This window comes from Dreissena polymorpha, chromosome 4, assembly GCF_020536995.1.
Source record: "Dreissena polymorpha isolate Duluth1 chromosome 4, UMN_Dpol_1.0, whole genome shotgun sequence".
Taxonomy (NCBI): Eukaryota; Metazoa; Mollusca; class Bivalvia; order Myida; family Dreissenidae; genus Dreissena; species Dreissena polymorpha.
The window spans coordinates 8417883-8562061 of record NC_068358.1 but is presented as its reverse complement, the minus strand read 5'-3'; the positions used below and the strand labels follow the sequence as shown (position 1 = coordinate 8562061).

The 144179-nt window shown below is 35.0% G+C and overlaps 5 protein-coding genes, 1 long non-coding RNA gene and 1 other non-coding gene across 9 annotated transcripts in view; 4 read left to right on the top strand and 3 right to left on the bottom strand.

Moving 5' to 3' along the window:
* LOC127877574 (sentrin-specific protease 3-like) overlaps window positions 1–3142 on the top strand; it is a 22495-nt gene extending 19353 nt beyond the window's left edge. The window contains exon 14 of the mRNA XM_052423551.1: window positions 2767–3142. Within this exon, the coding sequence (XP_052279511.1) occupies window positions 2767–2797 (31 nt within the window). The 3' untranslated portion in view covers window positions 2798–3142. The remainder of the gene's footprint in view (window positions 1–2766) is intronic.
* A 32940-nt stretch (window positions 3143–36082) lies between these two features.
* Window positions 36083–36164, bottom strand: Trnas-uga (transfer RNA serine (anticodon UGA)). Its single transcript has one exon. It is a non-coding gene; the product is annotated as a tRNA-Ser (tRNA).
* A 171-nt stretch (window positions 36165–36335) lies between these two features.
* On the top strand, window positions 36336–44383 carry LOC127877576 (uncharacterized). 2 transcript variants are annotated; one of them, XM_052423552.1, is made up of 3 exons: window positions 36336–36402; window positions 41147–41377; window positions 42046–44383. In XM_052423552.1, exons 2-3 carry the CDS (start codon window positions 41164–41166, stop codon window positions 42216–42218), a joined length of 387 nt encoding a protein of 128 aa, XP_052279512.1. In that variant the 5' UTR covers window positions 36336–36402; window positions 41147–41163; the 3' UTR covers window positions 42219–44383. The 2 variants fall into 2 exon arrangements, with proteins under 2 accessions (XP_052279512.1, XP_052279513.1); XM_052423553.1 differs by having other exon boundaries at window positions 36368–36392.
* An 880-nt stretch (window positions 44384–45263) lies between these two features.
* LOC127877570 (uncharacterized) lies at window positions 45264–79373 on the bottom strand. The gene is made up of 14 exons (XM_052423546.1): window positions 79162–79373; window positions 71245–71384; window positions 69130–69318; window positions 67059–67341; window positions 64031–64119; window positions 62361–62500; window positions 59245–59328; window positions 57675–57849; window positions 57269–57365; window positions 56047–56161; window positions 54276–54536; window positions 50797–50950; window positions 48845–49605; window positions 45264–48163 (listed from the first exon to the last, which is right to left on the bottom strand). The coding sequence occupies exons 2-14, from the start codon at window positions 71325–71327 to the stop codon at window positions 48045–48047; spliced, it is 2550 nt and encodes an 849-aa protein (XP_052279506.1). The 5' UTR covers window positions 71328–71384; window positions 79162–79373; the 3' UTR covers window positions 45264–48044.
* Window positions 79374–88078: 8705 nt separating this feature from the next.
* Window positions 88079–99757, top strand: LOC127877578 (mitotic-spindle organizing protein 1-like). Its single transcript, XM_052423557.1, has 3 exons — window positions 88079–88220; window positions 93395–93540; window positions 99044–99757. Exons 1-3 carry the CDS (start codon window positions 88169–88171, stop codon window positions 99068–99070), a joined length of 225 nt encoding a protein of 74 aa, XP_052279517.1. The 5' UTR covers window positions 88079–88168; the 3' UTR covers window positions 99071–99757.
* A 5315-nt stretch (window positions 99758–105072) lies between these two features.
* On the bottom strand, window positions 105073–122032 carry LOC127877568 (uncharacterized). 2 transcript variants are annotated; one of them, XM_052423542.1, is made up of 2 exons: window positions 121768–122032; window positions 105073–110690 (listed from the first exon to the last, which is right to left on the bottom strand). In XM_052423542.1, exon 2 carries the CDS (start codon window positions 110662–110664, stop codon window positions 107767–107769), a length of 2898 nt encoding a protein of 965 aa, XP_052279502.1. In that variant the 5' UTR covers window positions 110665–110690; window positions 121768–122032; the 3' UTR covers window positions 105073–107766. The 2 variants fall into 2 exon arrangements, with proteins under 2 accessions (XP_052279502.1, XP_052279503.1); XM_052423543.1 differs by lacking the exon at window positions 121768–122032 and adding an exon at window positions 121198–121325.
* LOC127877581 (uncharacterized) lies at window positions 120533–127621 on the top strand. The gene is made up of 4 exons (XR_008048486.1): window positions 120533–120672; window positions 125881–125978; window positions 126198–126269; window positions 127269–127621. It is a non-coding gene; the product is annotated as an uncharacterized LOC127877581 (long non-coding RNA).
* The last annotated feature ends 16558 nt before the right edge of the window (window positions 127622–144179 follow it).

The following is a 144179-nucleotide window of genomic DNA, read 5'->3' as shown; positions in this document are numbered from 1 at the left end:
TGGTAGCTAAATCCAAGATTTTGACGTCAACATATAAAAAAAAAATCAGTGGTTGCTGGTCGCGTAAGACAATCGTTTTTAATAAATATCAAAATAAAGTAAAAATGCTCAGGGTGAAATTCTAAGTGGCAGCATAAGACAAAGGTTGCTTATTTCAAGGGGTCCCATCCACAATTTTGAAGGTACTCAAAGACCGTATTTTAAGTCAAATTTCTATCAATAGTTTGTTGTGATCTGTTGCAAACTTAATTTCCAATGTATGCTACTGTTTTGTATATGGCTATTGTGAAACTGTGTGAGCAGTTCTATAAGTGGCAGTTTCTACCTATTGCTACAAAGTAGATTGAGCTATTCTGGAAATACCAAAGACATCTGTCCCTTGTCTGCCTTCCCAAATACACACAATTTTAAAAAAAAAAAGAATATTTTCACTGTTGAGGTTTCTCATCAATATTTAAATAAACTGTTGCTTAGCTGTAATAAAATTGATGTTTATTAAAAGATAGGTGTAAATCAATAAAGTGTATAGACTCTTAAGCAACAAGAAAGGCAAAAAGCGAGCATAAAACTACTCGTCACTCATGAAAATATGTTCTGTGTGACCACATGATTATACAATTTTTACACCAACATCAATGAATATGATCTCTGTTTTTGCTTTCCTCATTAGAAGTTAACATAACAATAAATACTTATTGTCGTAAGGAGGTGGCCAAGCAGACAAATGGTTACGACTGTGGAGTCCATATGTGCCAAAATGCTGCGGATGTTGCGTATGCCTTGCCGTTTTCATGTTTTCCGGTATGTCTAAACAACATTTAATTTAATTCATTAAAACAAACATAGTTACTAAAATATATTCTTCTCCAGATTGATTAACCATTCCACGGAGCTTTTACTTCAGACATTTGGTAAAATCTATTTCTCAGGTATTAAATTAAACAACCAAAAAAATTGCCAGATCGAAAATATGTTAAATAATAACCCATAACTTGAATTAGCATTTATTAGTTATTATTATTTATTTCCCCATGATATATACAAAACTCCTTGACATAAAGCATGCAAGTTGTAATGTTTACTATTAAGTGAAGGAAGAAGCCTGTTTATTCAGAAGTCAAAGGTAACAGGGGCTCATAACAAGAAATTTAATTGGTACACTTAATCATCAGTTGTTTCAAGTAGTTATTTGAATTGCTGTTAATGCCTATGACAAGCACCATTTAGCAAACTTTCAATTGTGATCCAACATGGTGTTAAGAAAACAACAGATCCAGCAATTTTCATCTCACATAGTGATTTTTCGCTTGCTTCTTTATAGTACATGTAGGGGATTGAAGCCAAAAACAAAATATAAGAGAGGTATTTTGCCTTATATGCTATCCATAAATAATAAACCCAGACCTAGTGTCATAGATAGCCGATGCATTTTCTGTCTAAAAAAGGCCCTTTTGAACTGCAAGTTGACATTTTTATGCTCTGGAGTAGTACTGTTGGAGGTCTAAAAATAGCACCTGTCCACCCATACGATCCTGGAGTTTCTGTTTTCAATATTTTTTAACATAATATTGGTTCCCAAACTTTCGCTGTTGAATCAACTTGATGTGAAGACAATTGTCAAGAAAAGAAAGTTCATACTTTAGTATGGCCATTTCTGGTTTTTCACTGAGAAATATGTATTATCCATCAATTGTGTTTATATATTCCTCTTTAACTGCTTGCTGGATTTTGCTGAAAATGTAAACAGCTGTGGATTATATCCATTAGAAAGGCGTTGATTATGTTTTTGCAAACAATTCTTGCTGACTTATAGCCCCATGGACCTTTCACAGCAGAATAATGGCCCTTGTCTGTTCTTTCCATTAAGAATATAATTATAAGCCCTACCTTATTTAGATTTTTGTACCAAACTCCCTTCTTGCCATATATATATTTCAATATTTCATAGCTGAATGACCTTAATGTTATTTTAAGGAAAATATTTTTTATGCAATAAAATCCAGCTGAATTATATTTATTTTTTTGTTTTCTTTTAACAAAATAGAATAAATGTATGGTACCCAAAGTTTGCCAAGCTACGCTTCTTGCTTACCTCGTACTGTGTTATACAGCGTCCTTGAATTAATATTTTGCGAGAATGTAGCTGGAGCCTCATATAAATATACTATCCTAAATAAGGCACAATCTAATCAATATATATTAACAAGTACCTTTCTTTTACCACCTTCAATATAATAATAGGGCTCATATTATTCAATCCATTCTTAAAGTTAGACTTAGATTTCTTAGAATTACCAATATTTTTAAATGAAACTTGGAACATGGGTAGATTCCAATATGTACATTATGCACGTCATTTCATTTTGTTTCTACGTCATAAATTATGGTTGTTATGGCAACAAATAGACTAGAAATACTGCTGAAAATGGTGGTTTTCTGGATCCTTTTAAAACTTTAAATATTAAAATTTAACTTTAAAATTTGTTAATATTTTTTCGTAAAACTCGGAACATGGATAGATGGCAATATGGACATTATGCACGTCATTTCAATTTGTTCCTTCGTAAACATTCCGGTTGCTATGGCCACAAATAAACAGAATATTCTGACAATGGTGGAATTTCTGACAATGGTGGAGCCGGTAGGGGACTTTTATTGCTTGGCAATAGTCTTGTTTTAACCGGCTTGTTAACATTACATGCTTTTATTGAAGTTAAATGGAAACTTAAAAAAATGTGTAAGCTTTTGTTTTGTTCTCTTTTCCAGAACAAGGTTCATGCCATCCGGAAGGCGATGACATTTGAGATACTTACTGGAGCATTGATGCCCAGAGAATAATGCAAACAGTTTTGTAGATCACGCACTATTTTGGCCATAGATCAAGTGATGACATATATTTGTTCAAACTGATTGAGACATTTTGATGCATGCTAAAAAAGCATCAATATTATTTGTGGATCAATGCAGAGACCTGTTATTATACGTTATGCATTCATGGTTGCCTCAAAGGGTCTCCCTGTTGTGTTAAGTTTGTAAATATTTGTTTCTTGCCAAAACTCTGTTTAATTGGCCACTGAATTAAAAATAAATCTTGTTTGTATATCTATGCTTTTTAAAGCTAGTAAAAAGGGCGATATAATTATTGAGTGTCTTTACTGAACTTATTTTTTAGGTCACCTGAGCACAACGTGCTCAAAGTGAGCTTTTGTGATCGCCTTTTGTCCGTCGTGTGTTGTGCGCCGTCAACATTTGCCCTTTTAACTCTCTAGATGCCACATTTATTGTCCAATCTTCGTGAAATTTAGTGAGAAGATTGGTCTCAATTATATCCCGTAAGAGTTCGAAAATGGTTACATTTGCTTGAAAAACATGGCTGCCAAGGGGCGGGGGATTTTTCCTTATATGGCTATAGTAAAATTTTGTTAACACTCTTGAGGCGACATTTAATGTCTTATCTTCATGAAACTTGGTCAGACGATCCATCCCAATAATATCTTAGACGAGTTTGGAAATGATGTTGTTTATTTAAAAACATGGCCGCCATGGGGCGGGGCATTTTTCCTTATATGGCTATAGTAAAACCTTGTTAATACTCTAGAGGCCACATCTATTGGCCGATCTTTATGAAACTTGCTCAGAAGATTTTTCCCAATGATATCTTGGATGACTTTAAAAATGATAACATTTGCTTGAAAAACATAGCTGCCAAGGGCCGGGGCATTTCTCCTTATATTACCATGGTAAAGCCTTTTTAACACTCCAGAAGCCACATTTATTGTCCAATCTTAATGAAATTTTGTCAGAAGATTCATACCAATAATATCTTGGACGATTTAGAAAATGATGCCAGTGGGTTGAAAAACATGGCCGCCAGAGGGGGGGGGCATTTTTCCTTATATGGCTATAGTAAAACCTTGATAACACTCGAGGAGCTACAATTATTTTCAAATCATAATGAAACTTGGTCTGAATACTAGTATTTGTCCTAATGTATCTTGGGCTAGTTTGAAAAAGGTTCTGGTTGCTTTAAAAACATGGCAACCAGTTGGCGGTGCATTTTTTCTTATATGGTTATATATTGCTTAAGTAAAACCTTGTTAACACTCAAGAGGCAACATTTATTGTCAGATCTTCATGAAACTTAGTGAGAAGATTTGTCCCAATGATATCTTTGATGAGTTTGAAAACAGTGCCGGTTGGCTGAAAAACATAGTCGCCAAGGGGGGGGGGGCGGGGCTTTTTTCCTTATATTGCTATTATAATACCTTGCTAACACTCTAGAGGGAACATTTATTGTCCATTAATCATCATGAACTTTGGTCAAAAGATTTAAAAGATTTGTCCCTATGATATCTTGGACATGTTGGAAAATGGTTCCGGTTGCTTAATAAGCATCGCCACCAGGGGGCGGAGCATTATTCCTTATATAGCTATATATGGCGTTTGTAAAACCTTGTAAACACTCTAGAGGCCACATTTATTGTTCGATCTTCATAAACCTATATCAGAAGGTTCATCATAATTATATCTTGGATGAAAATGGTTTTGGTTGGTTGAAAAGCATGGCCACCAGGGGGTCGGCCATTTTTTCCTCATATGGCTTTAGTAAAACCTTGTTTACACTCAAGTTAAATATTCTCGAAGTTTAATGTAGTAATATTTATTTCGCAGAAAATAACTTAAAGGTGAAAAAACTGTTAATAGCTATGATTGTTTGAATTCCAATCAGGAGTGCACTCTTAATTACTCCAACATTCCCTTATCAGCTGCCTTAGCACAAATCAATACACATCTCTGAGTGAACATTGATGTTTTATTATAAGATCAGAAACTTGATACCTTGTTGTGCTATTCCTTTGATGTGTGGCACCATAGATAAGAGAAGATATAATTTTTGAGGCACACAGTTTATTGATGAGGTCTGAATTTGTTTGTGTGATTATAAAAAAAAATTGTTTTAAAATGGATTTATTGATTTTTTAATTGGAAATATAATTGCAAGGTGAGTCTGAAAATAGTTCATGTTTGTTAAAAAACAAGGCTCTCAGGGGGGTGGTAGTTTTTTTATGTCTTCAGTTTCTTATTGTGAAACATTGTTAAAACGTTTAGTCACATTGTCAGTTAAATCTGAATGACACTTGCTCTGTACAAATGTTGTTATCATATCTTCATTTTTTTACTCTATTTGTTTGAATAATATCATCTTCAAACATGGTGACAATCTTTAAAATTTATTGCTCATGGTGAACTTTTGTGATGACATTTTTTCAATTGTCTGTCTTCCCTTGTGTGTCATAAATATTTGCCTTGTCAGCACTGTAGAAGCCACATTTATTGTCGGATCTTCATGAAACTTTGTCAATTTTTGTACCAATGATTTCTGTCAAAAAAAATATTCAGGCCTAATATCCAGGGGGCCATGTGTTGTTCATTCTTCATGAAACTTGTTTAAAACATTTGTTTTTATAATATCTTGCTTTTCTTGGGCTTCACATAAAAGGTCATTTCCTTTTATCTCAGATGAGCGACTTTGGGACTTTCAGCCCTCTTGTTTTTATCTGGCATTACTCATTATCTGACAAACTAGCCTCCTTTAAGTTGGTGGATGGGGGAGTTATATAGGACGTACTATGTCTAGTCATTCTGTCTGTGTTAAACTTAACTTGGGTAGAAATGTAACATTTTAAGATGTTTGTATAGCTTTACACATAAGCTCACCCATGAGTGTGTTGTGTGAAAGTACCTCATGGCTTCCATCAAAGTCAATGAGTCAAGGTCCAACTGTTGGGATTGTCGTCACTTTAATATGATAATATATAAAGGATTTTAACATATATTAACTTATTTAACGTGATTGATGATGAGTGTTTTGACAGTATTGTTTTTCTTGTTTCTTTTTAAATATATGTGCATGATTGTTAATAATTTTGTTGGATTAATCTACGTAATTTCATATGCAAATATGTTAGTTCTATTTCATTTCTATTTTCATAAGAACTTTATCTGTTTATAATATGAATGGTGTTTCTAATATTTTTAATTGGGTCACATTTAAAACACCAAGACTGGCTTAAACCCAGATATAAAAGACAGAGCATGGTAGGAGTATTCTCTTCTCTGATTGCATGTTATATTCCAATCTTATTTGGAGGCATATATTATAATAATTGGGTACACACTTACACCATTGTGATAACTGACGGGAGAAGCTTAAGAAATACCAGCAGATTTTATTTTTATTTTTTTAAATAAGTGCATATATTATTAGCACAGATTATTGGTGCAAGGTCATAAATGTCTAGTCAGCTTTGCTTTAATATAGATGTTTTAATTGTTTAATATGTATGTTATGTGTTCTATACACCTGATGATGTTTCAGTGATAAAGATAATCAAATAATTAGTTTTGAATCAATAAATTGCTTTGATTTTTTTTTTAGATTACCAAAAACATATTTGATTGCTCTTGAAATAATGGTGTATTTAAACAGAGACTCAATGCTGGTTTACCAAATGAGGAACATAAATGTATATTTCTATTGTTCAAGTATAATAGCTTATACTTTCCAAATTGTTGCATGATGACCGTATCAATCGATAAAAATCGATTGTATTGTTTCCAACAGATTGTTCAGAACAAGTGGCTAAATTAACTTTTTAAATGTTATATATAATTACACAGTGTCCGCATTAATTCTTATTTCATTCCAAAAAGGAAGTATTTAATAAGGCGTTAACAGGAGAGAGAGTAAATAGATATTTTATTGTAAAAGGTTAAGCCTTATGACTGTCTATTGTTTTATTTCGGATAGATAGTTTGGAACAAGGCCCTTATAATTTATATTTTGCATGGTTTCTATTACTTTTGGTTTTGTATATAATTGTGTAGTGTTTGCCTTAATACTTTCTTTTGTTGCAAAAGAAAGTATTTTTATGCCCCCCTTCGAAGAAGAGGGGGTATATTGCTTTGCTCATGTCGGTCGGTCGGTCGGTCCACCAGGTGGTTTCCGGATGATAACTCAAGAACGCTTGGGCCTAGGATCATGAAACTTCATAGGAACATTGATCATGACTCGCAGATGACCCCTATTGATTTTGAGGTCACTAGGTCAAAGGTCAAGGTCACGGTGACCCGAAATAGTAAAATGGTTTACGGATGATAACTCAAGAACGCTTATGCCTAGAATCATGAAACTTGATAGGTAGATTGATCAGGACTCGCAGATGACCCCTATATATTTTCAGGTCACTAGGTCAAAGGTCAAGGTCACGTTGACCCGAAATAGTAAAATGGTTTCCGGATGATAACTCAAGAACGCTTATGCCTAGAATCATGAAACTTCATAGGTAGATTGATAATGACTGGCAGATGACCCCTATATTAATTTCTGTGTTGTTTATAATTTTATAGTTTTTGCCTTTATACTTTTTTGTTTTAAATAGGAAGTCTTTAATAAGGCGCTATCAGTAGCCTATCAATGTGGTATTGTTATAAGAAACAAAAATCACGTGCTACATTTTATCTGTAAATGTCATAATTTAATGTGACTTGTTTTATAAAAAAAAGCCTTGTGAGAAATAATTTAAATTATAAATATTCATTAACTTGCAAAATATCAGTTCTTCACGCATCTTGCAAAACATATTATCTCTGACAAAGTCTAGTTATTTTTAAATCTCGGGTTATCATTTATTACAAAAACATAATGCATCACTTTACAGACAACAAAAAAGACCATTTGGAGTTTGTATTTACAGTATCATAGAATTATTGTCCCCTACCGGTTTCACTCGAGGGAAATTATGGTTTGCGCTCTATGCGTCTGTCTGTCGGTCACAGTTTTCTGGATCCTGCAATAACTTGTTCTTCATACTTTTTCATGAAACTTAAAACATGGATAGATGGCAATATGGACATTTCATTTTGTTCCTACGTCAAAAAATTGAGTTGCTACGGCAACAAACATATAAATATATAATCTGACAATGGTGGAGCTGGTAGGGGACATATATTGCCGGCAATAGTCTTGTTTTTAGCTCACCTGTCACAAAGTGACATGGTGAGCTTATGTGACCGTGTGATGTCCGGCATCCGTATGTGCTTGCGTGTGTCCGTCAACATTTTGTTTGTGTAGACAGTAGAAGTCACAGTTTTCATCCAATCTTTATGTAATTTGGTCAGAATGTTTATCTTGATGAAATCTGGGTTGGGATTGTATTTGGGTCATCTGGGGTCAAAAACTAGGTCACTAGGTCAAAGAATAGAAAAACCTTGTGTAGACAATAGAGGTCACAGTTTTCATGCAATCTTTATGAAATTTGGCCAGAATATTAATCTTTATGAAATCTGGGTTGGGATTGTATTAGGGTCATCTGGGGTCAAAAACAAGGTCACTAAGTAAGTCAAATCATAGAAAAACTTTGTGAAAACAATAGAGGTCATAGTTTTCATATGATCTTAATGAAATATGGTCAGAATGTTTATCTTGATAATATCTGATTTTGGATTGTATATGGGTCATCTGGGGTCAAAAATTAGGTCACCTGGCCAAATCTAGTCTAACCTTGTGTAGATGAAAGAGGTCACAGTTGTCATCACATCTTAATGAAATTTTGTCAGAATGTATTAATAAATGAAATTTGGCTTGGGATTGTATATGGGTCTAATAAAATTGAAGTTCATGAAGCAAGGTTAGTCAGGTGAGCGATTCAGGGCCATCATGGCCCTCTTGGTTATTTATTAAATTAACAAATTTGTCTTTGCAGTTGATAGTGTAGTTGAATGAGAGAAACTGTACATTATACTATCAAAGCGTAAGTGTTGTTAACAATTTTTGCCTTTTGACAACACATGTTTTATGTTTATTGTTATATCTAAATGCATGTGCAATTTTTGCTCATCATTGTGATTATTAATATTTGTGTCGTTTGTATTAAATTATAATTATTTTGAGTTCTGTTTGTTCTGATATACATTTATTAACATTACAACCAGGTGTGTGTATAATAGTTTTCATTAATCTAGTATTTAACAATAAATCAAGTGTGACATTAATATAAAAAAAACAAGACCGACATCAAATACGGATAAGAAAGACTATGCATGCCACAACATCTAGTGACATGTGATGCAACCTTCTGTTGTGAGACCTTTATTATTTGGTAGTAATTGAAAAACATTGTTGGCAACAGGGATAATTTGTATGCACCCGGATCGAATGATCGGGGGTATGTTGGTTTTTGGCCTGTCTGTCTGTCTGTTTTTGTATGTGTGTGTCTGTCCCAAAACTTTTACCTTGGTCATAACTTTTGTAGTATTCAAGAGAGCAACTTGACATTTGGCATTTTGAGTGGTGAAAGATTGAGGTCATTCTTCAAGGTCAGGGGTCAGATATATGGCTTCAAACGGGCGCAGTAGGGGGCATTGTGTTTCACAAACACAGCTCTTGTTTACTATTTGAATGAATTTTTTAAATAATTTCTGCTCAAAAACAATGTTTGGTACTTAACAAATAAGTGCATTACTCAGATAGATAATTATTGAAAAGCCGTACAAATCTTGTCAGTTTTACGTTTAAAAAAATATTTGATTTTGTGTAATACATATCAGCTGTTTTGTTAAATATATGTATGTGATGCTGTGAACGTGAAATATATAATGATGACTATTAATTAGTATCTAAGTAAAATTAAGTTCAATTAAAAGGTGTATACAATTGTCAAGCATATGGAATTTGATTTTTGTGTATCCTTCTGCTCAAAAATAATGTTTGGTACTTAACAAATAAGTACATATATTACTCAGGTAGATAATTATTGAAAAGCCATACACATCTATTCAGTGTTTACGTTTAAATTGATCTTTGATGTCGAGTAATATATATGTGCTATTTTGTTAAATATATATATGTGATGTTGTGAAAGTAAAAATGTATAATGATGACTTATAATTAGTATCTAAGTTAAATAAGTTCAATTAAAAGGTGTATACAATTGTCAAGCATATGGAATTTGTTTTTTGTGTATCCTTCCCGTACATATTTTTATTGTTTTCATCATATGGTTTTGATGTTGTTTTTAAATACATCAACATCAACAATTGTATTATATACCCAAACACGCGAAAAGCAATAACAAACATTTAAATAAAAAACTTTAAACAGCATGAACACCAAGAACACCACAATCAACTATAATATTACACTATCACCATAATCGCATTTATTGCTACAACTTCTGCTGATATTCTAGCTGCAACTACCATATTATTTTACGTGAATAACAATCAATAATACATTAAAAACGCACAAGTGTTACTACAAAACTTAACTTTTTGTATTGACTTCGTTTCATTCACATGCGCGTATTCAAAGACTTTCCCCACCTGTAGTCGCATAGTGTAAGTACAAATATTGTGTCCATACTCCTAAATAATAAACTTACTAGATTGTTAATGTTTGGACAAATGTTGTTATACAGTGTCAATTCCTATGTACTTAAGTTTTAATTGAAGATTTTTAAATTTTTGCAAAGATGACATTTAATTTTGATTTAGTCTCCATCTGTTTGTGGCGTGGATGGTGTGTGTGGGGGACTGGTGTACACTGGGAAAAACACGTGCCCAGTATGTAATAACCATACTTTAAACTTGCTAAATAGGTTTAAAAGCTGTGTAAATAGCCTTAAGAAGTTGTATGTTTGCACTTATGTACCACACTTGCTAAATGGGCTGAAAAGGCTTTAAAATAGGCTAAATAGACTTTTTATGATGTATTTTTCAACATATGCACTAAACTTTCTAAATAAGCAGAACAGATTTATAAATAAGCATTTAAATAGGCTAACTAGGATGTTTGTTTGAACCTATATACTAAACATGATAAATAAAAAGAAAGACTGTTTAATAGGCTAGATAGGTTGTATGTTTCAACCTATGTACTACGCGTGGTAAATAGGCTGAAATGGATGTTAAATAAGCCAGATGCGATGTATGTTTTAATATATTAACTGAACTTACTAAATATGCTCAATAACGATTAATATATAGGCTACTAATGCTGTATGAGAAAGCCTTTGTACTAAACTTGCTATAATCTAAAAAGCTTGAAAAGGTCATTAAATATACTTAATATGATGCCTGCATTCACCATTGTACTTAACTTGCTAAATACTAGTAGGCTAAACGGCTAAAAAAGGCTAATAAATAGCCTAAATGGGATGTATGTATGAAACTATGTACCTAACTTAATAAATAGGATAATAAGCCTGAGAAGGCTGTTAAATAAGCTAAATAGGCTCAATTTGATATATGTTTTAACATATGTACTTAACTTGCTTAAGAAGCTAAATAGGCTGTTCAATAGGCAAAAAATGCTAAATATGATGAATGTGTATATATATGTACAAAACATGCTAAATAAGCTAAATACGCTATTAAATAGGATGTATGTGTCTACGTTTGTATGAAACTTGCTAAATACGCTAAATAGCCTGTTAAATGGGCTAAATAGGATGTGTGCGTCTACGTATCTACTAAGCTTGCTAAATTGGCTGTTAAATAGGCTAAATATTCTAATAAGAATGTATGAGTCTACTTTCAAGTATGTTCTAAACTTGCTAAATAGGCTTAATAGAATTTATGTGTATACTTATGTACTAACTTTGCTAAATATGATAAAAAGGCTGTTTAATGACTAAAAAGGATGCATGTGTCTACGTATGTACTTTACTTGCTGAAAAGGCTAAATAGGCTGTTAAATAGGCTAAAAAAGATAAATATGTCTACGTATGTACTAAACTTGCTAAAAAGGCTCAATAACCTGTTAAATGGGCTAAATTAAATGTACGCGTCTACATATGTAATAAGCTTTCTGAATTGGCTGTTAAATAGACTGAATTTGCTAAGTAGGATGTATGAGTTAATTAGGATTTATGTGTCTACATATTTTCTAAATAGGCTGTAAAATTGGCTTAATAGGATTTTTATGTCTACCTATGTACTAAACTTGCTAAATAGGCTAAATAGGCTGTTAAATAGGCTTAATAGGGTGTATGTTTTAACTTTGTACTAAACTTTCTAAATGGGCTGAAAAGGCTGTTAAATAGTCTAAATGGGCTTAAATATGATGTTAAATAGGATAAATAGGCTAAAAAGGATGTATATCTACATAATATGTACTTAACATGCTAAATAGACTGTTAAATAGGCCAAAAAGGATGTATTTTTAACCTTTGTACTCAACTTTCTAAATAGGCTTAAAAGGCTGTTAAATAGGCTTAATAGGATGAATGTGTCTACGTAAGTAGTTTACTTGCTAAACATGCTCTTTTAAGGCTAAATAGGCTTTATACGATGTATGTGTCTACGTATGTACTAATCTTGCTGAAAAGTCTGTTAAAAAGGAAATATGAGTCTACTTATTTACTAAATTTGCTAAATAGGCTGTTAAATAGGCTACATAGGATGTATGTGTCTACGTATGTACTTAACTTGCTAAATAGGCTGTTAAATAGGATGTTTGTGTCTACGTATTTACTAAAATTGCTAAAAAAAGGCTAAATAAAATGTATTTTTTAACCTTTGTACTTACTTTCTTGATAGGCTAAATAGGCTGAAAAGGCTATTAAATAGGCTAAATAGGATGTATGTTTCAAATAGGCTAAATAGGCTGAAAATGCTAATAAATAGGCTAAATTGGCCAATTAGGATGTATGTTTCAACCTTTTTACTAAATAGGCTAAAAAGGCTGCAAAGGCTGTTAAATTGATTTAATAGGCTAAATAGGATGTATGTTTCAACTAATGTACTAAATAGGCTAAATAGGCTGAAAATGCTGTAAAAGAGGCTAAATAGGATGTATGTTTCAACCTATTTACTAAATAGGCTAAAAAGGCTGAAGAGGCTATTAAATTAGCTAAATAGGCTAAATAGGATGTTTGTTTCAACCTATGTTCTAAATATGCTAAATAGGCTGAAAAGGATGTTAAATAGGCTAAATAGGCATGTGCTAAATAGGCTGAAAAGGCTGTTATATAGGCTAAATAGGCTAAATACAATGTATGTTTCAACCTATGTACTAAACTTTCTAAATAGTCTGTTTAATATGCTAAATAGGCTAAATAGGATGTATGTTTCAACGTATGTACTAAATAGGCTAAATAGAATTACAATGCTGTTAAAAAGGCTAAATAGGATGAAAATGCTGTTAACTATGTACTTAATAGGCTAAATAGGCTGAAAATGCTGTTAAATAGGATAATAGGATGTATGTTTCAACCTATGTACTAAATAGGCTGAAAAGGCTGTTAAATAGGCTAAATAGGATGTACGTTTCAACCTATATACTAAATAGGCTGAAAATGCTGTTAAATAGGCTAAATAGGAAGTATGTTTCAAATTATTTACTAAATAGGCTAAAAAGGCTGAAGAGGCTGTTAAATTGGCTAAATAGGCTAAATAGGATGTTTATTTCAACCTATGTACTAAATAGACTAAATAGGCTTAATAGGCTAAATAGGATGTATGTTTCAACCTATGTACTAAATAGGCTGAAAAGGCTGTTAAATAGGCTAAATAGAATGTATGTTTCAACCTATATACTAAATAGGCTGAAAATGCTGTTATATAGGCTAAATAGGCTTAATAGGATGTATGTTTCAAACTATTTACTAAATAGGCTAAAAAGGCTGAAGAGGCTGTTAAATTGGCTAAATAGGCTAAACAGGATGTTTGTTTCAACCTATGTACTAAATAGACTAAATAGGCTTAATAGGCTAAATAGGATGTATGTTTCAACCTATGTACTAAATAGGCTTAATAGGCTGAAAAGGCTGTTAAATAGGCTAAATAGGCTAAATAGGATGTATGTTTCAACGTATATACTAAAGAGGCTAAATAGGCTGAAAAAAAATTGCTGTTAAATAGGCTAAATAGGATGTATGTTTCAACCTATTTACTTAATAGGCTAAATAGTCTAAAAAGGCTGAATAGGCTGTTAAATTGGCTAAATAGGCTAAATATGATGTTTGTTTCAACCTATGTACTAAATAGGCTAAATAGGATGTATGTTTCAACCTATGTACTAAATAGGCTGAAAAGGCTGTTAAATAGGCTAAATAGGCTAAATAGGATGTATGTTTCAACCAATATACTAAATAGGCTAAATAGGCTGAAAATGCTGTTAAATAGGCTAAATAGGATGTATGTTTCAACCTATTTACTAAATAGGCTAAAAAGGCTGAAGAGGCTGTTAAATTGGCTGAATAGGCTAAATAGGATTCAACCTATGTACTAAATAGGCTAAATAGGATGTATGTTTCAACCTATGTACTAAATAGGCTAAATAGACTGAAAAGGCTGTTAAAAAGGCTAAATAGGCTAAATAGGATGTATGTTTCAACCTATACACTATATAGGTTTAAAAGGCTGTTAAATAGGCTAAATAGGATGTATGTTTCAACCTATTTACTAAATAGGCTAAAAAGGCTGAAGAGGCTGTTAAATTGGCTGAATAGGCTAAATAGGATTCAACCTATGTACTAAATAGGCTAAATAGGATGTATGTTTCAACCTATGTACTAAATAGGCTTAAAAGGCTGAAGAGGCTGTTAAATTGGCTAAATAGGCTAAATAGGATGTTTGTTTCAACCTATGTACTAAATAGGCTAAATAGGCTAAATAGAATGTATGTTTCAACCTATTTACTAAATAGGCTGAAAATGCTGTTAAATAGGCTAAATAGGCTAAATAGGATGTATGTTTCAACCAATATACTAAATAGGCTGAAAATGCTGTTAAATAGGCTAAATAGGATGTATGTTTCAACCTATTTACTAAATAGGCTAAATAGGCTAAAATAGGCTAAAAAGGCTGAAGAGGCTGTTAAATTGGCTAAATAGGATGTTTGTTTCAACCTATTTACTAAATAGGCTAAATAGGCTTAAATAGGCTAAAAAGGCTGAAGAGGCTGTTAAATTGGCTAAATAGGCTAAATAGGATGTTTGTTTCAACCTATGTACTAAATAGGCTAAATAGGCTAAAATAGGCTAAAAAGGCTGAAGAGACTGTTAAATTGGCTAAATAGGCTAAATAGGATGTTTGTTTCAACCTATGTACTAAATAGGTTAAATAGGCTAAATAGGCTAAATAGGCTAACTTCACACACGTATAGCAAGTAGTAAGTTTCCTTTTATTGATTGATATTTTTAATGTAAATGCATCTTTGTTGACGAAAATACATGTAGCTGTAATAACATATTAATTTTCAGACACAATAACGGAAATTACTGGGTGAGAAATGGATGTGCGATTTTTCTGTATTCATTAATGCAACAGTCTATACAGTGTAAATGTCACATTTAGAGTCCAAAGGTCGAAAACGGTACAGTACCAATGTCCCCCTTTGGAAAGCCACTTGTTAGACCTTTGGATTTTTTGTTTGAATAATAGATCTCTAATTTTCTTTATGGTAATTCCAGATCATGCCCGCATACGATATTCAGGACGCCGATCTTGAGGGTATGTCATCATCACAGCTTATTGTTTTGTATCGTCAGAGAGGGTAGTCTAAACGTGAAATACCTGAAGTTATGGCCATACGACATGGAAAAATAACAAGCGAACGATCAATTTTCCGAGTCTTGAGACGTTACCGCCTGACTAGAGGCCAAAGTTAGCACAGTCTCGAAGAAAGTATTCAAGGAATATTGCTTGAGTTATCAGTTCCCGGTGAAAATGCTGGTTACCGGCAAATGCGTCAAAGACTCCTGATTAATCATGGACTTGCAGCTACATTTGAGATGGTTCGTCTAATTTTAGGACTCATTGATCCACAAGATGTTGCATAAAGGCAGGCGGGAAGGTTAAGACGGAGAATTTATATAAACAATGGTCCCAATTTTGCAATCCATTTAGATGGCTGGGACAAATTGAAGCCATGCGGTTTGTCAATTTATTGAGCTGTGGATGGATTTTCCCGTAGAGTGTTGTGGCAAAAATGTTGTGATTCTAACAAAACGCCGATGTACATATCTTGCTTTTATTTAGACTGCATTAGGGAAATTAATGGCATTCCAGTTCGGGTTTATGGTGACCGCGATACATAAAATTCTATTGTCCGTGATGTGCAAATGGCATTACTTTATGATACTTTCTTACAAGCTGGCTAACTTGTGCATTGGTTGACAAAATGTCAATTAATTGATCTAGTTGTGTCTGAAAGAAGAGCAAGTACTAGTTTTAAACAAGCTGTTGGCTTTGTACACGCTGTCATTGCCATGTATGATTGTGTGTCAATAAAACAATACACATTTTGTCAGTTTCGCTTTCAAATATCATTTTAATATGTGGCCAAAATGTTACTTTTATTTGTTATGAACACCCTAAAATTAAAAAAAAGCCGGTTACGGTGTATATGGAATCAATACCGTCACGGGGGAAGTAGTGTTACACGAAGGGTATAGTGTCTGGAAATATAATTTCTGGATCACTGCACTGTTTTTGTAACACTTCCAAATTTCATATGAACGGTGGAATGCTTCTGTTCTGGCCATGTGTGGCAATCGCCCTTATACTGTCAAATAGTTATATTATTTGGGGGGCATACGGTATGAACAAGGCAACACAAGGTGCGCCTTGAGACGGTTCTGTAATGACTAAAGATAAACGAGAGAAACTGACTCATTACGACTGTCAACTTTGATATCATTGTGTCTTGCAGTCATGGCAGAGGGCTGTCAGGTGTCATTTTCTCGTGTTACATTGAATGCAGGGGTTGTCATTACGCACTTCTCGTCTTGCCTTGTTCCGCCAATGTGGGGTGAGAATAGCAGTGATATGCCATACAATAAGAGTGTTTCATATCCAAACTAATTTTCATTATGCAGTAGTCTACATGTGACCTTGACCTTTGAGTAACATACCTCAAACACACCAGTATATATGGATAAATACATCAAGAGTTATGTACAACTAACTATGTGTTAAGGAACAACTACACCGAGTATGTGAAAGTGCAAAGGTAAGTCAGAGGTTGCTGTATTAGTTGAATTTGTTTGATGGTAATCAAGATGATATTTAAACAAGAACCGTTCGACATTCACGCACTCGACCTTTCTCAGGGCAGTGCTAGATTATTATTATAAAATGAAAATCTAAGTGAACAAATATACGTTAAACATGGGGCATAATTCTGCCAAAATATTTTTTGGATTATCTGTCTTGCAAGTTTGTGTTCTCCTTTTGATAGTTAACAACAGCCCATTGTATAAAACTTGGATATCTTATCCGCCGGTTATCTTTGCCCGCTGCTTAAATTTGTCCAAATTGGTTTAAAAAACAACAATATCAAAAGCATGTCATGGTCTCGTTAATCTTTTTATACAATTGGAATCCAAATTAAATTATCCAAAAACCAGAGATATTGAAAAAGATAACCAATGATAACTTTTATCAAAGTTTACACAACTGGCTGCAAGTGCTCAAAGTTAGAGGTGAAAACCTTTGATTGTTGTTGAAAAATGGACACCAGTCATACATTTAAACAAGACTGATGTCCTCAACTACACTGGTCTGATAACAATAACTCAACATGCGTCGAAAAGTAAAGCTAAAACACATTAACATGATTAAGTCAAGCAAGGGCAAATAAAATTAATTATGACACTGTTTATTTTAGAAATTATTTATTTAAAATAAGACAGACTTTTTGTCATATCACAGCATAGCAATCAATGTGAAATCAATGTTATCAAAAAGTTAAGAAAATAAGAAAAAACAACAAAAAAACAAGAACTCCGCGGACAAAATTGTGCTACGTACGCAGACAGGACATGAAACATTGTACCATAAATAGAGATTTAACCTATAAGTCTTAGTGTGGCCTTGACCTTGGGGGTAGGGACCTGGCTGTTCAGCATGACACACTGGACAATGATGATTAACATTTGTGCCGAGTTAAATGAAATTCACTTGAAAGATGACGAAGTTATGCTCCAGACACAAATGAGACATGAAACTGTGTCATATATGGAGATTTGACCTATACGTGTGCCCTTTACATTATAGGTAGGTACCTGGGTTTTTAACGCGACACATCGTCTAATGATGGGGAACATTATCACCAAGTTAAATGAAATGCGCTTAATAAATGACAAAGTTATGCTCCAGACACGAAACATTGTACCATATAATCATATATGGACATTTGACCTATAACAGTGACCTTGATCTTGGAGGTAGGGACATGGGTGTTAAAATCAACATATAATCTAACGGTGGGAAACATTTGTGCCAAGTTAAATAAAATTTGCTTGATAAATGACGAAGTTAAGCTAAGGACACAAAACCTTGTATCATATTGTCATATTGAAATTTGACCTATAAGTGTGACCTTGACCTTGGAGGTAGGGACCTAGGTGTTAAACGTTACTCATCGTCAAATGATGGATAACATATGTGCCAAGTTAATTAAAATTCGCTTAATAAATGACAAAGTTATGCTTTGGACACAAAAAAATGTATCATAGTGTCATATATAGACATTTGACCCATAAGTGTGACCTTGATCTTGGAGGTAATGACCAGGGTGTTGAGCGTGACACATCGTTTAATTATGGGGGACATTTGTGTCAAGCTAAATGAAATTCGCTTGATAAATGACGAAGTTATGCTCCGGACACGAAACACTATCATATTGTCATATATGGACATTTGACCTATAAGTGTGACCTTGACTTTGGAGGTAGGAACCTGGGTGTTAAGCGCGACACATAGGCAAATGATGGAGAACATTTGTGCCAAGTAAAATGAAATTTGCTTGATAAATGAAGATGTTATGTTTCGGACACAAAACATTGTATCGTATAGTCATATATAGACATTTGACCTATTAGTGTGACCTTGACCTTGAAGAAAGGGACATGGTTGTTATGTGCAACTCATCATCAAATAATGGGGAACATTTGAGCTAAGTTAATTAAAATTTGCTTGATAAATGACAAAGTTATGCTTCGGACACTCAAAACTGTATCATATTGTCATAAATAGATATTTGACCTATAAGAGTGACCTTGACCTTGGAGGTAGGGACCCTGGTTTGTAAAGCGCGACATATCGTCTTATGATGGGGATCACTTTTGCCAAGTTAAAAGAAATTTTCTTGATAAATGACGAAGTTATGCTCTGGACTAGAAACACTATCATATTGTCATATATGGAAATTTGACCTATAAGTGTGACATTGATCTTGAGGGTAGCAATCTTAATTGATGGCGAGACACATCGTCTTATAGTAGGGAGCCTTTGTAGCAAGATGAGTGAAATTTGATTAGTGATAAATGGCATAGTTATGATCCGGACAAAAACGGGACGGACACACAGACGGACGGACGATCGCGATTCCCATATCCTCCTCCGACCTATCAGGTGGGATAAAAACTTACACAGAAGGATATAAAATGCGAAAAAACTTGAAAATCTGTGTAATACAGAACTATTTCAAACTCTTCACAGACAGGCCTTTTAAACTGAGTAAGCTTTATTAAATAATAATCTCAAAGATGACAATGTATAACATTTATGTTCATTGGTATTTGCTATTTTTTATTAAAATGTTACTTAAAGTATACATTAATATTTTATTAAATGTTACTAAAAGTATACATTTTTTATCAAAAAACTTAAGTTTTAACTTTGTTCTCAAGAATAAAATCTTAAACAAGATGCGTTTGTGAAACACAATGTCCCCCTATATGACGTTTGACCTTGTAGGATGACCTTGACCTTGACCCTTCACCACTCAAAATGTTCAGCTCCATGAGATACACATGCATTTCAAATATAAAATTGCTAGCTTTAATATTGCAGAAGTGACATTACATGAGCAATTTTGACCCATATATTTGACCTTGAAGGATGACCTTGACCTTGACCTTTCACCACTCAAAATGTGCAGATCTATGAGATACACATGCATGCCAAATATCATGTTGCTATCTTCAATATTGCAAAAGTATTAATAAAATAAGCGATTTGGGCCACATATATTTGACCTCTGACCTTGAAGAATGACCTTACCCTTTCACCACTCAAAATGTGCAGCTCCATGAGATACACATGCATGCCAAATATCAAGTTGCTATCTTCAATATTGCAAAAGTACTCATAAAATGAGTAATTTTGGTAACATATATTTGACCTCTGACCTTGAAGGATGACCTTGACCTTTCACCACTCAAAATGTGCAGCTCCATGAGATACACATGCATGCCAAATATCAAGTTGCTATCTTGAATATTGAAATACTGCAAAAGCGTACATTAAATTGGCGATTTTGACCCAAATATTTGACCTTTGACCTTGAAGGATGACCTTGACCTTGAGCTTTCACCACTCAAAATGTGCAGCTCCATGAGATGCATATGCATGCCAAATATCAAGTTGCTATCTTCAATATTGCAAAAGTTATTGCAAATGTTAAAGTTGGCGCAAACAGACAGACAGACAGACAGACAGACAGACCAACCAACCAACAGACAGGGCAATAACAATATGTACCCCACTACTATAGTGGGGGACATAAAAATTGCCGTTTTACATTAAGGGACACAGTTTTCCTTTCATTAGCAGGAATATTTTTACCAGCTATCAAGCAATTTCGAGGGTGAATTAAAAATGTATTCTATAGTTAATTTACAATATTAATTATTTTCAGCCTTATCAAAAATGACTTCTATTGTCTTAAGTTGGTTCATTTGACACTTTTGCTAAAATATACACTTTCATTGTGTAAGAAATGAAATCTGGAAAAATTGAAACAAACTATGTTATATATAAAAATATCCAAATATTTACCCATGTTATGTCAATCTAACATTAAGAAATTTGAAATCAATATCCAAATTTGAACAAATTAATATCAACACTTAAGATACCCTGGTTTAATAAGTGGTCTATAAGAAATGTAAAAACATAGCAATTATAAAACACAATCCAATAGTACACAAGTATACATGAACATATATGCTGGCATCTCATGTTTAAAACCCTCAAGTCAAATAAACAAGGCCAAGATTGCGCTAAATAAGTCTATGTAAAACTATTTACCAACAGGACAACAAGGAAATCAAAAGAAGAAATACTATGTGCTCAAGTGAGTAAAACCTAATTTCCAAAATAATGAAAAAACATCATAACATCATGAGTGTCACCCTCCTTGGGTATTTCTTAATACTTTTCATTAAATATCGATTAAAACTACATAGTATGAGCTTGGTTACGGTTGTATAAAAAAAAATCTGGGTTTTCATTGGTTAATCAATCGTACCCAACTACTCCCTTGCCATAAATCTGTCCAAGAAACATAGTTTTATTTAGTAAAACAGTTTTTTTGACATTTTGAACTGACACCTGAAAATGGGGCATACCGAACCCCTTTCTTCCAATTCGCAGCTGCAAACGTAGCACAGTATGTGTCCACAGACTAAAAAGGTATCGCAATATCTCTGCAAATCTGGCATGTTGGAAATCTAGGATATGTAATACTCTGAAAAGAAAAAAACAAAAACACTTACAAAAGACCATACTTACACTTTAAAACTTCATGTTAAATAATTATGGTCTTACAAGGTTTTATAAAGTGCCTCACACTCTGGGTAATTAGTTATTTTAGAATTGTTTAAACTCTATTTTTTTAAGGAAATCAGTTGACAAAATGAAGGACAACATCAAATAAATATCATCCCTTGTACATAAACAGGGAAATTTTTAAAGAGAATTTAAACAACTTACCACTGGTGACACATAATCATGGTCCGAATGCCTGTCCAGCTGCTGGTTCCCAGATGAATGCCCCTCCAGCTCCAGCTGCTGGTTACCTCTATTGCAGTATATTTACGACACAGCAAAAAGTAAAAAAGCTCTGGGACAGCTGTAACAAAAAGTATAAGTTTACCACTGAAAACATTGATTTTTATGAAAAAATGTCTTCCCAAATTATATTGATAAAAGAAGTGTAGACCAAAAACATTTCAAACATTTTTAATAACAATTAATATCATTTTTTTATACAATTAATAGATCTACTTTGTATTAGTTAATTAGAACATACTTACAGACCACGCGTAGAACACCATGTTAGGTATTCACGTTAAAGGCTCCGAAGTGCATCTAGTTTTAGATCTGGCAACTTTCGCGAATTTTTCAATGTTTCGTGAAAAGTTTTCAAGAAAAGTCTTCCGTTATTTTACTCTTTTCGTGAAAATGTATTATTTCCAAGGTTTTATAAAAAGTAATCTGTTTTCGAGAAAATTAATTAATTTTCGTGAAAACTTTAATTTATCCTTATGTGGTGGCAGTTTAGTGCACTATAACAGGGAAAAATTTGTGTTAACATAATTCATTTTATTTTCGTGAAAATTTATCTGTTATCGAGAAAAAAAAATTTTTTCACGAAATCCGCCATTATTTTCACGTTATTTCATTTGGTAAGTAGTGGCTCAAATATGCTTCCATACAAGCATTTTATTGATCTACTGCACTATCCCAGAACGAACGCCATGATTGCCGCTTTTCATCTTTAACGTCTTGGCGAAAATAAAATCGTTTTTTAAACTCTGTTTTCTTTCATAATAACATTGTCGAATGAAAAAATAATATTAAGAAGCATGTTCAATATGTGATATAATAGCATTAAATGGCGTATTGCTTAATTCAGCGTGAATAGACTTCACCGATACCACTTCGTGCAAAGGTGTCGTTGTTTAACTAACCTTTTTTGTTCTACATGTACATGTATTTGTATAATGGGGATTACTGTTTCATTTTCGGTAACATTTGCATTTATCATGTTATCATTTTTAAACATGGCAATACGATTGCAAAAAATGCTTGTTTGGAAATAATATCATTATTTTAAATATTGTACACAAGTGTGTGCAAATTTAACCACGATGTAGTATCGTAAGACCTCTACAAAAAGACTGAAGTAAGACTCAATAACACATGGTTGTTGTTGAAGAAAATCATTTTATTGTTTCGAAATATCAAACATAGAACATTCGTTGTTTTTTATTTTGCATCAATAATGTAAAGTCATAGTTACTAAGACCGAAAAATGGAATCCATTGAATAGTTCGACACAGAATTCTGATATTGCTTTGCAACTAAGTACAAATATAAATACGTGCTTAGCAATAATGCTTAGAATTCTAGATCCGGTCGAAGTACTGTTACCAAATAAAGGTGAATCCTGTCCGCTCAATATCACACACACACACACACGCACGCACGCACGCACGCACGCACGCACGCACGCACGCACACACACACACACACACACACACACACACACACACACACACACACACACACACACACACACACGCACACCATTTTGATGAAATTGTGTATGGTGTGTGTGAGGTCAAGTTAAAGATCACTTGTAAAAAGATACTCACTCAGTGTTTGCATGTCTATCCGTAGTATCGGCCCTCTTAAAGGGGCCTATTCACAGGTTTTGGCATGTTTTGAAGTTTTTCATTAAATGCTTTATATTGATAAATTTAAACATTGGATATAAAATGCTCCAGCAAAGAAAATAAAAATACAATTAAAAAAGAAAAAGGTAACACTTAGCAGGGCTCGAACCACTGACCCTTGGAGTCCTTGAGTAAAAAGTATACCACTCAGACCACTCGGCCATCCTTCCAAATACAATCCAGAAGTAATTTATACTATATATAAGCAATCCTCGTAGTATCACAAAATATATCGACAACAACAGAACTCTCCAAATTATTAATTCGTTTCGCGTTGCAGCGCTTTATAATTTTCGGGTTTTTAAATCGTCAAAAGATGCATATAATGACTATTTAATAGCATGGTAAATGTTCAGTATTACTGTTTCCTCACAAATATCATAACTAAAACGAAAATTTGCGATTCTGAAACAACTTTTTTCAATTTCGTCAATTTACCCAAACGTGAAAAGGCCCCTTTAATAAATACATACGAATTTTGGAACTGAACAAATACAATACCACGCATGTAGTATATATATAATATTTTATGCACACATAAAAGATTTTATGTCATTGTACGATTTCTTAATTGTTGAACATTATATTGGTTCAAGCCTTCTATTTAATTACTTGTGTATAACCTCAGTGTGGGGTCACATGGGCTCTTTTGACCAATCAAATTCAGTGTTGGCCATTGTGGCCCTTTGGATGCTTCTAGACTAACGTGGCAATCCAATATGGTCGAAATTAACAATTACGCTCTTAAGCGATACTTCAAAGGATTAATTTTAATATGATATGATGCCGTTTCATTCCGTTTATGTGACGGATTATCACTCGTTGTACGAAGACTTACACCAATGGTGTTATCCCGTGTGATACTAAGTTTAAAGGGCAGTTGAACGAGTACACATGCTTATCAGTGCCGTGTGCAGAAAACTTTGCGACTTATACGCAGTCTACCGTGAAAGGTTTCCAAGATGGCGGCGCCCACAGCGTAATTAGCGCATATCGCCAGTCACTTTTAAATGCTGGTCAGCTCCACAGTTGTCGCTGCCCTGTATCAGTCATACTGATTCAGTTCAGATAAGTATTCAAATATCGTGTTAACATTTGTGCCTGACTAAGTTCTGGCTGTTTAAATTATTATTTTTTCTGCCTTTTTAAGAATGATGATAAATTCGGGTCAGCTCTATATATCTTGTATATTTTTTATTATCTTATTTAATTTTAAGTTCAGCCTGGGCTTATACTTTATGAATATTTACGATACATTTGTATTATCAGTTTAGCTGGATTTCCCACTGTCACATTAACAGATGTCATCACGTTTTTATGAATTCCCGTTTCGGTCCCCTTTGTGGCGTGTTTTTACCACCCATTATGCCTTTCTGGAAAGAATCTGATCTATTTTTATCTTTTTTTATGGCATTTTATAATAAATGCCCGTTTTCAATCAAAAATATTGTGTTTGTTCTTTCCTTCAAGTCATACGAGTCCGTCCGGTCTATGACCTTTTCATTACCACCGAGGACAATTCATAAATCATATTTTATGCACACATAAAAGATATTATGTCATTGTACGATTTCTTAATTGTTGAACATTATATTGGTTCAGGCCTTCTATTTAATTACTTGTGTATAACCTCAGTGTGGGGTCACATGGGCTCTTTTGACCAATCAAATTCAGTGTTGGCCATTGTGGCCCTTTGGGTGCTTCTAGACTAACGTGGCAATCCAATATGGTCGAAATTAACAACCCACCTCCACCCCTTCTCCGCCATAAGGTTTTGACTCCCGTACTATGTATGTTTTTACCTGTGTGTAAAACACATTTGTTTCTTATTCTAAGGTTATACGCATCAAATATTTTTCTTTTATACTTATTTTGGGCGTGTTTTTCCCGTCCCGTACTATGTATGTTTTACCTGTGTGTAAAACACATGCGTGTTTTTACCACCCATTATGCCTTTCTGGAAAGAATCTGTTCTATTTTTATCTTTTTTATGGCATTTTATAATAAATGCCCGTTTTCAATCAACAATATTGTGTTTGTTCTTTCCTTCAAGTCATACGAGTCCGTCCGGTCTATGACCTTTTCATTACCACCGAGGACAATACATAAAAATCTATAGTTAAATTTGTATTTTGGGACACAAAAACAAAAGCTGCATTCAAATCGTTGTTGTTTGGCAAAATACTTTCTAGACCTAGCTCCTTGTAGTAATCTGTATCATGTGCAATTGTTCTCATAGTATCGGTCCTTCTGATTTGTAACGTTGCGCATGTGCTTGTTCTAAACATAGTATCTTAATGGAAAAAAAGAAACTCTTGCTCATGTTGTAATTAAAATACTTTAACATTTTATTAAAAAAGTATGCGACATATAAAACATTTGATAAAGTCACTATAAATCCATAAACAAACCAACATAATTGTGTGCTACGTAATTTAAAATGCATAAATTCACCCTTGAATAAACATGACCCATTTTCCAATGAACACCGAAAATCATGAGAATGATCGTCGTAATAGTCATGAATTACCATCAAATAAATTACAACTTCTAAAACTTGAAAAAAACAACATGAATTTGCCAGCACTTCTTGAGGGCTTTTCGTTATAGTCACGATACTATGGTTACCGATACTATGAGAATAAGAGATTATCAATAACTGAAAACCCAATTAAGCAATTTTAATCAAACTTAATTAATTAATTACTTACATTCGGGGATTGCACATAGGAATTGTGAGATATATGACAATGTCACTGTAACTGATAAAAAAATAGTTTCGGCTAAATATCTCAAGAACGAATTGAGCAAATGTGAAACATTTATATATAGATTCATTCTATCAAAACTGTACTTTTGTTTGCATTGGGACAGGGTCCACAATCAGTGTAATTATAACTAATATAGAAAAAAAGCTTTCTGCTCAAATTCAATTTGAAGTGTCTAAAGAGATATTATAAAAGATAATAAAAAAATACTCGAAAACAAAATTACACGGAGTACAGATCAGTTTTCTTGAAAGAAATTGGCAGCAACTCCTACAATAACATGAAAAGCCAAGCACGATGTCCTGCGACAGTTCTTGTTAGAAACACTGGACTTAACCGAAAGAATGACTGTACTTTTAATATTCATATCTCACTAAATAGTGTCTAGAATGTGAACAGAATACAAAATGAAGGAAGGATAAAAGTACAAAATGTTAAAGTGTTACTTACCTTTAACAGTTGCCGATTTCCGTTGGACTAGAAAACAAGAAAAAAAGTGAAACCTTGATACCTTGTCGCCAGCGAAATGCCAAACACAGGCACATTTGTGTGTGTGAACCCATTTTAATAAGCATATTACTTCACACTCCCTCAAATATATCATATTAAATATGGTAGTATGCCTATTAATTTCTAACAAGTTGTAGTTATTGGTACTGTTAGTGCCATGGCATGTAAATGACGATGCACTTGGGACATTGTTGTCGCACCTTTTTTTCACAGTTCCATGAAATATATCATTTTTGTTAATTGCATTATTACACTCTATCTGTCTGTGTTTATGTCTGTGTTTCTTTCTGTGTTCCCATCTATCTGATTGCATGCCTGTCCGTATGTCTGTATATCAGATGTCTGCCTCCTTTACCCTCTACGCATTCATCTGCCCCTTTTCGCACCGCCTAGCCTAGCCCCCGTATCGCATTCACCGTGTTTATAAATTCATAACAAAACAGTATAATATACCGACACAAGCTGTGGTGCGGTATTTGTCTTTGATTTCTCTAAAGAAATATAATGTCTAAAACCTTTGCTTGTTTTGGAGGGCTGTAAGCACCATACAGATTTTAATGATTTTATATGCTGTTGGACTTTAGTTGCGGAAACAAAATTCAGTGAAGAAACGTGGTTTTATTCTTAAAGTAAATCTTTCTTAATTGCAAAAATATGTTTTACACTAAGGCAGATTAGGTTCAGCAAACTGAAATATGTTTTACACTAAAGCAGATTAGGTTCAGCAAACTGAAATATGTTTTACACTAAGGCAGATTAGGTTCAGCAAACTGAAATATGTTTTACACTAAGGCAGATTAGGTTCAGCAAACTGAAATATGTTTTACACTTAGGCAGATTAGGTTCAGCAAACTGAAATATGTTTTACACTAAGGCAGATTAGGTTCAGCAAACTGAAATATGTTTTACACTACGGCACATAACGTTCAGCAAACTGAAATATGTTTTACACTAAGGCAGATTAGGTTCAGCAAACTGAAAATTCTATAACCTCAAAATAAGAGCGACACAATTGGTAGACGTAATTTGTTTCTTAAGACATATATGAAACTGGGCGTTGGTCAGTTTACATTTTAAGAAAACAGGAAGGAAAAGACTCGTTTAGCTATTTTACCATCATCATGAAAAACAACGTGAAGTTTGTGACGTTTCTAATCGTAACATGTTTTTACACGAAATCTCTTTTTGGTGTTACAAACAAATTTAATAAAACGTCGTTGAAGGAAACGGTATTAACGATATTCCGTTATCACGGACAAAATCTTTGCCCGGCGACGGATGTGTCCTACAGGTCGGAACTCCTGAGAACTAGAGGACCCGACAACTGGGTATTATTTTGTACTGGTAAGGATATTGTAAACTTTATTCAAATAAGAGTCATTTTTCTGCATCTTTGTTAATTTATTTTGTATTTTAAAATGTTACATTCTCAATCAATCCCATGACTGTGTGAGATAGAGGAGGAATGGTACATGAAAAACGGGTCGGTGTTTGTTAACTAATCGTGTTTACTAAACATGTAATAAAAGTGCCGCAATATATTTTCTTTTTAAAATAGAATAAGCTATTATAACACGTGTAGTATATGTTCGAGAGCAATTTTGTAAAATTTTATAATATTTGTAGTAATAAAATGACAAATCCATTTTTTTATACAAATTATACACGTTTTAAGTTTTTTATTGGAACATCGGCAAAATGCCTTTGACCATTTACATAAAAGTTAACAAATTATAGTCGAAGTGCATCAGAACCATACAACCAAATACATAATTATACACATAACTATGTTAAGTGTTCAAACATCATTTAAACAAGATGTGTTTGTGAAACCCAATGTCCCCCTATATGATGTTTTACCTTGTAGGATGACCTTGACCTTGTGAAGGATGACCTTGACCTTTCACCACTCAAAATGTGCAGCTCCATGACATACACATGCATGCCAAATATCCAGTTGCTATCTTCAATATTGCAAAAGTATTCATAAAATAAGCGATTTGGGCCACATATATTTGACCTCTGACCTTGAAGGATGACCTTGACCTTGACCTTTCACCACTCAAAATGTGCAGCTCCATGAGATGCACATGCATGCCAAATATCAAGTTGCTATCTTCAATATTGCAAAAGTATTTATAAAATAAGCGATTTGGGCCACATATATTTGACCTCTGACCTTGAAGGATGACCTTGACCTTGACCTTTCACCACTTAAAATGTGCAGCTCCATGAGATACACATTCATGCCAAATATCAAGTTGCTATCTTCAATATTGCAAAAGTATTAATAAAATGAGCGATTTTGGCCAAATATATTTGACCTCTGACCTTGAAGGATGACCTTGACCTTGACCTTTCACCACCCAAAATGTGCAGCTTCATGAGATACACATGCATGCCAAATATGAAGTTGCTATCTTCAATATAGCAAAAGTTATTGCAAAATGTTAAAGTTGGCGCAGACAGACCAACAGACAGACCAACAGACAGGGCAAAAACAATATGTCCCCCACTACAATAGTGGGGGACATAAAAAGTAAATGTATTAACAGTTAGGTAAGAATAAACAAGTAGTAAATAAACAATATATTAACTGTTTCATACAATATTAATTAAGAACGCACAAACACACGGCGACAACATATAATCAACTTCGTGAAATCGGGTGAAACTGCACAGAGACAACCGACACAGAAAAGCTAAATCCTCAACGGCGCAACCGGGTGGATCATGAATGTTGACCTTAACAACAAGCTGGTCTTCCCAAGTATCATGCCTGCAGACAAACCTCAGGCCCGACATCGTGCTGTGGTCAGAGGCAGTGAAACGACTCATCATGATCGAATTAACTGTACCTTGGGAAATCAGATGCGAAGAGGCCTACGAGAGGAAAAAGTCCCAATATACAGAACTGCTAGAAGCTTGCAATCAAATAGACTGGCGTTTTTGGTTGTTCCTCATAGAAGTAGGTGCAAAAGGTCCTGTGCAAAATCCATTGGCCGACTTATGTCAGCAGTCCGGTCTATTGGCAGGGATAGACGGCGGACTATCCAGAAACTAAGCCGAGCTACAGAGCGGTCGTACAGCTGGCTGTGGCTGAGGCGAGATGATGCAGCTTGGAAAAAAGTAGAGCTATCGACATTCACGCCGAAAATACGGTGGCCCCACCCTCCCGAGATGTCCATGGGGCAGGGGCAAAACATTGACGACGGAAGAATTCCATGCTGACGAAGAATGTCGATCAGCACTATACAACCATCATAGAACACCTAACACAAACACATACAATCGTGATCTAGAACATTGTTTACCTTGTAAATAAATTATAATAATTGCTCATGCTTTTCGTCCAGTCAATTGATATAGTGTTTATAAAATGTTTGTAAAATGATGAATAAATATTGTTTATTGGTTTAAATTCAATATGATTGGCGCATAACAATAATTGCAACACTAATCAATCTTGCTTTATAATAAATTCAAATAGTAAAAGTCTAAATACGTATTAAATGCTTACTTTTTATGAAAGTTAATATGTAGGTTGACGTTTACTTTTGATACAATTATGAGAAACGCGTTCCAAAGATTATACAAAATGAATGTGGGCCTAACTTACAAATTATCAGCTGTTGCAAAATGCTTTCTTAAAGCCTAGCGTCTATAAAAAAAGGCATTAGCAAACAGCGTAGACCCAGGTCTGCGCTGTTTGTATAAAGAAATTTATGTAGGAAATAGTCTAAATATAGAAATACATATACTAGACATCCCTAATGTTGGAAATAAATCTTAATGATGAATATCAACCATGAAATTTTAATTGGTTTGTTTTATTAGTAAAAATCACTGTGAGAATGTCTTTACAGGAAATGTAATCAAAATACATATCCAGAAATATCTGCTTGAATCGAAAAGCTAAAGAATCAAAACGTGACATTACACAACAACATCAACGTCAGATCACTACAAATATGAGGACACTATTCAATATTCGAAAAAGGGGCTAAAAATTAAAAATGAAGTAAACAATTAATTAATCCCATAAACATTATCAATAGTCACAGCTGCAAAGACAAATGGTGATGTTGTAACATGTCTTGACCGAGCGTCGTTCTTTATAGTATGGTTCAGGCAATAATACAAATCACAATACAAAAGTATATACATGTAATTTTCCTTAAGCTACCTTGCTTTATGATTTGGCTATTTATACAATGATTGGTTTGAACAGTAAATCAATTATAACCAAATACTATAATCATATGACCTCGAACCTCACTATTTACGCCTATGACCTCGGGTCTATGTATGGAGACCTATTCCTCGAGACTATGTATGGAGACCTATTCCTCGAGACTATGTATGGAGACCTATGTCTCGGAGCTATGTATGGAGACCTATGTCTCGGAGCTATGTATGGAGACCTATGTCTCGGAGCTATGTTTTGTGACCTATGTCTCGAGACTATGTATGGAGACCTATGCCTCGAGACTATGTATGGAGACCTATGTCTCGGAGCTATGTATGGAGACCTATGTCTCGGAGCTATGTTCCGAGACCTATGTCTCGGGACTGTGTATGGAGACTTATGCCTCGAGACTATGTATGGAGACCTATGTCTCGGAGCTATGTATGTAGACCTATGTCCTCGGGACATGTCGAAATGACTCCGAGTCTGTGTGACTCGATACCCTAGGTATGGAGCCTTGTAGTGTTTGTGTGAAGGTATGTAACTTATATATCAACTATTAGCGACTCGGGCTGCTTAGGGGTAGGAATCCAACTTCAATGCTCCCAGAACGTTTGAAGAGGATAGCCAGTCTCTATGTGCCCAAAGTCTTTTATGTATGTTAATAATATCATTTAATTACCTATGTTCGCGATGTTAACTCGACGAAGTCGGGAGTAGAACTGCTTGTTTAGTGTGTGTGTTTGAGATTTATTTACAGGTCGTCCAGCGTCTTCGCGACTACAGATGTATCGACCTGCCCCTGTGACCCTTCAGGGGAGAAAATTAGGTCATATTATACATCAGAGCACGATGGCCAATGAGACCTTAATGTGTCTAGATGCTTTTTTTATGGATTATGTAGTGGTTTGCCTTTTATCGAAATGTTTTTTGCAGTATTCCTATTATCTCTAGAATAGCATTATCCTTATTGGCATTAATGTTTATTCCTTATAGTTTGTGTGTGGTTTTTGTGCTCTCCGCCCCAAGAGGTGTTAGTGGGGTTTCGAGCGGGATACAGAGGGCGCCCCGATTCCAAAGGCGCCCCTGGTTCTTTTAAGTGCCCGGTGTACAGCACCGATACACTGCACCCCCGTTTAACGTCCCTCGCGGAGGACTGGTTAGTACATAAAAATAGATTAGTACATAATTATATTACTCTACTGCCCTGTGTCTTGGTGTAAATTCTGCTTGTTTAGAGAGAAAACGAGCGCTTTTATACTGTCTTTACATGCGGCGTTACTCGGACATTTCCATAGTGATAAAGTTGAAATCTACGTAATAGTGGTTTGACTTAATTATATGGCATAATAATGAGGTTCTGGTCTTTATATACTCAATAAACATTTATTAAACAAATGGATATAAAAACAACACACAACGATACATTTCTAGGGATATTTTCAATAATGAATAAAACCTCGACAATGCTTACCGGAAATCAATGGACGCTTTTAATGTATTAGCTAAAAGGAACAATATACCCAAAGAAAAATGAACGAAAGTAAAAACGGCGGTAGGTTAAAAATCACCACAATGTTATATACTTTGTCTTGGCATAATAGAGCTAAGCTATATTCGATATGAATGGCGCGCAATCCCCCCCCCCACCCAGTAACTTGGATATAGGCTCGGGTGTAATCAGCTGGCGTTAGGGCAAGAGTCGAGATATTCACTAAAAAAACATAACCAGCGACACTATCAGTATCGAAACTGAATGAACTCATCTGATCCAGGCATGACGCTTTCATAAGACAAACTCATTCGATCCTTGCGTAGAAACCGACTAACCTTGAACAAGGAAAACCATTTATTTATTTCACGTAATCTGATAGTGTATTCAAAGAATAATGATGTCACCAGGCACAATCCAGTTGGATTTAAAACAAGAAGTAAACCAATCTCAGAAATATAAGGCATGATATGATATTGCTTCAGGATCATGGAAACTAGTGCATCTTAACCCATTTATGCCTTGTGAACACTCCCATTCTCCTAAATTGGATCAATTTATCTCCAAAATTGGGGATGTCTAGTACTACAATGATTTGTCTGATCACATGTATTATCTCAAATAATTAATAAACATTCCTTTATATGTTTTACCTTTACAGGTATTTGTTTTTTGTTCAAGTGCTTTTATTATTATAAGTACACAGATTGATTGAACTTCAAACTAAACTCATAAAATGATCAAAATTGTTCTGATTTTGGATTTAAACTTAATTTTCCAACCTTTATTTAAGTTAATAAAATTATGACATAATTATAATTAAACACTATAAATACAAGTTTTAAGCTTGCCTATTAAATTAATAGACTTAGCTACTACTTGCCTAAATGTCCATGTCTGCATCTGCATAATGCTTTGGTTGAGGTTAGCTTGCAATGGAGAGTAAGTTGGTTCCTTTTTCCTAGTTCCTTATTCCTTAATTATTCGAATAAGGAATAAGGAACAGTTCCTTATTCCTTATTCACGATATCTTATTCGAATAAGGAAATGTACTGCAGTTAAAGTTTTGGATACACAACGTGAAAAACAATGATTGCCATTGATTTATCGGTCTCTTTGGTTCATTTTCTTTTTCTTTTTTTTTAGTAAGAAAACTCCAGTTCCTTATTCGATTTAAATAAGGAATAAGGAGCCAGTTCCTTATTCATTATCCAAACCGAATAAGGAACTGGATTCTCATTAAATTTTTACATGTAGCATCATTTCATTGACATTTAGTATTGTTTGGTTAATTTTAATTTATGTTTGAGTAAGACAATGCCATTTCCTTATTATCGTCTTAATAATATTTGTTGTCAGCGTATTTCGTAAAATAGAATAAACAAAGAAATGTGACAGAATATATCCATATAACATAATCAAGCTTATATAACACACACATCTAAACATAAAATATCCGAAAGTGATTGTCCGAAATACAGGCTTCCGAATAAGGAACTAACTTATTTCTAATTCCTTATTCAGAGGCCATAATTTCGGATACTTTAATCGGATCATTCTAGTATCTGATCCTTACCTTTGGCCAAGACTATCCGATGTATCAGACATGTTTTCATCATGTTGAAATCGAATAAGGAACTGGGTAATAATTAAATAAAACTTAGTCGAAATGTACTTCAATAACTATTTTGTTATACCCAACCTACATTAACAGTGGTTTTCATGATTTATTGATCCCAGTGATTCATTTTCACTTATTTTTTATTAAGAAATCGCCAGTTCCTTATTCGATTTGAATAAGGAATAAGGAGTCAGTTCCTTATTCCTTATTCAAACCGAATAAGGAACTAGGCTAAAATTAAATAAAAAAGTAGACATGTACTACAATTCATATTTTTGATGCCCAATCTACATTTATAATGATTTTCATTGATGTACAGTAGCCAATTGTATAAATCTGGATAACTCTTAACCAGCGGATAACTTGTGGTTATCTTATAATAAAATTGAAAATAATCAAAAGTTATCCGCTGGATAAGAGTTATCCAGATTTATACAATTGGCCGCTGGTCTCTTTGGTTCACTTTAATTTATCTTTTTTAGCAAGAAAAAATTGCAGTTCCTTGTTCGATTTGAATAAGGAATAAGGAACCAGTTCCTTATTCCTTATTGAAATCGAATAAGGAACTGGGTTATAATTATTAAAAAAATAAGTAGAAATGTACCTCAATAAATATTTGTTATACCCAACCTATATTTACAGTGATTTTCATTGATTTATTGATCTCTTTGATTCCTATTTATGTTTTTGTTTAGTAAGAAAATGCCGTTCCTTATTCGATTTTGATGTATTATTTATAGTAAACACATTCCAGTTCCTTATTCGATTTCAATAACGAATAAGGAACCAGTTCCTTATTCCTTATTCAAACTGAATAAGGAACTGGTTTATCATTACTTAAAACTTAGTAGAAATGTATTGCAATGCGTATTTTAAATATCCAACCTATGTATACACATGTATATAATGACGTTCATTTATATGTTGAACAATTTTGATCAATTTTATTGATGTTTAAGTAAGAAAATGCAGGTTCCTTATTCGGCTTGAAAAAGGAATAAGGAACTGGTTCCCTTTTCCTTATTCGGCCGCGAAAAGGAAATGGAGTTTAACTGAAAACAAATATTAGGAAATGTACTAGATTGCATTTTTATATCACATAAATGTTAAATAAGCATACAGGCTTAAGGTTTGGTTGATTTGAAGTTAGAATTCTAAGTAGATAATGCCGGCTCGGGTTTTTCAAAAAATCCTATTAAAACGCTAAGAAGAAACATGAATATGCATCGTTATACACAAATTAAATGTATTCTTGTTATTTAGCTTTGATTTCATTAAGAATTGTTTGCATTATTTTTCTTAAAAAGCTTAGTCAAATATGTTAAGCGTGAATAAGGAATAAGAAACTGTTGTTAATTTCTCATTCGAATAAGGATTCGTGAATAAGGAATAAGGAACTGTTCCTTATTCCTTATTCGAATAAGGAATAAGGAACTAGGAAAAAGGAACCAACTTACTCTCCATCAGCTTGCAACATGTTTACAATTGAAAATCACACATGTGTTCAGGATCATTGTGTCATTGAATCAATTTTCATAAATCTGGATTGGAGTTTAGCAGAATTATGCTATGTACTAGTGTATTTATTTCTATATTTAAATTTTTTCCTGCAGAAATGCTGATCCTAAAGGTGCGCGCAATTTGACATGCTGTAAAAGGGGCATAACCCTGGTAAGAAGAACCTACGAACGAAAATACGGATTAGTGCAAGTTTTGTACAAATATTCTTAACAATTTAAACATCTTGTCTGTAATATTTTCATTAGCAGAAAACGAGGACGATGCGTAAAAAAATGAAAATAAAAATAGCCCAATGCAATTTAAGTTAAATTCTGTATAAATGGCATAATTTGTTCTAATGTGTTATTTATAAATTATTTTGATAATTATTTCAACATCGATTCAGATATTGATGGTGAATATTCATGATATCACTAAAGAAAAAAGGAAAAAATGTAAAAAAATAATCGCTGCGAGCAGGGTTCGAACCTGCGCGGGAAGATCCCATTGGATTTCAAGTCCAACGCCTTAACCACTCGGCCATCACAGCTCCTGATCCTCGTTCAACTATTTAATATATTGAAGCTGATGTAAAATGTCTGTCTTATAATTTAATAAAAACGTTATTGTTTAGATCAATTTCTTATTAATTTTTTCATAAGGTTTTCAATTAAATTAATTGACCGAACTTTTATCTCGATAATTGTTCACGCTTCAATATGATTTTCACTTTGCCTACGTATGCGCATGCGCCTTCAGTTTACGAAAACAACAACAGGTGAGAAAAGGTAAATGCAATTGACTGTTTCAAACTAAAGTTTACAAGTTATCGAATACATTTTGCAATTTGACTACATGAAAAAGTTGTTATTCATGACATAACCGGAATCAACATACTCTGACATACGACTTGTAAAACGTTTTAGTACAAACTTTATACCTGCCTGTGAATGTTAGTTAACTTAGTGAATTCAATTTCCTGGTTTTCAAAACACCGTTTCAATAGTCGATTGAATCATCAATATTATGTTTCTCGATATCGTTAAAATTTTATGTGGAATTTATTTGCAGATTGTTTGATATTACTCTTACCGACTTAAAGCTCTCCTGGTCATGTAAACAAATTGTTTTTACATAGAGCAACCAAGATTTTGAGACCCCATATGCTTAGTTTCTTGAATTCTTTGCAACTGTGGTATTAAAAGAGTAACACAATCTATTAAAACCTACAATTTATAATGTTTGAACAGTTACCTTGTCACAACATGTCTTTTTGTTTTCACAAAGCTAGTGCACATCTAGCTAAAGAAACTTCAGCGTACAGTTTATATAGTATTGACAGACCTGTACGCTGAAGCGAACCCCGTATCGAAAGTCAACCAGAGTCGTAACATATTTATGTCACGCTATAAATCAAAGAAAGCTAATTTTCTTGGATACATTTCTACATATATTAGTGAATGAATATAAATTACTGCATCTGGGAATATTTTAAGGTTCAAATATTTCAAATGCATCTTACAATAGATGAAAATAACTCTCATCAGTCTGAAATTCACAATTTTGACGCCATTGTCGCTTTGTCACGTAACGAGTTTTCATTTGGTTACTTTCGGATTGACCTTGACATTTTTTGCTGAAATTGTAAACATTACTTTCGTTTTCTGAAATCAATTATTTGTGATTAACAACTTACGTATGGTGGATTATAAGACTGATTTCAGTGTGAATCAGGTAGTTTTAAATAATATTTACTTTGAGTTCGTATTAACACTACAATTTGTTTACAAAACAAGCCAGAATAATCTAAAATACCGGGAAATGTCATTCTTAATTTGGAAACACTTGAGCACATGGTATGTTACTGAAAATAGAACTAACGTCATATGACCGTGAAATCTCGGGAGATTTGCATTTCAAGAAAGTCTGTCACATCGCTGTTTTTCTCGATATGTAAGAGCAGAATAGATCAATTTTATATGTTTAAGATAGTATTTTGTGAAAGAATATATCAGTTAAATGTGAAAAATGTTAATCTTTCCGATCAAGTGGTTGATTTGGGTCAATAACTGCCTATAAAAGCTGTTTTGGAACGGTCTTTGTTAACTGTCAACTTTTCGGGAATTTCTGGTTGACTTTCCTAATGGGCTTGGTCCATAACTATAAAGTCGCGCCACTCAAAAATCATAACAAGCGACATTTAAAGTTATGGTAGCCAGAACTAGTGCACATCGTATTGTTTTGGGAGAATATTTGACAGCATGTTCTTCTGTTTTTTTTATCATATGATATTTTCAAGATTGCTGTACTCAATATTTGATCTATCTTACATGAACAGAAAATGCTAGGAAATAAAAGAAAATGTGTAAAAGGACATAAAAAATACCATGAAACAGGGCAACAGATAAGATTTTGGGTCAATTAGTTTTCACTGCAAGCTTTTTGCAACAATTAGTTTTTTCCCTCAAAACTATTTGTCAATTAATTTTGTTTTCAATTTGATCAAAACGTACATATATTTCTGGATCAGATTAGCGTGTCATTTTTGGATATTGATAATTCTCAGCAATTCTTATTCCAATTAAGTAATTATAAATTCACAGTGGCAATGGTTGTTTGTAAACATTAGTACTAATTGTATATTTACAAATGGATGATGATGAGTCATTTAATTTCAATCAGTTTCAACTCTCCTGCCTCTCAGTCTCAGATCATACTCACATTGCCAAATCCTCTCCATCAATGACAAGCCAGTGGAGATCACGATGATGTTAGTTAATTTGAGACACGGAATCGCAGCTGTGTTTTGAGCCGAATATTTCAGAATCTGTCACCACCTGCGCTATTAAATGTGATTGTATACTCTTCACAATGTCTTTTCCCGACTGTTTGGGTCTCATACCGAATTGTAAAATATTGGGCGCGCACGCCGTTAATGAAAGTTTCCTAACCCGACAGCGTTTAACAGAGAACCTTTTCCCGAACTTATTTCGGCTGAAGTAACTTTTTATATTGACACCGGCCTATACGAACTTACTGAAAATATTACGGCCGCACTAAAGGTTGCAATACACTAATTATAATTAAAAGCGGTATGGCGGAAAACGGAACAACTTAAACGACGAAGAACCAATTTCAATTGGTTTTCCATTTTAATAATCGTTTTCTGTACGATTGATTTTTAATTTCAATTCGTTTTCTGTCAAATATAAATCGTAAAAACGATAAAACGAACCTTATCTGTTGCCCTGATGAAAATAAACAAAATGACTTCACTATACTGTCTGTGTGTTATGATGTTGCTGTCAGGGGTGTCCAATTATTCAGATTAATTGTTGCAGAAATCCAGATTTTAGCCAACCAGGGTCGATTTTAATATCAATGTAAATGTGCAGACCAGAACGAGAATGAAATTAATATATTTGTTAAAGCTTCATAGTCTTATGGAAATTTGCACTTGGTACCGAATTCGCCCTGGATTTTATTTATTGTTATTGCGTTGTCCGTCCGTCTTTCTGTCCGTCCGGAGCCATATCTTGGGAGTGCTGTGGCGGATTTCATTGAAACTTGGTATGAGAATATATATGGATAAGAGGATGATGCATGCCAAATGGCATTGTACACCATCTGTTAATAACAGAGTTATGGCCCTTTGTATCTTGAAAAAATGCTCTTTTGAGTGTCAAATATAATTTACATTTTGTGTCCAGAAGCATATTGGCGGGGGATATAAATTCAACCAATTTGCTTGTTTATTTCTGATTGGCTTGGGGATGACATGAACAGTAGCTGACGAATGACGAATACATATGCGATGATATGGGCTGTCTGATTTATATTATATTATAATTTATAATATAATGCATAGTGTTCACCAGAAATTGTAACTAGAAAGACTATAAAATGGTACAGTAGTAAGGACTTGAGGGTTGGCCACCTGCGCCCCCTTGAGACCACCAGGCATAATTTTCCGGATTTAAAATTTGGGACAATTGACATCCCTCAGGGCAACAGATAAGGATCGTTTTTACGATTTGTAGTGTACAGAAAACAAATTCAAATACACAATCGATCGTACAATAAACGATTACAAAATTGGAAAAAGAATTTCAATAGATTCTTTGTCGTTTTATTTTACCGATTCCCTCCATACTGTGTTTGATTTGAATTAGTATATTGTAACTTTCAGTGCGGTCGTAATATTAGTGAAAAAAATATATATGAACACAGGTTCAGAACGGTGTCTACATAACAATTTTCTTCCGTCAAAAAAAATTAGTGAAAATGTCGGCATCTTGTTCTAAACGCGGAAATGCTAAGAAAATTTCATTAGCGGCGTCCGCGCCTAATATGTTTCAATTTGTAACGCAAAAAAAATTTGTCGGGTAAAGAGGTTGTAAAGAGTGTTTTAAAGCTAAAAAGGTGTGCTCTGAGACTGAAACACAGGAGTGGTAAAACAGACTCATTATCAAACATGCTTGGTCAATAGACAATTAAATGTATTTATTAATATAAGCAAGCAAACATTGACAATATGAATACATAATGCCTTTAATTAATTTATTGCAATAAGAATTGTCACCGACAAATATTAAAGAGCTCATCTCGCCATAAAATAAAGGTACCGGTAAGTTTTTTATTGACTGTAAAAAACTTTTTGACGTTGTGATTTGAGGGAAAAAACTAATTGTTTAAAAAAGCTTGCAGTAAAAACTAATTGACATGAAATCTTATCTGTTGCCCTGCATACCTGTGCTGTAGTCAACAATGTTGAATACTCTGTTGCCCTGCATACCTGTGCTGTAGTCAACAATATTGAATACTCTGTTGCCCTGCATACCTGTGCTGTAGTCAACAATGTTGAATACTCTGTTGCCCTGCATACCTGTGCTGTAGTCAACAATGTTGAATACTCTGTTGCCCTGCATACCTGTGCTGTAGTCAACAATGTTGAATACACCAAAATTGATCCAAGAGGTTTTCTCTATTTAATAATGGCTTTTTTCATGTTTTTGTTCATTTATACTTTTACTAATGCATTGTCATAGAATATTTCTGATATTTACTAAATTGCTGTTATAACACACCATCTTGACAGGCTAGGAAAAGTACCAAAAGGCAGATTCTGCCTGTATGTAATTTTTTTAAAAACACATAGTGAAGAAAAACAAAATTGTGTCTTATTAAGATGAAAATATTGTCAGGGTTTTCTCATTGAAATGCAAAGCCACAAGATATTTTATAAAAAGTGACTGTGCAATAATAAGTTCAGTTCAATAGTGGTTATGCAACAGATTGCTTTATTTCTAGTGATACTCCCATTTCTATAGTATTTGTCAAACACCCATGTAAACTTCCTTTTTATTAACAATTGTTTAGTATCAAAATATAATTCATTCAAATCATGAATGGCTTTGATACTTCAAATTATGATGAAAGATGTCATTTATGTACCCAAAGTACAAAATGATTTGGTTTTAATTGTTATTATTCTGTTTTCAGAATTCATGTAACAGATTGACTTTTTTGCAGTCTGGTCATAGAAAAGCATGGTTCAGCAGCCCAGTTATACGCCGACAGGTGGTGATGTGTACTCGCTGTCAACATCCAAACAGGTGCTGGTTACAAAGGACCCCGTATTTGTACGCAAGGACATAATCAATGGTCACTACATTGGAAAGAAACCGGAGAACTACTTTGTGGTCTGTTTGATCCTCTCCATCATCAACCCTGTGTTTGGACCCATTTCATTGATTTTTTCAGGTATGTACAGATGATCAGTAAGTATTGTGTATCGTTATGACCTTATTGAACAAAAAAGATTCAGTGTTTAACATTTTCTGATCCTTTTTTTGCTTTCATAAATTCATAGAGGAATTAAAGAGTTACTTCCTGTTGCACACTTTATCTGCAGGGATTCCTGGTTGAGGAAAAATCCCATGATTCCCAAATGCTATCCAAAACATTCCAAAAAGAAGTTAAAATGGCATTAATTTCTGCAAGGAAACAAATATAATGAGCACTGAAAATAAACATTTCAGCAAAAAAGCAATTAAAAGAACATTACAATGGGTTTGTGCAATTAAATACCAGATTAAATCGACCGATAATTCCCAATCTAACCATTTCAGTTTCGAGGTTTTTCACACAAAAAATTCCCAAATGGAATGGTACAAGTACTATTCCCAACTTGGCCCAAAAATAATGTTTTTATTCCACTAAAGTTCATTATTTATTAATGTATCTTAACGGTCTGTGTAATATACTTAATAATATGCAATTGTTCATCATAACCTCCATACATGCATTGATTTACCATATTATTATATAATTTAAAATCAGATTTGCTACACCAATTAATTAAATGTGTATATATTTTTTGCACATTTAATTCATGGCAATAGTGACATGATGTTTCGTTCTGTCCCCAGTAATGTCTGATCGTGCATACAACAGAGGTGACCTGCGCTACGCTGAGAAGTGGGCCCAGTACACCATGACGGCCTGCATGTTCATTTTTATATTCACCGTGATCCTGTACATCGCCATTGGGTTCTCTCTGAGCACGATCGGTATGAATGAAGGCTATCAGTTTGGGGCCTGAAGTCTTTGTTTTATTATTTGTCTGTGTATTTAACAGAGCATAACATTGTAAATATATTTTGAATTCATCCGCAAAATTACTAGATTTGTTCACAAGGGCTCGATCTATCAAATTTGTGTTTTTGAAGTAGATTCTCTCTTGTTTTACCAATGTAGCTCTATCATTGCTGTCCATTAATTTTGTCATTTTTACATTCATCAACTTGCTATGTTATATTGGAAATATATTTGGATCTGAATTAATTAAGTTGAATTCCGGAGTTTTAAGCAATGTTTTATCTTAATATAACCAGAATTCATTTCTGCACAAACTTTGATAAGCGCTTGGCTGTAATGCTTGAGGAAAGTGGAGTCAAAAATGTTTCATGCTGTTTAATCAATATTTTTTGCAACAGTATAAATACTTAAAAAAGCAACTTAAATTTGTTTAGCAGAATTAGGTTGAGTCCATGTTATCACTATTCTAATTTGTTGTGTGCTAAGTCACTCAGGGTTTTAGAACTGATAGGTTGTGAGATACAAACACTACATATCAAGTGAATGTATACATGGATACTTGAGTTTACTCTGTTTTAGTCAAAATGAGATACAACAAATAGTCAAGAAGAAACAACATTGTTTGTAATATCACATCTTTCATAATTGTGCATCTTTTTAGATTTGTATTGCATTGTGTATAGCTTGTAGTAATATTAATACTTAAGTGTCTTCAAACATCTTTTACCTGTGTTGTTTGATAAATTGATGTGAAAATATAAAATGTTTCATTTAAAGCTGTTACTGTCAAAAAATGCTAACTTGTCTTGGTCAGGTGGGAATATTGTATAGCAGAGGGTGTGGAAAATTATTGCAAACTCCACTGCAATAGTGTGACTTATTTGTTATGGTAATTTAACAAAGGGACCAACAAAAAATTTGTAAAACTGCATAACTTGTGTCACCTTTGCGTTAAATTGCATCTTTGTTTAGTTGTTGAGGGAAATCCACTGAGTTGTACAGAGACCCGTATTCATATTATCCTCTCCTTTGGCTGTATTATATGTCAACTGTATTTCATGACATGTAATCACATTGGATGGATTCAGAAAAAAAAGACAATTCCCATGTTAAATATGGAATTCTCAATTTAGAATGAATTAATTGTAACAATTTTTTTTGTGGGAAATCTAAAAAAAAAAGAAAATATACATTGTCCTAGGAATTATTGTATACTTGAACACTTAAGAGAACACATGTATGTGTCTGTACAAATTCAAGTAAACCATGCAATGAATAGTCTAATAACTGCTGATGTTTTTGCATTCATAATTTATATATTTTGTATATATAATAAGTCATTTGCTCGTTTAAATGATCATCTTTCCTTTCTGTAATACTTTTTAGATATTTTTATAAATATAAAATAATTACAAAATAGTTAAAATACGAATCTCACTGTTTGTAATTATTTAAGTTTGGTTTAAAGACATCATTATATGGATTACCACACAACATAAGTTGTGTTGTTTTTAAGAACATAGTATTCAATGGCCTTTATTATTTAATATATTATAATAATAATGTAAGCAAGTGCTTATATAGCAAGATTATGAAATTATCATGACTCTAAAAAACTGTATATTCATTTTAATAATGTTAAATTATACAATAATGTGGCCATCTATCAGTGTAAACATGGTTATGTTTTTAAATGAATAATTTCAATTGACAGAGGACAAATATACACTTTTTGCACAATTTGTATAAGTATTTTATTGATCAAGTATATTATGAGCTATTATTTGTATAAACATTCGCTTAATGACTGTTTCATTCAATCAATTCAATTTGTTTCTTGAAAATCCTGTAGAAAATATGCATGAACATTAAAATAAGTATGATGGCCATATTAGACAGAATAAAATATGTTATGTATCCCTGAAATAGTATAGTAATGAAACATCTGTATGTCTATTTTACTTGTGTCAGTTTCTAGTTTACTTCCACCGAGTTAATGCTTTATAATGCAGATTAACAATTTATCAGATCATTCAGATCTTATTTGAATGACTGTCAACAGAATGGCTGGTAACTATATTATGCATTTTTGTATGATTTAAAAACATATCATCTAATGTACATAGTAATTATATACATTTCAATACAAGATAAAATATATCTTTATTATTTGACTTTTATTTTATCTTTCCCTCCCTCCACCCATGTGTTTTTTCCAGATAGATTACAAAATTACTCTGATAGTGAATAGGTTATGGCACATAAAATACCAAAGATGTTCAACTTTCTGAAGAAAGCACCAAACTTTGTATGAAGCTGATTTAATATACCCTTAATAAAATAAGACGTGGACACACTATCTGTCCTGGAACCTACTTTTAAACCAATTTTTTGAATACTTACCAGTAATGATGTAAGAAATATGAGAAGAGGGCATATATTGTCATGATGTGTAGCACAATCTTTCAATAAATTGCTTAGGATACTTAAATGAAGATATATTTAATTAGATGAGCCATTAGACAGTAAAGGGTAATCATATATATATAGTATTGGAATATCATGGAACAGTCTAAATATTTTCCTTAAATATTAATAAAATATTTATTAATAATAAAAATGAAACAAAATATGCAAACAGCGTAGACCCTGATGAGACCCGCATCATGCGGCGTCTCTTCTGGGTCTACACTGTTTGTCAAGGCCTTTTTTGCTAGACGCTAGGCATAAATGGGTTAATTACCTTTGGAAGCCCCCAATGCGTTTTTGAATCGATTGTTGCAAGGCAGTGACCCCACATTTATTGTCCTGTGTTGGTTTTGTTTGCCGTGTTGTGTTAATGTCCCATCTAGGTAAATAGCTCTACACTTAACCTAAGGTTTGAATAAGGTTTCTCTACTCCTGGTATGTCTGAAATTTAACTTCCTGTATATTTGTTTGAATGGCCCTTTCCATGTTAACATTTTGTGAGTGTTGTGTATATAAATATTGTTTATATTCTATGATTGAGATTTTTGGCATGTTTTTTTGCAAAGCAAGCCGGAAAACGCTTATTTGTACAATTTATTCATTTTCAATATAGTTGCAATATCACACACATCATGAACAGTGAACACAAAAAACACTAAAACCACGCCCTTGATCTTTATTTTAATGTATCTAGAAAATTAAAATAAATGCTTTTGCAGTATTTTTGCTACAACAAACCTTAACATTGTTATATGAGAACTGACCTAAAACCTTTTACCTGCATTCAAGCAACTACATGTGTAGTTTTATATTATTTCTTATACATGTACACACTTAACACAATTACATTTGCAAACTGTTACTATGTACATGAAAATAAATTCATATTTTTTAGTTCCGATACAACAGTACTGGCATTATTTGTCGATGAATAAAGCAGTAAGAAGTGAAACAATGACTTCACGTTATACAAAGAATTACACAGCACATACTTATTTTGTTACATGTATTATGCAATTGCTATAATTATTTTCTTATGCACAAAGGTTTCGTTGAAATCACTCAACCACACACTCCTGTATTGCAAATGAATGAAAGACAAAGAATTTGGCATATCCACTGTCGAAACTATCACATTGGCACCTCACATAAATGAGTCGCGTTCTGAGAAAATTGGACATAATGCATGTGCGTAAAGAGTCGTCCCAGATTAGCCTGTGCAGTCCGCACAGGCTAATCAGGGACGACACTTTCCCCCTTAATTGGATTTTTGCTAAGAAGAGACTTGACATAAAAGCGGAAAGTGTCGTCCCTGATTAGCCTGTGCGGACTGCACAGGCTAATCTGGGACGACACTTCACGCACATGCATTATGCCCAGTTTTCTCAGAACACGACTCAAATAATTGTTGGTATACATGGACAGCACAAAGAAAGGCATGAGTAGGGCCATGCTGTGTGCAAAAAGGGGTTTAATGCTTGTGCATAAAGTGTCGTCTCAGTTTAGCCTGTGCAGTCCAAACAGGCAAATCCTGGATGACACTTTCTCTCTAAACCGGATTTTTTGTAAGAGGATACTTACTTTAAACAGAAAATATAAGGCAGAAAGTGTCTGAACAGGCTAATCAGGGACAACACTTTACACACATGCATAAGGCAGAAAGTGTCTGAACAGGCTAATCAGGGACAACACTTTACACACATGCATTAAACCCCCTTTTCACAGAGCACAGCCCAAAATGTAGGGCATGTAGCCGTATAAAACCTGTTAGGATAATACTATTTTACCTTACTATATTTACATACAAATATGTACAAGCTAATGTGTAACACATTATTGGTACATACCTTACATTAAAAAGCACTAGATGGCAAGTTATGAAGTACTATTCATAGAAATGTCCAGCAATGCTGAATACATGTTCTGTTTTTATTAAATATCTATTTGCTGTCACTATTGTTTTTGTCATATCAATCTACCAAAAAGCCATTAAAATATGTAGTTTCCTTAGTAAATAAAAAAAATTAAAGGCAGAAAATGTATGTAATTCAACGTCAGTTTCACTGTACAAAATACATTTTGTGCAACATTTAATAAATGCAGACAATGTACATCTATACAAAATATTAATAAAATAACACCAAAATACTGGGTAACTACATCACCATAAAATGCAGCTGAAACAATTGGAAAATGTGCAGACATTTAACAAATTAATGTACCATAAATATCATGCAAACTTCATCTGCTGCATCACATCACATTTGACCCGCATTATGGAAAATTGGTCTCATGCCATATGCGGCCAGCATAGCTCCAGACCAGCTGTGCATGCAAGCGGGCAGCCTGGTCTGCAGGTACGCTGGCCACATAAAAACACATTTTCACTTGAAGTGGTTATTTGTCAAGAATTATCGCTTTAACACCATGGACCAAGCTGTTTAAAACACACACAATTGAGCAAGTATTAAATAAAAAATTTGACTGACACCAGAAAAAAATGGACACACATGCACAAAGACAAAAGCTCCAAGACCAAAGACGAAATTAATAAATAATATTATAACAATCAACATTGACACCACATGCCTTATAATCAACATTAACAGCTATCACATTGATATGGGATGAACTTACAATATTACATAAAGAAAATAAATGTATCATTCATAAAATAAATCTTGTCATTGCATATTTTAATGATAATGTTTACTGTATTGAACCCAATACATATCTGTAAAAATCATTGAACATTTTTATTAATGTTTCCATTCAAACTTGAACTTCATTTTAATTTTTTTTATTCCACCAATTTTTTTTAATTTAAATTTTCAATTTTTATCAAGAAATTTCAAAATGTGTACCAAGTGATGACATATAACAATATTTTCTTTTCTTCATGGTCTTCATTGAACAATGGATCACTGGTTATATTTAACTTATATTATGTGTGAAAGTTCATGTTCCAATAATACTTTTTTTATAATTTTAAATAATGTTAGATTTTATGGGACTTGGATTTGCGCCTTACAAAGATCAGCTGCAATCACAAAGCCAAGTAGGGAACCTTATAAACACAATTTCAATCGTGCACAAGTCAAGATTTTGCATCAAATTGTCCATAAAAAATTCTATGATTGTTGTTGTCAACATAAAAAGAGTTAAGGTTTTAAAGACTTGTTTACCAGTTTAAAAAATTACAACCTATCATTTTAATATATTCCCATACATAATCAACCCAAGACCTAAAGTTAATGCAAGAGAGTTAAAAATTGACTAAAAATGTCAGTAATAACTTTGTGAATACGGACTCTGTACTATATATGTACAATTGCTACATCAGCAAAGGAAGTGTAGCCCCTCAGCTGTCGGAGTGTAGGCCCTTTATGGTGAGCTCATGAGTGGTCTTGTCGCGCATCAATGACTTGTACTTGGCAAGATCAGCACCTGCTCTCTGGATGATGGAGTAGGCAAGCTCACCTGGAATGATCACAGCAAACTGATGGTTATAGGTAATGGATAGCATAATATAATGTAATATCTGCTTTTATCATTAGTCTCAATTTGGAAATATAACAAAGTACCCTTTCACTTCTGTTCGCACAGAAATGATTTAAGTAACTTTAATTATGATTCAGAATAATGAATACATTATAAAAATTCAAACTTCTTAATTTCAAGTGTTAACAACTGATTCAATATTGGAGTTGTACCTGTATTAATCTGTTTGATGTAAGATTATATTAGTTTGATTTCATGAAAAAATATATTTAAAATTAATGTTATGAAATACAATTTTATTGAATGTTATGTCTGATACTTTATAAAAATTACATTTAACTCATATGTGTATGTCTAGGGAGAAAACAATTAACCCATTTATGCCTAGCGTCTAGAAAAAAGGCCTTGTCAAACAGCGCAGACCCAGATGAGACGCCACATGATGCGGCCGCCGCATGATGCGGCGTCTCATCAGGGTCTGCGCTGTTTGCTTAAAGGAATTTCTGTAAGAAAAATTCTAAATATAGAAATAAATGAACTAGACATCCCTAATTTTGGAAATAAATTGATCTGAATCAGAAGGATGGGAGAGTCCACTAGGCATAAATGGGTTAAAGAAATTTAAATTAAATAACATGAAACAGTAGCAAAATAACATACTAGCACTCATTGGCTTATCTCCTCCAATTTTTTGTTTTAAAGTGATTCCAGACTTGAAAGAGCGACTGTCAATATCTCTTAATCTGGACCCCGTCACCCTAGTAGCTCTGTCCTTGGGATAAAGACTGTTGGCGATCGCCAAGGTCTCCCGAGCTCGGGACAAAACCACTTCCTCTTGAGAGTTTACAACACACTCCATATTCGAGGTTTTAATGTCAACCTCCATATGTCTATGACCAAAGTCATATTCCTCTGGAAGAGCACTATCATCAAAAGATAACCGAGTTGACACCGAGTTTTTAGGGGTATCTTGTAAATCCAGGTCATCATCGAAGAAAAGTTTCTGTTTAGTTGGGAATATTGGACTGCTCATCACGTTGTTAATGTTGAAGTCATGCTCATCCTCATCACTGTCATCCCTATCAGCGATAAGTGAAATATGATGAGCCAGATTCATCACAGGGGCTTTGTCGGAGGACTGGCTGGTGTTTGGAAATGCTGTTTCTGGATTGGTCAGATTGAATGGCAGAGAGCTGAACTGATTGGTCAAGTTAGTGTGAAGTGATTCTTGATTGGTCGACTGCAGACTAGCTGTCTGGTATCCAGTGTCCTGATTGGACAGGCTGTGGTGCTGCTGTGTGTCGTCATGGAAATGGTCTGACGATGTGAAGTCTCTGGTATCACAAAGACTTGATGTCAGAATATTCTCGCGTGGATTGCCACCAGACTCAAAGTCCATGGTAGTATGCAGGTCTGTACAGCTTCAATAAAAAAGGTTTTGTGTTAAATGTTTGTCTTAATTGAAATCATACTTAATGCTAAAACAGGTATATCTACACAGATTGATTATTGTATATATTGATTATGTGTTGGGATAGGAACAAATACCGTTATTGGAAAAATGCCCAATATTTGAATATGAAATTCCAATTTTACTTTTTGATTTTCTTTCAGAAAAAAAATGAAATCATGCATAACAACAGAAGTTGGTACAACTACAAAAATAACTTCTTTTACAAATATTTAAAAGTTTTGCCATTTTCATCAAGAGGCTTATACATAGAATATTTTTATACATTGGTAAAAGCATATTCATAAATAATGTCAGGATTCATCCCAAACCCTAATGTTATGCAACAATATATGCTTAAACTTTAATAAAGACTCTTCACAGACAATTATATCAATTTTCAAATTTTGTCATTCTGTATGAACATAATTTTATGTTATAGCTGTACTAAATAACGACAGAGCAAAAATTAAACAAGGCTATTGTAAAGCAATATGGTCCCCTACCGGCTCCACCATTGTCAGAAATTCCACCATTTTCAGATATATTTTTTTTGGGTTGCCATAGCAACCACAATTTTTGACAAAGGAACAAAATGAAATGAAATGCATAATGTCCATATTGCCATCTATCCATGTTGCAAGTTTCATGAAAAATATTAAGAACTTTTTAAAGTTATCGCAGGATCCAGAAAACCACCATTTTCAGCAGTATTTTTAGTCTATTTGTTGCCATAGCAACCAGAATTTTTGACGTAGGAACATAATGAAATGACGTGCATAATGTCCATATTGCCATCTATCCATGTTTCAAGTTTCATGAAAAAATATTAAGAACTATTAAAGTTATTGCAGGATCCAGAAAAGTGTGACAGACTGACAGACAGACTCACGGACACACAGAGCGCAAACCATAAGTCCACTTCGGTGAAACCGGTAGGGGACAGCAAGCAAACAATTTTGCAAGCAATGTCACTAAAACTCTATTGGAACAGCAACATTTTAGACTAGTGAAATGGATTAAATGACATTAATTTAGATTAAATCACACTGAAATAAATAAACCTTGATCAATTGAATTAACAAATTCAGGCTTAATTAAAAACCACTTACAATAAGCTCTACAAGACTACAAATCAATGTAAATCGAAAAAGCCCCTTACCTGTGAGATTTAGGTAGCGTTGAGGCATTTTTCTGAGGCAGATTGTGGCAGATGGGAGACATGCTCTCCCCAGAGATGGCAGAGGGGCTGGGCACATGGGGCCTGCTGGACACTGGGGTCACTGACTCCTCCCCATCACTGTCACAAACCTCCTCTGTAATCAATTGAGTTGTCTTATGAGAAAACTGGGCATAATGCATGTGCGTACAGTGTCGTCCCAGATTAGCCTGTGAGGACTGCTTTACGCATATGCATTAAGCCCAGTTTTCTCAGAACTCGGCTGAATTATTTGCAAAATATGGCCACGCTCTGTGAAAAAGATGTTTGTTGCATGTTCTAAGTGTTTCCCATATAAGCATGTGCTGTCCGCACTGGCTAAATAGGAACAACACTTTCCAATGTTTTGATTGATGAAGTCTCTACTTAGCAAAAATACAGTTTTGGCGGCAAGTGTTGTCCCTTGTTAGCTTGTGCAGAATGCAAAAGCTAATCTGGGACAACACCTTATGCACTTGCATAAAAATACTTTTCATAGAGCGCTGATATATAGGATCTGTCACGAGTTGTCATATCATACTATATTTTATTTAACGAGTTCAGGAATTTTGTTAGTAAGCAAGCCTGTGGCGAGCTTACCAACGAAGTTCTTGGACGAGTTTAATATAAAATATGGTATGAAATGACGAGTGTCAGATTTTTTGTATCACAGGCTTTAAAAGGAAACAAGGGACAAAATTGTCACAAAACCAGGTTTTCATTGTGAAAAAAAAATCTGATAAAGGGAAAAACTCAAACTGAACTTTTGAAACGAACAAACAAATTTAACCCCCTTTGTAAGTTTGTTTTTAAAAAAAATCTATTTTTAGTCGTGGCGACCTTGACATTGGAGATATTGACATGATTCTTTCGTGCGACACACCGTCCCATGATGGTGAACAAATGTGCCAAATGATTTAAAAATCTCACAATGAATGACATAGTTATGGCCAGGACAAGCTCATTTATGGCCATTTTTGACCTTTGAACTCAAAGTGTGACCTTGACCTTGGAGATATCAACGTAATTATTTCGCGCGACACACCGTCCAATGATGGTGAACAAATGTGCCAAATGATTTTAAAATCTGACAATGAACGACATAGTTATGGCCCGGACAAGCTTGTTCCGCCCGCCCGCCAGCCAGCCCGCCCGCATTCGCCAATCTAATAACCAGTTTTTTCCTTCGGAAAACCTGGTTAAAAATTAAATAAATATTTACGCAAACATAATAATAAGTCCTGAATGTTGTTTACATTTTGTGACGTCATTTGAGGTTGCAACGTGATTTCAGCAAAATAACAAAATGCGATTGGTCAATGGAACAAAAACTAAGCCAATGAAAACACATGTGATAAATATATGTTCACAGTGAGTCTGATTTCTATATTTATTTTTGTTCAAGTAGTTTTTGCTCACATGCAATACAACCGTGATTATTGTATACATCAACCATGTACATGTACTTAACTTATAAGTGTTACCCACATAAACAAGACTATTGTCAAGCAATATAAGTCCCCTACCGGCTCCACCATTGTCAGAAATTCCACCATTTTCAGATTTTTTATATATATATTTGTTGCTATAGCAACCAGAATTTTTACGTAGGAACAAAATGAAATGAAGTGCATAATGTCCATATTGCCATCTATCCATTTTTCAAGTTTCATGAAAAAATATGAAGAACTTTAAAAGTAATCGCAGGATCTAGAAAACCACCATTTTCAGCAGTATTTTTAGTCTATTTGTTGCCATAGCAACCATAATTTTTGACATAGGAACAAAACGAAATGACATGCATAATGTCCATATTGCCATCTATCCATTTTTAAAGTTTCATGTAAAAATATGAAGAACTTTAAAAGTTTTCGCAGGATCCAGAAAACCACCATTTTCAGCAGTATTTTTAGTCTATTTGTTGCCATAGCAACCATAATTTTTGCATAGGAACAAAACGAAATGACATGCATAATGTCCATATAGCCATCTATCCATGTTTAAAGTTTCATGTAAAAATATGAAGAACTTTAAAAGTTATCGCAGGATCCAGAAAACCACCATTTTCAGCAGTATTTTTAGTCTATTTGTTGCCATAGCAACCACAATTTTTGACGTAGGAACAAAATGAAATGACATGCATAATGTCCATATAGCCATCTATCCATGTTTCAAGTTTCATGTAAAAATATGAAGAACTTTAAAAGTTATCGCAGGATCCAGAAAACCACCATTTACAGCAGTATTTTTAGTCTATTTGTTGCCATAGCAACCATAATTTTTGACGTAGGTACAAAACAAAATGACGTGCATAATGTCCATATTGCCATCTATTCATATTTTAAGTTTCATGTAAAAATATCAATAACTTTTAAAGTTATTGCAGGATCCAGAAAGGTGTGACAGACGCACGGAGCGCAAACCATAAGTCCCCTCCGGTGAAACCGGTAGGGGACTAATAAATCATTATTGCATAAAAAACAGTTGCATTCAGAGATTTTATCACATATTTCTGACCAATATAATTGGCGCCATACGAAAATGGGTCTAAAGCCACTTTCAACAAAAATCTGGTAAGGAGCTACCCTGAATGAGACAATGAAACCTTGCATGACTATACAGACGCCTGCAGGACAATGAAGCCTTGCATGACTATACAGATGCCTGCAGGACAATGATGCCTTGCATGACTATACAGACGCCTGCAGGACAATGAAGCCTTGCATGACTATACAGACGCCTGCAGGACAATGAAGCCTTGCATGACTATACAGACGCCTGAAGGACAATGAAGCCTTGCATGACTATACAGACGCCTGCAGGACAATGAAGCCTTGCATGACTATACAGACGCCTGCAGGACAATGAAGCCTTGCATGACTATACAGACGCCTGCAGGACGCCTGCAGGACAATGAAGCCTTGCATGACTATACAGACGCCTGCAGGACAATGAAGCCTTGCATGACTATACATACGCCTGCAGGACAATGAAGCCTTGCATGACTACATGTATACAGACGCCTGCAGGACAATGAAGCCTTGCATGACTATACAGACGCCTGCAGGACAATGAAGCCTTGCATGACTATACAGACGCCTGCAGGACAATGAAGCCTTGCATGACTATACAGACGCCTGCAGGACAATGAAGTCTTGCATGACTATACAGACGCCTGCAGGACAATGAAGCCTTGCATGACTATACAGACGCCTGCAGGACAATGAAGCCTTGCATGACTATACAGAAGCCTGCAGGACAATGAAGCCTTGCATGACTATACAGACGCCTGCAGGACGCCTGCCTATGCCAATTGATTTTTGCATGACATGGCTCCTGTTTTCAAATCCTCAGTCCTAGTACAACACACTGGATGCAAATCCTCAGTCCTAGTACAACACACTGGATGCAAATTCTGAAAACAAAAAAATCAACACTCAAACCTTGAATATAAGATTCTTCCTGGCTCTTCCTCAAAATCTTTCTGGTGGGTGTTTTGGGTGGTCGTATGGGAGAGAAGCCGGGGCTGTCCTCAAACTTTGGTCTGAAGTCGTCCTCTGTGTTTTCCTCCATCAGCCCCTGAAAGGGTATGGGAGACACTAGGCTGTGGTGTCGCCCGCTGTCCCCTGCCGTAACAGGGCTGATATCAAACTCATCTGGGTGCATTTCAAACATGCCTGAAGACCGCGAACGTGCTCCTGTTTCTGGAAATTAATAAGCACATTTGAAATATGAGTAACATAGGTTTAGTTTTAGTTTCATGTGTTAAATCTTTAGAGCCTTCAGATTTGCGAACTTGAAGCACTGAAATGTATTATTAAAACAATTTCATGAAATTTTAATTGAAAACATTATAATTGAAACAATTTCTTTAAGCTTTCGTAGGTTTTGAGTCTTCTGAAGCCTTAAATTATTAAAAGGCTATTTGTGGTGTGGTTCATAGGCAGAATATAATTGACTCAAACAAACAATGTCCTGGTTACAACACGCCTGACATTACTGCGGCATTACATTTCAAAATGGCAACTGACAACAAACTGATATTAACCAGAAGTAATTCAGTGTAATCAGTGCAGTATTGTAAACAAGAATATCAGTGAAACTGATGGATGCTCCCCGATGATGCGCTTTGTCAATGTATGTGTAAATAAACACCTAAAACATTTATTATTAGCCTCGGTGACATTTACCCAGTGACCTCAACCTCATCAAAAGGTAGAGGTCCATGCAAGGTACCTACATGCCAAGTATGAAAGCGATTGGTAAAGTATTGAAGGAGCTATGAGAAACGGTAGCAAAAGTGTGACGGAAGGAAGTCTATTATTAGCCTCGGTGACCTTGACCCCAGTGACCTCAAACCTCATCAAAAGGTAGAGGTCCATACAAGGTACCTACATGCCAAGTAAAAAAGCGATTGTTAAAGTATTGAAGGCGCTATGAGAAACGGTAGCAAAAGTGTGACGGAAGGAAGTCTATTATTAGCCTCGGTGACCTTGACCCCAGTGACCTCAAACCTCATCAAAAGGTAGAGGTCCATGCAAGGTACCTACATGCCAAGTATGAAAGCGATTGGTGAAGTAGTGAAGGCGCTATGAGAAACGGTAGCAAAAGTGTGACGGAAGGAAGTCTATTATTAGCCTCATCAACCTTGACCCCAGTGACCTCAAACCTCATCAAAAGGTAGAGGTCAATGCAAGGTACCTACATGCCAAATATGAAAGCGATTGGTAAAGTATTGAAGGCGCTATGAGAAACGGTAGCAAAAGTGTGACGGAAGGAAGTCTACTATTAGCCTCGGTGACCTTGACCTTGACCCCAGTGACCTCATACCTCATCAAAAGGTAGAGGTCCATGCAAGGTACCTACATGCCAAATATGAAAGAGATCGGTTAAGTATTGAAGGTGCTATGAGAAACTGTAACACAAAGTGTGACAGAAGAATCTATTTTTAGCCTCAGTGACCTTGACCCCAGTGACCTCAAACCTCATCAAAAGGTAGAGGTCCATGCAAGGTAACTACATGCCAAATATGAAAGAGATCGGTTAAGTATTGAAAATGCTATGAGAAACGGTAACAAAAGTGTGACGGAAGTAAGGACAAATTGGCAACAATATGCTCCGCCGGAATTTTATTTCGGGGAGCATAAAAAGTACAAACAAATATGTACAATTCCAATGAAACTAGACTACCCTAACCTATGAGGGTGTACATACTGGGTATACTGCCTTGTACAATGGGTGACAGTTCTGGTGAGGCAAGGAATTCTGGGTCGGAGGAGCAGCGTCGATGTTGGGGGGTACAGGCACTCTTGATTGGACTTGATGAGAACTGTAACAAGCAATATAGTGTAAGCCCCTTTGTAAGTAGCTTTTATTTTACAATTAATACTACTAAAAAAACAAAATCACGAATTGGACACTTGTGTCTGAAATACATAAAAAAAAGTTGAAACTTAATGGGGGGGGGGGAATTTGTTTTGACATGGCAGTTAATTGTTAGATTCATTCATTTACATTCAAATAAGTGACTTCTAACTAGAACCTTAATAAACAAACAAGAGTTTCTAGATTTTCTTCCACATATATAACACCTTGCAGAACACACATATTGGAAAAAGTTATTTTACAAATAGAATACCAATCAAAGTAATACAAATGCTGTATTGGTCTGTTCATTTGATACTTATTTTTCCCCACAGTCAATAATTTTTGTAATGTTTTCTTCTCAAACAAATAGATAAAACTGATAAAATATCTGAAAGCAACTGATTCCCTCATCCACAGCATGCAGTTTATTACTTGTTAATTACAATGCACTTAACTGCAGTCATGTAAAAATGTCTTATCATAAATAGAACAAATGTTTTAATTACAATTGCGCAAGATGGGTAACTCTAATTATAAGTGTGCTTCTGTTGAAGTGCTGGAATATTGCAATGATGGCTTAATTTAGTAACTGGTTGTTACACTAGGCTTTAGAGACGACATTATCATGATAGACTTATTTATAAGCTTTGGAAAATAAGGGCAAGTCAAACATTGTTGTTTTACCATATGTTAAGGTATGTTAGAAAAAAAGGGTGTAAGAATAGACAAACAACAGATAGAAAATGCATTTTCAGGTTTAAGGCAAAATTTAGAATCTTCCAATTTAATATCCAACGATGTCTGATATTACCAAATTTCATGTCCACAAAGATAAATAAAATGACAGAAAAAACACAAATTTGTAGTGTGTACCTTTAAGAACACATGAACAGTGTAAAATGCGTATGTTCAAAACTAAATCTTTGTTGGTCTCATTACTTCTGTGCCAATATGATAAAATTATAATAATGCCCTGATACAAATTATTAATCAGTACTTTCCAACAAAACATTCAAACAACATTTAATTTCAATGTTTTTAAATTCATGAGCAACTTCTATGGTCTTACAGCTGGCGTGTTTTTCAAGGGAGTAATTCTTTCCCAGTTGGAATGCCTCTGTTGTCTTCCACAGGGCGACTCTGGCTCCACCTCATGACCCACGTTTCTGAAGCAGCATGCAAACACCGTGCAAATGATGGGCATTACGATGACATCATGGCAATTGCCAGTATGATGAGAATAAATTTACATAAAATAATTTCGCCTGAGTAAATATTATAATATTTCCAATATTTTGTGCACCATAAGTTGTCACAGCAGCACCTTATTTTAATAACCAAACGTACTGACAGGGCTGGGCACAAACCTTACTTAACGGACTTGGTATCCAGACTAGTTGTAACAGAGATACTGAAAAAACTAGATAAGCAGGACTTAATAGAGCTAGGCACCATGTTAGATGTACCAGACTTACTTAACAGGGCTGGGTGCCAGACTAGACGTGTCTCCATGAAAGAAGAGTTTCCTGCGCAGGGAGGAAGTGCTCAGCATCTCCTGTGTCCCTTCGTCTGTGTCACCAGTCACATAGGCACCAAGAACTGCATTAAGGTCAAAATTCACAGGCAGTGACAACATGGTCTGGCATGAAGCTGAAAAATAAAATAAAAATATAAGCACACAAATGATAACTTAAAGAATATGTGTCTGTCATTTGGGGAAAAATATGTGTCACCTTCTGGGAAAACTAGGAATAATGCATGTGCGTAAAGTGTCGTCCCAGTTTTTGTGCTGACTGCACAGGCTAATCAGGGACGACACTTTCCGCTTGTATGACATTTTTTTGTTTAAATGAAGTCTCTTCTTTACAAAAATCCAATTTAGGCGGAAAGTGTCGTCCCTGGTTAGCCTGTGCAAACTGCTCAGGCTAATCTGGGACAACACTTTACGCACATGCATTGTGTCCAGTTTTCTCAGAACACGACTCATATATACTTGCTGAGATTGGGAATGGGGTCAGATTTCAGTCCAAAATTTGATGAAACAAGGGCTGTTTGTAAAACATGCATGTCCCCCTATATGGGCTATAAGTTGTAGTAGCAGCCATTGTGTGAATACGTTTTTTGTCACGGTGGTGGTGGTGGTGGATGTGGTGGTGGATGTGGTGGTGGTGGTGGTGGTGGTGGTGGTGGTGGTGGTGGTGGTGGTGGTGGTGGTGGAGGTGGTGGTGGTGGAGGTGGTGGTGGTGGAGGTGGTGGTGGTGGTGGTGGTGGTGGTGGTGGTGGTGGAGGAGGAGGAGGAGGAGAGTAGTAGTAGTAGTAGAAGTAGTAGTAGTAGAAGTAGTAGTAGTAGTAGTAGTAGTAGTAGTAGTAGTAGTAGTAGTAGTAGTAGTAGTAGTAGTAGTAGTAGTAGTAGAAATAGTAGTAGTAGTAGTAGTAGAAGTAGTAGTAGTAGTAGTAGTAGTAGTAGTAGTAGTAGTAGTAGAAGTAGTAGTAGTAGTAGTAGTAGTAGTAGTAGTAGTAGTAGTAGTAGTAGTAGTAGTAGTAGTAGCAGTAGCAGTAGCAGTAGCAGTAGCAGCAGCATTACAATACCAATACTTTCGAATGATCAAATGGGAAAAGTTAACCTAGCACTGGCAGTAAATATGGGGCTCATTTACAGGTCAGATTTGGAATCTCTGCTGTAAAATAAGATTTTAAATGAATTAAAGGGAGGCAAATTCTGTAATAAAAAGAACATGCATAAACGGTAGTTGTTTCCCTTGTTTGAACCATGCTTAATCCTTAAAATGCCTATTTCCAGAAACTGTGACCTTCACCTGTGACCTTGACCTTTGACCTAGTGACCTCAAAATCAATAGGGGTCATCTGCGAGTCATGATCAATGTACCTATGAAGTTTCATGATCCTAGCCCCAAGCGTTCTTGAGTTATCATCCGGAAACCACCTGGTGGAAGGACCGACCGACCTACCGACATGAGCAAAGCAATATACCCCCTCTTCTTCGAAGGGGGGCATAACAAAACAAGCCTGCCTGTATGTACTCACCGTCCACCTTGCCTTGACTGGCCGGCAATGCCTTCTGAATGGATCCCTGCAGTTCCTGCATCAGAGCCTCACTGTGATGGCTTCCTGATCACAATACACAGGGCACAGGTCAGCATTGCATAGTCTTTTTGTATAAATGTTAATGTAAATACAAAACAAGGGACAAAATTGTCACAAAACCAGGTTTTCATTGTGAAAAAAAATCTGATTAGTTTAAACCTATTTATTTTAGCTCGATTGCATCGAAAGCCTAAGGCTTATATAAATGCTCTCGAGTCCGTTTCCTGGGCCTAGAACCAGTACTTGGTGTCTTTGGGGGAGATCTAAAGAACGCTCCCACGGTGGGGATCGAACCCGTAACCTCCCGGTCGCTAGGCGGACACCACATCCATTACACCACGGCGACCTTAAAATCTGATTAAGGGAGACAACTCAAACTGAACTTTTGAAATGAACAAACAAAATTAACCCCCTTTGTAAGTTTGTTTCAAAATAAATCTATTTTAAGTTGTGGTGACCTTGACATTGGAGATATTGATGTGATTCTTTCGTGCGACACACTGTCCCATGATGGTGAACAAATGTGCCATATTTTGTAGAATCTCACAATGACATAGTTATGGCCCAGACAAGCTCATTTATTGCCAATTTTGACCTTTGAACTAAAAGTGTGACCTTGACCTTGGAGATATCGACGTAATTATTTCGCGCGACACACCGTCCAATGATGGTGAACAAATGTGCCAAATGATTTTAAAATATGACAATGAACGACATAGTAATGGCCCGGACAAGCTTGTTCCGCCCGCCCGCCAGCCCGCCCGCCAGCCAGCCCGCCCGCTTTCGCCAATCTAATAACCAGTTTTTTCCTTCGGAAAACCTGGTTAACAAGAGATGTGTTTGTCAAAAATTGCCCCCTAATGCGCCGCTTTGAAGCAATATATTTGACCTTTGACCTTGAAGGATGACCTTGACCTTTCACCACTCAAAATGAGCAGCTCCATGAGATACACATGCATGCCAAATATCAAGTAGCTATCTCCAATATTGCAAAAGTTATGACCAAGGTTAAAGTATTGTGACACATACAATTACATACAGGCCAAAAACAATATACCCCCGATCATTCGATCCGGGAGCAAAAAAATATAAATTTGTTAACACATAAAATGAAACATATATTTTATTTCCCTAGGCAGAAAATACAATATTGACAACTTAAAAAGACTAAGTTATCAATTTTAAACTATTTCTTAGCAATAAATATACTAGACAAATTTCCCAATCTGAAGACTGTCACTTCATGACCCGATTTTTCCCTTTTTTTTTCTTTTTTTTTTCGTGCTAATTTTCCCATTTGGGCTGGTACCGGTACTTTTCCCCAATAGGCACAAAAATGCTGTTAGCACAGGCCCTGCACTCGTAAATTATGATTCAGGTTGGCTAAGATTTTCAGTATTAAATAGGCATGATAATAACAATTTCTTGGTGTCCAGTAACATAATATGAATTTGGGATTGTTCGTTTTTGATAAATGTACTGATCATTGTCAGCTGAGAAAAACATATTCTAAAGCAAGCATTTTAATGAAAGAACAAGATGTGTTTGTGAAACACAATGTCCCCCTATATGATGTTTGACATTGTAGGATGACCTTGACCTTGTGAAGGATGACCTTGACCTTTCACCACTCAAAATGTGCAGCTCCATGAGATACACATGCATGCCAAATATCAAGTTGCTATCTTCAATATTGCAAAAGTATTCATAAAATAAGCGATTTGGGCCACATATATTTGACCTCTGACCTTGAAGGATGACCTTGACCTTGACCTTTCACCACTCAAAATGAGCAGCTCCATGAGATGCACATGCATGCCAAATATCAAGTTGCTATCTTCAATATTGCAAAAGTATTCATAAAATGAGCGATTTTGGCCACATATAATTGACCTCTGACCTTGAAGGATGACCTTGACCTTGACCTTTCACCACTCAAAATGTGCAGCTCCATGAGATACACATGCATGCCAAATATAAAGTTGCTATCTTCAATATTGCAAAAGTATTCATAAAATATGCGATTTGGGCCACATATATTTGACCTCTGACCTTGAAGGATGACCTTGACCTTGACCTTTCACCACTCAAAATGAGCAGCTCCATGAGATGCACATGCATGCCAAATATCAAGTTGCTATCTTCAATACTGCAAAAGTATTCATAAAATGAGCGATTTTGCCACATATAATTGACCTCTGACCTTGAAGGATGACCTTGACCTTGACCTTTCACCACTCAAAATGTGCAGCTCCATGAGATACACATGCATGCCAAATATAAAGTTGCTATCTTCAATATTGCAAAAGTATTCATAAAATGAGCGATTTTGGCCACATATATTTGACCTCTGACCTTGAAGGATGACCTTGACCTTGACCTTTCAACACTCAAAATGTGCAGCTTCATGAGATACACATGCATGCCAAATATGAAGTTGCTATCTTCAATATAGCAAAAGTTATTGCAAAATGTTAAAGTTGGTGCAAACAGACAGACCAACAGACAGACCAACAGACAGGGCAAAAACAATATGTCCCCCACTACTATAGTGGGGGACATAAAAACCCTTTGGAGTGTATCATGTAAATAATGCAGTTTTAGACATAATGATGTGGACTGTGGACCAATATCCACCAGACATCTGCTCTGTCCTGACAGGCGGTCTACCAGTTTTTAGGACTCCATAACAAATTTCACAAAATCAAATGCAATAATACATAGTCATTTCACTTGGCCACTAGTGGCATTCTATTTTTTAAGGTAACACTACAGCAATTATGAATATTTATTCAACGAAGACAACAGCCTGAGTGATATAATTATATAGGCGTCATTTAATTAGTCCTATCACAGTTCCCAACACTACTAGCAATTTTTCAAAGTGAATGTTCTATTACAAAGGCGGCCAGTAACTGAAAAATTATTAAAAAATTATGGTATCCCAAATACATGCAACTGATACGTTTATGTCAAGATCATTATTAAACAAAGTAAGACCTGATGTCATAAAGCAGTCTAACATATATCCTTGAGAACCACAGATGCCCACTCACCCTGGGGGCCTGGTGTAGACGGGAGGATGTTCTTCTTTCTGGGTTTCTGGGGGTCACTCCAGGGGGAGGGGACTATGAGGTTGTTGGCAAAAAACTGCTCTATCGCCCTCTGGGCCCGCTCCTCGGTCTCCCTGTCAGGTCTGCAACATGACAGAAAGTGTACAAACACTATCAGGTCTGCAACATGACAGAAAGTGTACAAACACTATTGTCTATAAGGGTATGGCTTTGCATTGAATATTTTAACATGGTAACATCAACAATTGTGAAAAATGGCGTTATAAAAGAATAAGTTTAAAAGATAATAAAATTGATTAGCAACTTAGACAACAAGAAACCGTCGGAGAAAAAGTTTTTTTTTGTCACAATATTGCACTATATACTCAGATAAAAGGGAACGTCTTGAGGGCACAGTAGTTGGGGGGACAAGAATTTTTTTATATAAAATTTCAAAGGGCCATAACTCTGTGAAAAATCATCCGACCAGAACCCGCTGATGATATGCACATATGTATCCTCTTGATAGTGAAGCTTCCCATAAAGTTTCATTGAATTCCGGTCATTAGTTGCTGAGAAATAGCCCGGACAAGAATTGCATTATATGTACAGTTAATGGAAAATTTCAAAGGGCCATAACTCTGTGAAAAATCATCCGACCAGAACCCGCTGATAATATGCACATCTCTTCTTGGTAGTGAAGTTTCCCATAAAGTTTCATTGAATTCCGGTCTTTAGTTACTGAGAAATAGCCCGGACAAAAATTGTGCACGGACGGACACACGGAAGGACACTTGGACGGACGGACAGACAAAGCGGCGACTTTATGCTACCCCCCAATTTTTTTGGTGGAGCATTAAAATGGGCTCAATGCATGTTTATAAAATGTAATGCCAGATTAGTCTCTGCAAACCAAACAGGCTTAATAGAAACCATGATTTTATGGAAATTTTTATGAAAGGACGTTTCTTATAAACGGAAATCCAGTCTAAGAAGAACATGTCGTCCCTAATTAGTCAATGCAAATAAGCACTTTTTAAGCACTCCACAGCCTTTATAAGCACTTTTCAAGGAAATTAAAATTCAAGCACTTTTCAAGGTCTGTGCGAACCCTGATATTGTAAAAGTTATGGCCAATGTTAAAGTTTTCATACGGACGAACAGACTGACTGACAGTTCACCTGCTATATGCCACCCTACTGGGTGGCATAAAAACACAATAAACCAATGATTCTAGTGGCAACGAAAAAATATGGCTTCTTCCCGGTTACAGCAACATCAACCAACTCTTGTCTGACAAATTATGGCCATGTCTTGTATCAGGAAATATTGCAGGTGTCATTGCTTCTAGCTCCATTTTGTTATCAGGCATTCAACTATGTGTCGCGTTCTGAGAAAACTGTGCATAATACATGTGCGTAAAGTGTCGTCCCAGATTAGCCTGTGCAGTCAGGGACGACACTTTCCGCTTTTATGGTATTTTTTGTTTAAAGGTCAGGAAGTCCCTTCTTACCAAAAATCTTGTTTAGGCGGAAAGTGTCGTCCCTGAATAGCCTGATTAGCAGACTGCACAGGCTAATCTGGGACGACACTTTACGCACAGCCATTATGCCCAGTTTTCTCATAACGCGACACAATTATAATGACAGTTTCAAGAATCAAGTTTGTCTTACAGCACAGCTGGTGCCTGGTGCATGGGCATAGGGTCAATGTCAGCAGGGTTGAGCTCTGCAAGGTGTTCTATTGACCAGCGGAACTGCCTCTGCAACACAGATTTTATCAACATGAAAAACTGAATATACTAAGTCACTTGCATCATTGTAATCATTCAGTGATTTAAACAAGCATATGAACATAATCCAAGAATTTAGTACATTTTGAATGGTGAATTCTTAGTTTAATCGCTCATCATCCTTTAAATAATACTTGTGAACTCTATTAGCAAACATTGTATGCTAGAAGTCCTTAATTTATTGGTTTCTGCATGTCTTTCACGCTATAAATCACAACATTATTTGCTGCTGGCTATTGGATTTTCAACCATGACTTTTCAGGTCAATATCTGGCAAACATTATTATATGTACAAAATGTAAGTACACAAATGTTTTTGCAAGATGTTTACAACAAATAATTAAGTTCAGGCTTTTTGAAGGCTCAACAAAATGTCAATCAAAAGATATTGATTGATAAAAACATGTTGTATTAAAGTTAAGGGGATATTCTTGGATCAATTAAATTGAATCCATTACGAAAATGATTGTTTTCATCATAACAGTCAGGGATCAAGCAACTGGGCAAAGTGGGTGATTATATCACCATGGCTTCCCTTTAATCTCCCTGATCAAAAGCACCGGCGATAATCACTTCGCCCTAAAATCTGGCAATTATCATATCCGCAGCACTTTAAAAATATATATAAAGCTATATATCTGTAGGACTGCGGCACTTTCCTGGGGTAAGTGGGGTTGCATGAAAAAAATATTATGACTGCTCATCAACAAGAGACATGCATCCTGAGAATTGTGAAAATATAGATGGTTGACATTTATTGGCCTTAATGAAGTAAGACATGACAAACAAGTCTTATTTAACTCAAATAGTTCACAAATATGTGATTAAATAAATTATTTCAGCATAAAATAAAAACAGCTGAGGGTTCAATCATAGTCTAGCCGGTCTTAATCTTCATGATAAATTAATGATTATACACAATTACTCTTAATACTGATTCAATTAGCATGACATAACAGACATTATTGAAAAAGATAGCTTTGAGAAAAAAATCTGCTTTAAAAAAAATGCTGAGCCATTTAAAAATCCTTTCAAAATCACATCATAAAAGAAGTTATTATCTGAGTGAAACTACCATTTGTCAGTTTTGTTTGTTCAAAAATATTAATAGATATTAGTGGGGTTACCCAAAGTATAGTCAAAACCTTGGATAAGTTGAGTTTTCATAATGAGCTTTACTTTTCAAATCCCTGATCAAAGATTATTTATATAGGCACATTGTGCTGGCTTGTACAGTGATAAAAGATTTATATAGGCACATTGTGCAGGCTTGTAGCATGTTCACATGGTTAAAAGTGAGGAAGGTTGAAAAAGCCTGAAAAAAAAACCTGGGGGCCAGGGGGCTGGAAGGCCCCCGGTCAGGTCCAGGGCGACGCCCTGGTCAGGGGCCCAGAGCGCCATAGGCCCCGGAAGCTCCTGGAAAATAGCATTTTAGATGGCCAAGGAATGCACTATCCTGGCTTTAAATTTGGCAAAAAACAAGTCCGACAAATGACAATAACAGAACAGACATTTTAATACGACTTGTGCTTAGTACATCGTCAGTCTTAACCATGTAATTTTAAACATATCAAAGGTCATAAGAAAAGAAAGTGATTGAACAGTAATATAATAAAATATGTACATAGATCTACTATCTACAGTACAGCCACCGCGGAACAAACATAATCCTCGGTCACGCCACGGCCTGAACGTTAGTACTCGGTGGCCGCGTCGTGTGTTCGTGCGCCGCATCGCCGAGGCACGCAGCATCGATCCGCCCAATGACGCTGATTCTGTATTAACCCCGCATACTTTCGCGGCATAAATCCGCCGCATACGTACGTGGCTGATCGAGTACAAAGATATACACCTACATGTACATTTGTGTAGCGTCGAAAACCTAGATTTTCGCTACTTTCATAGTTATTATTTTCACGTTTTAATAAGTGGATATGATTTTCATATGATGCTTTATAGACTATTTATATAATATCACGTCCTCAAAAATATCTGACACGTAATGCGCCTCAACAAATTATCGTTGAATTAATTACACACAACTGATTCTCAAATGAGCATTATTCAATTTGTTATCCGAAACACGCGTCCGAATTTTAATGCTAACGCGACATTAACAATTAAATTCTAGCGCCAAATAAACAGTGCTTTATCCTTTGTTTCAATAAAAAGCGTGCGAAAATTATGCAGACATGTAGAACGTCGCATGGAAAGTGAGGGTGTATTTTGTTTTGTATAAAAACATGAACATCATGTCAGGCGATTTACGCTTGTTCAGTGGGAAAAAAAACCCGCCCCTATTGGATGTTATTTCATCACATCTTTATATAGAAACAAATGCCAAAATTTATTTGACACTTAAGAAAAATAGCGAATGTTTATATTTTTTGAATTTCCTGAGAACTTTAATCGTAAATATTTACCAGAATTTGCTTTAAAACTGGAATATACGGGATTATCGGGTTATGAGTAGCGACGGGAAAATAGTAAGTATGCAGTAATAGATACATTCAATTAATTATGATTTTAATTATTATTATAATTGTTCTTTTAAAATTATTGACTAACTAATCATTTTTAAAAGATTTTTATTTTATGATGCGCATCAACACGGCATCATATCATTCGCGGCTTGCCTCGGCGGACAGATGTGAAGCATCCCCTAACTTTCTAATCAATTCTGGACGAATTGAGAGATCGACCTCCGGGGCTTGAAAAAAGCCGGAACTTCCGGAAAAAACGGAACACTTTTAGCCATGTGTTCATGCTCTCAAGCTATAATATAAGACACCAAACTTGCTTGGCAACATTGTTAATTTCAATAACCGCATAATGGATTTAAAGAAACACCATCTAAAAACATAAATAATTATATGTTGTGATGCTAGTATCCCGATGTGATAACATACTCTCTCCTCTGATGCTGGTGTTGATGTCACAGTAAAGAATCCTGGACTCATGTATGCCGGCAGGTGAAGATCATCCAGTCCTGCCTCAAAGGGGTTCAAGATGACATTCTTGGGTGTCGCATACTTGTGCCCACTGCCTGGGGGTCTGGTTCCTGGAGGTCTAGTGCCCTGGGGTGTGGAGATGCTGCCCCCAGGGTGGGGACTGGGGTCTGGGCCAGTACCGTGGGGCTCAGACTTGCCAGTATGAGGAACCCTTACTGGAGTTGTGTACATAGGGCTGTAGCTGAAGGGTATACATGAACATAACATTATTAGAATCATGTTCTGAGAAAACTGGGCATAATGCATGTGCGTAAAGTGTTGTCCCACATTAGCACAGGCTAATCAGGGACAACACTTTCTGCCTAAATTGGATTTTTGCTAAAAAGAGACTTGACATTTAAACGAAAAATGTCATAAAGGGGAAAGTGTCATCCCTGAGTAGCCTGTGTGGACTGCACAGGCTAACCTGGGACTACACTTTACGCACATGCATTTTGCCCAGTTTTCTCAAAACATGACTCATTACATTTAACTCTTTATGAAATCAATGGCTTAACATTTCTAAGTGACTCCTTTATTTTAACATAATGCTTGCAGGTTTTTATACAGAAAGAATAAAAGAATGACATAAAATACAAAAATTATTTTAAAAAGGGTAAAACACTTAAGCCAGATTTTTATATTGCCAATCAAGGTACATGTCAAGCTTGGAGGAATAGCATGGAATTTGATGTTCAGTTTGTAAAAGGGATGAAAGTAAACAGGTTTAAAAAGACTCAATATTATACATATATTCCGTTGGTAAATTATGAACTTAAAAGATGACAGATTATTACTGACATAACATATTTGCTTTGATTAATAAAAATGAATTACTGCTTGTTTTAAAAAATTGGGAATTAATGGTTAACTCAAAAAGGGACCATAATGTGAGAATAAAGACTCAACATTTTGTTTGAGTGTAGACAAGCATCAAATGCAAACAAATTAACTATCTCATAATAGAAATTTTCAACAGCTAATAATATCCTACCTTTTTCTACAAAATATAGCCATACAGACCATTTTGTTAAAAGCTTCAAAATATTTCCAAGCACTAAATTTCTCCGGCATTGCTTTATTGCACAACTTACTATGTGCACTGGGACTCATAGCATATGAACAAGCAATAAATCAAACTAGCACTGTGAATCATTAAAGAAGGTGCATCATTTAAATAATGCATGTCCTCACCGATATATATGTGGCTAGAAGCTGGGTGGGAGGACAAGGGTGTGATTTGGACAATAATGCCAATGCATTTCAAGCCAGGAGGCTGTTACAAACAATTAACAGCAATCAGCAGTGGGCAGCAGTTTGTATGCATTATTAATCCAGAATGTTTGGAGGCTTGACAGAACATGTCAGGGAGTTTTTAATGCTGCTGATTGATGTGATGCTGTGACATTTGTGAACAAAAAGTTCTTGATTTTGTTTTAAATTGGGAATAAGTTATTAAAAATTATTAATGAATAGTCATTTTAAAATGTACAACAGCATTTTTCACAATAAGAATCAATTGCCGAAAATCTGTACTTGTTATGCATAAATATTTGTAATTGTCTAGAAAAACTGTCATAAAGATTCTAAATAATGTTATCTTAGAGTCTGAATCACATGAAATAATGTATTCATAGCAACATTCACAGATTAAAGCTAATAACTGCCATGAGCAATTATTATACACCATCCTTTGATTCCTCACATTTTGTTAAAATATTAAAGAGAGTGCTACCCTGCCTATTCGACCACTTAACAAAGCATAACGATTTTTAATGGCTCACAATTTTTAAAGCAGAAAAGATCATTGAATGTGCACTTGTTTTTATGATATATCATTGATAAAAATAGCGTGATGGAGAATGGTAAATTCTCTATGTTAATTTAAAGATAAAGCATTGTTCGATGACAATTCCATTTGACATACATGAAAAACAAAAAAGTGTAATTTTAACTGACTCCTTAGCACATTTCATCTATTAGACCATACCCAGGCGTGGCTGACATTGGCGTATAAGACTTGTGGTATGGGCTGTTCATCAAGGTCTTCATGTAGATGTCATTGCGGGCGTTGTTAGGCAGCCCAATAAACCTCTTCCCTGCAGGGCTCGGTGTCGGACAAGCCATGCAGGACTTTGGGCTCCCGTGGCTCATTGCACAACCGTCAGACACAATAGGGCTGGAAGGAGAAAGAACTTTATGATAAAAAGGTAAATGGTCCGAGTCTCAACATTTAATTGAATTAAAAATGAGTTGAAAAGTTGAAAATAAACACCACAACAACAAAAGTAACTATGTTTATTTGGTAAAACTAACATTGTTATTTTTCATTCAAAATCGTTCCGGTTACTGGGCCCATACCTAATGGAAAAAAAGTATATATTTTTCCCAAATGGGAGCTAAAAATTCCAAATGGAAGGTGTCAAAAAAAATTAAAAAATTATTAGTTCTCAATATTTGTTCATCCCCCATCCATATAAGTTCAAGCTTAGTAAATATAATACTGGACACGCTTGTATCCTCAATTTTGATTATGAAGCAATTTTTAGCAAAACAACACAACACTAATTTCCCAATTTTAGTCAAAACGCTGCAAATTTTCCCAATCCAAAGGGACCCAGCCCCATTCCCAAAACAGTGAAAAAAAAACACTGACTAAGAATTATTAATAGCTTAATATGCACTGAACCAACAAATAAAATCTATAGCTTTAAAATGTTGTCTAAACAATCTTATACCCTCTTTTTAAAAACAGATAAAACTTTGATAAATATAAAATAATAAAGTTTAAAAGAAGTTGCACACGAAAATGTGCAAAAGAAAAGTTGTATTCAATTGCACGTAATTTTCTGCTGTTTACAAAACATGTTTTCCCTTAGGTTAAACCCATTTAACTTTACCGATTCATTCATACCACACAAAGACACAATTTTGGTTCTACGACAAATTAACCCTTTGCATGCTGGGAAATTTGTCGTCTGCTAAAATGTTGTTTGCTGAATTTCTAAAATTAGCATTTTCTTCGATTTTTTTCATAGAATACTATTAAAATAGCAAACAATTTGGATCCTGATGAGACGCCACGTTTTGTGGCGTCTCATCTGGATCCAAACTGTTTGCAAAGACCTTCAAAATTCGGTTCCAGCAGTGAAATAGTTAAGAAGGCTTGTCAGTTTCTGCATTAACTTGCTTTTTATAAATTTCAGTGAAGAAAGAACATTTAATGCTACAATATATAGATTGTTTATTGATTTTAATCCCCATATCTGATTTATATTTAATGCTGGTTTGAGATTGCAAGAATAAAACATGGACATAGTATATACTTACTTTCAACAAAATAGAAAGCAAATTAGATTTATAATTGCATTTTACATATACAGAATTCAAAAGAATTGTGTAAAAATGTTGCAGTTTTTTCAGTCTTTAGCACACAAAAATTGCAATTTATTAATCACTACTATCAGAAACTTGTATGACTCAAATAAAAATAATTAGTTGGAATCATGATAAGCAGAATGTAACTAAAAACAGCATTAATAAGCGATCCAAATTAAATACAATTAAATTTATAATAACATCAAACAGTTAACAGCACGTAATAAAACAAAATGTAATATGGTCTTTTTTGTGTTGAGGTTGGGTTCCATGCCTTTTTCTGCCTATCTCACAGGTCCGATAGTTGGACCCATTCCCAATGGCTAATATGCATATTTTTTCCCAATTCTCAAAAAAAAATCCCAATTTTAATTAATTTTTTTTTTTTTCTTTTTTAGAAAAAAGGGTCTCCTGACTTATGATTATTAGACTCTATATCTCAATTTTATTTTGTAAACAACTTACAAAATATATAACCATAATTTATATGAATTTTATCCAAAATGACTGGAAAACTCCCTGCCCAAATAATGCTTTTGTCGATGAAAATTAGTCCCAATTTGGAAGATTTCGCAACTTGAAAAATCCCAATTTTGCTAGGTACTTTTCCCCAAAATAGACAGAAAAAGGCCTGGGTTCTTTTGCACTTATTAGGGTTAAGTAGGGATATGATAAATATATTTCAGGTACACTACAAAAGGAAATCAGTCCTTTAAATCACACAAACCTGCAGAGAGGCTGTGGCAGTGGATGATGGGACGGGTTCCTAGGTGGGCTGGTTACATCTCTCACTTGCCCATGAACCTCCATATTTCAGCATGAAACACAGAGACACTGTCAAACTGTCATGCAGTCGATTGACCACAGCTGCAAGATATACAGGTTATCATCAATATGATAAGTATCTTAATGGGCATAAAAAAAACCAAACAGATATCCAGATAAGACGCACATCAGTATCAACATAAAATAATAATACAAATGGGACCCTTAGGCCCCACCCTGCCCGTTTATTTAAAAATTAAGTGTTTTTTTATTTATTTATTTTGGGGGGGGAGGGGTGGGGGGGGGTGGGGCATAATTGAGCTTATTACGTTTTATTTCATTCGCAAAATTGGCACCTATTCCAATAAATATAAAGTAGGAATGAATGTCCCTGAAAGGAATAATGTAGGAACTTAATTCACTTTTGTCCAGGGTGTCAATATTACGAATGAATAAAATGTCCCAGCTGTCAGAATAATGTAGGAACAATTGTCTGGATTGTCAAGATAATGTAGAGGCAACTGCCTGAGTTGCCAAATTAATGAAGGAGAAACTGTCTGGGTAATCAAAACAACGTACCGTAATTACTCTATGTTTTCGGACACTCTGAGTTTTCGGACACCCCTTTTTTTAGCAAAAATAATTATTTTTCGTGACTCTTAATTTTCGGACACACGAGTTTTCGTCCATTATTAATATCTCTAAGTTTTCGGACAGTATATTTTACAGCGCTATTTTACCAAATTTCGGTCCTGTTTTCGATATCTAATGACACTTCGATCATGGGGTTTTACAACTGGATTAACATCATAAAACATGGCAGGTGCATGCCTGAGGGCCATGGACCATTACATTTGCATTATTGGGTAAATAACCTTGTTAACCGGTATTCAACATTGGTTTTGCCCGATAGCATAAGCGTTATGACAATTATCAGGAGTATTGTCAATAAACAAGTTCATTTATCTACCGCAATGGTATTGCCGATTCTCAGTAAAAAAGCTGTGACAAATAATAAACGCTTCAAAGTGTGATGCACTCTATTGCAAGTTTTACGACCAATAGAAGGTGTAAGACAACAACAATCGGAAACAAAAAAACAAAGAATTCATAGTTTGCTTTTTTATTGCGTTAATTACAGGTTCATACTAGCGAGTATCGGTACTTCACATGCTCTTCTTTGAACTCGTTGGCCAAAGTACAACCTTGTAGTAACTTTCTGTCAAATAAATTAAGCATTTAAAATTATTTAAAATGCAACGCAAACATAACTGTAATTTATTCTTTATGGTATTTTACAAGCGCGTGCTATGACCGGTAGTCGTTGATACAATGGACGCTATTTTCGGACACTTCAATTTTCGACTCTAAGTTTTCGGACACCTGTATTTTGAGAACATTTTTCGTATCTAAGTTTTCGGACACGAATAAAAATAATTATTTTTAAGTGTCCGAAAACATAGAGTAATTACGGTAGGAGCTAACAGCTGCCTTGACAAGTCAGCGTAGGAGGGACTTCCAGGATTCCTATTGATGTCCACTTGCATGCCTTTTTCTGCCTATCTCATGGGTCGAAATTTTTTTTTTTTTTAAAAGAAGTGTCTTATGAAATATGATTACCGGTATTAGACTCTATATCTCAATTTTATTTTGCAAACAACCTACAAAATATATAACCATAATTTTTATGAATTTTATCCAAAATGACTGGAAAACTCCCTGCCAAAATCATGCTTTTGTTGATGAAAATTATTCCCAATTTGGAAGATTTCGTGACTCGAAAAATCCCAATTTTGCTAGGTACTTTGTCCCAAAATAGACAATAATTTTTATTATTCAACTGGACATGCTTATACTATAAACATATGTGGAATTTTTTTCCTTACATTTTTGCTTTTACGACTGACAAACTTTGGACTGAAGGTATGTACTCATTAAAGCTCCAAGCATTTAAGAAGACTTATCACACTCCTAACCAAATGAATACACTGCAACGCCGATATATCGCGGACCAGTATATCGCGCTGTCCTATATATCGCGCTTTGGCTCCCAAAAATCCGACAAGCATGATCACTAAATGACATGTTTTAATCTGAGAATTCGCTAACTTAAGCAAAAAACCGGTTCAAGCTAGTATTAACACCCTATATTTTGCGGCTCGCTATGGCACGCAGTGAAGCGTGAAAAACAGTCGATTAGTGACAGTTTTGTTTACAAACGGCTGGGGTTGTTTTTAACACTTAGGAAATATAAGGGTAAATTCGAATCTATGCACAATTATATTTTAAAAGTTTTTTTACGGCAAGAATTGTTCTTTTTAGCTGATTCGAGAGTGATTGTACATGAAAACAGGATATGTGTTTGTTAGAAACACTATGTCCCCTTTTGTTCCTCTTTTATGCTATATATTTGACCTTTGACTTTGAAGGATGACCTTGACCTTTCACCACTCAAAATGTGCAGCTCCATGAAATACACATGCATGCCAAACATCAAGTTGCTATCTTCAATTTTTCAAAAGTTATTGCAAATGTTAAAGTTGGCGCAAACAAACAAACACACACACACAAACCAACAGACAGGGCAAAACAATATCTCCCACAATAGTGGTGGGGGACATAACAAAAAATATAATTTACATTTTGGTTTTTATGATAAATACAGATACGTATGTAGTTATGAAAATGTTTATTGTAGAATTGGTTTTCAATAATTACTATTCAACAGTGATATTTTTACAAATTTTCTCATCCGAGTCCTTGGACTCAGTAACTTGCAAATCTATGAGTCCCAGAATTTAAGGAATGAGACAAAATATTAAATATTATTTTTTGAGAAATTGTATGCTTTTTTGGGACTTGCATAATTCGAAACTTTGCATCCCCAGAGGTTTTTGTGAGTCCAAGACGCAGGACTCGCAGGTAAAAAAATCACTGATTCAAATATGTACAAGCACCATATATAAAATGAAAACATTGGGGAAATTTGACAAATTAACCGCAATACAATTAAGTTAGACATTTCTCGAGTTATACCGCGCACCGGATATATCGCGCTCGCGTTCTTTGGAACCCACCAACCGCGATATATAGGCGTTGCAGTGTAGTTTTATAAGGCACGAGTTGACCATGGTACGAGTTGAATACCGTACATGTTAACCACAGTCAAAGTTGACTGTAGTGTAAACCTTGGAATTGTCGATTTAAATTATCTGATCCGCCCAGTCTATTTTCCTAGTTCTTCTTGAATGCTCTGAGCTTTAATAAGTACATACATACGGCTCAGAGTTCTTCTTGGTAACCCATTTTTTAATGTCAATTTTTTGTCTCACGTAATGTCAATAAAATCGATTTCAATCAACCCAAGGGTTTTTATCTGATTTTGGGGAAAGGGCCTGGCCTTGTTAGAGGGGAACAAAAAATCGTGCGAAATGCCGGATTTTGGGGAAAAAATCACGCGAAACGCCAGATTTGGGGGAAAATAAGGCAAGTCTAAAATAATCAATTTAACATTTTTTGCTGTTTTTAAAACAAATTCAAGGCAACAGATAATTTAATTATGCAATATGTTATATTTTCTACACTGGATCATGTTAACTTATGTATTTAAAGTTTAATATAAAAAGAAGTCTGGGGGAAAATTTACCTGCTGAGGAGAAAAAAAATCTGAGGTGAAAGGGCCGTTTTTCGGAATTACTAACAACTTGCCCCCTTAACGACTTGCCCCATGTTTTATAACGACTCGCCCCACCTATATAACGACTCGCCCCACCTATATAACGACTCGCCCCACCTATATAACGACTCGCCCCACCTATATAACGACTCGCCCCACCTATATAACGACTCGCCCCATTAGGATTAGGCAAATTAGAAGTTTGATGAAATTTGTTAAAATGCTTTTAAAACACATAACTTTTCTGAAATTAATGTTATTGAATGGTTTATTGTTTATTTATTGTTATAGAAACCTTTTTTCAGGAATGTCACAGTGTCAACAGAAACTGAGATATGCATGTACTGTATCGCATCCTGCAGATTTCTACACCTGGAATTCTATTAACTCTTGCTTTTTTTACATTGCATAACTACTACATTTGTATAAACTATGATAAATGTAAACAGTCCAGATGAATAGCAAGAGAAATATATCAGAAAAACAACTTTTTGCTGAGGGTTTATTAGAAACATATGTATCTACAAATAACAATAGCATATACATACACAACATTAGAAATGTTATTATTGAGCAAATATTATCAACATTCAATTTATGTACATGATTTTATTTACAGATGTTATTCATAACAATAGCATATACATGCATAACATTACAAATGTTATTATTGAGCAAATATTATCAACATTCAATTGATGTACAAGATTTTATATATTATATTTACAAGTGTTATTCATAAAACATTTACACACTATTAAGTGATTCATTTTGCTGTGCGTCCCGCGTGCCAGACGCACGTTTTTTTCTGGGATGCATCATTCCCAAACATGTGCCTCCTCTGGATGCTAAGTTTAAAAACTCCGATTTTCAACATTGTCAAAGTTGTACACGATACCGAGTTCGATTTGTGGAGATAAGCGAAACACATGTCAACATTGTTTTGAAAAGTAGAAAGGAAGTCACATTACTATATTCGGGATGTAGTATGCGTATTTTGATTGGTTGAAGTATATCAATTATCCAATCAGTTACAGTGTTTTATTAAAAGTTTGTTGGACGTTTCATTGGCTGTCCCGGATGGTAAACAAAGAAAATGCCACCCAAAAAGGTTTTCAAAATTGATACTCAACAATTTAAACTTGCTGTGTAGATATTTATCGATAACGCAGCCTCGATGTAAACCATGTGGTTTAAATGTGAAGAATAAACAACGGAAAAAACAGTTTGCATTCGTCTGTTGTGTGCGCAGACAGTTATATATAAAGCGATGTTATTATACTTACTCTGGATTAATTGAGCATTGTTGTTTTTTCTAAAGTGACAATTTAAAATTTGCAAGTTCTGAAATAAATAGCATCTTTTATTTGTTTACAGTACATACATAATAACATTATGTATGTACTGTCAGGTTTTTTTTTCTCTTTTTTGGGAAGATAGCCCATGGGTTTGGAATTGGGAATTTTATCGGCATTTTCATGAAATTGGGAAAATTAATTCATTAGCCTTTTTTTTCCACACGAAAAGTCCACTAATTAGGGAAATATTTAATTTGATATAACACTTTATAATCATAAAAATTAAAATTGAGATAAATTAGACACTTCTTTCTAAAAAAAAAAAAAAAAAAAAACACAATTTTTTTTTTTTTTGGAATTTGGGAATTTTTTGCCACATTTTGGGAAAAAAGTATACTTTTTGGGATTGGGAACATAGCCAAATTTCGGCCATAAAATCGGGCCAAAAAAAACCCTGACTGTAAACAAATAAAAGATGCTATTTATTTCAGAACTTGCAAATTTTTAATATTATAGTGAAACAAATCGTACAGTATTCCGTCCTATGTAACATAAAATGTAAGTCCTTTTAATAACACAGACATCTGCTATTCATACTGCAGGATGTGAATTTTTTTTTTCTGTACATAACAAGGTCTTGACCAAATTCAGGAACAGGTTCAGGGCTCAACATTAACAGTTGTCCTATTGCCCCTGGCAAGTAAAAGTTGGGTCCGGGCAAGTTACTTTATAATCTAGTTGTCCGCCCGGGCAAGTGCAAAAAAGAACAAAGCATTTAATTTAGACTTTAATTGCTGTAATCATTTTGTTAAATGTGCAAAAATAAAAAAAAGGTTTTGTGGTGTATCATTTTGATCTTCATTAAAAAATATGAGGTTAACAGTTAATGTGATATTTCATGTTTGGGCAAATGGCTTTACGTTCAGGGCAAGTAGATTTTCTAAGTACTTGCCCGGCAGGGCAAGTTGGATTTTAGGTTAATGTTGAGCCCTGAGGTTAACTGTAGGGAAACAAGACAAACTTATGAGAGTGAAGTTAAGCAAATTTGCCCGGAATTTCTGGAAGAAGTTCTCCCTGTTTGGAACAAAAAACAAGGCAAGAAGGCTATACACCTTAAATACAGTACGAGTGTTGTTACGCTAAATCTGTATTGAAGGTGTAAACCTTTTGACCAAAGGAGAAATTGTCTTTTGTCACACTGTTTGAAAGGGCTCATTTTGACCTAAAAATGATAAACAATAGTCATCCAATTTATTAAAACTCAAGTCAGTCCAAATTGTTAAAGATATTAAAAGATCTCTGTTTAAGATGTTATATGTTTCACTGTTTGTTATTAAAAGTAAAACAAATAAAATATTTTACTTGCTAAAAACCTTATTCTGTATTAAGCTGTAAAATTGCATAAAAGAGCCCCTGGCTAAGGCGTATCATTTTAAGTAGATTATTTTTTAACAAATTTACAATAACACAATATGGGACCCATTGTTTTCAGTTTGGACCCATTGTTTAAAAATATGCGAGTCCCAGGGACTCATTGATGTAGATTTCAAAATGAATCACTGACTATTTACACTGGCCCGTACATTGATGAACACAAATCCAGCAGCTGACTTGTTGAGATGTTACGATCGTTTCCAGACTCCCCACAGCTTCCCCTGTATCTTGAGTGTCTGCTTTGTCTGGTACCTTTGCAGCTTCCTCTCTCGCACCAAATGCACAACATCTTGGCCTCTTCAAACAAGAGCTGGACTAACAAATAAAAGGGGAGATTCCCTTTCTTGGCACGACGGTTCAGGCGATGATGCCAGCCCTCGCAGTCGTTGTTAGTGCGTATGGACCGATCGAAGACGTACCAACTTTCAATGGGCCACATTTAATTCGTCATTCACGTCCGTCCTAGGTAGTCAAAGTATTGGTCAGTCGTGTCAGTGTCTGATTTTGTCCGTAATGTGACGAAAGCAGGTTGAATGTCATCCACGGGTAGTAGCGGCAGTTCAAAGGTCTTTCTGAGAAGAGCATAAATGTCAGAGCGGGCGTTGTATGCAGTCTGAAAATAGATAAATTATTATACACTATCAGAGTGAAGACGTCGCCAGACTGCTTAACCGATGCTGTGCATGCTATGGCTTTACCGCGCACACTACCTTCGCCAAACAACGTCACCAGATTTCAGTTGTCTCTTGACCACAAAGGAATGTCCGTCTGATGACGCAAGCTTTGGTTTTCCTTTCTCTGTACCGCTATCGACAATCGTGTAGGTGACTGGAGCAGTGGGCATGATGTCCGTTACTGTCGCGTCATGTAATGTGTTCTCCATTTCTTCTGATGGGAGTTGCCGTTCCGGTCACGTTATGTCAAATGAGTCGTCAACCTCCATTTCCTCTTGAAGGAGAGACATGGCTGATGTTGTTGTGGTTTCAAATGTGGTGTTGGTAGACTCTGCAATTGAGCTGACTGTCTCTTCCATCACGTCACCATTTTCGTCGGTGTTGTTGTGACGAAAGCGCATGCACACAAATTGCAGATCCCGACCTTCTCAGAAAATAGTTTATGTTGCTAATATTTCTGATTAATCTGCCACCTGGATTCTGGGCATCGAGTTTCTATGGAAAATCAGGTTGTAAGTTGCAATTCCCAGCCTATCGGAGAGTCAATAGCTGGGAGTTGTATTATTGTAACTATCTATTTTCCTAAACTGACCCTACACATGTTGTAAATGCAAGTAAAAATCAGAACATGAGTGTGATCAATTTATTACTGAATAAAAGGGGCATAACCAACAAATGTTTATGGCAACTGGAACTGAACATGCTGAAAAGAAAGGTTAAATTCAATTGAGTTAATGAACAGAAGTTGAATTTATTCCGCCAGTCGCCAATTCATAAGGTTATTTATAAAGTTATACCTTCAGTCTCTGCAACCACCAAAAGTCACATTTATCTATTTTTATTTTTCGACAATACTCTTTTTTAATGACGACATCAACCAATCATGTTAAAACTTGTCTTCAGAAAGGTTTCGGTTTGGAATACCCGCCACCGATTAACCAATCAACATTTAGAAGAGTAATGCACACCCTGATCAAAATAGTTACTTTAAATCAAATAAAGCGGTTAAATGGGATTGTAGAATAATTGTTATAAAATTAGTGTTTTATCATCTTTATTCGAAAATATTAAATGAAACTTAATTCAAATAAAAATGTGATTTACAGTGTGCATTACATCGGGTCAAAGTAAAGACCAGATCCTACCAAAATCTACCAAAATATACCGGAATCTACCAAAATATACTGGAATCTTCCAAAATCCATATAAATAACACCAAAATCGAGTATTTATCTATCAATATATTTCATAGTACTGCCTCACGCCTCTCGCGAGTATTATGGGCAGAGTGCGCGTTGGCTGTTAGTAAAATAAACGAGTAAAAGCTGAGAGAGATATCTTTCAGCAAAGCAAGAATGTGTACAATAATAAAGATAGTGTTGTTAGGTGATCAAGAGATTTAGAAGTCATACAGTATACAAGGGAATACAATGGATACAAACAATTCCGATTGGTTTAATGGCTAAATTGGGATACTGCCTGCTGGAAGCTCTTAAGATCAGGCAGCATTGCGACGGGGTGGGGTAACCTAGCTGTTCAACAGGACTGTGGTGTTGGGGAAGAAAGACTTAAAATAATCATAACCTGTGTGGAATTGACGAAGACTGAAGGGATGCGTGTGTCTGTTTAACCTGGTTGGGACTTCAAGATTGGTTGGGAGGGATATGGCCACACGATGGAGATAGACTTTGTAGAAAAGGACGAGTTTGGAATCTTTGCGTCTGTTCTCGAGGGTGCGCCATGCAGTTGAGTGCATTTTGCAGATGTGTGACACTAGTATACAGGGAGTAGTAATTTTTAACCCATCTGAATGCTCGCCGCTGAATCATTTCTATGTTGTGATTGTTCACCTGAGTGTGTGGTGAATATACGGGGGAAGCATATTCAAGTTGGGGACGTACTAGTGTTTGATATGATATTGATTTGACCTTTTCATGTTTTGTCTTCAGGAAATCTAATGTTTTGCTTGCATTTGTCGTGATCCTGGAGATATGTGTATTCTAACTTTAATCATGGAAAATGTCAACACCAAGGTATTTTGCGTCCTTAACTGGGGATAGGATTTGTTCATGGAGCTTGTATTGGTATTAAATGGGCTTACGATTCCGTGTGAGAACCTGGCACTTGCCAGGGTTAAACCCCATGTCCCATAACTCTTACAATTTTTCTAGTTTACGGAGATCGTTTTGTTACATTTGGCAGTCCGCATCGGATGACACTGTAGGATAGGTGGCAGTGTCATCCGCAAAGAGGCGTACTTGGGATGTAACAAGGGAATGGAGGTCATTTATGTATATGAGGAAGGGGAGAGGGCCGAGGACAGATCCCTGTGGATATCAAGAGGTAACCGGAACTTGGTCAGACTGAATACCATCTACTACAACTGATTTACAGTTATATTAATTGTATATTGATACAATATAAAACAAAAGACCACACACATGTATTTTTAAATTTATTTCATCAAATATATATCAACAATCAAATCAAGAACATGAGAAAAAAATGTGCATTGATACTCATCAATTATTTTATATTCCTCTACAAAATTATGTTTAAATAAATCTTTCACCTGCTGTATTATGATGAATAAACACATGTACTCACGTTTATTTATTATGTCAAAATGTAAGAATGTTAGGATATTACAACTTAAATTTATTTACAAATATATGATAGTGTTTAATAATTTTTTGTAAAGACTTTAAGTAATTTTACATAAATAAAACATCTTGACATACATTCAGACACAGAAACATGCAGCGTTATTAAATTATCTTTTAAATTATTATGGACTTTAAATTACACAACAATTTTTTTTCAAACATACCAAAATATAACACACAAACATACCAAAATATAACACAAACTACGAAATGTTCAATAACACTTTTGACATTTATTTACAAAGCTTTTGATATACTACATGCACGTGTTTTATTACAACGCGTTTTCGTAAAACTACTACAGTATATTATATGATATTTACCTTATTTGCGATTTCCGGGTACTTTAGGGCAGTGGTTCTGACAAGTGTGTTTCTTTTACGAGTTACGAGTGCCCGTTTTTAGCCGTTCGCCCGTCTTTGGGGCGACAGTACGGGTCTGACCATAATGCAACGTAACCATCTTAATTGCTGAGACTTTGTACTGGCGCAATTTCTGCAGACAGTTTCGTGCCTCGATTAACATACTAATCCAGTGTGACTTGGAAACCTAAGTGTTTGCATGCATCAACTAATGTCAATGTTCCGCTACACAACAGAGCACTTTTTCTAATTGACACTGAATCAAAGTATGAAGCTACTGGACAATGTTGCCAAATTATTTATTAGCAGTCTCATAAACAACCAAGCTATGTAATGTTGAACTTTAACACCCATTAGTGCTGCTTCTTCCTGTATTTACGCGATTATGATCTGAAATATTAACTTTATGATATTATATTCTTAAATCTTTTCTATAAAGTAGCAATGTAGTTGACACTTGTTAGTAGTTTCATTTCATCGTCCCTCAAAAAGTTTTAACTCTGTTGCTCTGGTCTCTTTCCTACCATTGAGTAATTAAATGGTAATTAAATTGAATGCGTTTTAATTCTCTTTTATTATTGCTTAATTTGAGTTGCAATGCTATGAGGTTAAATTTTATTAACACTTAAATGTATCATGAATATTGCTGGGCCAAATGTGAGGTTGAGCGCTCAAAACTGGTTTAAACCCCCAAATGCTTTGCATTGACCGTTCCAAGGCGGTGACCCCAACATTATTGTTTGATGTGTTATGTATGTTGTTTTGTATTGTGCTGTTTTGTGCTGTTTTGTACTGTTTTGGCAATTTGTCACTTGCCTTAAATAAAGGACCAGCTAATTGTATATAATTTCACTTTTTTATATTGTGTTCTTCAATTGACAATTAATTTCAGGGCATGATTTATTGACTCAAAATTAATATTTGTCCAATTAAATGTGACTGTGCCATTCGAAAAAAGACAAGATCTAAAATACCGTTTTTTTACACTAATTAGTTTATATTTATTAAAATAACACCTTTGGTATATAACATTACATGGACACAATGGAACATCATCATCATCATCATCATCAGCATCATCATCATTATCATCATCATCATCATCATCATCATCATCATCATCATCATCATCATCATCAAGTAGTAGAAGTAGTAGTAGTTGTAGTAGAGTAGTAGTAGTAGAAGTAGTATAGTAGTAGTAGTAGTAGTAGTAGTAGTAGTAGTAGTAGTAGTAGTAGTAGTAGTAGTAGAGTAGTAGTAGTAGTTGTAGTATAGTAGTAGTAGTAGTAGTAGTAGTAGTAGTAGTAGTAGTAGTAGTAGTAGTAGTAGTAGTAGTAGTAGTAGTAGTAGTAGAGTAGTAGTAGTAGTAGTAGTAGAGTAGTAGTAGTAGTAGTAGTATTGTAGTAGTAGTAGTAGTAGTAGTAGTAGTAGTAGTTGTAGTAGTAGTAGTAGTAGTTGTAGTAGTAGTAGTAGAAGAAGAAGTAGTAGTAGTAGTAGGAGTAGTAGTAGTAGTAGAAGTAGTAGTAGTAGTAGTAGTAGTAGTAGTAGTTGTTGTAGTAGTAGTAGTGTGTCACTGTTTATCTTTGTCTGTAGGTCGGCCTTCCTGCCAGCGTGCCCGTCTGACTGACAGTCTGTCTGTCTGTATGTCCATCTGTTTGATTTTTCGTCTCTCGAAGTATCTGTCTATCGATCTGTATTTTTACCTTTCGGTCTGTCAATCTCGGTCTGTCTTGTCTGTCAGTTTGTCTTTTTATCGGTTTATCTGTCCATGTCTCGGTTAGTCTTTCTGTCTCTCGGTTTTCTGTCCATCGCTTTTTTGTCTATTATCAGTCTGTATGTCTAACACTCTCTAGGTTTGTCTGTCAGGCTGTCTGACTTTTCTTCTCTGGGTTTGTCTGTCTTGTCATCGGTATTTATGTCAGTGGATCGGTCTATTTGCTAGTTGGTGCCTGTCTGTCCGTCTTTCTGCTTGTCCGTGTGTCCAACTCTCGGTGTCTCTGGTCGGCCTCAAGCTCCATAATAGAAAGCTGTCAGTCTCAAGGTCTGTCTGTATGTACGTCTCCTTGTCTCTCTCTTGGTTTATCTGGCAGTTGCTCTGTCTATATAAGTCTGTCTTTCCGTATCTCTGTCTGTTCGTCTCTCGATATATCTGACTGTTTGTCTTTCTGCTTGTTACTGTCTTTTTCTCCCTCAGTCTGAGTCTTTCTGTGCGTACGTCACTCAGTCTGTCTCTGTGCCTGCCGGTATGGATCTTTCTGTTTGTCCGTTTCTCGGTCTTCCTGTTTCTCCGTCTCTCGGTCTGTCTGTTTGTACGTCTCTCTGTCGGCCTGTCCGTCTCTCTGTCTATTCGTCTCTTGGTCTGTCTATACATTGGTCAGTCTGTCTGTCGATCTGTTTTCCGTCGCTTGGTGTGTATGTTCGTCTCTCAGTCCGTTTGTCCGACTGGTCTGTCTTTCCGTCTCACGTATTTCTGTCCGTATTTCTATCTAGTTTTTCGTTTCACTGTCCGCTTTTATTTCCGTCTCTTTGTCTGACCGTTCGTCATTCTTTCGGTATGTCTGTCTGTTCATCGATATGTCTGTCTATCAATTTTTATGTCTGTCTATTCATCGGTCCTTCTGTATGATTGTCCGTCTGTTTATCGGCCTATCTCTTAGTCTGTCTAATGATCCATATGCCCGTGTGTCTATCTTTTTGATATTTTAGACTACTAGTATCTGTCCGTACGAATCTCATTGTGTCTGTCTTAACGCCCGCCTTTCCGTCTGTCTGTTTCGGTCCCTCTGTTTTTATGTCTGCATGTCCGTCTCTCGGTCGGTTTGAACATATTCCCGTAAATAATGGATTAAAGATTGTATTTATGGATGTTTTATTTGTTTTGTTTCGATAGATGGTTTTGAATATACAATGTAATTCTTTATTAAAAATCTTTTAAAATTAGAATGTGATATTGCGCTGTGGAGGTGAACCAGAGCACCCAGAGGAAACCTCAGCCGTTCAGTATTATGGCCACCAACCATACGTGAAGTAGGGAGTGGGAATTGAACTCGGGTTTCTATGTGAATACACGAAATGTCGCTAACCCAAAAGTTACTAGTTTAAAATGCTTTAAATGTAGATAAGTCAGGTAGAATCGCACTTTTTCCAAACAAAAACATGTTTTGGATAGGACAGTTGATGAATTATCATACAAAACCTTATTGCATCGCAACAAAGCGCCACACAAAGTATGGAATCGTACCTTCACAATGTTTTCATCGCGACGAATCGCATTCTTGAGAAATATCACGTTCTATTAAGATGTGTAAAGATCTCAAGAACAATGCTGGATCACGATCCGCAAAACGGCTGAAACCATGTCCTATACAAGTGATCTAATCGTGGTGTTTTATCCCAACTTTGCTGATAACGAGTTCAATCGTGATAATCGCTTTTTATCCGGTATTTGTGGTCTAGTGTTAATGTTCTGACTTGATAATGCGTTTATGTTCGTATTTGCTTTATATACTAGTCTTCTTTTTGTCAAACGTTCTGTCGAGGTGCCGTGATCTAGTTGCTTCATAACGGACATTTATTAGACAAGCATCAGTAAAATTAAGGTTTAATATTTGGTGTGTAACATCGTAATGTGTTCCTCTACAAACTGTGCTCAGATTATACTGCTGACAACATCCGGTGTCAGATCAAATGTCTAATTAAACATTTATTAGCACAATAATTTTCAAAGTATATGTTGTCTCTCACAATTCAAGTTTTAATCAAATGAGCAATTTTCGTATTTTTCCTCGTTTGAGCAACATCCATGTACAAAATACTAGATAACTGTTTATTTCTGGTGGTTTTTATATATGTTTATTATATCATTTTTTCTGAAAGTTTAAAAAGAAACACAGTCACTGTAATATAGCCAATTACATAATTTTCATTTAATATAAAATTATGAAAATTTGATTTAATAATTGATAATCACCTTAAATAAATATTTGATGCCACTCCTGAATCTACTATATTGAATGGTTACTTCGTTATATTTACAATAAAATTCACTATATTTAATATTAAAGAATTATTTTTTATTTTCTGGTATCGAATTATAATAAATTTAGAATTATGAAAGCTATTTTTCATTAAAATCAGTGTAAAGTGTATAAGTTCATTGGTTATTGCAATTAATTTACAAAGAATGCTTATTTACATAAATGCCGCAACAGTGCGTAATATAAATTAAAACTGTATGTTTCACGTGAATCACGTTTCACTTACTTAAAACATTATAAACAATTACCCGTTGTCAATTTATCGGCAATCGTGCAAAACAGGAATATATCATAGAAAAATGAATGCAATAAAATAATGTTAGCATCAAAATAGTATGCGCATTATCGTTTTATATCGGCTAATAGACAGCTTCCTCTTGTTCTGATTTGTTGTTATTCAACAATTGGGACGAACGCCCACGTGATAAAATTTCTACGTTTCATGATGTAATTTAATGACTTATAAGCACGCTAGGTGAAAAAATATTTCGCAGATGTGAAAATGTTTCATTATTAATAGTTTGTGCATTATCAAAAATGATATTTTCAGAATATGCAAAGACCTATAGATAACATGTTATCTATAGGTCTTTGGAATATGTGACACTTCAACAAACATAATTATGTACTTCCAATTAATACACAGATGTCTTCCCGTTACTATGCATAGTATCACGCTTCGATTGTAGTTATCTAGCATTACTGTTGTTATGCCCCCCTTCGAAGAAGAGGGGGTATATTGCTTTGCTCATGTCGGTCGGTCTGTCGGTCGGTCTGTCGGTCTGTCCACCAGGTGGTTGTCAGACGATAACTCAAGAACGCTTGGGCCTAGGATCATGAAACTTCATAGGTACATAGGTACATTGATCATGACTCGCAGATGACCCCTATTGATTTTGATGTCACTAGGTCAAAGGTCAAGGTCACGGTGACCCGAAATAGTAAAATGGTTTTTGAATGATAACTCAAGAACGCATACGCCTAGGATCATGAAACTTCATGGGTAGATTGATCATGACTTGCAGATGACCCCTATTGATTTTGAGGTCACTAGGTCAAAGGTCAAGGTCACGGTGACCCGAAATAGTAAAATGGTTTTCGGATGATAACTCAAGAACGCATACGCCTAGGATCATGAAACTTCATAGGTAGATTGATCATGTCTTGCAGATGATCCCTATTGATTTTGAGGTCACAAGGTCAAAGGTCAAGGTCACAGTGACCCGAAATAGTAAAATGGTTTTCGGATGATAACTCAAGAACGCATACGCCTAGGATCATGAAACTTCATAGGTAGATTGATCATGACTTGCAGATGATCCCTATTGATTTTGAGGTCACAAGGTCAAAGGTCAAGGTCACAGTGACCCGAAATAGTAAAATGGTTTTCGGATGATAACTCAAGAACGCATACGCCTAGGATCATGAAACTTCATAGGTAGATTGATCATGACTTGCAGATGATCCCTATTGATTTTGAGGTCAAAAGGTCAAAGGTCAAGGTCACGGTGACCCGAAATATTAAAATAATTTTCGGATGATAACTCAAGAACGCTTTTGCCTAGGATCATGACACTTCATAGGTACATTGATCGTGACTCGCAGATGACCCCTATTGATTTTCAGGTCACTAGGTCAAAGGTCAAGGTCACATAGACAAAAATCGTATTCACACAATGGCTGCCTCTACAACGGACAGCCCATATGGGGGCATGCATGTTTTACAAACAGCCCTTGTTAATTTTTTATTCATTTATATATGAAAAAATAGACATCTCAAATCTTTGAAAATCGATAAAATATATTACTTTTTAGTGTACAAAATAAACCTCAGATATGTACCGATATCAGAAAACATGTGAATAATTTAATAAACAAACATTTCAATTACTCATTAAATTCACTCACTACCTTGTCATCAAGTGTATATATTTTAAGCTACTTGTAAGCTCAGATCACAATATATACAGGGTGCAGGATAAACGGGTTTTGCACACGTGTTGGACATATTTTTCAAATATGTAAAATTATTGAAATACATTTGCGAAAAGCTTTTGTGCACAAAAGACAGTTTTTCTTGAAGTTTGTGCTGATATCTTAATATTTAAGAATAAATCATTGAATACGTCTTACTTTGGTGCCAAAATTTCACGTTGCGTGTAGCATGAACATGTAAATAAATGCGTAAAACATCGAATATTTGGCCAAAAACACAGGCTTATTAAATAACATAGTTCACAGTGCCGAAAGCAGCATACAAACTGTATTTTATGTTCTAGTAGAAATTCTTAATAAAAATCGTTAAACAAGCTATTTGGAGAAAAGCCCACATACCGGTTTGTTTACATCCATTAACTTTCAATTGATAGTTTGCATTTAGACAGTATATATCCAATATTGTTTTGTAATATCCTACCATAACGAGGACGTCAATTGAGAGTCTTCTGATGATTTTGGAGAGTTATTAATAAATTTGATAGAATTTCATTATTTTTGGTCAATTTTATGATACTTATAATAATATATACAAAGTATAACGTTTTATTTTATATTTGGCATTCTATACATAGATGGTGACGACACCATGTTATTGTCAGTAAGACCGGTGTGTACACAATGAAATTTTGGTAGATTTTGGATAGTATCCGGTAGATTCCAGTAGAATTTTGCTTGATTACGGTAGAATTTTGGTAGTGTCCGGTATTTCCAAGTACCACATTAAAAATTGTATAAACAAACATGACGGACGTTGGAAAAACAAAGCCATCTTCCGCAAAGGAAACCATGGACGGTTGTGTAAATTTATGTTTAAAAAACTTATGGAACGATTGAACTTTACCGGTACGCAACGCTTAACATCAAACAGCGTACCCTAACCCTTAACACATAACAACTAACGTAACACCTTATAATCCTTTTTATGTCGATAGTGGTATACCCATGCATGCCAGAATTTTTCAGGTCCAAATCGGGACTTTCCGTAAACAATTGTCGGGACATTTTACCAAAAAGCGGGACACCTAAAACGATTAGCTGAAATAATTCGCGTTCAGAATTAATCTGAGTCTGCCAAAGCAAAAATCATCAAAAGACTCTTAGGCGGCAATTTATATTGACTACTAAAACGATCAATCATTCCACCTTTTCTATATACTCAACAGTCAGTATGTTACTTACAAAAACTCTAAATTTCTGCCCAATCTTGACGATAAATGTGTGTTCAGAATTTCGTGAACACAGACTTTCTCCATTTTCCGGAAGTAAACACACTCCATAAATTAAAATGAGGGCTATCCCCATATGCCTCGATTTGACATCCAATTGGTAGAGGGATATCCCCTTGAACATATGTATATCGCGTGACATGATGTGAGTGCATCGAGCACTGTTCTTATTAAACTAATCATAAATTGACTCTAAATTTGGATTGATGCAATATGTACAAACTATTTTCTGAAAATCAGTCGGAAACAAAAGGTAATTTGTGAGAAACATCAATGTATATTGGTCATCATTCAATTTGTTTGATGTACAAAATCGGTGTTTTGACAGGATTTATTACCTTAGGTTGTATAATACACAGGATAAAAGTATCGTTGGACTTAATTGGGCCATGAAATACAAACGCAGTCGGCGTCAATTTCTGTACGATACATCTTTCGATAACAATTAGCAACCCCTATCATAAAAACACCATGGTGTGAATGCTGATTAAATCAATAAGTTGCTGATAAATCGCTGATAAGGTGTCAAAAACAACACTGGTGCACTCGAGTTGTAGAAGTGGGTTGTTAATTGGGGGCAATAAAGGGTTAAGCGATGATAAGTTTTAGCCAGAAAGAGCTCGAAAAGCGATTTTGTTTGGGAACTTATAGATCTTATATTGTTTTTAACGAATGTCGGGACAAATCGTCTCATATCGGGATGCCGGGACAAAGAGCCCAAAAGCTGGACTGTCCCGCCGAGATTGGGACGTCTGGCATGTATGGGTATACCACTGCGTACCGGTAAAGTTCAATCTAGCCAGACCTAAATCTGGACATACAAAACTTTAAAAAACAAATTTATACATAAGACATTTCTTCGGAACAGCCTACTACTCAGTTGTACAGCTAGTCCAACTTGTTGACGCTCTCAAATATTAAGCTACTTTTTATATCGGTAATATTTGGAGCTGGGGAGGCATTCAAATAATGTTGCACATTTTTCCTTCTTAGTCTGTATTGTTGCTCAAGGATTTGGTGCGCAACATTCAAGCCCCGATATCAGACACTTAATATCAACGGATTGCAATAATATTTACATACCTGTGTAGAGAATTCATTTTTCAATAATGTTCCGTAAAAATTATGTAATGACACTTTGAATTTTGCACGCATGAGCAATTTAAATCCAACCAATATTCAAATTTTCAATATCTCTCGATTCACTCGCTGTCTAGATATAAATCGATAACATGGCCTCGATGTAAAGCATCTGGTTTAAATGTGGAAGAAGAAACGGCGTCAAATACAGTTTGGGCGCGTCTGTTATGGTGCAGAGCGTTACATAGTAAACCGATGTTATTATACTTTTCTGGATGAATTAAGCATTGTTTTTTCTAAAGTGACAATTAAAAAGTTCTGAAATAAATTACATCTTTTATTTTTATGCTGTACATAAATAACATTGTTATAGATCGTACAGTATACCGTCCTATGTAACGTAGATTGTAAGTTAAATCCGGTAATCTTGCGCGTCCAGTAATCTTGCGCACTCCGCAGTTTGCGAATTTCGCAGACGACGAATGATTTTCTTTAGTAATGAAAGATGGAATTTCACATTTTTAAGAATTAACAGATTTAAAAGGTACGTATTCCATGCATAATAAAATTTGATCATTACATTTTAACACCTGTTGCGACATCCCTATACATTGTACATGTATTGTAAACACTGACCTACTTACGATAAATTCGAAATGAGTCACAAATTCCCTGCAGTCTTTAGCGTTTTCATACTTTAAATTAAGAATTCAAAAATCCAACGTGTAATTTAGCATTCCATTGCACAATATCAGATCAGTATGTTCTCCGCATGCGCAATGGCCTAGTTTTGATATTTTCTGTAAACTTTGGAAACATGATCGTGGTAAAATTAAACCTGCTATGCATAAACATTTTGTTCATGCTAGAAATCAATTAACTTAAAATTTTAATGTTTCTTTTGCTACAGTCAACACAATGCCACCACTATCAGCAAAGAAACCGAAGTACAGCTATTTATCCACATTAAATTTGAAAGGATTTACAAACTGATTTTTTAAATAATTTTCTGGAATGTGTATTTGTCCCTAATTGGACACCATGTGTCTACAATTTTGCCTAAATAAGGTCATTACACCAAGTGTGCAAGATTACCAGACACTGTGATAGATCAAAAATGAGGCGAGTCATGTTTGTTTTTAAATCAAATCGGACAGTTCTTCACTGAATTAATCAGATATTTTTGTGTTAATAAGCACATGAACTTCTTATTTTCATAATAAATTAAAAAAAATATGTTGTCAATTAACAAAAGAACATGTTTTTAAACCAATTGACCCTTAACTGCACAAGATTACCGGACATCATCGTACATAAAACAACACTGACAGAGGTGCGAAAAAGACATGCGTAAAAAGTGGCTGAAACTTTGAAGAGTGAATAGAAACTGCACCATATCAGTTTTGAACATATGCTTTAGCCTTATTAAATTGACAAAGATGAGCATACTAGATCTAGTTAGGTAAAAGTCGGTGTTAAAAGCTCATGTTAAATAAAATTACACTGTAATGCCTTCTTCAGATTGGTTGATATTAAAATTATACTGTAATGCCTTCTTCTGATTGGTTGATATTTAAATCTGTTTCATAATATGGCAAGAGGTCAGTGATATTGTTGCGATTTAAGCAGAAGTTTAACTGTAGAATTTATGCCTTTCTAATTTCAATTTGATGATATTTGAGGTAAAAATGGACTTCTGAACTAAAACTGAATGAGTTGGTAATGTTATTTTGCAATTTTACGCAAATTGATGAAAATTTAAACTTTCTGGTGTCAAACACATAATGGGTCCTTCACAGATAAGACGTTCCAAAGAATTTAGCCCATATAAAAAGTATCTCTAAATTCTTTGCGCGTCTTATAAATAAGACTATTGTACAGCAGTCAATGCACAAAACATTGTTTTAACTTTTTAACAACTTATAACCTGTTAATATGTTTCTTCTTGTTTAACACTATCACACTTTTCAGGGCTATAGATAACAAGCATATTTGAGTTATTACTCAATTAAAATAACCAAAAACGTAATTTTATTCAAAATAAAGCATACTAAAACGAAAATACAAATTTAATAAAGTAATTCCCATAAAAAAACTTTTGTCAAGAAATGCAGTTCTCACCATTACCCAATTACAGGTATAAGGAAGGTCAAGCCTATAGCATAGTAGTCTGACTGTCTTGGACAACCCAATTACAGGTATAAGGAAGGACAAGCATATGGCATAGTAGTCTGACTGTCTTGGACAACCCAATTACAGGTATAAGGAAGGACAAGCATATAGCATAGTAGTCTGACAGTCTTGGACAACCCAATTACAGGTATAAGGAAGGTCAAGCCTATAGCATAGTAGTCTGACTGTCTTGGACAACCCAATTACAGGTATAAGGAAGGTCAAGCCTATAGCATAGTAGTCTGACTGTCTTGGACAACCCAATTACAGGTATAAGGAAGGACAAGCATATAGCATAGTAGTCGGACAGTCTTGGACAACCCAATTACAGGTATAAGGAAGGACAAGCATATACATGTAGTATAGTAGTCTGACAGTCTAGGACAACCCAATTACAGGTATAAGGAAGGACAAGCATATAGCATAGTAGTCTGACAGTCTTGGACAACCCAATTACAGGTATAAAGGAAGGACAAGCATATAGCATAGTAGTCTGACAGTCTAGGACAACCCAATTACAGGTATAAGGAAGGACAGGCATATAGCATTGTAGCCCGACTGTCTAGGACAATGCAGTTACAGGTATAAGGAAGGACAAGCATATAGCATAGTAGTCTGACAGTCTAGGACAACCCAATTACAGGTATAAGGAAGGACAAGCATATAGCATTGTAGCCCGACTGTCTAGGACAATGCAGTTACAGGTATAAGGAAGGACAAGCATAAAGCATAGTAGTCTGACTGTCTAGGACAACGCAATTACAGGTATAAGGAAGGACAAGCATATCAAGAATCTGCTTGTACAAATTGACAAGTGAGAGGTCATTGTCTTCTATTTTGCTCTAATAATCTAGCTTCTCTTTTCTTCTTAAAACTAGCTAGTAAAAAGTTAAAATTAGCTATTTACCAAAACAGCAATAGTCTAATCAACAATTAAAATTGATAAGGGTGCAGGGAAGAAGGGGCCTTTAATTAAGTTATGTGTTTGCTTATTTCATTTCGCCATTTTTAGGTTTGGCAGGTATGGCAAACTTCTTATCAATTTGTTGAAGCTTTACACAATTTGCAAATATTTTATTGTCACCGCTTCTTTTATATGCAACGCTCAAACTCAAGATCATTGAAACTCTAGCACTGTACTCCTCTTATCGATGGAAAGTAGAAGTTCTACCAGTTCTAGTTACTTAATACCAAAAATACAACAACTTGACCAGCCCTGCTGTATAACATAATATGAAGAATCTGAGCAAGCCTAGTTTAACATTGACCTGTGCTTGCAGGCATGTCCTGGCTTCATTCAATGACTATGTACTTAGCTAAATGGTTGTCTGGTTCTTACCCACATGCGTGTCATTTCCCTAATAAAAACATTTTAATTGAAATCAAATACACTTCTGTTGTTGTCAACTGTGTTTTTGAGACAATCCAATCTATGCTATGGTGATGTTGAATTTTCATTGTGTTGGACATGTTGTTCTGTCACTTTCAGTATTGATGGAGATGTCTCGCATACTGAACACAGGCCTGGATCTGGAGACACTGGCCACTGTCGTACGGCTGTGTGAGAGTGGAGTCAACCCAGAGGCAATAGCCCTCGTCTTCAATGAACTGCGCAAGGAGTCCTCAGCAATAAAAGTATGTGGTAAACTTAAAATTAAACCTTCTGAATTCTGTATTGCCTACAGATATTCTAATGCTTTAATTGTAAAAATTATTTCCACTTTTCTAGAGCTATTAAATGGAAATACAAATATGTGTTCATAATGAACCTTTTCTGTGCAAGACACTTCATCTGCAGTGATCCACTCATTCCTTTGTAATTTGCCCATATTTTATTATGTTGAGCATAGCTGTCTCAGCAGTCATGTTTGTGTCCAGGTTCAAGTATCACTGCCGAGTTTTAAAGTATTTTTTAATTATGTGGATTTTAAACTAAAATAGGAAATAAATGCAAAAATGAAAGAGGACAAAGAAAACAGGGCACTCACAGGCGTAAATGGAAAGGTAAGGTTGCACTGAGATTGCTTCAGGGGGCTCACTTGATTGTGTTATCAAATTTGCATATAGATTATTGATTCAATGTCGAAGAATCTAGAACTTTGTATTTACGATGCTTTTTGGAGTTGTTTTTTTATGCTCCCCGAAAAATTTTGGGGAGCATAAGTTGCCAGTTTGAAGTTCCTTCCTTACTTCCGTACTTCGTTCCTTCGGTCACACTTTTGTTACAGTTTCTCATAGCAACTTTAATACTTAACCGATCTCTTTCATATTTGGCATGTAGGTACCTTGCATTGACCTCTACCTTTTGATGAGGTTTGAGGTCACTGGGTCAAGGTCACCGAGGCTAATAATAATATACTTTTTCCGTCACACATTTGTAACCATTTCTCATAGCACCTTCAATACTTTACTGATCTCTTTCATATTTGGCATGTAGGTACCTTGCATGGACCTCTACCTTTTGATCTTTTGATGAGGTTTGAGGTCACTGGGGTCAAGGTCAAGGTCACCGAGGCTAATAATATACTGTTTCTCATAGCACCTTTAATACTTTACTGAATTATTTCATATAATTTATTTGGCATGTAGGTACCTTGCATGGACCTCTACCTTTTGATGAGGTTTGAGGTCACTGGGGTCAAGGTCACAGAGGCTAATAATATACTTTTTCCATCACACTTTGTTTACAGTTTCTCATAGCACCTTCAATACTTTACCGATCTCTTTCATATTTGGCATGTAGGTACCTTGCATGGAACTCTACCTTTGATGAGGTTTGAGGTCACTGGGTCAAGGTCACCGAGGCTAATAATAATATACTTTTTCCGTCACACTTTTGATACCGTTTCTCATGTCTCCTTCAATACTTTACCGATCTCTTTCATATTTGGCATGTAGGTACCTTGCATGGGCCTCTACCTTTTGATGAGGTTTGAGGTCACTGGGGTCAAGGTCACAGAGGCTAATACACACATGTAATATACTTTTTCTGTCACACTTTTTTTTACAGTAACTGTTTCTCATAGCACCTTCAATACTTTACTACCGATCTCTGTCATATTTGGCATGTAGTTACCTTGCATGGACCTCTACCTTTTGATGAGGTTTGAGGTCACTAGGGTCAAGGTCACCAAGGCTTATAAAGAATTTTCCGTCACATTTTTTTGTACAGTTTTTCATAGTACCTTCAATGCTTTACCGATCTCTTTCATATTTGGCATGTAGGTACCTTGCATGGACCTCTACCTTTTGATTAGGTTTGAGGTCACTGGGGTCAAGGTCACAGAGGCTAATAATATATTTTTCCTTCACACTTTTGTTACAGTTTCTCATAGCACCTTCAATACTTTACAGATCTCTTTCATATTTGGCATGTAGGTGCCTTGCATGGACCTCTACCTTTTGATGAGGTTTAAGTTCATTGGGGTCAAGGTCAAGGTCACCAAGGCTAATAATAGATTTTCCCGTCACACTTTTGGTACAGTTTCTCATAGAACCTTCAATACTTTATCAATCCCTTTCATATTTGGCATGTAGGTACCTTGCATGGACCTCTACCTTTTGATGAGGTTTGAGGTCACTGGGGTCAAGGTCGGGGTCACAGTGGCTAATTGAAGATTTTTTTAGTTGGTTATTAACACATAGATTGCCAAAGCGCATCATGGGGGAGCATCCATCAGTTTCACTGATATTCTTGTTTTAATTTGTTAAAAGGTTGTATGGCGAACAAAATGAATTTTAAGTTTCAGATGAAGGCCTTGTTTACAATAACAAATTATGTCGAATCATCTCAATATTGCCGATAAAATAAAGTGAATAAAGTGACAACAAAATAAAACCATTTAAAATTGCCATAATTTTTATGTCCCCCACTATAGTAGTGGGGGACATATTGTTTTTGCCCTGTCTGTCTGTTGGTCTGTTTGCGCCAACTTGAACATTTTGCAATAACTTTTGCTATATTGAAGATAGCAACTTCATATTTGGCATGCATGTGTATCTCATGAAGCTGCACATTTTGAGTGGTGAAAGGTCAAGGTCATCCTTCAAGGTCAGAGGTCAAATATATGTGGCTAAAAACGCTCATTTTATGAATACTTTTGCAATATTGAAGATAGCAACTTGATATTTGGCATGCATGTGTATCTCATGGAGTTGCACATTTTGAGTGGTGAAAGGTCAAGGTCATCCTTCAATGTCAAAGGTCAAATATATGTGGCCCAAATCGCTTATTTTATAAATACTTTTGCAATATTGAAGATAGCAACTTGATATTTGGCATGCATGTGCATCTCATGGAGCTGCACATTTTGAGTGGTGAAAGGTCAAGGTCATCCTTCAAGGTCAGAGGTCAAATATATGTGTCCCAAATCGCTTTTTTTATGAATACTTTTGCAATATTGAAGATAGCAACTTGATATTTGGCATGCATGTGTATCTCATGGAGCTGCACATTTTGAGTGGTGAAAGGTCAAGGTCATCCTTCACAAGGTCAAGGTCATCCTTCAAGGTCAAACATCATATAGGGGGACATTGTGTTTCACAAACACATCTTGTTAATTATTCTTTATTAGAGAATTTGTAATAATGATGATAAGTGTTATTGTCTAAATAATATTTATATAACTATCACTTTAATTATTATAATTTCATAAATGTTTGCTTCTCTGCATAAGTTAAATTATCACTCATCTTCAACATTAAAGATCACTTCTCTGTTTGTTTGGAATTGAGTGTGACAGGGCATTGTTGGTATTAGTGAAGTTGTCATTGGTGCTGGGTATTTCCATATTTCATGTCTTCTTAAAGTCATGTTGTTTTATTTCTTATTTTTCTTTAATGGTTTGTTTTTCAGCATTTGAAATAAAATAAAACAAGATGTCTGCTTTTTTAAGATGATTGGTTGAATGTTTCCATATACCCCATATACAATGCACAATATGTCTTATTGGATGCAAATGAGAAAAAAAAAAAATCAAATATCAATGATTATTATAATTATGTTATATAACACATTTAATGTATCCCATTTATTGGGAAGGAATTTAATTTGGGTATATAATTCTTTGTTGCCTTATTGATGTGTGTAAAATACATGTATTAGCATGTTATAGTGTTCTTACAGTATTCAAATAGTAATTATAAATTAATAACTTGACTACATCCCAATCATTTTGAATGTATAATATCATGTGATATACACAATGATTACATTCATTGTTCTATTGTTTTGCTGATGAAATGAGCCTTGTTTTGAGAAAACAGGGCTTAATGCATGTGCGTAAAGTGTGATCCCAGATTAGCCTGTGCAGTCCCCACAGTCTAATCAGGGACGACACTTTCCGCCTAAATTGGATTTTTGCTAAGAAGAGAATGTCATCAAAGCGGAAAGTGTCTTCCCTGATTAGCCTGTGCGGACTGCAAAGGCTAATCTGGGACGACACTTTAGGCACATGCATGATGCCCAGTTTTCTCAGAACATGACTCAAATACAGAACTGTACCCTAACGTAGTGTGTACTTATCACTTAGCATTTGTGAGCAAATAGAGCAATTAGCATGATGATCCATTAGTCAACAAAATGAACATCGTGATTGTTTTTTGTGCCGCTCATTTTTAGGACATATACAAACATATTTCATTTTATAAACAATCATTCCATTTGGAATATCACATAAAATGTGGAAAATTGTGCAAAATCATTTTCAGTTTATAGATTTTCTTACTAATTTATTGTACATACCGACTAAATGTAAATAATGTGTAAATTTTCAATGATTTTCAAGCGTTATCCTTTGTTAATTAAAGTAACATAAATACTCAAAATCAACAAATATATCGTAAAATGAAGTTAACCCATACACAATCAGTGTTTTCTTATAAAAATAGTCAAAAATTCAACGCTGGATGTGGTATGGTAACATAGATTTAAAGAGATATAAAACGCTCATTTGAATTTTTTGTGCGTCGATATATTTCATGTTAATTTCAAGCCACGATTTTCCGAACATTTACTATCAAACGTGTGACTGGCCTCAGGCAGCACCGGAAGAAGGACGAATTCATGAGAGACTGGCCTCAGGCAGCGCCGGAAGAAGGACGAATTAATGAGAGACTGGCCTCAGGCAGCGCCTGAAGGAGGACGAATTCATGAGAGACTGGCCTCAGGCAGTGCCGGAAGAAGGATGATTTCATGAGAGACGGGCATCAGGCAGCACCGGAAGAAGGATGAATTCATTAGAGACTGGCCTCAGGCAGCACCGGAAGAAGGACAAATTCATGAGAGACTGGCCTCTGGCAGCACCGGGAGAAGGACAAATTCATGAGAGACTGGCCTCAGGCAGCACCGGAAGAAGGACAAATTCATGAGAGACTGGCCTCAGGCAGCGTCGGAAGAAGGACAAATTCATGTGAGACAGGCCTCAGGCAGCGCCAGAAGAAGGATGAATTCATGAGAGACTGGCCTCAGGCAGCACCAGAAGAAGGACGAATTCATGAGAGAGAACTACATCATGCTTCAGAAGCTGCCCTAAGCCAATTTTACGTTCGCTCGTGACTGTTTGGATGTTGTGGCTGGAAAATCACATGGAATATATTGGGACACACAAAAATACAAACGAGCATTTTGTATCGTGTTAAATCTATGTTACAAGACCACATCTAGCATTAAAATCTCGCCTATAAGAAACATAGGCTTTTTATGTGTTAACTTGATAGTTCAAAATATTGTTCAAAATATTTGTTGATTGTGAGTGTTTATGTGCTTTTAATTGAATTACATTGGAAAGGAAACACGGAAAATGTATATCTCAAATTAAATGAGCCTCATTCAGTGAAAAAGGGGTTTAATGCATGTGCGTTATTTAAGTGTTGTACCAGAGTCAGCACAGGCTAATCAGGGACAACATATTCCGCTTTAATTGAATTGTTTTTTTAAAGAAAGACTTCTTGACAAATATCCTGTAAAGGCGAAAAGTGTCGTCCCAGATAAGCCTTGCAGACTGCACAGGCTAATCTGGGACAATACTTTACTCACATGCATTAATTGCATTTAACCCCCTTTTCTCAGAGGGCAAATGTACAAATTCCAGAATTTCCTCCCATGGCAACCATTAAGATCGTTCTTTTATCTTTTCAGAATGACTCTAATCAGAGTGGCAGCTGAAGTGTAGCCAGGTTCCAGATTGGTGGGCGTGCATTAATCTGCAGTTGTTGGCAAAGACAATTTCATCATTCTTCAGGATTTGTGTGGCTCTTTTACCTAATTGATCCTTGTCCTAAAGTAACTGTACTGTTTGAAGTGTTTAATAGCTTGAATGATAGACATTAATATATGGATCTATGGATGGAAATGAAATTGACATATTACATGTATGTTTTGTAAAGAGAAATAGCAGAAATATTGGAATTATTGCATATGATTATAATTTCTTATATTGTGATATTACATAAGGTGACTTGGTGTAAACTTGATCTGAGATTAATATATTTTCATGCACGTAAATCTTAAAGATTCATGTAATTGTATGCACGTTCTCAAAATTATATTAAAAAGAGAGAAATAATTGTGTAGAAATAATAAATTTAAGCTGAAGGTTCTCTGTGAAAATGTTTGGAATGAAATAAATAAAAGTTACAAGTATGAAAATTAATTTAATGAACCATAGCTTGAATAAAAATTGTGCTTAAATTGATATTAGTTAAAACCACTATTTTTTATTTGGAATACAAAATGTACTGCCAGTAACAGCTTTTTTTCCGCTTTACCGGTAGTTCATAGAAAACTTGCCCTTTTTCTATGATTTTATGATGCTTTAGAAAAAAAATTGCACATAAATTATTTTTGCTTGCAGTTCTGTTTTTCATTATTTCAAATTTTTTACCTTAATTTAATGCTAATACATAGCCCCTGTTTACGAATGCTTTTTATACGCCCTTTTTGACAAAAAGGGACATATAATAGTTTTACCTTGGCGGGCGGGCGGACGGGCGGCGGCGGCGTCCACAGCAGTGTCCGCTCTCTAATTCAAATAGTTTCATCGGATCTATAACAAACTTGGTCAGAAGTTGTATCTAGACAATATCTAGGTCAAGTTGGAATATGGGTCATGCCGGGTCAAAAACTAGGTCATTGGACATTGGGTAACTTAGTGCATTTCAAGGATTTAGCATGGTGTCCGCTCTCTAATTGAAGTAGTTTTCATCAGATCGTCACCAAATTTGGTCAGAAGTTGTGCCTAAATGATTTCTAGGTCAAGTTGAATTATGGGTCATGTCAGGTTAAAAACTAGATCACAAGGTCACTTAGTGCATTTCAAGCATTTAGCATGGTGTCCGCTCTCTAATTGAAGTAGTTTTCATCCGATCTTCACCAAATTTGGTCAGAAGTTTATGTAGACAATATCTGAATCAAGGTCAAATATGGGTCATGCCGGGTCAAAAACTAGGTCACGGGGTCACTTAGTGCATTTCAAGGATTTAGCATGGTGCCTGCATTCTAATTAAAGTAGTTTTCATCCGATCTTCACCAAATTTGGTCAGAAGTTGTGTCTAAATGATATCTTTGTCAAGTTAAAATATTGGTCATGCCGGGTCAAAAACAAGGTCATGAGGTCACTTAGTACATTTCATGCATTTAGCATGGTGGCCGCTCTCTAATTGAAATAGTTTTCATCCGATCTTCACCAAATTTGGTTAGAAGTTGTATCTAGACAATATCTAGGTCAGGTTCGAATATGGGTAATGTCAGGTCAAAAACTAGGTCACAGGGTCACTTAGTGCATTTCAAGGATTTAGCATGGTGTCCCCTCTCTAATTGAAATAGTTTTCATCCGATATTCTCCAAATTTGGTCAGAAGTTGTGTCTAAATGATATCTAGGTCAAGTTCAAAAATGGGTCATGCCAGGTCAAAAACTAGGTCACTACGTAACTTAGTGCATTTCAAGCACTTAGCATGGTGTCCATAACCTTCAAACGGTCGTATCTTGTGAGTTTGGCACTCTTGTTTTGTTATAAAAACTGATAAAAGACTGTGTTTAAGAAATAACATAGAGTGAAATGTTTCAGACCATGGAATCTTGTTACGAGTATGATTACAAGGCTCTTTATGGCTAACATTTCCATAGCTTTGATTATCATATTCTGTTTTGCAAAGCATGATTTCAAACAAGTGACAAAATTGTCACAAAACCAGGTTTTCAATTTTAAAAAAGTCTGATAAAGGGAGACAATTCCAAATATGCATTGTTACCCCCCTTGTTTCAAATTCAATCTATTTTTACTTGTGGCAACCTTGATTTCGATTTGAAAAAAGTCTGATTAAGGGAGACAACTCAAACTCAAAATGTGCATTGTTACTGATTGTTCATAGTTACCCCCTTGTTTCAAAATCAATATATTTTTAGTCGTGCCAACCTTTACCTTGGAGATATTGACGTAATTCTTTCGCGTGACACACCGTCTAATGATGGTGAACAAATGTGCCAAATGATTTTAAAATCTCACAATAAACGACATAGTTATGGCCCAGACAAGCTCATTTATGGCCATTTTTGACATTTGAATTCAAAGTGTGACCTTGACCTTGGAGATATCGACGTAATTCTTTCGCGTGACACACTGTCCAATGATGGTGAACAAATGTGCCAAATGATTTTAAAATCTCACAATGAACGACAAAGTTATGGCTCGGACAAGCTTGTTTCGCCAGCCCGCCCGCCGGCCGACATTCGCCAATCTAATAACCAGTTTTTTCCTTCCGAAAACCTGGTTAATAAATTTTGTTGTATTGTCATTGCATGATAAAGTGTTTGCATCAAGCAACTGATCATTTTACATAACAATATTGAGTATTATTAAGACTATATATTGAGTTTTATGCAGCTTCAACAAAGGAGGCATTAGCAGAGCACTTGTATATCTGAACATGCCAAAATATTCTCTGTAGCTTACCATTAATGAGGGTATTTTAATACAACATTTATTATGCGTCTTAACCCATTTATGCGTCTTAACCCATTTATGCCTAGCGTCTAGAAAAAAAGCCTTGGCAAACAGCTAACCAGATGAGAAGCGGCATGATGCTGCGTCCCATCTGGGTCCGCGCTGTTTGCTTAAATGCATTTCTGTAAGAAATATTCTAAATATAGAAATAAATATATTAGACATCCCTAATTTTGGAAATAAATTGATCAAATTTGGAAGGATGGGAGAGTCCACTAGGCATAAATGAGTTAAACTAGCTGAAAGGTCCTCATCAAACTTACTGGTCTTAAATGGAACAAATATCATATTTGTACTGCAACTTTATCTTTTTATTCAATTTAAAAATAATGTGACACAAAAGAGAACTGTGAGGTAACACCATTTCATATACAGTTCACATACACCAGTTCCTAGCTCAAAGGTCTAGGTCATAGGTTAAAAATGGGCATATTGGTGAAACAGAGTGGCAATTCTGTTTTTAAGTCATTAAATATGCACTTTAAACAAAACGTGCTAAACCTTATCAATATTATGCAGACCTTGTGTCATTTGCAACACCTATGTCCATATTTCTAAGGTCCATGGCATACAGTTCAAATGTTCAACTATATGGCATAATTATAATCCTTATTTCAGCTTGCCTTGACTGAAACTTTGTCACAAGGTCAACTTGCCAAAAATGTTTGTTAATCAGAACCGTGTTCAATGCCCGTGCCTCTAGCTCAGGCACATTTGCAGATCAAGGTCAAATGAATATATTATAAATCTTTGTGAACTTGAACAATCCAATTTTGAATAATCTTCTCAAATGATCACTGTTAGTTTTGACAGCAATATTTGTCCCATATGTGAAGGCCGAGGTCACACTCACTTATCACTGCACGTTTAAACAAGAGCACCGCCTTGCGGGTGCAGACCACTCATCTTTTTTCTTTTAAAGGTGAAGGGACCTATCTCAATACTTCAATCACAAAAGAGGGAGGGGTGGGGTGGAGAGGGGTGTATAGTGTGGGTGTGTGGTCATTTATTATGCCCCCCTTCTAAGAAGAGGGGGTATATTGCTTTGCTCATGTCGGTAGGTCGGTTGGTACGTCCGTCCACCAGGTGGTTGTCATATGATAACTCAAGAACGCTTGGGCCTAGGATCATGAAACTTCATAGGTACATTGATCATGACTCGCAGATGACCCCTATTGATTTTGAGGTCAATAGGTCACGGTGACCCGAAATAGTAAAATGGTTTTTGAATGATAATTCAAGAATGCATACGCAGCCAACAGGGCACACTCTGAACAATATTACTGAAGCAACTGGTCTGTAATCCTAAATCTATAATTATCAGTCCAATGAAACATCATCCTTTTAGTAAAATACAGTGGATCAGTAAAAATATTATCAAAATATGAGATTTTTTGTATATTTTGTATATTAAATATTGTGTTAATGTTTTATTTTGTTGATTAATATAAATATAAGCAGGACAGGGGAGGTAATACACTACAGGGGAAACAAGTGCAATAAGTTTAAATTTATTGTTACAAATTTGCCTCCCTTGTAATATATTTAAATTTTACCAAATGTAAGGCTAACTGCATTTTTGTAATGCATACTACTACTACTACTACTACGGCTGCTGCTGCTGCTGCTGCTGCTACTACTACTACTTCTACTACTACTACTACTACTACTACTTCTACTTCTACTACTACTACTACTACTACTACTACTACTACTACTACTACTACTACTTGTTACATTATATTCCAAAAATAGGGGAAAAAATGCAACAAAAAAAAAATGGGGTGGGATGGTTGGACGGTATTTCAAACATAAAAAAAATAAGCAAAATATTTTTTATTTTTTAACCATGTTTAAAAGAAAATTGGGGGGGGGAGTATAGTGTGAGAGTGAAGTCATTTATTAGATGATCTTAAAAAAAAAATGAAAAAACAAATATTTCTTTTGGGGGTGGGGGGGGGCGTGGGTGATTGTTTGGGTGGAGTCTATTGTGGTATGTCAGGTAAGAGTTGTTATGTCAAAGTATCAATCAAATCTAATCATAAATAAAGAAGTTATGACAATTTTAGCAAAATTTAATAATTTGATCTTGATAGTCAAGGTCATTTAAAGGTCAAGGTAAAATTCAACTTGCCAGGTACAGTACCCTCATGATAGCATGAAAGTATTTGAAGTTTGAAAGCAATAGCCTTGATACTTTAGAAGTGAAGTGGATCTAAACACAAAATTTAACCATATATTCAAAGTTACTAAGTCAAAAAAGGCCATAATTCCGTCAAAATGACAACCATAGTTATGCAACTTGTACTTTACTGTCCCCTTATGATAGTTTGAGAGTGTTCCAAGTATGAAAGCAATATCTATGATACTTTAGGGGTAAAGTGGACCAAAACACAAAATTTAAATCAAATTTTCAATTTCTAAATATAAAGGGCCCATAATTCTGTCAAAGTGCCAGTCAGAGTTACATAATATTGCCTGTACAGTCCCCTTAAGATAGTTAGTAAGTGTTGCAAGTATGAAAGCAATAGCTTTGATACTTAAGGAATAAAATGGACCTAAACACGAAACTTAACCAAATTGTCAATTGTCTAAGTATAAAAAGGGCACATTATTCTGTCAAAATGCATGCCAGAGTTATCTAACTTTGCCTGCCCAGTCCCCTCATGATAGTAATTAAGTGTTCCAAGTTTGAATGCAATAGCATTGATACTTTTTGAGAAAAGTGGACCTAAACACAAAACTTAACCGGACGCCGACACCAAGGTGATCATGACAATAGCTCTTTTTTTTCTTCAAAAAATAGATGAGCTAAAAACAATTGCATCGCCTTCAGGTAAAGCCTTCAAGAACCATGGTCACACGAGTGAATGGTAAAATTTACCTCGTATAATGCAAACACTAAAAAACTTGTTTAAAATTTAAATGATTAACACTCAATGCATCACTGATGGTGTTGGCAACATGTCCTTAGTCAGAACTCAAACATAGCTCCTGTGGGCATCTGCTTCTGTGTCTCTTCTAGTGCTTATGTTGATCAGAGCTGTCAAAAGTGTAATATGTTATCAATAAACAGGAATTCAGTGGCTTCATTGTAAGTTGAATCGTACCATTTGACTGTTTATGGTATACAGTGTAAAATAAATGAAACAACATTCTAGGCGAGTATTTCATACACCTTCATAAGTGAAAACAATTTGCATGTTCATTTATTTAAATTCAGGTTATGACACATTAACACAGTATACATTTATTTTTGGAGAGTAAGAAACAATACAAACATGTATGTCAGTAAGTTATAAAACACCATGTGTGAAACACAGGTATTGATGTCAATTTATACATAAACATTCTTGGATTTGTCAACAAATCTGTAGCACATTTAATACAACAGTAAAACAGCAGGGCAAAAGACCTAAGGGTTGCTCAGTTGAGAAACGACGGAACAAAACTGTTTTATGGAGCTTGTGATGCTTTTATATGTTAAATGTGGCCTTTAACCTTAGTAAAATCCGCAAAGATATCAAAAGAACATATGTTTTGATAAACTAAATGTTTATTAGGCAAAACATGTGACTTAATGTGTTTTTATATGTTAAACTCAAGCTAGTTAAGAAAAACAAAATGAAGCCATTTTTTAAAGGATCGGAGCCATTTTCAAACAGGGCCAAGGTATCACTATATCAAAGGTGCTGAGAAAATTTCATGAAACTTGGACACTTAATATGACTGATAGTATAAACAATGTTTAACGTAGCCAAATAAACAAAACTGCACCGCCACCACCCCTGAAGGCTATGTTTTAAACGAACCGGAACCATTTTCCAAATCAGCTAATACATCATAAGAGCAAATTATTTTTCAACATTTATGTTGAAGAAAAAAAAGACATCTAGAGTTTTCACAAGGTTCACTATTGTCATATGAAGAAAAATGCCCCGCCTCCAGATGATTTTGTTTTTATAATGAACCGCTCGCATTTTCCAACTCAGCTGAGATATGATTACAACAAAAGTTATGCGCGAGTTTTATAAAGATTGGACAAAACTTCAGACTTCAGTGACTCACTGTTGCAATAAAACCTAAACTGCCGCGCCCCGTTGCATGGCGCCCATGTTTTAAACGGACCGGAAGCATTTCAAACTCCGTGGGGGCATTACAAGATTCACTTATAGTTCAATTATAACCTAATATTTAACGCTTACACCTGCATATTATAATGCGAAGCAGGCTTACAAATACAAATAACGATCACATTTTGAATATAATATTGTATTAACATAGATATAAAGATATAATAAAGAAACCAACCGATACGAAATCGGACCAGACATTACAGGAGGTTTTGGGGATTCCGATAATGACGTCACGTTTGCGCATGCTCAAATTTTGGCCGTCAAAACTGCGGCCATTCTGCTATTGTTTGCATTGATGAAGCGCATCGTGATAAGGTTACAAACATATTCGCGACCCTTTTGAAGAACAAAAAATACTCAGAAATTGAAATTCTTTAAGATTAAATTGAATCCAATGAACGAACACAAATAAGGACGAAAACAAACAACAAATTGATTGATTTTATGTAATGAACATATAGAAACTGATTTGAACCTATTTGTCTGTAAAAACTTACCTTGTTACAGATTAACTAAATCCTCTTGATAAATGTTAATGTTTTTTATTAAATTGTTCACACCAATTTTGACACTCTTTGTTTCAGCATTTTAACCCAGTGTTTAATTGCCCCTTTTATCACAAACCAATTATCTCGATATGATCGGATACTGTCCAGACAATTACTAAGAAAACAGTGTGTCATAAACCCAGGGACCTATACTTGTATGACTCTTTATGGGGTCTCTGCATAAACCACATGTGTCTGGTCATTAAACACAATTTATGATACCTCCATGTCATCTCTCGACATATTAAGTAAAAAACTTAACAGTTGCCTTAATAAAATATTTGAACATACATGTATTTAAAAATAGACATTTGTCCGAAATGGATTAACAGCAAGGAACTATTAAGTATATATATCAGCCAGTTTAAACATAATAATAAAGTGTTTAATAACTATACATTTAAAATATTGTACACATTTACTGCTACACAATTAACGTATTTAACGGGTACCTGCATATGTAAACTCTGCTATAATGTGTAAAGATCGTGCGTTACTGCAGTGTTCGAAACATCATCACGAAAACAAGCAATTGCGTTTGGTCATTATAGGGATATAAAATACGTGCGTTAAATAAATTAAATGTGTAGATTAATGGTATCATAAAATGCTAGATTTGTATCGCTCATTATCACTACAGACGAGTTTTCAATATACGTGTACATGCAAAGACAGTTCAATTTGCAAAATATGCAGGTGTTTTTTCAATTTGAATGCTTAAATTAATGAATATTTTCATTCAATGTTAACGAAACGAAAATTCATTCAATGTAAAAGAAAATTAAAAATACATTTAAAGATTGAAATGTATTGAGCTATTTTAGGGCTTTGTTTTTTAAATGATTCAATGCACCCCTTACACTAAATTTCAATCGCGGATGAAAAATAACACTATCCAATCCACACCACTTATAATAATATTCAAATTATTATATGTTTTATTATTTTTGAAACATCATTTATTAAATTCTTATTTGAAAAAAAGAATACGAGTATTTATAGTTTTGTTTTGTGAAATTGTAAGTATTAAGTCTTCCGACGACCTTTACTCTGATACAATGTAATTGGCCGCGATCAAGAAGTTGACGGCCAATCTATTTTTAGTAACGGAAAACCCTCTTGTGACGTCACACAAAAACCTCCTACTGCGGCAAGTATAAAAAAGTTATGTGAATCATTCTACGTGTTGATACGTTAACGGCTCGATGTTGTTCCGTAAAATTTCCGGATCAAATTTAGCGCAGCATCCCATGGTAAACAATCGGTACGGGGGCGGTGTGTGTTCTGCTGTGTTTCTTTTGAAACTCACTTTCCGGTTGAATGCAACCATATATACCTCCATCAGTTCACTTGTGTTGTCATCTTTTCCACGAATTACCCACATGGATTTGTCGTCACCGACGCAAATGAACTGGCGTCGAGGATGCCCCTTCATTCCCTCGTAGTAATCTGTTACATGCGTTTGTTTCCAACATGCAACCCGACTGGAATCGTTTTGGTCAACTGGAATTTCGAGGTTAATCATTATCGTTCCGTCCAACATACTGTTCAATAAGAAAACCAGGCGATCATCCTCGACTGGTATTAAGTCGCCTATCCATTTATGGGATGAGTAAGGACCGACTGAATCAGATTCATTTGAATCTGCGTAATAAATGAGATAAGTTGCTATCTGGAATACAGTTTCATCATCGCGAAGTTCCTTTTCTAAATAGTACTTGTCCGTCTTGTGACCAGTAAAAATATGCAGCGTTTCGTCATTTTCAACGAACAAAATAGTTGTGAACAGACCATGTCTTAACGGTTTCATTGGAATGTTTTGCATCATGAACAGCTCCGTGAGTCGTCTTTCTTTCGCCCGAGCTTTATCTTGCTCAGTTTCTTTATCATTCCCCACTTTCTTCTCTTTGTCTATTGGAATTTGTATGTATAATTTCGTTGTTGTATTCCTATGGTCAAATTTCTGTTCGCTTTCATTTAACTTGAAAATCTTGTAGCGGGCATGGACGGTAATCTCTTTTTCGTCCTCTTGTTCGCGTCGCCACTGGGTCATGTACCGTATATACTGATGGTAGTCCGGGTGGACAATCCTTACCACAGCGTACAGTGTCCTACCCATTACTGCAAGCTCAATGCCATCTGCAATGCTAGACAATTTACGCTCGTCTTCGTCTTTTTTCTCCACTGACAGATCAAAGTTTAATTGGGACCAAGACGATTTCTCGATATCATGACAATAGACTGCACTGCAAGCTAGCTGATGATAAAAGTACAGTCTGTGCTTGAAATACAATATCTTCCAGAGTATGTCACTTAGAGGCGGCGGTGCTTTGAGACGCACTTCAGTATCCTGACCAGCATTCATTCCACGGCTTCTATGATCGTCCATCATTTCAAAAGGTATTCCACCAAACATTTCCATCGACCTAGGCATACGGCCTCGCATCATCTCCCGTTCCATTCGCCTGCGGATCGATGGCGGCATACTGTGCATAATCATCATCATATCGCGCGGTTCGGCCCCACGCATCATGTGCATCATTCGCTTCATTTCAGCACTATCGCCGTACTCGTCGTCGTCATCAGAATCTTGGTCTCTGTACGCAGCTCCGTATAACGTATTACGTATTTTCATCCTTGGCGGTTCTTTAGATTTGTCGGAAGGTTTTGTGTAACCTGGAAATGCCAACATGATACTATGCATATTAAGCCTGGTTATTTTGTACCAGCCGCGTTTTCTTGTTATATATATAGATACATCAAGTGTGTCGTTTGAGATAAACCCGTTAATTGACGATGGCGCAAGAACAACAATACCACTCAGCAGCTTAGACTCTTCAAGAATTTCTTCATCAGTCTTCACATGAAAATTTCTGTTTGGATAGGGTTTCGGATCGACTTCTCGACGTATGCGTTTGGGTCGATTTGGATCATCGTCTCCTCTCAATGAAAACTTCTGTGGATACTTGGCTGCCCACTCCCTGTGTTGTTCAGCCTCCGCCATGTCTGCATGGTGCTTGACGTACATTTCCTGTTCTTTCTCGGTATAGCCCTTCTCCTTTGTTCGAGGACCGTACTCCGGCCATTTGTAATCAAACTCACACCGTTCCCTCGGTGGCAGATCCTCAAGGTCAGAATCACACAAAGCGTCAAGACTGTGTAAATGTCTCTCGTTAGCGATGCCGTCAGGTTGCAGTTTAGCGAGCTTCAGAAGTAATTCTTCTCGTGTTTGAGCATCGACGAAAGCGTTCGCATCATCTAGGTGTTCTTTTATGGTCTCGATTCTGCCTTCTAATTCCATGTACGTATGTCGGCTTATTTTAAACTCTACGTCAAGAGCACGCAACATCAGCTCGGCACGTTCTTCTGTTTCTGACCTTGAATACCATTTCAGCACAAACAGAATATACTCAGCTTTTCTACATATGAATTTAGTCTTTATATGTGATATAAGATACTCAAATGAACTGGGACTAAGCTCCAATATATCTTCCTGTAGCAAGATAAAGTCGTGGAATCTAGATCCAATAATTGGAGCAATCTGCTGTTGAAGCGCCTCAAGACTGAAGTTCATTGCAATTTGTATCAACGAGGGCATGTTTTCTAGATAAATATTCCCTTGGATAACCAACGAACACATCTCTTTCATCGGTTCTAGACACAGCATCTCAGCCATATTGAGAACGTCGTACACGTTTTTAATCGTCAGTTCGAACGCCTGTCCATAGAAACTCTTTATAACACTCTCGATCGTCTCGGGGTTATCTGCCAGATGCGAGACATCCACCTCACCACTAGCACTTTCAATAAAATCACTTGCAAACATCAGCTCGAAGAACTCGCTGCTTTGAGCCAGTATGGCCTTGTGGGCAAATATAGTTCTCGACTGTGATAATTTCAGCTGAATATCGCAAAATTTACCTTCCTCTCGATGCTTGTTCATAGTGTCCAGTATACCCTGGGCACTGCTCTCTGGAGGGTATGTAATCACCCTCATGGGCCGGGGCGCGTTGGTCTCCATGGCCTTCCCTTTGTCTTCCGTACTCGTCGACTGTCGCGGCTCAGATGGCATCTCGCTAATCTTGCACTAATCATTCACTGAAACAGTAAGCACTTGATTATTTAAGAACAGGAAACATATGAATACATAGGTCATCTGTTTTACTCGTAATTCAGTTTCATATTATTTCATGTGCTGCTTTGTTAACGATGTGTTTACGTTAATGGCCTTGAGGCCGCGCCTTTCATTGAAGTCATTTAAACGGTGGCAAGACTTAGAAAGCAATGGCCTTGAGTGCAATGAACAAAAGCAAGTGGGGAATATTAGGTCTTTATAAACCACCATCTATGCCAAACTCAGTTTATAAACAGCATTTAACATGTCTTGATAAAATGTGCATTTCGTTCGACCACCTGTTTTGTATAGGACATTTAAACTTTGACTTGTTGAAAAAAGAAAAATGTAAAACTCTTTTAAACATCTGTGATAATTTTAATTTGGAAAATCTGGTAAAAGGCCCTACTTGTATGATGAAAAATCAAGACCCAACCCTTATAGATGTTTTCTTAACTAATGCCAAAAACTTTTTCTGTAACATAGTGAATTTTAATTGTGGTCTAAGAGACTGGCATAATTTTATTGCAACATCCTTAAGAGAACAATGTCCGGCAGTATCAAGAAAAAGGGTTAAGTTCAGAAGTTATAAATTTTTTGATGAAACCAAATTTAATGAAGTCCTTTCAAATGCCCCAATTTCATATTGCCCACGTCCTTGATGATATAGATGATATTAACCGGACGCATGAACACATGCTTAAACAGGTAATTGATGAACATGCCCCAGTTAAATAAAAGGTCCCCAAGAAACACACCCCACCATACATGAACTCACAATATCGAAAGATTATATACGAACCCGGGAAGCCAAAAATAAGTATCAGAAACATAGGTCAAAGAAAAATTGTTTACAGTACACTTAACTTAGAAAATCAGGTCGAAACGAGAGTCCATCTCAGTCTATTTCAAAGAAAGGTGTGATAGGGGCCCATATCCAAAGACTTCTGACTCACCATAAAACCCTTCTTATCCCAAAAGTCAACACAGAAATCAGACAGTCAAATTATCCTTAAAAACACTGAAAATAATACACTGATTTCTGATCAACACCAGGTAGCAGAACATTTAAACACATTTTACATCAACATTGCTAAGAATATAGGTATAGAAAACAAAGTCCCAGTAAATGATGAACACCCTAGCATAAACACCATACGCAATAAAATTAAGGCCACGACTTTCGACTTTAAAAAGGTTACGGAAAAGTGTGTTAGTAAATGTATAAAAAATCTAAATCCTAAAAAGGCCACTGGTGTTGACTTAATCCCTCCTAAAATTATCATAGCAGGTCAAAATAGCCTTAAAATCCCAATCACAATTCTAGCAAACACCATTATAGATAAAGGTAAATTTCCCGCTACACTTAAGCAAGCACGGGTTACCCTAATCTACAAGAAAGAAGATCAATTTATTGAAAGTAATTATAGACCAGTTAGTATCCTGCCCACAATGTCAAAGATATATGAAAGAATCATTAGCAACCAACTCGCTGAACACTTTAATAATAATGTTTTCTACTCTTATCTATCAGCATTCAGGTCATCTTATGATTGTCAGTCAACTTTATTGAAACAAGTAGAAGATTGGAAACAGGCCCTAGATGAAAACATGTTTGTAGGTGATGTATTAATGGACCTGTCTAAAGCGTTCGATTGTCTACCTCACAATCTAATTGTACTTTAACTTAAGGCCTATGGGTTAACTGAGCATGCATGTCAATTAATGTTAAATTATCTTTCAAACAGGTCTCAAAGGGTTAAATTAAACAATTGTACAAGTGAATGGCAATAAATCATTAATTGAGTGCCCCAAGGCTCTATACTTGGCCCCTGGTCTTCAACATCTTTATAAAAAAATATTTTATAGATAAGTCAACCCTGTATAACTATGCAGATGACAATACCCTCTCCTTCAGTCACAAAAACTTAAATACTTTCAAGGAAACTATTGAATCAGAGAGTAAATCCCTGAAACACTGGTTCAATATTAACAAAATGCAAGCGAACCCCGATAAGTTCCAGGCAATGTGTAGGTAATAAGACTAATAAAGAAGTAAAATAATTTTCTATAGGTCAAAACGAAATTTTATGTAAACAAGAAGTAAAACTCTTAGGTGTGGAACTTAATTACCAGCTAAACTTTAATCTCCAGTTTACCAATTTGCGTAAAAAGGCAGCCAAACAATTAAATGTATTCCAAAGACTCAGCAAATTCCTAAATGTAAGCACTAGGTTAGTCATCTTTAAATCATTTATCCGGTCAAACTTTAACTAATGTCCCCTTATTCGGCATTTTTGTAGCAAATTCAACAAAGAGAAACTAGAAAAGATGCAGTTCAGAGCACTTAGAATTGTTTTTAATGATTATGAATCCATTCATATACACTACTAAAAAAGGTTAACCTTACTACTCTTCACTTAAACAGGTTAAGCCTCATTGCGCCAGAAACATTTAAATGTATCTACAATCTTTCCCGAGAATATCTACAATCCTTGGTTAAAGTTAAATCTTCTACTTATAATTTCAGGTATTCAAACATCCTAGAGACACCACAAGTACATGTAAGGACAACAAGGTATGGCAAAAATTTCTTTCGTTTTGAAGCTGTCCGGGTGTGGAACAGCCTCCCAGAGGATTTACGCACATTTGATAAATATAACGACTTTGTCCGGCTGATCCGCACCTGGACGGGTCCAAAATGCAAATGCGCCATGTGTGAGTAATCTGCTTCTCACGTTTTTGCTTCCTGTTTATATATACTTTTCATTATGACATATATATATATATATTTTCAGTTACTCTTTCCATGTTATATATTGTATATGTTAGCTTTTTCATTGGTGCTGCCTGCCTATATTTTTCAGTTAAGTAGTAGCAGGTACTAGGACACTTATGCTTTTTCTAGTACCAGCAAGTACTAGAGAAACAATTCTATTGTAAAATTTGACGTGTTCACCTGTTGGGACAGATTTAGACATTCCAACGTCAGTAAGAACCTAGTGCTCAGCTTACTGCCAATGCTTGCTTTGTTTGTTTGTTTGTGTTTTTTCACTATTGTCTTATGTTCCTTATTATGCTTTAATCAGTCATATCTATGTGCTTAAATGTTTCGTTTCTTGTGTGCTTTAAAATGTTTTAAAAATGTATATATGTGCTATGTAGTTGTTATTCGTGTGCTTTTATATGCTTTTATCATGTATTTATGCAAAGATTGCTTTGTTGTTTGTTTGTTTTTTGCACTGTTTGTCTTATGTTCATTATTATGTTTTAAATCAGTCATATCTATCTGCTTAAATGTTTTCGTTTCTTGTGTGTTTTAAACATGTATGTATGTGCTATGTAGTTGTTATTCATGTGCTTTAATATGCTTTTAAACATTTACTTGTGTGCTTTGCTTGCTTTAATATCTTAAATTTATAACTGGTATGCTATGATTTGTCTTTAGTGTTTAAATGTGTATAATATATGCGTTAATATTGAATAATGCAAGATAAATTTAATGTAGTTTTAGGTATCTTACCCTTTGTCTTATATGTATGTGTTTGTAACATGCAAAAATTGTATACTCTTAATGTACATTTGCACTTAATTTGTGTTTTATGTTCTTTAATTATGTCTTTATACTTTAAATGCTTATAAAATATGCTTAATCTTTCTTTTTAGCTCATTTATACTTGTTATACTATATACATCTGTTTGTCGGGAAATAGCTCATAGCTATGTTTACTCCGACGTAAAATAAAGATTCTTGTATCTTGTATCTAAGTCCGCGTAGATAGAAAACGTAATATTAGTAGGATTGCATGATACAGAGCAGATAGTGTTTTTCTAAATAGATTATTAATTGTCAATTGTCAAAGTAAATAATTACTTTCTGAATATATCATATTAGAACTGTAATTTAAATACTTGCAATTGTAAACGCTTCGAAGTAGCCTATTCAATTTAGTCGAATTGGTAACTATTGAGGTTGAATGAGCTGAAGTAGATCTTATCAGAACAGTTTCACAGTTGATCAACACTTATATCACTCTAACGGCTTAACCCGTGCACTGTATTTGATAAAGTTTTCAAATGTCGATAATTGTGTGCATCGAATGATAGAAATCTGTAATTTGATGCATTTCTTTCAAAGATTTAACTTCTTTACAAACTAGTATTTAAAATATGTATTATATAATTTTAATAGTTAAGCTGTTGTATAAGTGTATGTGTGTTGTAACCGTTTTTTATTGTCGTTAGTTTTTTAGGTTCATTATTCGGTTGAAAAGTTTACGTATACTCAAACCCGGTTAACTCGCGGGTCGGGTTGAGTCGCGGTGTTTCATTAGCGCCCTCTGGACTGTGTTTATAAACAAACCTTCGTGACCTACTTGTCAAATCTGACAAACACATCTCTCACTACAGATTGGAATCGATTTTTGGTAATTAAAAGTCGTAAAACTCAGACTTTAACAATATTTGAATTTTTATAGTTTATTTAATTGTCGTTACGAAAAAATACGACATTGCCTGAAAATAACTGAGCTATTTCTTTTATTTGATGTCTTAAATTCCGTATATTTAAATTGTTATATACTTAATTGATTGTTACTTTGAAGGGTATGTCAGAGATTTGATAATTCATGCTTAATTTAAAATTGGTGCTGTTTAACATATTTACCGCGAATCATCCGGGAGAAAAAATAAACAACAATGGCAGACAGTAGTGTTGGATTTGTTTCTACGGCAGTTAATATTGAAGGATTTTCGCCATTAAAAGGAAGTTGTCCAATAAAGTTAAGTTAAATAAGATTGTTCTTTAAAATATTTATCTGATATATGAAGATCGTTTCAAGACGCAAGTGAATATTCCTCAAGTACCGCGAGTAAACCGTGTTGCAGTATACTCGAGGCGGAGGTTTTTTCCCGCATTTACAAAAAATATAGTCCTTACCCTTTTTCCCCTCACGGTGTAAGTAAGTTAACATGTGTTTAGTTGTGTATGATTTCATTATGACTTTGTTAGTATAGAAATGTCTAAGTTACCCCTACAAGTAAATGTTTTAGCCAATAATGTTTTCGTACCCTGATTTCGTACTCTTCGTTTTGCTCCTTTATTTTTCATAATATGATGCATTACTTGACTATCATTGTATCGTTGAGAATTTATAATAAGGTTTAATGTACTCATCGTTTTCGCTACTTTATTTTTATAATATGATGCATATCCTCACTATCATTGTATCGTTTAGAATTAATAATAAGCTGTTAATGTATTTCTTTTATCTTTGTATATTTTCAGCTTTTTACCATGCAACATATGGTATACAGTTGAATAAAGGTTAACTGAACTCCGTTGTTCGTCTTGGCGGTGACAGTATGCTAACAAACATACTTGTTTTTAATGTTACACATATTTGTTCTGATATTCATATGTGTTCATCATTAATTTATATAATTGTATGATTTTCTGTTTTGGCCATATTTATTTTGTATATATGTACTGAGTACATGGCCAAAGGAAGAATGTCGGATTGCAGATAAACTTGGAAACTTAATTTATTAACCATTACGGGTTTCCTTATACCACTACCTAAAACAAGAGCACCGCCTTGCGGGTGCAGGCCGCTCATCTATTTTTCTTTTTAAAGGTGTAGTGACCTATCTCAATTGCAATCACAAAGGAGGGAGGGGTGGAGTGGAGAGGGGTGTATAGTGTGGGGGTGTGGTCATTTATTACATTATCTTCAAAAAATGCAAAAAAAAAAATTAAAAAAAATTGTGGGGGGGAATTTTTTGGGTTGGATGTTTGGACGGTATTTCAAAAATAAAATAATAAAAATAAATATTTGTGTTTTTTAACCATGTTTGAAAAAAAAGAGATGTGTTCGTCAGAAACACAATGCCCCCTGTTGTGCCGCTTTGGACATTTTTTTTGGGTTTTTTTACCTTTGACCTTGAAGGATGACCTTGACCTTGAATTTCCACCACTCAAAATGTGCAGCTTCATGAGAACGCCGCTTTGAAATTAAAAAAAAAAATGACCTTTGACCTTGAAGGATGACCTTGACCTTGAAGGAAGACCTTGACCTTGAACTTCCGCCACTCAAAATGTGCAGCTTCATGAAATCGCCACTTTGAATTTTTATTATTTTTTTTCACCTTGAAGGATGACCTTTACCTTGAACTTCACCACTCAAAATGTGCAGCTTCATTATTTTTTTACCTTTGACCCTGAAGGATGACCTTGACCTTGAAGGATGACCTTGAACTTCCACCACTCAATGTGCAGCTTCATGAGAACGCCACTTTGAATTCTTTTTTTTGTACCTTGAAGGATGACATTGACCTTGAACTTCCACTACTCAAAATGTGCAGCTTCATGAGATACACATGCATGCCAAATATCAAGTTGCTATCTTCAATATTAAAAAAAAATTTGGCCAATGTTCAAGTTTTCGGACGGACAGACACCATATATTTGACATTTGACCGTGAAGGATGATCTTGACCTTCACCTTTCACCACTCAAAATGTTCAGCTCCATGAGATACACATGCATGCCAAATATCAAGTTGCTATCTTCAATATTGAAAAAATTATGGCCAATGTTAAAGTTTTCGGACGGACAGACGCCATAAATTTGACATTTGACCTTGATGAATATCCTTGACCTTTCACCACTCAAAATGTGCAGCTCCATAAGATACACATGCATGCCAAATATCAAGTTGCAATCTTCAATAGTGAAAAAGTTATGGCCAAGTTAAAGTTTTTTTCGGACGGACGGACGGACTGACTGACATACTGACGGACAGTTCAACTGCTATATGCCACCCTACCGGGGAAATAAAAATAATTTTTTGGGGGGTGGGGGTATAGTGTGAGGGTGTGGTGGTCATTTATTAGATGATCTTTAAAAAAATAAGGGGGGATTGAGGGGGGGATGGTTTGGGTGGAGTCTATTGTGGTATATCAGATAAGAGCTGTTTTGCCAAAGTATCAAGCAAATCTTATCACAAATAAAGAAGTTATGGCAATTTTAGCAAAATTAAATAATTTGACATTGAGAGTCAAGGTCATTCAAAGGTCAAGGTAAAATTCAACTTGCCAGGTACAGTACCCAGGGTTGGCATATTGACCGGTCAATTGAGTATTGACTGGGCCGGCAGTCAATACCCGGTTAAAACCGGTCAATACTGGTCATTATTGGTCAATACTGGTGGATTGAAAATTGTAGAATTTAAACATGACAAAGGAAGAATTTAAGCTATTCTACATTAAATCAATCATGATTCTGTACTTGATAAACCTTTTTTGAGTTATCTCTTGTAAAAAAAGCTTCAAAGCTGTAAAAAATACTTCTTTATTATTTATGGAAACGGTCTCAAATACAAAAGAACTAAGGCAATATCTTTATCTCAGTGTATCCCATCTGGTACTGAAGTATTATTACTATTGTAGTTACCATAGTATTTCACTGATCTATTGATATATCTATTTTATAAGCTGATGGACAAACAGAACTCTTGTGGTTTCTAGGGTCATAAATGCTCTGGCCCCTAAGCCTTACATGTAATTGGTAATAAAATGCATGCACTGGTATGTCTCTGATAGTGACAATGAAGCAAATCTGCCCTTAGGCTATTTCATTTCACTCAAACAAAATAAGATAACTTGCTATTAATGTTATTAATTTAATAGTTACTTCTAACTTGTCTCCTTTCTACATGTATATTAAGAGGGTTTTTTTATTTTTAAGTTCAATTGGTCTTCAAATGAATAAGCAATCAAAGTTCTTGATTTTGGCAACAAATAATGTTTACCAATTGTGGGTCTACTATAGACTCTTCTTTTCAATTATTTCTTTCTTTTAATAATTATTTCTTATTAGTTTGTTTTTTATATCAATGGTTAAATAAAATATTTTTTCACTATTTTGTTAAAGAAATCCAGGCAAGAATACATGACAAGTAAGGGTTGTGTCAAAGGTGCCATGTAAGGCCCTATTATCAGTTTTGGGTGCCCTAACCTGTATAGGTTTGAAGACTGTGAAAGACTGTGGAGACAGTGGGGCATGAAGAACAACTAATACACAGTAATTGACAGGTTCTTGTTGAATCAAGCACAGAATTTTCTGAGCATTCATACTTCGTTCGAATTTTATAATTTAATCAACCAGCAAAATCCAATTGACCAACTTGACTCATTTGCAAAATTTTGAGAGATTGGCCTACAAATTGCATGAACAGGTATCAAATAGTGGGTTTTAATAGCTTAAGACATTATTGGCAACATGTCTGTTTAATTTATATTAACAATATTGTTTAATTAAGCATGGAATATTTATCAAAATTGGGGGTATAGTTCAATCGACCAGTATTGACCAGTAATGACCACTTTGGGAGTATTGACCGGGGCGGTTTTAACCGGTAAAGACCGCCGGTTAAAACCGGGGGCGGTCGATTGGTGCTAACCCTGACAGTACCCTCATAATAGCATGAAAGTATTTGAAGTTTGAAAGCAATAGCATTGATACTTTAGAAGTAAAGTGGATCTAAACGCAAAATGTAACCATATATTCAAAGTTACTAAGTCAAAAAAGAGCCATAATTCCGTAAAAATGACAACCAGAGTTATGCAACTTGTCCTTTACTGTCCCGTCATGATAGTTTGCGAGTGTTCCAAGTATGAAAGCAATATCTATGATACTTTAGGGGTAAAGTGGACCAAAACACAAAACATGACCAAATTTTCAATTTTCTAAGTATAAAAATGGCACATATTTCTGTCAAAATGTCAGTCAGAGTTACATAACTTTGCCTGCACAGTCCCCTTATGATAGTTAGTCAGTGTTGCAAGTATGAAAGCAATAGCTTTGATACTTAAGGAATAAAATGGACCTAAACACAAAACTTAACCAAAATTTTCAATTTTCTAAGTATAAAAAGGGCACATAATTATGTCAAAATGCAAGACAGAGTTATCTTACTTTGCCTGCCCAGTCCCCTCATGATAGTAAGTAAGTGTACCAAGTTTGAATGCAATAGCATAGATACTTTATGAGAAAAGTGGACCCAAACGCAAAACTTAACCGGACGCCGACACCGACAACAAGGTGATGACAATAGCTATTTTTTTTCAAAAAATAGATGAGCTAACAAGAGGGCCTGAAAGGCCCAAAGTCGCTCACCTGAGATAACATGATATTATTAGGACAAATCTTCTGACAAAGTTTCATGAAGATCGGAAAATAAACGTGGCCTCTATAGTATAAACAAGGTTTTACTATAGCCATATAGATCTAAACCCTAAAGGAAAAATGCCCCGCCCCTGGCAGCCATGTTTTTTCAACCAACCGGAATCATTTTTTAACTCTTCCAAAATATTATCGGGATGAATCTTCTGACCAAGTTTCATGAAGATCGGACAATAAATGTTGCCTCTAGAGTGTTAACAAGATTTTTTTACTATAGCCATATAACGAAAAATGCCCCGCCCCTTGGCAGCCATGTTTTTCAAGCAAACGTAACCATTTTCGAACTCATCTAAGATATCATTGAGACCAATCTTCTGACCAAATTTCATGAAGATTTGACAATAAATGTGGCCTCTAGAGACTTAACAATGCAAATGTTGACGGCGCACGACGTACAAAATCGATCACAAAAGCTCACAATGACCACGTTTTGCTCAGGTGAGCTAAAAAACTTAATTATACCGATCGACAATAAAAACTTAATTATACCGATTGATAACACTGTCGCATTTTTGTTTAATATGTGATAATTATGATAAGTCTTATTTGTGATTACATTGCATTTTCATGGCGCTTGTATTGACCTTATCGCGATGACGTCACAAAAGGGGCAGTCCCTTAGCGACGGTGAAAACAATGCCCTAGATACGGTCGATTTACTACGCTGATTGAGCACCTCTGCTGATATTTCGTCAATTGCATTCCTATTGGGAAGTCGATAGGTAATTAAATGTCCTGTAATTGGTGTTTAAAATGTCTTTTGACTATTATGAAGGTTAGATTGCACTTCGAAAGCCCGATATGATCAGAAAATAAAACTAATTGGACTTAATGAATGTCCGTACAAATTGCAAGCTGGATGTTGGAAAAATGACCCGACCAAGTGGCCGATGATCGAGTACGGCGACATTCATGATTAACTTTCTCACTGAGACACCGGGTAAATTCGTTTATTCTGTAATAATGGGAGTATCCTTGTAGATGTTGATGTAATGAGTATTGTCGTTCTTTTCAGGGTTCATTCATCTTCGAACATTATAATTATATTTTTTACTATGTCAATTTATCATGCTAATGTGAAGCTGTAAAATACGTAGGGACATCTGGTACATGACTTACTGAAAGCCTTAGTTGTGTTGATTGTAATGAGTACGAGTGACAAATATTAAAATTAACACACATATATCTGTATAAATATTTGTTTTTAAAATTAACACACATATATCTGTATAAATATTTGTTTTTACCCCCGTTGCTGTCAAACGTAATTTCTTTTTTATGATGTCGATCGTTTATTGTCGTAACATTAAATCTTAATACGGAATGACGTCTTTTTAATTAACTGATACACGCTATTCACCGTCGTCAAGGGGCATGTAACTCTAACTGACGCAAGTGCCCGGATGTTGCGATAAGGTCAATATATTTGTTCATGGAATCCCAGGCAAGAAATTCCATAAACATATATGATCTGTTTACTTAAATACGTTAGGCCTACATATGTTTCACATTTAGGGAGCTGACATATTAGCATTAATTAGGCACGCTGTTTTCAAATGTTGTAAACTGATCTTTCGCTTATTGTATTATGGATTATGTCCGGCATAATATAACCATTATGATAACCTGAAAATAGCAGAAAATACACAATAATTCAATTCAGCAATACAGTACTCAAATCAGTTTTAAATCACTTTACTTTTGGTAAGATTTAAGTTTAAAATTAAAAACAAATAAACATACAATAGCATTATATATTTCAAATCGTTTCATTGACAAAACGTTTAGTATTAAAAATTATATAATAAAGAATTTACCAAATGCAGATCGGAAGTTCAATTGTTCGATCGCTTACAAACAAGTTTTGTTTGAACACGTCAGTATCGCGTTTAGCTCATTGCAACTCTGGTGATCCTGTTAAGAGTCATTTCAATGTCACGCTTACTAAACTAAATAGCAAATTCACTTTTGTTGTTTAACTAATAGCTTACAACAAATAACTACAAGCATTGATAATAAGTAAACCCAAAGTAACCCTTATCCACACACAACGGTTTTTCCAAATGTATTCTACAAATAACTTGCCGGGAAACCAGGTTTGTTCCTATCCAATCATTGTCTACATTTATTTATAGATCCATCTAACATGCGTAATCTGAACGCTTCGGACAGTGGGCTACACCACACCGTCTCTCTGATGTACGAAGGCAATCGTAACATTTCGTCCATCTCCGGATTCTCCGTAAAGAGTAGAAAGTAGTAGGGCATGAATAGGTGTTCACTACAAAATCCCTGATACATGATAAACGTAGAGACAAAACTAAAACATTGCACTTGAAAAGGTAACATTCCACTAAAAACGGCCGGAAAAAAGTGGCAAAAACAGTCGATTTTTACTTTTGACAAGTTATTTCTTGGTTTGTACATGGCATATCTTTTTTATTGCAGAAATCGACTCCGCTTAAAATGGCCTTTAAGAAAAGGTATGGTTATGGGGGTCTCTATGTTCAAAATGTTGCATTTATTTTTGCTTAAAGATGTCGCTTTTACATTGAATTATATAGGGAAATTATTTAGTATATTGTGACCTAATTGGCGTCGCACTGAAGTGCGGCGACTAGTATGTAATACGTTTTTTTAGATGGTCGCTTAGCGACCGTCTAAGTTGGTTAGTCAAAAATTCAGGTCAATACGGCTTAGCTACTAGGAGCCCAATACCCGCTTACTACGCGTATCCGCGAGAGAAAGAGTTGTATAATTTATGCAAGAGGCTTGAGTTCTCCAATTATATTCATTCACAAATGGAAACATGATATTAATATCGTGTTAAATGCAATAGTTTCAAACGGTGCTTTTATAGAAAAGAATCAATAAACAATGATAGTATTGTACGTGTCGCGGAGGAGATTGTTTATGAATGAATAAAATAGTCCACTTTCTGCAGCGTCTTAATGACGTAGTATTTTTGCTCAGTCCATTCATAATATGAGGCTATTGATAGATGCGCCTGTCGATAAACAAAGGAAAGTCCACCTCAATGACGTAGTACAGGTCGTAAATTGAGGCTATTAATAGATTCGGGAAAAAGTTAACGCTTATTTATATTCTCAATTTATAAAACGTTGAACATAAGTTCAACAATAACTTCATCGATACGATAGACAAAAAAAAATGTTTCATCATCGCTAAACTCGAATATAACAAACATTTTATAATAATAATACGAATGACCTGTTTCGTCACCTCGTTCATGCTACTACAGCGGGTATTTCTGGAAAACGTTCTTTGGTTCTCAACAGATAGCGCGATCATTTGTATTTACGGGTGCTAGCAACGCAATAGTAGAAGGTTAGTAGAAGGTTTAGCTTTGTTTATATTCACAGTTCTCAATACATAGACAGTTGGATATGAGTTCATCAATAACTACAGGCATACTATAGACAACCTCGAAAATGCTTTATAATCGCTCAATCCGAAAACAACTAAATATATTATATTAAATATATTTATAACAATAAATATCTGTTAAAAATGTAGTCGGCGTATACGCTGACTTTGAAATAAAGTTTGCAATTTACTTTTTTAAATAAATAAATACAATTAAAATAAAGTTAAACTATTGTGTTGTGTTTTTCACTTGTAAGTTGCATATTCACCTCATGAAATGTGTGTTAGCATTGTCAAACCACACATTAGTGTGAGAAGATAACAAATATACTACGGGAGAGCACTTCAAATGTGTCCTCTTATGCCTTGTTATGAGTATCTTTCTTCACTATCGAAATATATCGTATGTTGATATTTGATTTAAACGCAGTTTTCTTTCGACACTTTTAAATCACACGTCAATAGCGCCGTCATGCGAAAATGGGTCTTGTGCGTTTCGGCAAGCGTTTGTTAAACCCAACATGTGCTTTTGCGCAGTCAGGCCATAGGCGATGCTGTTCGCTATAAAATCACTCAATATGTTATGTTTCTCCTTACCAGAAGGAGAGATAGCTGAGTGGGCTATTTATATGATGGGCGCATATAGAATAAGACCCATTTTCGCATGACGAGGGTCATTACAAATCTCATTGCGAATTGAAAATGCCACATTTAAGAACAATCCGTTTTGATTCAAAATTGAATTCAAAATAGCAAACTTGTTAATAATGGCAGCCTATCCATACATTAAGGAATGATTTCCAGACGTGCTGATCAAGTACGGCAAACATTGTGGTATGATAATTAAACGATTTTCTCTTATCGTGACACTATACTATTTCGCTAATGATTGTTTTCTCATCTTGGAGGCGGAAGTGAAATTCTGCGAGATGGATTGTAACGCGTAATTGTAACAGGGCCACAATTTGTGTCGTTTGAGCATACAGAGAGTGGTCCGGAATTCCTTACACTGAACAGTGCTACATCCTTTGAATTGAGCACATACGCAGTGATGTAGCAAAAATTCAGAGGTTGTATCTCGAATCAGCTTATTAAATATTCGAAAATATTCATGCGTGTCTGTTGGCGTTTTGTAAAAGTCACTAAGATGAAAACTGAGTTAAACAGCCTAGCCTAAAAGCGCATTAGTGCTATATACCTATGTTTATGTCAGCGTTGTTGACACCGTGTGAACTGCTCGGGTAACAAGTAAAGCATAAACAGCAATGTTTATATACTTTTATTTCTCCATATACAAGATACGAAGATTATTGTTTATTTTGAATTTGTATATGGTGTCAAAAATCAAAAGTTTTGTACACGGAACTTTCATTATGAAGTTATATTCTTGGTGAGATAGTTATTTGATATTAGAAAAAATATTCCTTTAATATGATGGTGACTGCAAATTGTCTTTATATTAAGTTCAAGTTGCCATTTTCATCATACTTTCTATGCTTTCAGAACGTCCAAAAAGCATGTTGTTTCTATTTTGTCTAAGTTATTTTTATGAAATAATATGGATGATAAAAAGTGCACACAAAACTCGACCCGTGCGCTATGAAACACACTTTAAACATTTTTTACACGCTCGCTTCACATGTAATAGGCCCAAGGTTCGAGCCCCAGTAGAATCAAATTATTGTATTTGTGTTCTATGTTAACTTTTTGTTTTGATATAGACATTTTAGTTTAAATAAATATGCTGTGTTATTGTAACCATTTTTGTTTTTATTATGCCCCTGAAATATATGTGTGAGAGGGTGGGGGAGGGCAGGGTTCGTAAACACATTAAAACTTTTACAGTGTTTTCATATCAATGAGTACTCAACCCCTATCGTAAATGAGGAGCGTAAGAATAAGTTCAGAATCATCTACCCGTAAAGTTGAGAAAAATATGAAATAACGCTTACAAGATGAAGAAGATTTTTAAAAACCTACACAGTTCTGTTCCATTAATGAAAACTGCACACGAATGCCAGAAAAAAGGAAAACACTGTAAATAAAATGAAATATGAAATATTTGGCGGTTACAACACAAAATCAGAGATAATGGTTATTTGGGGGTTATAACACAACATCATAGATAATGGTTATTTGGGGGTTATAACACAAAATCATAGATAATGGTTAAACCAGTTTCTTTTTCTTTTTTGTTTAAAACAATCGGCCAATATATAAAGTTTTACAGTAGAAAAAAAATCGTTCCATGTAACTTCAATAAGTGCCTTTTACACTGAAATTCCCGACGCCCTTTGATGCTTTGCATCAATACGTATCTTGTATTGGATTTGGAACTACTTTTGAAAACAATATGGCGGCCCCCTCGGTTCAAACGCCTCATAAAGAGGAAAAATTAAAATGTGTGTTTTTTAGCTCGTCTGTTTCAAGATTACATTCTTTAAATAATAATTTAATGTAGATCTGTGAATTCCCACAACATACTTACAAACTTGTTAAAGTTTAAAGATGCCAGTATTGACATTGAGTTAGATCTAATTTAGTTCTGGCTACCATAACCACTGTCTATCATCAACACCGGAAAAAGATAACCAGAGAAGGGAGAATAAACAAAACAACCGAGGTAGTGCTAGTGAAAAGAGTAAGTTAAGGAAGACTTACTTTCTTTTTTTTTAAATTTTATTATTGTTTTTTTTTATTGAGGTATTTTGTTCCAATTTTTACTTATCAATTTAAAGTATTTAATAACAAACTTCAATACATGTCTAAATCTGTGAAAAAGTCCCTTTGAAATTGCTAGTTTTCCTCTTACATGCCCATGTATTTTAAGATAGAATACTTAGAATACTTTCCTCTCCAGAAGAACACTGTCTTTCATCACCACCGGAAATAGATGACCAGCGAAGCGAAAACAAAACAACCATGGAGAGCAGTGAGTATTTACCTAAAATATCTAATAATTACTCGTTCCTGGATAACCAGTGCGTGTTAGGCATCTTACAGACAGATTAATATGTTTTAAAATGTGTATCTATATTGCAATTCGTATTGATGAAGCGTTATTTACACAAATTTATGACTGCTTGGTACCGGTTTGAAATTGGTACTTCTCGAAGAAACAGCTTTTCTTATATGATTACATGGTTTGTCATCGTGTATGGGGTTGATTTTCTATTCTTATAGGCAATATCTACCATCTGAACGCTATTTTTGGTCTTGGTTTGATTATTGTTCGTGGAAATCTATTAAAATAAAATAACTGTAGTGTACGGCGAATAGTTGTTTATGGCAAAAGGCGTGTACGGCGAATAGTTAAAGTCGTGTACGGCGAATAGTTGCAGCGTATTGGCATTTTAACACTAGTCTGATAACTGATTATAATCAAATAAATAGTCAAGTGAAAACATTCCCTTGAATGTTAATTATTTGAATGTTTAACCATTTTACCACGCATATGCAGTAAACTGCTATTTTTTAGTGGTTGCAAATACCATTTTCAGGCGAAAACTCGTTCTGATTTATGATCCAAACATACACTGTGAGAACACGTTACACTTGTTTCGCTTTTAAAAACAGAATCTATCCACAATATTGAGTTATGCTAAAGAGGACAAACCAGAATGAAGAATATGCCACTGCAAGCAGAATTTTGAATACGGTCTACCCCTAAACCCAGGGATCCTAATCATATGGGTTTGATACAATTATTGAGTCGATGACCGTATTATAAGTCTATGCTTGTTGTGGTATTTTGGATTTTGGAGTAGGAGAAAGGTAGAGATGCAATGAAAACGAAAACAACATGTGGACATAATCATGAGTTAGCGTGAAAAGCGAGAATTAAATGTATACAATGTTGAGTGATAAATTATGGCACTTCAATAATGGCATACCATACAACTTTCCTTATTAGTTTGTCTTCCTATTTCAGAAATGGATGAGTCGCTGGATGTTTCTGGCTTTGAAGAGAGCTATCAAGAGATCAATTGGAAAATCAAATGCTCCAAGAAAACAACGTTTTTTTACGCAGGGGTTACGTTAAAGTCGACTTGCGTGTAATTCATTTGGGGAGCACGTGCATTAGCCAGCAACAAAGACGCATTGGTAATATTGCAACGCCAAGCAGTCTGTTATCATATAAAGATTTAAGAATAAATAAAGATGTCGTTATTATCCCAAGAATGATGAACTTAAACGTTATTTTGTTTTAGTTAAATTTATATATTTCTTAAATTAAATTGCAATGACAAACTTTCTGCTATCAATCGATAATTTAAGAATGAATGAAACGTCATTTTTTTCTCCAAAAGAGCGTGGAAAATAAACAGTTTTTGAATGAGGCTTTTTTGTTCACGTCAGTATATTTGTATACACATGTGTCTTGCATCTATGTGCACATGACAGTCAAACGGAGCCCCATAAACACGATCATTTTAATGTATTTCATTTTTTATGCATTTCCACTTGTTTCAAAATAGACGAATTGCACCCAATTATGATACAAACATATCTCAAATAAAGGAATATGTCAGCAATAAAAATAATCCCGTTCAGCGGTCCTTTCCTTCTGCATTGTGGGTTACCAAACTCAAAACTATTCGCCGTACACAATTTAATTTTATTTTGCTATACGCCGTACACATCAGGTTCTATTCGTCGTACACAATGAAGTTTTTATTTTAGCCGAGCATTAGCATACTAACCAGATTTTTGGGCTGAAGCTTTCAAAAACCGATAGTTTATATAATTCTTTTTGCACACCATTGAAAAATTCGGCAAAATAAGTATACTTCTCACGGACAAAAGGAAAAAAAGATGTCCCAATGAACTCAACTTTCGGTACCAGGTAGCTGATTATTGATTTATTTCAACACTCGAATGTATTTATAAAGAACTCCACCTACTTTCGATAGAAGTTTGATATGTCCACTAGTCATTTGTCACACAGGTTTTGGAAAACGTTCGCGATAAAATGGTATAACTTACTCTTTTCACTAGCACTACCTCGGTTGTTTTGTTTATTCTCGCTTCGCTGGTTATCTATTTCCGGTGGTGATGATAGACGGTGAGGAAAGAAATATGGGTTTGATTCCCATCAGGGGCTTCAGAGGATGATTCATTTAGAGACAAATGTTTATATTTGCTTTAGTGTTTCCCAAAATTAACCTAATATTCAATAAATAACCGTGAAAAATAATTCAAAATAATGTTTGTTTCTATAAAGTACATTGTGATCCATGGACATGCACATTCAACTATGCAAGAAACATGTATAATTTGAGGGAAGAATACGACAGCAAACTTAGAATGGACATTCATTTTAGATTGTTAAGTAACTAATACTATCAATGTTGTAAAGCTTGTGTTTGACGTCCTTGCTTCTGGACAGCAGAACAGTTTAGGCATAAATGATCACTCTAGCTTTTTCTTTAGAATCAACATTGATGCATTATTACTTAAGCAAGTTGAACTCTCAAAAACACGATGACTGGGGAACTGAATTTTTCATGTTTGTTGCTTTCAATTTACTGCATATAATGCTACTGGTGAACAAATGCCTTCTCTCTTTACAGGGAGATGGTGTTTTTCATAATCATCCAGGTTAATTTGTATAAATAAGACCTCATAACATATTTATATACATGTAGTATAAAATGAATTCTAATCTATTCATTTATGATGATGACATTATGTGTTTCGCTGTAAATTTACAGAGAAAATATACTACAGCCGCATGTCACCAAGGTTGTTTAAGGGCATTTTGACAGTAGTGCCCCTGACTTTTGCCCATTTTGAAATATTCTTATAAACAACTGATTCTTTCTTTAGCGTGCAAAGGGGATGGAGGAGCATTTGTTGGTGCCTTTTAAAAAAGTTGTTCCATAGTGTGGAAAATTGAGTTTTAAAATGTATACACAAAATGCCTAATATGTGGTTTTTCATTTAAAAACAAGAGATGTGTTTGTCAAAAACATAATGCCCCCTATTGCGCCGTTTTGAAGCCGTATATTTGACCTTTGATCTTTAAGGATGTCCTTGACCTTTTAGTACTCAAAATGTGCAGCTCCATGAGATACACATGTATGCCAAATATCAAGTTGCTATCTTCAATATTGCAAAAATTATGTGAAATGTTTAAGTTTTCGGACAAACAGACTGACAGACAAACAGACTGACGGACAGTTAAAAAGCTATATGCCACCCTACCGGGGGCATAAAAAACTGTATTCTTAATTGGTTTATTGGTGTTATTGGTGTCTCCACTGTATTGGTATAACCAATTTACACTTAAGGCTAAAACAGGGCTGATCCATTACCTTTCCACCACCAGGTTCATTAAATACTTACTGGTGATATGTGATCTTGAAAGGATTTTTTATATGTCTTTTTTGTTAGCACATATAACGTCCCTTCCCTGCGAAAAGGGCCAACCTCAATATTTACATGTTTTCAGGAGATGGAAAAAACTTCTTTTTTTTTAATTGCAGAATGAAGATAAAACTTTGTATTATGACTTTTCCCTACATGTGTCCTTATGTTTAAAGTGACGTTTGACTGTTTCTGTAGTCAATATGAGAAAATTGTCTAACTCAAGCTTAACTCAAGCTTTAACAGCTTGAGTTAGACACTTTGCTCATTTTTTTTTTACTTGTTTACATTTAGTTTGGAAATTTTCGTTCCAACCATCGAACTTTGCCAAATCCTCACATGGTTTAACTGTGTAAGCCGATTGAATAGAACCTTGGAATTCTTCGCGGGATTCACCATTGCGAAAATGTCAAAATCCGTTTTCGCGCCAAAACTGAGATTGGCCTTTTTCGCAGGGAGGGGACGATAAGTTGGTTTTACAAATTCACTGTAAACATTGGGCACTTATATAGCTCAAAGTGACTTTGAAACAAATTCTTTTGTTCTGATTTACATACAAGTATTTACACTTGCAAAATTCAACGTTAAGAGTGGTAATTGTTCTCTTATTGCCAACCACTGCATAGATCTTAACATTTTTAAACTGGTTGTTTTGTCTTTATTACTACTTGTGTACATTATTTTGTATTGCCCTCTTTATATTAACTTTCAACATATATATTATATCCAGTATTTGAAGATCTTGTTACTTGTTACACCCATATCCATTTCATAATGCCTTAACACTGATAAAGGATATAAGTGATTTTTTATTATTTTATTTATGTAAACTTATTCTTTATGCTGATGACAGTGCCATCCTCACATTCTCACAAAGATCCTAGTATCAGCAGTAGTGTTTTGGGTAAAGAACATGAAAATTGTAGTAAATGGTTAGTGGATAACAAACTGTCTTTACACCTTGGAAAAACTGAATGTATAGTGTTTGGTTCCAAAAGGAAATAATCTATACTTCATAACTTAATTGTAATGATCACACTATTGTTTCTCAATCTGTTAAATACCTTGGTTCATTATTGGACACTTATCTTTCTGCTACATCTATTGTTAATAATATTATTTAAAAGGTGAACTCAAGAATAAGATTATTGTATAGACAAAATCACTGTTTGAATATGAAATTAAGAAAATTGTTATGTAACTCATTGGTTCAATGCCATTTGGACTATGCTAGCTCTACATGGTACAATGGTTTTAGTAAACATTAAAAAAGTAGATTACAAGTTGTACAGAATAAAGTTGTTAAATTTATTCATGGATATGACTCTAGAAAATCTTTGAACGTTAAAGATTTTAGTAGTATTGGTTGGTTAAATGTTCAAAATAGAGTTAAGCAATAAACACTCAACCATGTTTATACAATTGTTAACAAGAAATGTCCTTCTTATATGTATAATAAATTTAGTTAAATGTCTGATATACATAGTCATAACAGTAGACATAGTAAAGGTAATTTTTATTTACCTCAAGTGAATGGTTTTACCAGCACTACTTTTTATTATAATAAAGAGATCAAAGACTGGAACTGTCTACCTGCTGATGTTAAAACCTTTAAGAATAAATATTAATTTAAAAAGAAAGTGAAAACTGCTCTCACAGACAATATGAAATTGAAAGAAAATGCCGATTTTGTTTTTTACTAGTAGTCTTATTGTTTGAATTAATGTTTTATGTGATTTGGTTTGGTATATATATATATATATATATATATATATATATATATATATATATATGTGACTGTTGTTTAAATTAGTCATCAATACAGTACTTGTACGTACATCTAAATTTGATAACAAGATAATAGTATAACCAGTGCTCTCTTATAATATATGGTAATAACTATTTGATCAATATTAAATGAATGATATTTGTATGCGTATTAATGCCACCATTTTTGTACATTTGCCACCCATTTATAGGACCCCATTGGAAATAAGTTGCAAAACTTTCATGGGACATCCTGTGGTATATATGTCTTGTCTTGATTTCAACATTTTGTAACTACTTGCTATTTCAGATTCTTGCTAAATACACTGACTAGTTACTTGTAGCTGAATTTAACTGATTAACTTTGACTGTGATATTCAAAATGTGATCTATCATTGCATTGTGATCCAAAACCTGTGATAATTGTTTTCAAATTGTTAAATGATGTTAATTGAATATATTGTATGATCTGTACTTGTATGACATATATATATACATATGCACAAATAAATCAATAAATCAATATTAAGTACAGTGTGACTGTGTTGCCAGACATATTACAGTTTAATTACTTCATGTCAGTAATGGCAGTCAGGGATGGAAACTATCTTTTTAGAGTTGTTGCCTGCACTGTCAACCATATTTAGTGTTTTTGTTTCCCAGCTAAAGAGTACCGAACCCAAAACCATGGGCATATCTGTGATATGTATCTTAAATTTTCTTAATGGATAAAAAATATATATGTTAACAACACCACTCCTGAGTTTTAACATTTCCTATACAATATGTATTATTTTGAGAGGCCATTCTGAATTGAGTTCATTTCCAAGGGCAAAGTTATGCTTTAATTTATGAATATTACAAAACTGAACATTGTTACATTGTCCCTAATTTTAATGGCACTGGATTGTTTAACGCTTTAAAAAGCTAATTGCTTGGCCGGGATAACAACATCTTAAATTAAAATGCCTAGGCTAAAATATAAACAATATCTGTCGGAAGTACTGTATGGTTGCCATCATCAAATGTACAGAAAGAATCGTTTTTCAAATTCAATCGAGCTCCCCACTAATTTCATTCTATGAAAGCTTTCAACTGTCTCAATACTGGTAATAGTAAACACCACTGAGGGCCATATGGCTATGGTCCATATACAGTTTGTGACTGCCTGGCTGGTCACTATAATGCCATTGGGACCAACGTGGAGTTTACTATTTCTTATATTAAACCGAAGAGTTTTCTCTGCACCACTGTACAGTGTTGTACGATTGTTTATGGTATAGAACATAAACATATTGATTTAATCTCAAAGTTTGTGGCCATGCCGAACATCAGAAATGTTGCAATGAATATAATTTAAGAAATACTGGTTCTTTTAAGTTTGAATAATGTTGTTGTTTTCACTTCAATAAACAACTAATTGGCTTTTTTAACATTTTATTAACATTTGAATATTTTGTATGCAATGACAGCTTATTTTAAACAATAACAGAAATAAATATTCTATTATATTACTCCTCAGAGATATTGGTCCTTATATATCTATATTATCGTTGAATTTAGTGCAAATATAGTGGTGTGTAACCCGAACTATATTTTCGGTGTAATATCTTCCGCCTAGAGGTCACAATATACCAAACGATTTCCTACACAAATTCAATGTAAAAGCAATAACTTCAACAAAAAATAAAGTCAAACTTTTGCGCATAGAGACCCCCATAACCATACCTTTTCTTAAAGAGCATTCCAAACCGCAATGATTTAGACAATAAAAAAGGGGAGTCATGCGTTATGCAAGAAAGAACTCTGCGAATCAGCGGTCACTGTTTTACAGCCATCTATTTACCGGGTTCGTACCAGTGGAGGAGTGTTTCCCGCCATCTGTCAAAGTCTCATGTAGTCTCCAACCTTCAAGCAAATGAGTGAATTTCTGTTAAACATCATTGTTTTTCCTACCACATGCACAAAGAAACATTCTAAAATAAATTCATGGCAAGTGCCCACACAGAGGATTGTGTCTTCTTATAAATGATGTTCAGGTTTTTAAAGAGTTTAGTATATTGCACTCCAAAAAGATTTAGTATATTGTAACTTAGAGGCGTTAGAAATGTCCTTCCACCAAATACACCCGAGAGACGATCGCCGTTATGGTAACATACACCTTCGAAACGAAATAATTTATGAAAATGAAATACAAAGTGGAAAAACAATGGGGAAAGAGAGCAATAAAGAAATTGAAGAAGCTATAAGAAACCCTAATACCAGAAAAGCCCCAGATCAAGATGGAATTGCAGCAGAGCACATTAAATCAGCTAAAAATGAACTAACACCAGTTATAACAGACATTATAAATACCATATTCATAGAGTTAGATGTACCGGATGAACTGAAAGAAGGAACGTTAACCCCAGTCCACAAAAAGGGAAAATCAAAAACAAATCCAGGGAACTATAGGGGTATCGTCGTAACAAACACGTTCATGAAAATCCTTGAAAGTATACTTAAAAACAGAATCGACGCATTTTTTGACAGTCAGCAAAATCCCATGCAAAGAGGCTTTACTGCAAATAGCTCCTCTATGAATGCGGCATTCATCAAATCAGAGACTATCTACAACACCAAATCTTCAGACAACCTGTACCTCGCTAGCCTACATGCTCAGAAGGCCTTTGACAATGTAGACCACAACATTATGTTTAACAAGCTGTACCATCTTGGAATACAAGTTCACCTATGGATCCCGCGTCGAAATATATTTAAAAGAATACCTCGGTTTAAGTGAAATGGGACAATTTACTATCTGACAAGTTTCTTCTACAACAAGGCACCAAGCAAGGAGCAAAGTTATCAACAACCTTATATAAACATCACGCTAGACTCTTTAACCAGAAGTAACCCTGGGGCAAATTTAGGAGAAACGAGAGTAGCAGCACCTACATGTGCAGATGACACGGCACTATTAGCAACATCCAAATCAGACCTACAGTCCATGCTTGACATAATTAATTTTTGCACTAGTAAGGATAAAGTGACTATAAATCCAGAAAAATCAGAGATACTTACAATTAAAGAAAACTCCTCTGGCTCCATCTATCTCAACTGCGCACCTGTAAAACATTCTACTGAAGACAAACACCTAGGAATCATAAGAATCCCAAAGAACAACTTTAATACAGACGATCGCCTTAAAACTGCAAGGCAGACAATATATGCACTTATTGGCCCCGGGTTACATGCAAGAAAAGGTTTCTCACTAGTTGTTGCTCTCAAATTATGCAACACCTATGCAATACCAAGAGCTTTGTATGGGGTTGAAATCTTAAAGGTCACCAAAGGGGATATAGAAAAGCTTAGCAGACAACAAAGGAGTATGTTTACGCACTTCCAAGGCCTACCAACAACTCGTACTGCGACTGCATGAGTACATTTACTTCTAGGCAGTGAACCTATTGAGTCGATCATAGATAGACAAAGACTCTCACTCTTCACCAATATTTCTAGGCTCCAAGGCTCAGCAGAGTACAACATACTGTCTAGACAAATGACCATGGCCTCATATGACAGTCACTCTTTAGCTTCAGTCTCCAGGAAGGCTCTTCAAAAGTACAATCTCCCAGACGTCAGATACCTTTTTGAGCATCCTATTGGAAAACCCAACACTTCCTGCTTGATTGCGAACAACTCGAAGAAACACGAAAAATTGGGACCAAAATGTTAGCAGAGATCATTGAAGAGATCCATCCCCTTGAACTTTCACTATTCAACACCAGGGAGGACCTTACCCAACTTTTCATGGACTGTTCCCACAAAAACATTAGAAGTATCATACAACTACCCATGCGACTACAACTCCGTATAGAAAGAGCCAGCCAAAGCTACATCTACCACCTACACAATAAAAGAGTGCAACTGCTTACACCTGGCCCCTTTGTTAACCCAACTTAATAAGACCACACATACAAATGGCAAGCGATAATAACTTTTTAATAAATTTCAATAATGATGCGCGACCGAATATTTCAGGCTAAATGATATATCATCTGTCCATACACCATAATAAACATGTGTTAAGCCGCAGTTTAAACCAATTCTCAGACACGGTCTGCTGATTTAAGGTAGCGCACCTCTAATAGGCACATATCCAAATATAATCTAATTTATTATTTTCTTAATCAGCATCATTTCACTGAACTACATGCAAATGTGTAGGTAAACTTTCCATGCTTTAAAAAAAAATATACCGATTTGTTCAAAACCAACCCCACGCTCGGCTTTTGTCCAGTTTATTTTCACCCATGGTGTATATAAAAGTTCCATAATTCATTCAAATTTCCAAATATGGGCATGCAGTTGGTGTTTACAGATGCAGTAAAGGTGTTTTTAAAGTTTAAACAAGATGAAATAAGTATTCTTTGCAGACATTTTTTTGTACTAATTTTTATCTATGGAAGAGCGCCATGAAATGTAAGTTATTTCAGCCAAGTAAAAATTGAGTCGGTTAAAAACAAAGTGTCATAAAATTCAAAATAGTATCATTTAAGTTATATTTTAAACGTAGCTTTTATAGAAACACTTTATACAGCAAACATATCAAGAAATAGACAGATTTACCGTTTACTTTTTGAAATAAAAATAAAAAGGCAACATGCATCATTCGTATTTTCAGCAGTAAATCACCCAATTTAGCCATAACGTTGTTTTAATTATAAAAATTGAAGGATGTGCATAAAAATTCAACAGTTTTAACAATTAACATAGTATATACGCTATATTAAATCAAATTACGTTAGAAAAGAAATAAAACGCGTCGCAAAAAGTATGCGATGTCGGCAGGATACGGACCTTCGCGGGAGATCCCAAAAGATTTGCAGACCATTGCCTTAACCACTCGGCCACGACAACTTCACATTAGTGCTAGCTTAATTTACATATCCATAAGTAAACAGGTAAAAAGGCTCGTCGATCTTTGAAGAAATCGCGAAATCGTATTTTTTCAGATGATATTTTGATCAAAGTCAATATTTATTGAGAAAATAATGTATTCTAAAGGAATTACGTAAACATATATCAAAATTCGAAGTTTGAAAAAAATATAATGCATCTCTCGGAAATAACCGATCATTGATTATTGATTATCGGCAATGATCGTAAAATAAATCGCGGGAAATCATTAGGGACGCGCTACCTTAAGTGCTGTATATAGTGTACAAAGGCATGCCTGTAAAGTTCATTGTGTTTATATGAATTCACTATTGGATTTAAACGTGAAACTTGATTTAAACCTTATCTTGGCTGGACTACCTGCCAAGAGTGCCTCAATCAGATTGGGGGAAAGTACAGGACAGAACAGACCGTATGGCGGAATTGTCCGAGGGTTCCCGATTGCTAACATGCGGAGACAGTCGATTTATTACCAATAGTGATACGTCGGCTATGTCCGGACTCCTCCGTAAGATTGGCAGGCAATCTCTTGCACAACGGTTAGGTTGTTTCCATTAATAAATTGAACATGTTTGTATGATGTGACTCCTTTTTTTCACTTGTTTGTTTGCCATACACTGCAGATGTTTTCATTTAATTTATTGAAAATACATGTATAATGTTTAAGAGTTTAACATAACAGGTGTCTGTGTTCAAAAAGATAAACCATACAAAGGATTTCATTATAAGTCAAATAATAAACTAGATTCGAACATCACACGATTATTCTTACATACCCGTCATACAAAAGCATACTAAATTCAACTTAATGTCTTATCATGTAATAACATGGCCGTTAATTACGGGCGCTCCGCTCATTTGGAAACGTGAGGACCTTTATAAGTTGTGGGTTGGTAGAGTTTGTAAAATCAAATCGATGTTATTTATTCCCAGCCATTTCAATTGCTTATTACATAAAACGATGGCTTTGAACATCTACAAGTAATTGCATGCACACAAACATCAGCTTCAAGACTATCTAGTAGATAATTTTCCAATTTTAGAAAAGAGATGGGGCCAATTTCTAGGAGGTGGTGCTAAGAACAGGAGGTGACGCCAATGCAAATGTTTAGCTATTTTAAAGAGATATATTTTACGTATGGTTCCTACGTATTCTGTTAACAGGTCTTATATTTATATATGTAAATGGCCTACTTTAGCACTCGTACGTTTTTAATTTGAACAATTAGTTTTCTAATAATGCCTTGATGGATTGAAACGTTCGTCTTTGTGAGATACCAACAATTAATATGTATAATGATAAAAGTTAATGGAAAAAGACCGAGGTGTCTACAATTGCTATGGAGTTAACAGTGGGTAAACAACACTTGCCTTTCAGTAACATTTGGATTAGGGAACACAAATCATCGTTCCGACGACGAAATACCTGAGGCAAACGACAAACAAACATTTTTCAAATGGAATTTACTTGAATGAAGATAATATAATACTGTATTAAACAATTTTCTATAATTATAAAGAGTATCGACCAACATATTAACAACGATTTATTCAAATTATAATTGGGCCAAAAAGCTTGGTACTAGTGCCGAATGAGCCTGAAATTGAGGCCGAATGAGCCTGAAATTGAGGCCGAATGAGCCTGAAATTTAGGCCGAATGAGCCTGAAATTGAGGCCGAATGAGCCTAAAAAATACTGGGACCTAACGAGCCGACAACCGTTTCAAGAAGAAGTATTTTCCTTTATTTATTTCGTGAATTAGCATTTATTTTATATAATTACTTTATAAAAACTGTTGTTGATGAACTATTTTGAGAAAGTTGAAAATTAAATTATTGGTTGTATTGAGTAGTAACACTTTTGGTATATATCGTACAACTGTTTTATTCAGAATGCTAACTTCTTAATAGAGAAGATTAATAATTAAAACATATATTAAAAAATGTACGCCTTATTTTGTTATCAATGAAATATATGTGTTTGTTCTGTAAAGATTTGGGACTACGTATTTACGTTAAAAATTAAAAATGTAAATATAACAAATAGCATCTATCAATTAAACCGTATGTCATGTGATGATGACATTGCCATACGACTGTTAATACATCGTGCATTGGGGCGACCTCCTATCATTAGCGACATCTCCTAAGCATTGGCTCCATTATCTTTTGGGAAAATGCAAATTTATATATTTGATCGACAAGAGGTCAATGTGTCTTGCATGTAACAGCTAGTATATGTTGTACGCAATAGCTAAATGTCGTTAGCGATTAAATGTGAATGTCACACAGGCAAACATTAACCAATTGCTTTTAAAATCTCCACCATGTTACAGCTTATAAAGGTTCTCACATTTCCAAATGGTTTGTGTTTGTATGTTTCTGTACATAAGTGGATGAATGAATCTTCGCTGAATCGCACTACATTGCCCGATTTTTTAAATATTGCGAAACATTCTGAAAAAAAAAACACATAAAAAACCAACCTACACGCTAGAATTATCCATGAAATTTCAAAACATCCCGGTCTGAGCGCCACCTCGGAAGTTGCATAGGCTCATTTATTAATGCATCTCAAAAAAGAGGTGGCGCCCGCGAGTAAAGGACGTGAACAAACTTCGTGTAATTTCGCCGAATTTTATAAATGACTTACAAGATAATACACGAGAAATGATCTGAAAAAGTCTCCGCGGCGTAGAGATAGGGCATATGCTTTTGGCAATTGATGCCCGGCCGGTTTGACTCCTTTGATAAGCAGATTTTTCACGTAGTTTTGTTCATGCTATCAAAATTATTTTAGGCTATTCCGCATAATATACTGTTTTTATTTATACTACGGAATGACATAAAGAACGAAAACGTGAGCAAATCCATGTATTTTCCCCTATCAACATTTCTCTTGCTTTACACATTTTAGACTTCCATTATGCACAATTTCAACGCTAGATGTGGTATGGTAAGACAGATTAAACGAGATTCAAAATGCTGGTTTTTATTTGGGGGGGGCACAATATATTTCATTTGAATTGCCTGCAACGATATCCATTCATTAGACATGTATTTAATATATTTTCCTACAAAAATCAATAAGGAACATTGATTTTTATGTGCTATTTTTTCGAAATAGTTTACGAAATATTTGTTGTTTTTTAAGTGTTTATGGGCTTTTAATTGTAAATTTAATTGTTCCGAAACTTAAATTACGGATGAAGAATACAATGATGTAATAAAAATTAATTGTTTGAGCAAATTAATTAATTTATCTAAAATGGTTTAGAAAAGAAAAATATGGATACACATTTTTCATATGTTTTTAAATGTAAACAATAGAAAAATACGTGTTTACATAAGTCTCCGATATATTTTACAATTGCTTTAAACAGATGACCAGCCTAGAATTGAATCATATTTAAAATCATTTTAGATTTATTCGTGTTTATTTCGTAATTTCTACATTTTTCAATTGTTTACATTCCTTTTCAAGTACTAGTCTCAATGTGATGTTCGGCTCGCAAATAAACATTTTGATTACAAAACCTAATGCTTTTAATTGAGCGTTCCAAAATGGTGACCCCAGCGTTGACGCTATACGTGTTTTATCATAGCGAAGCAAGATGATAATACAAATTGCATAAACACACTCCCATTTATCTTGTACTTTTATTCAAGAGATGCTTGAAAACTCAGTGGAGAACATCCGATAAAACAGCGACTGACCTCAATTGTTATCTGGACGACCCAAGCAAACGTATAATGGGGTATGATTAGATATGTGTGCATCGCATTATTAGTGCGGACTATACAACAATAAAGCAGGTATTTTATGTACACATACTAGTAATTTCTACAATTGTATATATTTGGAAATAAGTTTTGTCTTTGTGTAGTATTTCACTTTGAAGGTAAATATGCTTGTAAATTTAATTTTTATTAATCAGAAACGTGCGCTTTTTAATGAAATCAACTGAGATAATCTGCAATGTCATTAAACAAATAAAACGTTCAATCGTTGACAATATAAACTGATATCTCTAAAATAGAATGTAATGAAACAAGTAAGCAAATAATGGTAAATCTTATTGCATATGAACACCGACCGATGTTTTCTGAATTAATGTCCAAAATATACAACACATACGCGAATGTTTTTTTCGGCAAAGCTGTTAAAATGTTTTTTAGCTACATTACTTGCGACAATACCTGTCAACACATGAGCTTTTATTTTAAAAAGAATTCATAAAATGATTGCTTAACACATATGTTTTAATAAACATTAACAATATTTACCCGGAATTGGGGAAATTAGTAGCTGTAGAAGTAAAATCGTTATGAATTACAGGTACATAAATATTTATGAAGAATTGTATCGAGTGTTTGTTGTGATCATAAAAATTCACGAGAACCAAGAAAAAACGTTTTTTGTAGCCTACAAATCATGCACATCTCTTTGCAACCTAAGTTAAATGATACAGATCATGGATTGAGAAGTAAATTAATGTGTCGTGGTATTATATGTTCGTAATGTTGCCTATTACAATTATTAGTTTTTGTTATTGTAGATGGTGAAAATAATCCACCCATGGATACACAGATTATAAAAATCAGATCGGATCGATCTTATATTTCCTACAGTCATTGTTCCAAGAAGTAATTATCCCAACGCTTTTTGAAAAGCGTGGGGATATTGTGGTTATCTCCGCCGTCTGTCCGTCCGTCTGTCTGTCGTCCGTCCTAGCCACTATTATCTCCTACAATATTAGCACTAGAACCTTGAAACTTACACACATGGTAGCTATGAGCATATGTGCGACGGTGCACTATTCGGAATTTTAATCTGACCCCTGGGTCAAAAGTTATGGGGGTTGGTGTGGGGCCGGGTCAGAGATTTTCACTTATTTTTATGCCCCCGGTACGTTGCATTGGCCATAACTTTTGCAATATTGAAGATAGCAACTTGATATTTGGCATGCATGTGTACCTCGTGAAGCTGCACATTTTGAGTGGTGAAAGGTTAAGGTCAAGGTCATCCTTCAAGGTAAGGTCAAAGGTCAAAAAATCAAATCCAAGGGAAGTAATAAGCTTTAAAGGGAGGTAGGTAAATAACCTGCCGAATGATAAAAAAAAAAAAATCAAAGCGGCGCAGGAGGGGCCATTGTGTTTGTTCATCCTTCAAGGTCAAAGGTAAAAAAAAACAAATCCAAGGAAAGTAATAAGCTTCAAGGGGAGGTAAGTAATGAACCTGCCAAATGATTTATTTTATAATAAATCAACGCGGCGCAGGAGGGGGCATTGTGTTTCTGACAAACACATCTTTTGATTTATGTTATTTTACATTTACTTCTTCATTTTTACACCGATTCACTTCCAATTGATACTGGACATCTCTTATGACAATACGGTCAATCTCAACTATGCATGGCCCCATGACCAACCCTGGGGTGCCCGCTGGGTCAAACATGCGGCGTGGGGATACGCGTCGGCCTCTGCCGCGCCATTTCTAGTTAATATTGTACTGGCCTCCCGCTACATAAGTAAAACCCCTTCCAAACGAAAGTTCCCTTCTGAAAATTGTACGCAGCTGTGGATACAAAAATTTGAATAGCGAGAGAATGGCACAGGAAATAGACCCCTGGAGATATACATATTGTGTGGCCATAAATTGGAATGCAGTAGCATAATAAATTGTAGTAATTAAGTCAGGACAATAATGCTAAAACTCCAGCATCATAATCAGGGAATACATTCTCGTTTGTAGGCTACCCGGTAGTCTTATATGGCCAATATACGTAAATAAATCATTTAATATCTTTGTTATACTGCTACTGCTGCTAAATACCGGTACACGTGTAGTAACGACATTATACTATTTACCGGAGGATATTTTGCCTATTGGCTAATTACTTCTACTACTACTGCTGTTTCTGCTGCTGCAACTACTACTGCTGCTACTACTACTGCTACTACTACTGCTACTACTACTGCACCTACTACTACTACTACAACTACTTCTTCTTCTACTTCTACTACTACTACTTCTTCTACTACTACTACTACTACTACTACTACTACTACTACTACTACTACTACTAGTAGTAGTAGTAGTAGTAGTAGTAGTAGTACTACTACTAGTGCTGCTGCTGCTGCTTCAACATTTTCTACTGCTACTTATACTACTACTACTACTACTAGTACTCTTACTACTAGAACTACTATTACTACTACTACTAATTTTACTACTACTACTACTACTACTACTACTACTACTACTACTACTACTACTACTACTACTACTACTACTACTACTACTACTTCTACTACTACTACTACTACTACTACTACTACTACTACTTCTACCACTACTACTTCTACTACTACTACTACAACAACAACAACTACTACTACTGCTACTACTACTACTACTACTACTACTACTACTTCTACTACTACTACTACTACTACTACTACTACTACTACTACTATTAATAGTTATAATGATAATAATAATCATTATAACATAATAATAATAATAATAATAATAATAATAATAATAATAACGTCAAGGTATTATGTAGCATTGTCACTTCTTTAGTAGATTGGGCATAAACACTATCTAAGCCTTATTTTTACTACGTGTTGACCTTTCTTAGACTATGTACACTTCAGTGTCAAAGATTTTTGATAGTATAGTAGCGAACTAACTATAAACTTTGAATGTTAACAAAAGTCCACCAATGTCCCTCAGATAGAAGGAAAGGACTTGAAATTGTGGGGTCTATGCAAATCACAATACTGCAAAGAGGATTACAAAGATTATTTATCTATTTATCTATTTAATTTTCATGCTTTAATTTCTATTCTAAAATCATGCACATTTAAAAACAAATAAGAAATTTCAGTTTAGATTATCCATGATGATCGAATGTCAAATGTTAAAAACAAATGTTCTTGCTGTTCTCCGCTGTGTACGTCATAAATATATTCAGTTCTCAGGTCCAATTCTTTCCAGATACCCGATGGGAACTACACAGTACACATCACAGCTACACTTTTTGAGGTTTACTATGATATGAATGCTTCCTTCCTGTCAGTGTGTTTCTCTGTATAATTTATTTGTAGTTGTATTTATGAAACTGATGGCCAATATTCAACTAGTTCTAGTAAGCATCGTACGTCTTATTAAATTTCTATCTTCTATCCCATTATCCATCAACTTTCTTCATCGTAATTCTTACACCAACAAAAATGGGATCTACAAGGATATAAGAATATCCATTCAGATCATTATGCTTATGATTAATCCCATAAAACAGCTTTCAATTATACCACATTTTACTAGTTATCAAAATCACATTGCAATAACATAATATTTCCGTAACATCAAGCACTACAAGTTTTACAAGAAAAACAAAACAATACAGAATGATTACTACAATAATGCATATGTTGGACGAGAAAGATTATTGTTAAATAACATACCCCATTTAGATTCCTTCTATAAACACAACACTCTAGATGCCTCCACAATGTGGCCGACGATCAGAAATTCTGATGGCACCTCCTTCCACACAACAAACGCTCTGGTCTTAAGCCCAAATTCAACTGACTCAGAAACACAAGTATACCCATACCCCAGAACTGACCCTAAATTTCCCATTAGATTTGACCGTATGATTTATGATTTCAGGGCTTTCAGTACTCTTGGATGTGTATCCCGCAGCCGGTTTATAGTAACATTTATACTTGCTATTCTTATTAACTATATTAA

Coding starts and splice junctions, on each gene's coding strand:
- LOC127877576 (XM_052423552.1), top strand. CDS start 41,164: ATGGTTCAGCAGCCCAGTTATACGCCGACAGGTGGTGATGTGTACTCG. Junction 41,378..42,045: donor CATTTCATTGATTTTTTCAG/GTATGTACAGAT, acceptor TTCTGTCCCCAG/TAATGTCTGATCGTGCATAC.
- LOC127877570 (XM_052423546.1), bottom strand. CDS start 71,327: ATGGAGGTTCATGGGCAAGTGAGAGATGTAACCAGCCCACCTAGGAAC. Junction 62,501..64,030: donor CACCAGGCACCAGCTGTGCT/GTAAGACAAACT, acceptor GTCATGTTGCAG/ACCTGACAGGGAGACCGAGG. Junction 48,164..48,844: donor AGATAAGCCAATGAGTGCTA/GTATGTTATTTT, acceptor TGATCATTCCAG/GTGAGCTTGCCTACTCCATC.
- LOC127877578 (XM_052423557.1), top strand. CDS start 88,169: ATGACGGACGTTGGAAAAACAAAGCCATCTTCCGCAAAGGAAACCATG. Junction 88,221..93,394: donor CGCAAAGGAAACCATGGACG/GTTGTGTAAATT, acceptor TGTCACTTTCAG/TATTGATGGAGATGTCTCGC. Junction 93,541..99,043: donor AGGAGTCCTCAGCAATAAAA/GTATGTGGTAAA, acceptor TTATCTTTTCAG/AATGACTCTAATCAGAGTGG.
- LOC127877568 (XM_052423542.1), bottom strand. CDS start 110,664: ATGCCATCTGAGCCGCGACAGTCGACGAGTACGGAAGACAAAGGGAAG.